This window comes from Aquila chrysaetos, chromosome 7 (assembly GCF_900496995.4).
Source record: "Aquila chrysaetos chrysaetos chromosome 7, bAquChr1.4, whole genome shotgun sequence".
NCBI lineage: Eukaryota > Metazoa > Chordata > Aves > Accipitriformes > Accipitridae > Aquila > Aquila chrysaetos.
The window spans coordinates 35,748,722-35,890,878 of NC_044010.1; the positions used below are offsets into that span (position 1 = coordinate 35,748,722).

Here is a 142,157-nt window from a genome sequence, read left to right on the forward strand (position 1 = left end):
GCCAACACCACGCGTCCGGCTGCGGGGACAGCCGCCTGCGAGCCCTGGGCGAGGGTGGGCGACCTCCCCGGGGGGGTCGGGAGCAACCTGATGCCCCTCGGGCACACGCCGGGAACGGCAGCATCCGAGCACCTCCCTTGCCACCGCCGAGGAGTGCCCGAGGCCCCAGTGTCACCCCTGCCAGGAGCCACCAGCCTGGCCCTAAAGCCAAGGGTCGGAGGCAGCGTGCCCTGCTGAGGTGGCTGGTGCGGGAGGACTTCATGGAAGGAAGAGCATTACTGGCTTACCACTTTCTAAAATAAGGTTGCTTTCTGCTCGTTGTGTTCAGTTCCCTTAACAACTCATATAAAAAAAGAGCAAGAACGGGGCTTTCATTTGTTCACTCACCCAAAGTGGATACAGGCGTATTTTCTAGATGCCCAGAGAACAAAGAAACAAGACCTGGTCCTCGACTAGGTCAACATCTACATTCCTCTCTGCTGGAGGATTTCTCACGTATCTCCTTAAGGCTGGTTAATTCCTGGCATGGTGCTGCAGGACTGCACAGATGTCCCTCCAGTTACGAATCACTCTAAAATCTCTGCGTCGCTGTGCCCAGGGTCTGGATTCATATTTAAATTAAGATATGTCTAAAACCACTGTGGTTCTGAAGGTTAATTGCCTGAAGTGTAGGAACCCCAATACCGCCTATGCGAGACGGCAGATGACCTGTAATGGTACCACAGGATGGGAAGAATCTGACCTTCGTGTACCTTCCGGAGGCCTTGAGACGACACCGGCGAGCTGCTCCCCTGCTGACGGTCTCAGCAGTCGCATCCCATGAACACGCAGGCTGGGTGGGCAGTGTGGGCAGAAAGAGGCACGGGGCCAGCGGACAGTCTGACTACAGCCAAGGGTGGCTGAGAGGAGTAATGCCCAGTGCAAACATGTCCCCACACTGCCTCCGGTGCAGTTTTAAGTCACCTCACATCACAAAGTGAAGATACATCCTCTCTTAATTACCACAACTCTTACTTATGTCCCAATACTCCTCCTAAGCCCTGCCTGAAGCTTCAGCTATCGTCTGATCAGCCATCAAATACATCTGACCTATTGTAGGTGTCCTGCAACGGCCCCGTTACTCTCTTCTAAATAGAGAAGCTTGAGACAGCACAAGACTGGACAAAGGATAAATGGAAATATCCACTGGAGCTGGGAGGCAAGCCAAGAGACCCAGCACGCTAACACACAGTTCTGCAGCCGCTGCCATTTACTGAAAATATATAACAAAGAGCATAGGCTAATGTTTATGGAGTACTTTGCAGGTAGGAGATTGCAATTATTAGGTTATCAGACTGCACTGACAACTTCAAAAGGAAGAAAATCAGGACGCTCATTAAGTAGACTGAGGGAAAATAAGATGAACTCAGCAGGGCAGAGAGAGTTATATGTGAACTTGCCCCATTCAAAACAAAATGCCATTTTATTGCTTTATTTTAAAGAAATGGTATTGCTGTCACTGAGCAAGGCAAATGCAACATCAGTTTAACAGAATCACAGAGTGACCCAGGCTGGAAGGGACCTCGGGGGGTCCCCAGTCCAGCCTCCTGCTCCAAGCTGGGTCGGCACTAAGTTCAGACCACGTTGCTCAGGGCTTTGTTCTCCTGGGTCTTGAAAACCTCCAAGGATGGAGACTGTACAAGCTCTCCAGGCAACCCGCTCCACCGCCCAACTGACCTTGTAGCATAAAGCCAGAACCTCCCCGTTTTTCAGATTTATTCAGATCTTGCCGAAAGCACAGACACTCCCCGGAGCAGAGTCAACCTTTGAACAGGCTGAGAAGCAGAGGCTACCTGATTCCTCCTCTTTTCAAGCCTCTCCACGACAACAAAGTTATCTGGTTAGTAGGCATGGCTCCCATGCAGTCTGCCATTAGAAAAGCAGCACGTTCAGTAAGAGATAAGCCATACTTACCACCTTCGGTGTATCGGCTGAGTGCCTTTGCTGCACTCCAGCGCTGAGCTTATATGTGCCCGGTGGCAGGGGACACCAATGAGTGGCGGTAAGCGCTCTGCGGAGGGACGCTGATTGGGTCCTGCCCCACACCTAATTATGCCCAGCACCTGATTGCTCTCTGAGTGTAAATGATTGGGATATAAAAAAGAGATAAGCAATTCATTGTTCGTTTTAATTCATACTTATCTTCAGAAGTGCTCTCAGCCCACCCCCCAGCAATTTTGTGCTGGTTTTAGAATTTTGTTTCTGATCTGATTTCATGTCTTGTACTTAAACTGCTGCTTAAACCCGGCTCGTCTGTGTCAGCATGTGCCTTGCTGGATCAGGCATAAGCAATGACAGAAATGACATATTACATTAGGTGCTGTCTGATATGAATTCTCTGTGTCCACTGGGAACCTAGGGTTAGTCTCTGCACCACCTCCAGCCCTAAACCTCTTTCTTTCTCATGCTGGCTCCCGCTCCTCATGCAACTGCTTTACTATTAAATCAGCTGAAAGCAGCAAACACCTTCTGCTCCACGGTGACTCCCAAACGCTGGCTGGGCAGTTAGGAAATTATCTGGGTGCAGATTTACTGGAAGGAGGAAAGCCCACAGAAATTTCAGTCCCTCCTTTCCCTGCTCCTTCCCACAGCCGGGGCAGCGCATGGAGCCATCAGGCCCAGACTGGGGCCATGCTCCCCCAAAACAGAGTCGCGAAGGAGACTTCACTGCTCTTGAGATGATCTGGCGAGAATAAGGCTTATTGGAATGGTTATTTGGGAATTAAACCTTTCAAAGATGTGACTGCTGTAGGTATTAGCACAGGAATGACATTACCTTTGGTCTTTTTGCAATAAATGAACTCTCTGGAAAACATTGCCAGAGGTAATCCATCGTAGAAAAATCTTGTGGGCTATCTGATGTGACGCAGAGCATGCAGGTCTCTCATAAAGAGGCTGCAAATAACCCTAAACCCAGCAAGAATTGTGTTTTCTGGGCATTGCAGTTACAGAATAACCCAGCCACCCCTTCCTGGCTACCTCCCGAAGCAATGACTGCTTGAAGTGAAGCCACAGTAAAAAATAAGATTCTTCCCTTCAGTGACGAAACTGCAAGAAATGGAGACCTTTTCAGCCTAAAACGAAACAGAGATATGGATGGGCATTTGGAGAGAAAGAAGACAATTTTGAAATAAAATACTTGGTTTAACAAATTTTTTTTTTTTAATGAAACATTTTCTTGAAACGATCTAAATGACAAATTTGGGGACTTTGAAAACATTTCCCCATGCCCTTTTTTTGGGCAAGGTAAAAGCTGTTAGCTAAATTTGATCAAAATGCTCAAGTAATTCGCCCACCACCACCATCCCCAGAACTGCTACGCGGTCTGACTCTGGCATCATCAGCCGTACGGGCGCGCACGCAGCCGGTTTTGCCCCCGGCAGGTGAGGACGGCAAGCGTTTTGACATGGGTTTTCCTGCTTTGCCTGTGCCTGGGTGAAGGGCAGAGGAGGAGGTGGTCCGCGGAGGGCTGGCTGGGGTCTGCAGCGGCACCCTCGTCGTGCTTCCACTCCACACAGACACACCAGGCACTTCACAGCCTGTGCACCTAATAAAATCGTGGCCCTTGGATACCTAATCTTACCTTGCCGTTCTGCGGTGCTTGTGCTTAAGCGTTACCAAGTCGAAAAAACACACGAGAGGACATCGCGCAGCTGTTTATTCCACAGCAGGCGCGCACCACCCTGTCCTTTATCTGAGCGGTTACCTTGCAGCTTTTACCTCGCAGGATCCCGCTGACTACACGGCAGCGTCCTCAGGCTGGGAAGCAACAACCGGAGAGAACTGGCCAGCCGGCCATAAAAAGAGAGGGAGGCGCGGGGAGTGATGGAGGCGGCTGAGAGCACCGGGACAGCTCCTGGCTCTCACGCAAAGATGTAATGGGAAAGGGCCTCTGCTTTTAAAGCGTCATCAGAAAGACTCTTTGCAGAGGTAATTTCATAGCACTCATCTCGGCGGGGTCAGAAGGGGTGCAGCACTCGAGCTTTACTTCTGGGCGCTTGGAAGGAGAGATCTTTCGTGACCACAGATCCACTCCCCACCCCCTGTGATTTTTTCTCCTAGAGGAGACAGTGCGGTTTTAAAATGTTCCTGATTCTGCTATACCAAGTGGGAAGAAATCCACATTTTTTTCCCCCTCCCATATAATTTAATAATCAAAATGGCTTCATCAAAGCAGTTGAAGCTCCATGGTAGGGCTTGATAGGGTATCAGGAGAAGAAGGGTTAGCAATGTTCCGGGAAGGCCCAGAAGATAATTCAGGGCAGAACAGGCTTTCCTTGGCTCTTGTCTTATCTTTGGCCGTCAGAGAAAGCCATTTTGCTCTGAGGACATGGGGTCAAAAGCACTACTGGTCAAGCTGAATGGGACTGTGAGTTGGAATATCAATTATAATACCCGCTATCTGAATTACATGGGTAAACTGGGAAAAAAGGAGGATGTGACTTGCTGTTAAATATATTTTTCACCTGTTCAGCACACTTGATGTAAAAGCCTTATTTTAGTGTAAAACTATTCCAGCTGAAACGTGACATGTGCCATCTGTCCAAAATATGGATTTTATTAAGCCCTCCTCCCCATGATTTAAGTCTTACCAAAAACAGATTAAAAATTTAATTGCCTGTGACTAGACCCCACTGACACTGCTGAGCAGCGCCGTGTTTTTTGACTAGCCTCCCTCACCTCGGCAGGGATAAGGGATGAGTATGACAGAGCGAGGTACTCGGTGTAGGGTGCACTAGCCCAAGCTTGTCACAGTCCAAGGCAGAAATGGGTTAGAAAAGTTACATTTTTGTTAGCTGCGTTGAAGAAGCCATTCCCACCCACCTGTTTCAGGAGAGGTCAGCATGTTTGTACAACCCACAGATGTTTTCAATGCATCTGATGTGCCTCCTTTGATGGTGCATCTACTGCTGGTCGGCTGTAGGGAGAGCTATGCTCCAGAGACAGGCGGGGGAAGAGCAGACCTGCTAGTTTTTCTTAGCAGGACGCTGGAAGGAACCCAAGGCATGAGCAGCTCCAAACACGCTGCATTTCCCACCCTTCGCAGGCCAGACCCGCTGTGCTTGTCCCGTGGGGCTGATCAGCACATTCCCGTATCCCGATGGGTCCAAAAGGCAGCAGTCTCACTGTGAATCAGCACATTGCCTTCACTTGTTTCCCCACGGACGCAAACTGTTACATACCACGCTACGCGGGGAATATAGGGGCGGTTGGTGCATGCAGGCCACTTGCTCTGTTTGTTTGGGCATACAAATCCAGCTGGTTACCACTAGAAGGGCCAGCGACTTTCCAAAGCCTGAGAGTTGGCAGGTGGGAAAGAAGGTGTATTTGTTTGAAGAAGCTATGGCATATTTTTAGCTACCAAAAGAGTAGTGCAACCTGCAGTGTAAACAGCACTTAGCTTTTCCCCTAAATAGGGGTAAGCTTTTTCTTAAGACTAAGGCAGGGGTGCACAGGGGGTGGCAGATGAATCGGCTGTTCTTACTGCCACACCACAGGTCAGGTCCTGCAGGCTCTCCCCTTGCTCAGCGTCCTCCAGCCGCCAGGTGACTCTTGGCGTTCGGCACCGAACAAAGCAGTGGTTGGACATAGCCACGACACGTGGCTCTCCTCCATCGTTCCTCCCGACCTCGGGGAAGGCACGGGGATCGTCCTGCTTTGCAGGAGCCACCGTTTGATGCAGCAGGGGTACCCAGCTGAGCAACCCTTGCCTGCAGTCCTCCCTCCCATCCCCCTTCCAGCCATCCCTATCATACATTGCCCTCTCCATTACGGACGCCTAGAAAAACAAACCAGAAAACCGATTGCACTTACGAGGTAACGTGGCGGTGGGGGAAACCTGCATTTCAGCTGGATATGGTCTGCAACGCAGTTCGCTGTGCAGAGCTAGGGCAGCTTTGAGGACAAGCCGGGGCCCCGGCAGGGGAGATGGCAGCGCGGGTGGCTGGGTGCAAGGCTGGGCACGGGCATGGAGGGCTGCAGCACAGCTTAGGCAGGGACTGAGGGAGAGGCCCCGGGCTTTGTGGGACCCACAGGCACACAGAGCATCCCCGCTGTACGCATTTAACCCCGCAGCAAGCGGGACCAGCACCCTGGTGCAAGCCGGGCTCCTTGTGCCCTGCCAGGGGCTGAGCCTCCGCACGCCTGCGCGCAGCCACTTCCCTCTCCACAGCTCCGCTTCCCATAAGCCCGTATAGGTGAAGAACGCCTTCAGGAATATTTCATGAGCAAAGCTCAAACACGTCTGCCTTTACGGTGGCAAAAGGTAGTGGCACTTCCATCAGCAACACGAGTGTGGATTGGTGGTGCTTTTTTTTTCCCAAAGGGAATTTATTGCTTTTGTACGGTAGTTTTCTGGACTGAAGTCCTCCGTTTATCTCCAGAGCCAGTACAGCAGATTGTACTCAGCAATTTTCCCTGCATCGGCGACCTGTAAGGAGGGGCACCTCCGCACCTGGGGCCAGCTCAGTCCTAGCAGTGCCATGAGGCAGTGCCTCACCAGTCAGGAAAGGTCTTGCCTCCTGCAAAAATGGGGTGCATGCAGTTCCCTGCGCACAACACTCCAACCTGGGGGCTGCTGCCAACAGGACGCCCTTGGGGCATGCCAAGGAGCCCTGGATGTTTCTCTCAATGGCTCCACTGGCTAAAACTGCCCCCGATCTACCTTGCTAGGGTGTTATTTAACTGGTTCAGCTCCCTGTTTGTGACCAGTGGCAGGAGCAGCAGCACAGAGCAGGGGCTGTGGCTGGGGTAGGCATGCCTTTAGCCTGCTGGCAGGTGGAACTTGATCCCGTCTGCTGCCTGCTGCTCTGTTAGCCTTTGGCCTTTCTGCTGAAATACTCTTTTCCTTGCATGGGTGAGCCTGGGAGCGACGTCAGCCTTCTGCTTGTCAGACTGCAAGATCAGGATGCTTTTTGCCTCCGACTGCCAAATGGTAAAGGTAAGGCAGGGATCTGCAATTGCTGCCGGCAACGACAGCATTTCAACTGATCACATGAAAAGGATGTGTAAGGTAAAGAAAGTTTAGTGTATCATTTGTCTGTTGGGTGAGTCACCCCATGCTGCTGGAGAGCATGCTGGATCAGGAGTGAGAAGATAACGCTGAGGACAGAGCACTTTGTGTGAGGAGGTAGATGAACCGTGCCCCTAAAAGAAAACCCGGCATGCAGGCGAGTGAGTCAGCAAGTTCATGCTGCACGTCCGCAGGACTGGCCCCGGCACCCGAGGCAGGCAGAGGACCCCCCCCGCGCTTCTCCACCCACCGGCCTTCCCCCGTGTCTCTGCGAGATGGAACAACGTCCCAGTGAGACTGGCTGACAGGGTCTCAAGCTATTTGGATGGGGTTGAGCAAGGACAGACCATGTAAGGAAATGGGGACCAAAAACCCAAGGGATGAGGGGTTTACTCACTTGCCTAGCAGATATAAACCACCTTCACCCTGGTTTAACTCGCACAATCGACCAAGATGCTGAGTGGCAGCACAAATAAATAGCTCTGAACTAACACAGCCAGTCCCTTTGGTTTCTCCCAGCTGCTCCTTAGCCACAGAACACCACCCACGCGCTTCACTTGAATTCACGCACTTTTTAACATTACAGCTTCACCATAATTCCCAAAAGACATTGCCTTCCACAGACACAAAGGCTGGCCCATACCCCTTGCATTTATTCAGAAATATCTATCCAATTGACCACACAGGCACCTGTTGCTCTAGGAACTTCACCAGTGGCATCGGAGCCCTAGCTCTACATCTTTCCTTTCCTACCCTACACCAGGATTGTAGTAAAGCCAGCCGTGAGAAGCAGACCATGGGCTGGCTCACCGACAGTCCTGCCACATCAGCAGCTCTCTGGAGACAGAAGAAAAGAACTGCAGAGCATTGCAGTCCACACACTGAAAGCAAGAGGTCCTCTGCAGCCGATAGAAATTTCTTACAGTCTACCGTCCAATACGCTTTCAACATGAACTGCCATTAAAAAAACCCAGAGTCATTCTGCAATCAAACAGCTTTTATTGAACTCTTTATATTGTACATTTGTGAACATTTGTGCAATAAATACAGCGCACAGTATTGATTTTTCTGGGCTCCTTAAAGCATAAGAAGTCCTTCCTTTGTGATGGTAGCATGTTGACGCTATGCAGTAAGAAAGGCTGTTGGATGACAGTGGCAATGGTAGGCAACTCCTGACAGTGAGCATGTTGTGTGAAATTCATAACGGCAAGCAGACGTTTTCAAAAACCATTTAGCGACGAGCTTGGTGGGCAAATGAGACTGGCCTGGCTGCTTAGAGGAACCTCAGTTAGACAAACTTCTGGAGTCAGCCACAGCTTGTGGAAGAAGCGGGAAGTAATATTGGATACAATGACTTCAAAATGATCCTTAAGTCATTGCCTAGTAACTGCTTGCAAAATATTATACAGATTTTACTGGATAATTGTCTTCAGGTTAGAAAATGGAAGTATTTTTGCTGAGCTAACATTAGACCAAAAGGACTGATATTCTTTTACAGTGACAAACAAATACAGCATAAATTGTCAATACAAATATCCATGTGCAAAATAGTCTTCAGGTTGAGTCAGCAATTGCATAATCAGCACAGGTAAACAGAAGATGCAGGCACCCACTTCAGAAAAAAATACAGTTCTGTTCAAGCTCTGGACTTGAACTTCAGGTTAAAGACCAAACAAACAAACTGCAATATCTTTCTTGGTCCTCATAGTATTTGAAACAGATGAGTAAAGCATTAATCCAGCCTTACCACTACTAACCAGGACCAGGCTAGTAACAACATTCTCACACATACAAAAAAGCATCACGCTCATAAGCTTTTGCCTTAGAGAAACTTCAACTTTGCAGGACTCTCTGTCCCCTTCTCTTTGCTGCCTTCATCACTACTATAGGGAAGAGCTCTGGAAAGTTTTGCAGTCATTCAGCAACTCCATTTATTTCCCCAATTCCTCTGGTCAAACAGGGTTGCCGCTGTGAATAAGAGTGGCTGGTGGCCACTGTTTCCTCCTTGTGCCAGTGTAGAAGAGGAGACAGCTCCTCCTCTTACCAAACCACATAGGCAGAGCGGCACAGGTGGATGTCTTGGATACTTTGGCTTACTTGGATTGCTTCAGACTCTAACCACTCCTTTCTTAGTCAGCAATACCACCTGATTTGATGATGCTACAGATTAATTTATCAACGGTAAACTAAAAAAGCAAATTAAAATCTTTACACTTTTCTCTGTGTCACAAGTGAAGCTACCCATTAATCTGCTGCTGCCCCAACTCTAACTTCTCTCCTGTACTGCTGTTCTGAAAGCAACTTTGGGAATGTCCTTCTACCCTCCTATTTTTTGCTGAATTCAGTTAGGTTGGGACATGGAACATTTACAGGCACAAAAATAAAACGAAAAAAACCCCAAACACTTAAGCAACCTCCCCCCCCCCCCCGACACCAAAGGTCAGATGGAAAATGGGAAAAATCAGATAAAAGCAAGTGAAGTAAATTTTCAAGGGCAACAGTAATGCCAAAATTTAGCGGCAGTGGCAGCTACGATTGCAACAAATCCTTCAGTTAGTAGCATCTAGTGAAGTACACAGGTTCTTTTAACAGCATGGGAATCAATGGTTACAGTGAAAATACAAATAATCAAAGAAATAAGTCCCTCAGTCTTCCCTGTAAATTAAGAATAGATCTGAAAATATATCTGACAACAGTATTTGAAATAATTGAGAAAGGAGTTTAGAAGCTTGGCTGAAATACTAATGTCTCAAGGGATACAACTGACCATTCACAGACTGTCTCTACACTGAGAAACATAAAGGATGTTAAAAGTGCTAAGATCAAAGACCGTGCCCTTAACTGTGCTAAGTTATTTATGAGTCCTTGGGAAGTAGCTAAAAAAATAGTTTGAAAGATGAGTTATTAGGCTCTGCCAAGCTGCAACAGAGGTAAGACAGAGCTGTTCAGCCTAGAAAAGCTAATCCAGATTTGAAAACAATGTCTTTAATGCACAGGTACAAACATCTGATACTCACACTAGTTCAGCTTTCCACTAGTCAGAGCACCCAAGCTGGGGTTTTTATTATTACAACAAAGTACTTAACATTCGCAAATTTAAGGTGAGAGAGAAGCAGTCAGAAAACAAACCAGGCTGTCACACTGCTGGCAGGCAGACACTATCACTGGTGTCACTTCTTTGGCTTTGAGCTCTTGCCTCCCTTCTCAGGCCAGCATCACCCAAGGCACAACTGCAAGGGCTCTGCTTAATGTTCTTTGCTCAGCACTGACATGGGACAGGGCGGCTTCCACCACCTCTCTCCTCTGGGCACACCCTTGCAAAATGTACAGCAAATTCCACTGCCATAGGGAGGCCAGCAAGGTAGAAAGAAATCTATATACAGGAGGTAGTAACTGTGATTTTTAAATAACCTCTTTGTTTTCTCTTAGCTGACTCACAACTTATTTCAGCTTTTTTTTTTTTTTTTGTAAAGAAAAAACAAACCCCAAAACTTTGCTATCCTACCAGCAATAACCCCAGCCTAAATAGTATTCTTCTACTTCAGTGGAAAGAGACACAAACTAAGACAACTGCCACTCTTGCTGATCAAAAACTTTATTCTTGGCAAAAGACCAGTCAGAAGAGGATTAGAGCAGTCTTTATGAAGAAGAAAACCAGCTACTTTTCTCCTGTAACCACAGTGTGATTTCACTTATCATTACCACTAATAGCAGTCAGTAGCCTGAGCACAGCAGCGTACAGACAGGACTGCGAGTGCCAAACTGTGCCATGGCTACGCAAGTCAAACATTACTCAAGAAGCCAGAGTTACAGAAGTGGTGAAAAGTTGTAGCTGCACAGACCTACTGCACGTTACTCTTGTGTACTCTTGACATTACCAGTCCACACCATGTTTGCCAGTTACTTCCAAGTTTGGCTACAGTGAATTCAATTAGTAGTAGGGTTTCTGTCCTGGAATAAGGTGCTACACAGTGTAGGAGCACTTGAGCAGGACTTGAAAGAGTTTACAGCTCTTGACAGATTACCTTTGGCTCTTCTAAAACAGGCATAAGAAGAAGCACTTTAAGATAAATAAGAGGGTGGGGAGGTAAGGGGAAGGTACTAGATGAAACTGTGATTTTCAAAAACCTTCAGGCAAGAAGCTTGATCTTGCCTTTTAATCTTTTCACTTGTGCTTACTTAACAGGGTAAAATTGGAAAAAAAGAAAGGTCTGCCTTCGCAGTGAAAGCCAGTGCACCGTGTAGAACAAAGTCACTCGTTCACGTTTGTCACTTCACTGTCAGGCTTCCACTCAAGTCAGCTTTTCCTCAGAGCAGCTAGTTGAAACAAGCCTCAACTCCAGCTCTCAGGATTTCCTCTTGCTTTATACTGATGTCACCAAAGGGAAATCCCCCTTTCTTCTCCCCATGCCCCAGTCCCATTTTTGTCTCACACAGGTATTACCTAACCTAACACCCCTGCACAAAAAAAAAAAATTCCAAAACTTTCCAGAGCTCTCTTGGGCCTCTGCTTACGTAACTCTTTATTTCAACACATTCTATGAATCCGAAACTATGTTTTGGAAAGCCAGACTTTAGACATAACAAGTAAGGAACATACCAGTTAATTTAGGCAATATTTTTACATATATATAGGTAAAAAAATAAATTGTCTTGATAAGAAATATTGTGTAACCTGATTAATAAACAAGTCCCCAGAAGCTGTGCAATACAGCAAAATGCACTGGTTGTATAGCTGACACCAGGATAGCTAACTGCTTATTTTCAGAATTTAAAAAAAACCAACACCCTAAGGACAGACCATTCTACCTAAGAAATAAACCTGATTCTTTGTTGGAGACTGCAAAATGTTGTTGAAGAGGTTCCACATTGCTACTTGACTTTAGCTGGACTTCCTTTCCCGTTCTCGCACAGTCACAAAGTTAAGCAGGTCAATGGCTGTAACGATGCCAAACACCATTTGCCGCTTACTGGAGGAACCATCAGTGTGATCTGCACAGAAACAGAGAAGGGATTATGGCTTTAGGAGGTACAAAAACACATCATCCCACTTGGTTTTAATGGCACTGTTTGTAAAGGCAGGTGCCAAGCCAACCCAGCTCCACGTGTCATGGCGCATTGGTGGAGCTGGTTATCACTGATGACCCTTGTACATTGAGGGGGAACCCAAATGGCATCTTGACCAACAGTCGCACAGGAAATGGCAAGGATTTTCATTTCAAAATGGCTCCTCAACAACAGGGATATAGAAACTGAAACATTATGGAATGAAGGATAAGGGTCCATCAGATTTACTTTTCTTGACGTGAAAATTCAAATCAAATCCTCTTGCTACAAAGCATATTTTCCCCATACATTAGTTTCGGTGACTCTACTTGAAACAGCTGCAAACTGATATTATCCTGTTTCAACCGGGGGCCACTAGAGAAGGACATGTGACACTACCATCTTCCTACACCACTGTTAAATACAGAATTAGTGTAAAAATCACAATACAACATTTCCCCATTTATACCCCAAAAACTTATTAACCATCTAATCATTGCTGAATTGGGAGCACAGGTTCAAGGGATTTTTCACTGTGAGCATAAGCCTTTGACCTGAGAACCAAGTGGCCAAGTGACCTCTGGCCCTTTATCCATGGTCTAAGTTCCCTGTTCCTAAAGTCTGGCTGTACTAAGATGTTTAGCCTACTTATATACTCAGTTTGTTCAGCCAGCTGGATTGTCCTGGACTTTTCATTTACTCAATCTTTGTTCCACTGCAGGCTTCAGTGAGATTCCAGGTTTATAAATAGTCAGCACAGAGTCAAAAGCACATCCTTATGGAGGTTATCAGGGAACAAGCCCAAATTTGATTACTGTTTTTCATTTACAGTTATAATTCAGCTAGCTGTCAGATAAATTTATCTAGTGAGTCTTATTTCTGTTTTTAGTCTAGTTTCTCAGTGTTTTGTAATTTTGCAAGTTGCCTGCTGTAAGGAAGATAAAACAGGAAAAAATAATTATTCACATGTAACAGTGACATACCCTAGCTTTGAAGATTTATTTAGTCATTTCCAGTTCGTAAAGAAGGCAGTGTAAAGAGTTTTGAGAAGAATGAAGAAAAGTAGAGTTTGGCAGAAAAATATCAAGTAAAGGGGAGTAAGTTAGTTTAAAAAAATTAAACAGGAAAAAAATATTAAGCTGTCTTGAGATGGTGATCTCAGTGCTGACATCTAGATCTTACTAAACTTTATTTAGCTGTAATAAAGGTTTTGCTTTAGAAAGGCAAAAAATTGAAGTGTAGTTAACCTGGGACACTCACTGTGATGGAACTACTGGAAGTTGCATGACACGAGTAGGAAGAAACAAAGATCAGTTGTACTGCAGAAGCTTATTCATTGGCTTAATGCTACTAACAAAGCCACTGTACAGTGAAGTAGACTCAGGCATTCAGTTCTGAGCAGTAACCTGCTCCAAAAGCAGGTACATTACAGTATGTGAAGTTATTAATGGATTTAACATTTACTCCTCGAGTATTAAAGTGCTAGTGTCTTATGAAGTGTTAGTAGCACATAGTTACATATGCAGGAAGAGGATTTGGGTTCTTCAAAGCTTCCTTACACACTCACACTCGTACTTGTTTGTTGTTACCACTCAAAGATTACCTCTTGCAAAGTGCAGTACATCATACTCACATTGAATTTGTTCATGAACCACTAGAGCAAAGTGATCTATTTCCAGAATATGAGAGAGTTTCCCCAAGTTGTCTTTCAGGTTAATCTGAGGAGAGAGTTACAAAACTTAAATAAAATGGTCCTTTACATGTTTAGTGGTCAATAATCCCCATACACTTCGTGCAGCATTAAAAATAATACATCAGCATTTATACACTGCTCCCATCTGAAGTATTGTAAAACACTAACAAATCAAAGCCAACTTAGAAGATCAGTTTTCTTTGTTTCTGATTTCCAAGAAAACAGAACAAGAAAATGAAGCACTACATGAAGGTATTCATTCTGATTCTGTAAACATAATTAATATACTGAACATACTGAATATCTGAAAAATGTTAATAATGGAAGAAGGTCAATTGTTCTGTGTATTTAACAAAAGAAGTTACCATAAAAATCATTATACTTGGTGATTTTACTCTAGCAAGACTGGGAAAAAGTGAATGAATCAGGCCGCAAATCATTGTGGAAGTGAATACTATCTGCAAAGGCAGCAGGGGAAGAGAAAAGCCCAAACAAAAACAAAACCAAGGGTGAAGACTGATCAGCTAACACTATATTCAGGTGCACATCAAGGAACTGAGAATTAAGAATTCGTTTTTAGTGAAGTTCAACGTTGCTAAGACTAGACAAGGAAGGACCCCGTTTTGACTCTGCAGAAAGAATATACAGATCGTTCTGAAACACTTAACTAATCACCTGCTGGAACCATTTGAAAGAATGCGTAAAACTGTTCTTCCTACGTGCTTTAACATATATTAAGCAGCAGCAATAGGTCTATTACCCAAGTGACTCTCCCCAGGTAACAGCAGCACCCACCATTTGACACTTTCTTTAAAGGGGATCAAAGGAATTTACAGCAAAGAAAAGTCTTGTACTGCAGATTGAAAAAGCCTTTATCCTGCAGTGAGCTCAGCTTGTGGCTGAGGAATAAATGCCACAGCATGAACAGTTTTGCTGCACTGGAACATAGAGCTCTGGTCTCCATACTGTGAGTTAGAAGAGATCAAAAGGATTCCCAGCAGCCTGTGTTTAAGGGACCAGCAGGCTATAGTGCATACTGAAGCATCAATCCTTAAGCTTGTGGGCCAGGCAAAGGGTGGGGGGAAATCTGGACTTACTGCCACATCGACGCAACTACAGTCACCACCACTGACAAGCCGTTTTGTGCAAATGTACGTGGAAAACCTAACTTTTGAATCTAAGTTCAAAGCTCACCAAAGGGGTAGAGCCCCTTGCCATCTGATTGTGTATAATCAATAGACCTGTTTTCAGGGACTGGGTAGGCTAAAGATAACCAGGACAAGCAGCCCATGGGCAGCACTGAGACAACTGTGAAGACATAAACATGTTTTGAAATGCTTAATGGAAATTTAACAGAACTCCCACAGAGTTTTCACCTGTCTCACTACTGCTTATTCAAGCTCCCTAAAAATTTTGCCCACGAGTTTTCCCACATTTAGGCATTTTTTTTTTAAACCTACTAAGTCTTTAAGACAATTAGCCTATGCACATACTACTACACTGCACATGACTGGGACTGCTTGTTTGGCTCTAAGGGCAAGTGACATGGCACTACTCGTGGCCTTACAACTAAATTCTCTCCTTCCCCAGGAGTAGGCTCTGGTCCTCCAGGGATGCTGGGGACACCAGGCCTTGCGTTGTTTAGCAGAGGGCTGAATGGTTTAGGACACTAACCAAAATCACACCAGGGAACAGGCTAACAATTAAACACTAGATATAGTAAAAAGAAAGCCTCAGAGACCATGGCCCAGCCCTGTTTTCTGGTAAAGGCAGACAAGAAGTCTGCTAAGGCTATGTCTGCACCACACCTAACACATGTTAGTAGTTGATGCAAAGATCCTTTGAGGAAGAGGAGGTGAAGAGACCCCAAACCACTGGAACCAACATCTGACTCCACAAGAATGGCCCTCCTCCTCACTAACACACAGCACTTGTTTAGATTGGCAAATTATCCTGTGACTAGAGTTTCAAAGCCCTAGAGCGTTATCCTACTGGAGACTTTAAAAAAAAGCTATAACCATTACTCTTCCATTCTAAGAGATCGCCACAAAATAATTGTGGTGATCAAAGAAAGCTTCCTGTGTTGCCAAAAGATAGCTTTGCCTTAGTAGTCACAGGCTAAGCCGACCTCTTATTGATGCATGCTGTGGTACACATCCTAACTGTAGGATATTCTAAGTCATTTCAGTGACACAGATGATCCGTTTTCCCAATTTCACCAGTAAACAAGCTAAGTAAGCTTGACTGAAGTGGTAAGAAAAAGCAAAATCCACAATACTTCTGAGGTTATGTGCATTTAACCATGTTTCTCCATTAAATCATCAATCCAAATGGAAAAGAACCAATGAATGATGCTTTTAGTTAGCATGTTAGCAATACCACCACTTGTGTCACTCCTCTTTCATCCTCCACCAAGAAAAAAATTCAGAACTAAAGAGAAAAGAAACGGTTAACCTGTTCTTTACTGAAGAAGCATGAGAAACTCCAAGCTGCCCATGGAAAAAAGCCACAACCTCAGAAGCGCAGAGAATTGGCTACTACAGCTAACACCAGTGTAGCTACAGAAATGATTGCACACCACCAGCCCCAGAAACTCTTAAGGCGTCCAAGTGAGGGAGAACATGAACTAAGCAGTTTTGTTACGCACCACATTTCCACCTGATGCTTGGTTATCTGTCTGGGAAGGAAAAAATACATTTACATTTATCCATAAAGAACTAGCATCCTTTCTCAACCTCAGAGACTTGGTAGGTTGTAGACTGAACTGAAGCATTACATATACTTCTGGCATACAGCACATCATCTACTGTGAGACTGTGTTGAAACTAAAAGCCTGGTGAAAACTAAGTCAAGTATTCCATGTTAAAAACAAAATCCTCTTTCTGCAAAAGAAGCAAACCAGCAACAACAATACTTATATATTTTAGAAGAGCACCCACACAGCTGTGAAGTTGTGGTATCTTGGCGTGCTACATTGGACGGACAGGTGAAACTGGCTAACATAAAAATTCACATGTCTTGACAACACCAGCTTTCAGCAGCCATCCCCCTGTTTCAGCAAGGCATCTAATACAAAAGGCAAACAGTTGCTTGTTTTTAGCTGATACAAAAATTATTTAGAAGAGCTGTTTCAACATCTTCCTGTCTCTTCCCCCGGATAGTTACATTGCGCAGATTTGTGCCGGAGTTTTTGGGAAAGGAGGAAAGGACAAGCATGCTAGAAGAAAGCCTGTTAAAGTAATCAAACAGTGCAATATAGAGCCACAACACAAACCTGGGAGCTACTGAGTGACCTAGGACAGAGTTCAGACTATGTCTGTGCTCAGTAACAGCTGCTCTGTATGGTCCCAGGTAAATCTTACCCAATTGGATGCCACTGTAGTGTTAGGACACCTATAGTAGTACTTTAAACCAGAGAACTAGGAGTTTAGAATATACCTGCTTACCTGTTTAAATTGCTTGTAGATTACTTTGCTGACTTCATCAGAAGGCTGAACTTTTCCAGCAAGTAGTGAAGAAAGCATGTTACCCAGGGTAACCATGCCCAAAATCACCCTGCGGAAGGACAAAGAGAAGATAGGGCTAAACAACAACACAAAAGCCTTAGGTGTTCCTGTAGGTAAAAGCATCCACTCTCAGCCAGCCTGGAGAAGTCATTTCAACTGCTTCATGGTATAAAGCAACATTATTAATGGTATACTTGGATTCTGTGTCTCTGCAAGAGACAGAATCCAGTTCTCAGAAGTTCTCACACAAAAGTCAACAGGTGCTGTGGGTGCCTGGCCCTTCTGAGCATCAGGCTCTTTGTATCTCTAATTCTTGGAGCTGGAGAGCTTGTAATCTGAGAGAGCTTTTGAAAAGCACAACTTGTTTTACACCCTCGTCTGTCCTTTTGAAAGTTGTAACAGGGCCAGAGACATGCTTGCCTCAATTTTACTCACTCCCCTTCTCCCTGCAAGGATGTTGCAAGGACCCGCAACAATTAATCCCTTGAGTTAGCACCGTAACTGGAGAGTAACTGAGTAACTCTTCATTATTCAGCCTGTCCTACAGCAGACCTACAGTGTAATAAGGCATACCAGCTTGCTGGGGACACCCTGGGGAAGGGTCACTACAGCATTGCACTATAATGCAGTGTTCTGAAGAAAGTGGGTGAAAGCTGTGGTGAAGATGGTTAGATTTGGGGCTGTTTGTTTTGAATATGTATTTTTGCTTTGTTAAGTTAAACAGCTATTATAAAAACCAGTGAAATTATCCTGCAGAGACACACTGAGTAAGTATACCATAATAATCATTAGACACTTATTATGTGAAGGGCAGTACAGTCCTGGCATGACAACATATTAAGTCTAGCATTTCTGAACTGTGTTACTACAGCTGAAGGAAGATGAGTGAAAGGGTATTATACTTCTAGTAAGCATTTAAAAGACATCCCCTGGGAGCTGGTGACGGAAGCAATACATATGGATGAATAGTGATATATGTGGACATACCCAGATTCATCAACAACTGGTACCTGGTCGAATCCCTTCTCCCGGAGAATTTCAACAGTCTTTGCACAGGTAACAGTTGGAAGCACAGTCAGGGGAGCAGAGAGGCTTAGTTCCTGAACACTGATGTTCCACCACCTGGGGATGAAATAAAAACCAAAACCCGTGCAAGCCTTATGGAGAGAACAGAACCAGTTGTTCATGTACAGTGGCCTTCAACACTACAGGAATGACAAAAGGCTGCAAGGAAGAGTTAGGATTCAGCCAGAGTCAGTAAAGCTTGAAGGCTTTCAAGTTTTCTCCCCAATATCAGAAAGTCACAGAGGCATGAGAAAGCCTTGAGACCAAAACTCCTTTCCTCATTTCATCTACTTTCTAGGATTACAGATAGTGGAGAGTACTAATCTCCCTAGTTTCATTATTTGTATCTTACACAGAAAATGTTGTGCTCCTACCCAGGGAGCTAGCCATATTTACAGTCATTATAGGTAGCAATTTAGGGAGGATCCCCCTCCACCTACGTAGACTTGCAGTGCTTTGCACTCAAGAACTCTGATCTCGGAAAGGTTCTCTATATACTACTTTTTCATTTCAGGTATAACTCTTTTCATAAAAAAAAAATAAAAAAATCATTAAGTACCAAGTTTTCTTCTGCTGCCATGCAACTTAAAGGAGGAAATCAAGTAATTTAAGCAGATTTGATTAATAGCTGCAATTATACACCAACACAATAGCATGAAAGATTAGCTAAATCAAAGGAAGTAGTGTAAATTGAAATGAACTTTAAATCAGCAACTGCCATAAAGTCAATTGAATAGACTCATGAAAATCCAAATGGATCTGACATACTTACCAAGGTTTTTTAACAAGGTCGTCATCTTTCATGAACCCTTTCTGAATCATCCATTTGTCACTCAAGAACTTGGACCTGGAAAGCATCAGGAAGTGAAAACCTCATTAGCAGGCTGAACATCTGACAGCAAACCTAATAGCACACAGAGGCAACTGTTTACAGCTCACTACCACTAACAACTAAAGCGTAATTGAAAATATACTGCCATTTCCCATCCTGCCATTACCAGCCAGGAATACTGAGAAGAAATATCCTAGGAAGAAAAAGGAATCCCATAGGAAACGAAGTTGCAGCTACAGTCTCTTGCAATACCACAGAGACAGAGCCTGGAATGGAGAACTGCCAGCCTGTACTCAGGCAAGGTCTGTTTGCAGTCTCTAGTTGTCTAGTATTGCTTTGGATGCAACAGAAGTCAGGAAACGCGGCTGAAAACATCATGTTCTGGGATATGCTTCAATGAAGCAGGTGAGAAACTTCCCAGCACAGCTGAAAGTCCTCACACTTCCACCTGTAAACTCACCCCAACACTGGCTGCTGCTACAGTAGTGCTGTGTTCTGCTGTGGACACAGGCAGAGAGAGCAGACAGCCTTACAGGGACCCTTCCAGGAATGGGGTACCACCAATGGTCCCCAATAAATAAAACAGCAAAAGCAAGTCTTTTCCTGTGAAAGATACTAACCAGTGATGGTTATATACTGAAGTCAGACACAAGGAGGAGCTCAGCTTTCAGAGGCTTCTTTCTACTCCATGTCAGATCCTTTCTAGATACCTCAGAAGCTGTGCCCCAAACACATTCCTTGCTTGGGTAACTGGGTGCTCTAAGAAATATGTATTCAACTCGCCACTGCTGTAAGGAGGTCAGAGGGACTGCCTCACCCTTTTCCCAGAGAGAAAACAAGCAGGTTCTTACATGTAGTTCCTGATAGAGTCAGGGAGGATAACAACACAGCGCTGACCTTCCTTCAGCTCTTTGGCTGCCTTCACAGCTACAGACATGGCACTGCCTGAGCTGCCACCTGCCAAAATGCAGATCAGAGGCAAAACTGTCAAACCGTAAGTGAAATGAGAAACAATGAAAGAGAGAAGGAGAGGCAGTAGAGGAGCCCAGAATGAGCAGGACAGCTTCTGAAGTGGAAGGAGGTCTCCCTGACCTGCACAAGGCTTCAGCCTCCCACATACTATTCAGAGAAACCCAAAGGATTCGCATCCACTCTTACCACACAGCAGTCCTTCCTCTCGAATCAGCATGCGTGCTAAAGCAAACGACTCCTCATCATTGCTCTTGTACCACTGGTCCACTGTCTGGGGAGGGGCAGGAAGACAGAAACAAGGGTCTATTTAAGTGAGGAGGGCTAGGGGAGCTACACAACTTGTGTGAACTTAAGCCATGCTCTCCGAGGTAACAGCTGCCCTACTGAGCCATGTGCCTGGGTTTCCATCCTCCAAATGCCAAGTGGGGTTTTTTTGCCAAGGTAAGATGATCACATTAGCACAACAGGCTCCTTATTGAAACCTCACTGTAAGAACAGGCTGTTGTGAGACAGCCACAGAGAGCACCAGTTTCCTCCCCTCTTGGAGCACCTCCCAGGGACACAGGCTCTACTCAGGACATAGTCATACCACTTTTGGCTGGGGGGTTGGTGCTTTGTTGTTTTTTTTTTTTTTTCCAATTGGTTAGTTGTTGGGTTTTGTTGGGGGGGTTTTTTGGTGGTTTTCTTTTTAAAAAAAAAAAAAAAAAAAAAAAGTACTATATTCTAGGAAAATGTTATCTGTTCACAGCATTTTGACCTGGTGTGGTGAAACAAATGTGGCCAGTGCAGAAGCCTTCCAAGGACTGCTTTTGCTGATGGAAAGAACAGGAACAGTTCCGTCTGGTAGCCTTCCCCTTTCAGCTTAAAGGAATACTTCCCCACGTTTTTCCTCCATCTTTCACCTCACTTCTACATCCCAACAGAGGGCAAATGGCAGTAAACCAAGAAGCATGACTTACAGATCTATCCAACACCGTGGGGACAAAATCATATCCGATTCCTTCCACTTCATACATTGTCTTGTCAGTCTCATTCAGTTCTTCTGGTGTAGCAAGGATGGAGCCTTCAGGATCAACACCTATAATCTGGAGAAGCAGTTTCCACTTTGGCTACCACGACACACTACTTTTGAGAACACGGTTATTTACTCATGAGCGCTGGCCTCATTACAGCTGTTGGTGTCACACTGGCTGCACACACAGGCAAGCTAACAGCAACCTAGTTTCCTATTCATTTCTTCCTGGCAACACTCACCTCCCCTGTGAGGAAAAAGCTTTGCTGCTTCTGGCCCTTTGGCAACCCATCCTGTCTCCTCAGGCTGTGAACACTAAGAGAGGGGCACCACTTGTTCTACATGGGTTTTGCTTGGTTTCCTTGAGACAAGATTGTCCTCATTCACATGTCAGACATTGTTACAGCCAATACATTTTTTTGCCAACTGTAAACAGGTAAGTTTTATTTTGTTTACCACTCCCTGCCTACATAGGAAAATATTCACGATTGAAACACAATACCAGCTTCTGTGAGGAAATCTAACACAGCACACAGGTAGACACACAGGTTGGTGTGTGCAGAGAAAATTTAACTTGGTAAAACCTCAGCAGCTCGAGAGAAGCTAGTGAAGGCACAGCCAGAGAGGAAACAGAAGACTGCAGTACACACCAGAGAAGGAAGTTTCTCAGACACCCCATGAAGGGATCCGAGGGCCAGTTTTCATCTGCTGAGCCAAACGTGAACTCTGGTCACCAGTGAGACCAGCGCATGATGATTTCAGTCTGAAAACCTTTCTTTGCTGCTTGGAACTGCCTTCTAACTGAGAACACTCAAGAGCTTCCTATAGAGACCCAGGGCAGGCTTTCAAGGAATGGGATGTGCCAAGTGGAGCAGTTTGAGGTTCACCCTGCTAGAGAGAAATGCTTTAGGCTTGCCACTTACTTTGCAACCTGGACACTTCTCCTTTAGCTTTCTGGAGATGCCAGTGATAGTACCTCCTGTGCCAGCTGCAGCCACCAGCATGTCTATTTTTCCTGTTTAAAGACGAGGGACAGAAGGCAGTTGTGAAATCTCCCCCAGAATGATGGATTAAAAACCCACTTAAACCTAAGTATGGACTTTCTTTAACAAAAATGGGAAAGATAAGGATCTTTGCTTCCCAAGAGCTGTGTTGAGACCACCTTGCTCAACCCCCATTTACTTCAACAATGGCTTTGAAATGTCCATCCAGTGGCCTGGCAAGACACCAATTTGTTGTACTGCGGACAGAGCTTGAGGTGGCCCATACAGCTGACACCTGTAGTTTTCTTGTTACTGTATTTGCTGATGTAGATAATTCATTCTTTAACTTAGAATGAGCAGCCCATTGTATTACTTAATTTACTGAATGAGTGCCAAGAGCATGGGATAGGTACCCACTGAGAGAACTGTTAACACAACTACGCTCTCATTTTCATGTGAAAAATACTATTTTGGTCATGAGCACTCAGAGTGAGTGCAGGTATGACAGTTCATTCTTTTGCCACCTCCTACAGTTTCCATGGTGAATCCACATGATAGCTTTGTTAATAAAAAATACACACACACCAGTTCACACACAAAAACAAATGCTTACCAGTCAAAAGAATAACATCCTGCCAAGCAGGGATATAAGCTCAGTAATAACCGAACAGTGACTGGCCTATGTGGAAAAGTAAATACAAACAAGAAGCCTAAAGCTAGAACTCATCTAGACTCAGTTTGTGGGATGGCAGTTTGTTAAAGTATACTCATTTTAACTGAGACTTAAAGAAAGATTGCCACAGAAAGACAAGCCAAATCCTCTGAACAGCTAGAGTTACTTTGGGGGTGGGGGGGACAAAGAGGAGAACCCTTCACATGGTCCTCACCTTAATGAGAAGGAATTTAATAACCAATTTTCTTATTAGAGGGTCCCATCAGAAACTGTACTGTTTTATAAGGCAGGTCAATAGCCTCCTATAAGACTTCCCTCTACCACCTATGGCAAATGCCTACACAGTAAGCTGCAGCATCACATTGAATGCCTCCAATAGCTCTCAAACCAATTCCTCTGCTGGGTGAGTTAGCCCAGCTAAAGCTCTCTGCTGCCACAGCTCAATCACTTGTGGTACTCCAACCTGGCTGCCTAGAGCTAAGATGAAAGCAACCCCTGCAGAGTAAAAAGGTCTTACTGGCAACAACTGCAACACAGAGCCGTCTGTACTCCTGAGAACTCCTAAGTGAAGAAGCTTCCAGTGTAATGGAGTATTTGGTCTGAGAATGTAAAAATACTTAAGTGCCAGGTCCTGCACTTGGGTCATAACAACCCCATGCAACACTACAGGCTTGGGGAAGTGGCTAGAAAGCTGCATGGCAGAAAAGGACCTGGGGATGTTGGTCAACAGCTGACTGAATATGAGCCGGCAGTGTGCCCAGGTGGCCAAGAAGGCCAACAGCATCCTGGCCTGTATCAGAAATAGCATGGCCAGCAGGAGCAGGGAAGTGATTGTTCCCCTGTACTCGGCACTGGTGATGCCGCACCTCGAAGACTGTGTTCAGTTTGGGGCCCCTCACTACAAGACAGACACTGAGGTGCTGGAGCACGTCCAAAGAAGAGCAATGAAGCCAGTGAAGGATCTAGAGAACAAGTCGTATGAGGAATGGCTGAGGAAACTGATGTTGTTCAGTCTGGAGAAAAGGAGGCTCAGGGCAGACCTTACTAGTCTCTACAACTACCTGAAAGAAGGTTGTAGCAAGGTGTCAGTCTCTTCTCCCACGTAACAAGTGATAGGACAAGAGGAAATGGCCTCAAGTTGCGCCAGGGGAGGTTTAGACTGGATATTAGGGAAATACTTCTTCACTGAAAGGGTTATCAAGTATTGGAACAGGCTGCCCAGGGAAGTGGTTAAGTCACCATCCCTGGAGGTATTTAAAAGACATGTAGACATGGCACTTAGGTACATGGTTTAGTGATGGACTTGGCAGTGTTAGGTTTGCGGTTGGACTTGATCTTAAAGGTCATTTCCAACCTAAACAATTCTGTGATTCTATGATTCTGCATTTGTGATCAGAGAAAGCGATGCTGTTCTTTCACGCCACTCTAGCTATGGGGTTTTTTTTGTTGTTGGTTTGTTGTTTTTTTTTTAAAGATAACATAAGCATCACTGCTTTCTCCACCTGGTCACAAGCAGAGGAATCTAAAAACCAAAGCACCCTTCTTCAATGGGGGGAAAAAAAAATTCATTACTATGACTACTGAAATAAAATAATTCTCTAGTGACACACAGCCTACGTATGGGATTTGCTGTATCAAAATCCATGCATTTCTCAACCACCTCAGGTCCCATTCTCCAAGTACCTAACAATAAGAGAATACTAGGGACTCGCTGAGGAGGGGGATAGTAGTAGAGCAAACATACCTTCACACTGCTGCAGGATCTCTTCAGCTGTGGTGTCATAGTGCGTCAGGGGGTTGCTGGCATTACGGTACTATATTGAAAGATAGAAAAGCCATTAAGTAGACAAGAAAGACAACAAAATTCACATTGTGAGGCATTTCAAGAACACGACAAACATTATCCAAGCCCCACAACAGCTACATATACTCTTTCCAGGCTGTTTCCTTGATAGCTGGACCTAGGCAGAATGTCCAAGGAGAAGTACAACCTTCCTAAGTGACCTAATTTCAGAGGAGCTCTAAGGTGCCAGCACCCTCCAATGCCAAGACCTGTCCTGTCTGTGGGGTAGTTTCTTTTAAGAACATGACCCTTGTACCTATTCTTCCATGCAGGACTGCCAATTCAGTGGAAAGCCGCCCATGTGTTGCAGTCTCTGCAAACATAGGCTCGTTGCTGCCCTCTAGTGACTATAAAAGCTTGCTACCCTACGGCACGGTGATGGCTCAACTACAGCTCCAGACCTGGGACATCTTTTCCTCCAGAGACACACCAAGGCTGTTGAACAGTCAACCAAGGACACTAAGGAACAAGGCTGTAATACCTCCTCCCACGCTACGCCTGCACCTCTGACACTTTGGCTCTTACCTGGTCTAGTATATGTGCATTGGGGATTTCATTTTTCAGTCTCCATGCTACTCCCACGTGAGATTCAGGAGAATCAAATCTGGCAGTAGTCGGGGTCCTCACAATCTCAGCACCCAGAGCTCTCAGGACATCCACCTATAGCAAATAAATATGGTCACAAAACCCAAAACTGCTCTCCCAGCACAGAGACTTCATTGAGATGCAACAGCCTGGTCTGCAACAGCCTCCTTAGCAGTTCTACACCCCAGCCTCACAGCATCACTGAGCCATGGGTCCAGATCTTTAATGTAATTTGGTCTCAACTAAGCTTTACTTGGGAGCTGGATGTCAAATTCCTGTTTCTATTCTAGGCCTTCAGGCCTGTAGGGACTATTACTACATACTGAGAAGCCTCATTCAGGCAAAACGCCATCTCCTTTTATACCAGTCACATACACCCTGCACTCCAACTGTGCTATAGCCCAGTATTTTATGTTTAAGTGCAAATTATGTTTATTTACCTCCTGCTTTGGACACAGGCAGCAAAGGAGATCTTCCAAGGCCCTATGCACCACTCAACTGCTATGAGGGCAAGAAAGTTTACGACATTGAGCTACGGCAAGGCCTGTCTTCAGAGGGGAGGCCTTTGGTGCTGCATGGAGCATGGCAATGGCCATGTGGTACCTCTCCCTCCAGAGCAGGTAAGAGCAAGCAACGGGTATATGCCTTCAGGTGACATTGTTCTCATTTGCACCACTGCCTTTCAGCTGGAACACTGGAAGTGTTTGAATTGAGGTAAGTGGTTTTGCTGACAGCTATTTGCTGCCTCAGCTGTGAGACACAGGGGATCTCTTCTCTTCTTCTGGCTGCAGGTGCAGCAACCACCCCAGTGGAGCACACGACAGGGCTTGCTCTAGAGCTGGATGTTTTGTGCTTTCCACAGTGAAGGTAAGGGGATGTTACCCAGGTGGCTTTTCCTTCCCCTTTGTTGCTGTGGTGACACAACTCAGATGCTTGCCAGTACCCACCAGTGTAACCTGAGGAGCTCAGCAGGCTCCCTCATGGCCTTGCTCAGCCCAGTGCAGAACAGAAGAATATTCAAAGCTTCAGCACTGCCTTACTTTGTCCTCTGTCCTCCTTTGCTCAGCGAGCAACAGCTAACCCAGGGGCAGGTAGTTACTTCAACGGGCTAGGTAAATCTCGAGTTCCCTTGACACTTGTATTTAAAACAGTTACGACAGTTTTCCAAGTGACAGTGCTGTGGGGGACAGGTCTTAGGCACATTTCTGTCCATGGCTAGCCAGCCTGGCTTTCTCTTGGCACTGGCAAAAGGCCCTCAGCAGAGTTCGGCCAAGCCAGTGACTTGGAGGCCACAAGCCTACACCTTTGTTGCTAAAGCCACAGCACTCATCTACACCAGGAACTCTGCAAGTGCAAACGTGCTTATTTTTTTAATTCTTGAAAATAAAAGCAGATCAGACCTTCTCCATACTCATTTTCTCTGGCATCACAATGATACAGCGGTAACCCTTCACTGCTGCAGCCAAGGCCAGCCCAATTCCTGGAAGCAAGCAAAGACACGTAGGGCATACAGTGAGGAGCAGCAAATAACAAAACCCACAATGCTAGCTTTGGCATGCCCTGGCTTTAATCAGATTTTCACCAGAGGCTTAAGTACAGTGTCTCTAGAGGGGTGGCAAAGGGAATGTTTCTGACTACTGGGGAGAACTGGATTTACAGCTGCTGCTAGTTCTTTGAGGATCACAGCCAATAGAAAATTTAGCCAAGGGTGGGAAAGCTTGACATGTTCATGTGGTAAAGCTAGCAGTTTGCACGTCACCTTCCTCCTGTCTCACTCACTTCATTTTTACAGAATTAATTTGGGAAAGGAATGAGCTTTAAGCTAAAGACAACTAGAGCAATCATTTTGATACTGTCAGAAGAGTATTAGAGCCTCTGTTGACTCAATTCTGCACTAAATCCCTAGTTTGCAATGTGCCAAAACTAAGTCCTTTCTAAAAAGACATGATTTAGATGCTGTATGTGATCGAGGTTCTAATGCACTATTGTCAACTTGCTACCACAGTGAAGTACCTTGACTGTTAAGAGACAGACACCTCATTTCTACTTTAAAAATCTGCACCTCCAGCCTGATTTCTGCCTTCCAGCTTGTCATTGTCTGCCTACCTGAAGAGCTAAGCTCAGAAGTGCCTTCCCCATAGCAGAGAAGCTTACACCTGTTATCAGACCACCTCTCTGCTGCATAAGCTAAACAGATAAAGCTAGTTCCTATGTGTCTGAGGTCAGGCTGCATGGCACCTCCCCTGCTCTTTTGGGTACCAGGCACAATACCAACACATGCATATGACAATGTCTCACAGGCAGTTTACGCTACACAAAGACTTGCTTGTTAAAAGCTGGATCTGTTTCTACATGGTGCTGGATTGTGTAGGGGTAAAAAACAAAAAAACAAACTTTAACTATTCCCGTAAGAGAAGCATAACTCACAATTCAAGTAGTGTTTAAATATTGGGGGGGGAACACAACATGACACAATGACTTTTCCCAGTATATTATAGATAAATACAGATTAAGAAAAAAAAAAAAAAAAAGAGAGATGGCAAAAGCCTCACTAAGGCCAAAGACGGAAGAGAAGCCATCCAGCATCCTCCCTTATGATAGTCTGTGATGAAGAAAGCATTTAGAGACCTGAACTCTAACACTTTGTACTTTCTGCTACCACTCACCTGGAAATCCAGCAAACATCGAAACAGGACTTTGGCTGAGGGAGAAGTGGGATGCAGAGAGGACAAAAATATAACACATTAGCTCTCAGATTCAAGATACTCAGGAGCTCTGAGCAGCAGCCTAGAGCAAAAGCCAATTCTCTCAGGTTACTGTCTGCCCTGGTCTTCAATTTTAAATGAAAAAAGAGCTTTCTGAACTAATTGTCCTGTGCCTCCTTCAGTTCTGCCTCCTTTCTATCTTTTGAATTCTGTGGCAAGGAGAACCATTTATCAGGTACTGACCCAGAAAGCAGGATGTCATACTATGACCTCAGATACTGGAGGAATGCAACATATGGATATTTTCCACTTCTTGCCATTGTTCAGGCAAGAGGTATAGACACAGTCACAAGGGTTTCAATTGCACTGCTCCCCCCATGGAGCACCTGCTGAACAAATGGCAACAGATATGACTTCCCAGTTTTCTGCTGAAGTCAGGGGAACTGGTCACAGATCAGCTCATCACCCCAGTCCCTCCATTAACAAAGGCTGGACTGGATCAAAAGAACAACAGAAGGATCTGCCTGGCCTGTGTCTATTAGAAGGCAACAGTGGACGGATGCCCAGGGAAGAGTTTAAGAACAGGACAGGACACGTCTCCAGAACACATCAGGCAAGGAAGTAGCTTGCAGCTCAGCTCAGGAACCTCCTCAGAGGAGGCAGCGTATTTTATATTTAACTAGCTCAAGGGGGAACATTCCAGGTACGTTTACTCCCCACCAGTAGAGCAGCTTAACAGAAGTACAACAGCTGTGATGCAGGAGCCCAGAGTTACCTCCAGTTTGCTCAGATCATCAGATGCTCTGCCCTGGCCCCTGACTAGCAGGCCTGTTCCTTCCTCCAGCCCTCCAAGACACTGACCCAAGTGGAATCTGTTAAAATCTGCGAGGGCTGTGTTAGCAAATAGTGCTGTAGGGATGCAGCTTATCTCCCATCTCAGCTGCACCGCGTGGGAAAGGCTGTTTCTCAAACCAGGCCCATCTCACCTGACAGAGCATAGGGAATGAGGACCATGGGACTTCCCAAACAGAACGGGAAGATCCAGGTTCACACCAGTCTTTGGGTGCTTGATTTCCAATAAGTTCAGTCAGACTTTAATTCCTGAATAGGATCTAAAGACCTGACCTAACACTTCTTTTCTTTTAAAGCAAAGGCCCCTGCAAATTTAGCAGACCTCCTTCCCAGCTGTTCTGGTCAGCAAAGGACACTGCAGAATTGTTCCCTGTGTGAGATGGAAGAGGCACTGCTCCCTACACCATGCAGGCAGCAAGAGATCCCCTTTCTTCCTTGCACAGGTAGCTTCCATGCTCCAATCTCAAGTCTGCCTCTCCAGGAAAACCACCACAACATTTTCCCCCACACTTTGCTAGGGTCTTCTCCATCCCCTACCTGTGTTTCCAGAGGTTGGCTCTATGATTGTGTCCCCAGGCTTCAGGATCCCAGCCTTCTCAGCATCCTCTACCATCCTTAGGCTGATGCGGTCCTTCACACTGCCCCCAGCATTGAAGAACTCACATTTTGCCACTGGAAACAAAGAAACCAAGCAGAGTTCTTAAACAGCAGTCATTTGCTGAACAGGCTGCTCGTCCCTAACATGTCTGCAAAAGCAACTCTGTTAACATGTCTGCCCAATTCACCTCCCTACTTTACAACACCAGAGACGGGGATTCAGTTCACAGCATCTCCACTGTTATGGGTCACAACAACACAGCAAGTTTGGTACTTGATGCTGGCCACAGAAGCCAGAACTCTTGTCAGTCTCCTCAAAGTATGACCCCTCCTTTCATCCTTCCTCTTTATTACAGCCCAGTCATTAGTATAAAAAGCCCCAGGGCTCTTCCAGCACAATAGCACAGGGGAAGAGAACTCTACCAACATGCCTTGCCTTTTTCCTGCTACATTCTCCAGCCAGTTTCTGATCAAACTGGAAGTTTCTCCCCTCATTCAGCCTACACTTTCACGACTCTGATCAGAGCCTCCAGATATCTCTACTATGGTTGGGTTTAAAAAAAAACAACAACTGAACAAAAAAAAAAAAACTTTCATTGACAGTTTGATCCCTTTCCTCTTTTTCAGTGAACTTCAGTGGTAACTGCAGATCTGCATTTTACACACACTGATGAATACGAGAAGCAGTCAAAGACTTCATACAACTTTTTTAAAATTAAAAAAAAACATTTTCTATGAAAAAAGTTTCACTTTTTCTACAAAAATGGAAAAGCTGCAGGAAATGTCCTCATGAAGTACAAACTGAAAGATGTTTTAGATGACCAAATCCTAAAAACCTGAAAATCTGCCAAAGAAAAAGAGGAATTTTTCTCACCATTTTCTGCAGGGTACCTGCACTCCTCCTATGCCCAGGTTACATGACACTACTAACCAGGACTACCCAAGTTTCTGAAACAGTGTTTCTTATTTTGATTTTCTGCCTGCAGCAGTACTCACAGAGTTCACACTTGAGCCCATACTGCTTCCCAATCTTGTTGATTCGCACCATGGGTGTATTGCCAACTTTATTCAGGATGCTTGGCATGATTTTCAGAGGCTCTGGCCTGGTACACATACAAAAAAAGTCAGTGTATTCACAGAAGGGGCCACAGGCAGGTCACACAAAAGCAACACAGCATTTCTGAAGCTTTTTATTTCAAGCAGCTTTCTCCCTCCCCTTTATCAAGCTAGTCATTTTAGATATTTTGGTTTAAAAGAATGTCCATTGGATACAAATTCACAAAATATCAAGTCCTTGATCCAAAACAAGGATTAATCAGACATCAAGCCAAATCCTGAGGCAAGAATGAAGTGCTCTGCACTTCCTCCTGGCACAAAGTAGCTTAGCAGTGCTCAGAGTCAGCTACTTTAAAAGCAAAAGGCATTAACAGTGCAATCTTCCATCTAATCTTCCAGAGAACTGCTTGCCAGGTTATTTAAAATAAGTTAGTTCCAGTCCACGTAGTTTCATGTCTTTGGTGCAAGGTCCCTTATATGCTTAATCTGGGTTCTTAGCTTTGCTTATATGTGGAAATTAAGAAGCACCAGCATATCTACATGCTAAACAGCATCAATTTAAATCAGTCATCTTTTGTTAAATCCACATGGCTCTGAGGAGACCTGGATTAGTGCTGTACTGAAAATCAGCAAATAAAAGCAATACTTACAGAGTGGTATGACGATGGGGGGAGGCAGAGAGGGGTTTCCCAAGCTTCCATGTGCATTTACTAGGTGTATCAGGGCGAATCCACTCCCTTTCCTTCTCATTAGCCTTGCAGTTCTCATTGTCCATCCCACCAGGGAGAAAATACTTGCCAGGTGTATGAGGGCATGAGTTCGTATCTGGCTTCTCCTGGGAAGGAAGTGTAGGCATTTCACCCTTGGGGGAGGGGAAGGGAAAAAAAAGGGAAAAAAAAAAAAAAAAAAAGAGGGGAAAAAAGAGGTAAAAAAAACCCCAAACAAACAAGTGAGAGTGATTTGTATGCCCTCTGTAACAAGGTCGAGTAACTGTCTCAAAAGATGCCCTAAGTCCTGCACCATGGGGAAACCACCCATTCACATCATTGCCCCTCTACAATAGCTAAAAATTATGTTACTAACAAGGAGTCCTTATTCCTGTCTGTCCCTTCACCAACATATCTATTTCAAGTCTAGTGCTTCAGCATGCAGTTTTTCAGAGGGAAGCCTGAACAGAAACTACCCTGGTGGCACTTTTCAAGAAAGCATTATTGACTATAAGCCAAAAGGGGCAGTGGCAACAAGTAGCTTTTAACAACCAAGAACAGGTTCTGCCACTGACTACAAGAGATCCTGTCACTATACCCAAGACCCAGGTATTAGGTGAGAGAACACAGCATGTCTCAGATAAATCCCATCCTCAAGTGTCCCACTCTTGTTTTTCCCTTCTATGAAAAAGGTCACAACAAATGGGTATTTTAATGGTCAGTTGATGTTTCCATAGTACCGTGAAGATGGGAAAGTCTTTCAGCATAATTTTGATCTGCTAAATCCTTATCACTAAAACAAGAACCTTGCACTGCAACACTGAGTGCAAAAGCTCAATACAGTGCCCTACATGAAGACAACTTAAAACACACTGAAGCATGTGCTTACTGTAACTAGCCTCCGTAAATATCAAGAAAACAGGACTTAATCTCATGGGAGACACCCCTCCCACACCAAAAAACATCTCTCTAAAATAAAACCTCCCCATTCCAAGCAGAGAGAAACAGAGTAAGACTACTTGGTGACTAATTAGAAAATGATGCCGAAAGACTCTGCATTGCTACTTGTGGTCATGAAGGAAAACTCTTCCAGAAAGGCCACTGGTTTCAATAGCACCTACTTCCACAGCATTCCAACAAAAAACCTAGAAAGCCGCCTGAAAACAAACAGATAGGGCTTTCCCAAATTGTGGTGACAGAAAGACAGGCAAACAGTATTCCCCAAAGACCAATAAGTACCTTAGGCACAGAAACAGGCCTTTCCAATATCAACTTCTCCATGTTCTTTGGTGAAAGTGACAGCACAGTAGACTGGACTTTCTTCAGGAGACTGAGTACTGGAGGTCACAAGACTGGAACCCTCTTCAAAGCTGCAGATCATGCAAGTTAGAAAAAAACCAAAACCAACCTATCAGCAAACAGTCTCTCATAGGGCAAGACAGACATCCCACTTTCACAGGGAAAAAAAGAAGCTGCAAAACAAAGCGAAGATGACTCATATAAACAGTATTAAAACAAAAAAAACCCACCATGCAGCAGAGGTACTGTGCAAGACCAACGGAGGGTCTCCTGACCCTGTTCTTCCCGCATAACCTAATCTTCCCTCTGCCCTGCCCTCCACAGCTCAGATCCAGTAAAGTAAGCAGAAAACATCTCTATTGGACTGTCTGCAATTTCATTAGCCTGAAAACCACACAAAGTAATAGAAAATACTCCAGTTCACAGGATATATACTTCTAGAGACACCAAGGGTGAAAGGGCTTCATGGTGCCATCACCAAAAGACCCTGTACACAACTTAAGAAAAAGGCTTTATACAAGAACACTTAGAGGCCTCTCTACCCTTGAGGAGACCAAAATCTCACAAGTTTCTACCCAAACTGAATTAGTGTTGCATGCACAACTATAGTGATGCTGGATATAACACACACAGCAAACACTTCAACCACAAGGAAGCAAGGAAGCTTTCTAGCAGGCTTTTTGTTTCAGAAATCAGTAAATATAAAATGGAAGCAGTAAGTTAATTTCTCCTACTCCAGCCAGTTGTTCACAGACCCTGTCTGCTTCCTCTCCATTGAAGACAAAAATCTGGCTGAAGTCTTGGAAAGTGTGTGGGGCTTTTTCCCAATATCTGTTTTTCCTGTCACCATTCTGCAGCAAGATTCAGCTCATTCCATTACCAAATTGTACTAGGCCTGGAAAGGGTCCCTGGCCTCATCCTCCTTCTTCTGAGAAATGCACACAAAACAGATACAGCTTATATCAGCCAGAGTTGATGGTCTGGTGACACACTGGAAAAAGATTGGACTCACAGGACCAGTGAACTTTAGCATTTGATCCTGCAAGTTAACACGCACCACTAACCACTACTGCCTTATGCACACCAATTTCTTTCTTGCACGCTGATTTGAAGAAAATGCCTAAGGCATTTAAACTGCTCTCCTTTAGGAAAAAAAGCCTCTGAAAGTGCCAACTTTCCAGACTAAGGTTTGAAATAATTCCCCTTCTGGATATCAAGATTTCCATGCCACCAAAATGATATAATTCTACTTTATTTAGGTTAATACATGCCCAAGAGCCAAGATGGACTACATCCTGTCCTAGACCACTGACTGACAGACACCAATCCCAGAAAGCTAACATCCCATAAATATACATATCTAACACCAACCAGTCTTTGTTACCAGAAATTAGCTTACTTCCAGTTCCAGAGGGAAACCCAGCCTTCATTTCTATTTCTAGAAGGTGCCTGGTTCACAGTTCAGAATGTCAGTGCTTTTTTCAGTAAAGAAAAAATACTGGAGAAGTTTCAAGGCTTCCAACGAGACACATCCACATGCTCCTTCAGACAGCTGGCATGCAATACTGGACATAGACACCAACTGCCTCTGCTCACAGGTAAGAGTGACAATATCTACAAAGTTCATCTAAAAAGGGTACCTTGCTGCCAAAGAATCAAACCATTTCAACGTGCAGGAAGAAAGCAGCAAGGGGTTATAGACAAGGAACAGCAGATTTTGTTCATCTTCTAGGTTCTCATAAAATAGGAGTACAAAACCTTTAAAAACTTTAAATCACCAATCCTCAGTGTCCCTCAAGAGGGTCCAAAAATTGAGGAGAAGGGGAGAAAAATTTGTTGCAGTAAAAGTTTCAGAGGTTTCAAAAAGTACTTGTTCTTTGTATTGATGGCAGGAAAGAAATGAACATGGGTCTCTTCAAAAGCTGCCTTTTGGAGGACTCCCTCCAAACTGGCCAAGACAATACCATCTTATTTCCTCTATTGCAAGGCAAAAAAAATCCACAATCCACTAACAGCAACACCCATCATCTCTTGAACTAGAAACAGCAGAAACAGAGGAAAAGCTATACTTATTGCCTTCAACTATGCTGTGAGATTTCCTCATGTGTTTAGAATGGCAATACTCTGATGTTTGATCAAAGCTTCAATAATGGGACTAAAACTCTGAACAAAAACAAGGAGAGAGAGAAAAAGCTAACCACAAGCATTGCCAACAAAAATCCTGTCCCCGCATACTAACCTTAAGCAACATCATTCATTGGAAGGAACACAAGCTCCTGTTCAATAAATCCCTTCAAATCATGTTATTAGGCATTATTTTAAATAACCCCACACCCACGCAGCCTAAAGTAAATAGGTATGCATATATAAATTTATAGAGTCAGATTCTAATCATGCCAGTAGAGAATCAGTCCCAGCTATGGTCAACCTAATATCTTAGGGTTGTGAAGGACAATTCCTAGGACAGACTTGGTTGTTCTCCAAGGGGAATTCTTACTACAGCACTCAATGGAGACATATACGCACCTGCAATGGCTACAGTTATACCTAAGAAACAGGTCAAGAGCCCAAGAGTGACTTGTCATGTTCAGAACCAACAGGAAGACCTCAGATCTTCGAGGCCCTTCAGTGCTACTGATGAGCTTCCTGACACACCATCCAGAACACCCAACTGGTGCTTACAGCCCTACATGATGCAACTTCAGCAAAATAGGGGGCAGAGATGGTCAGCCTAGGATATCCAAATTCCCCTCACGATCCTGCCTACAGGCCCGAATCAGGCCATAGGACGCTGGTGCATCTTTCTACTGGAGAGATCTTTAGGGAACAAAGAAAAGGGGGTGAGCAGAAATCACCAAAACAGAGCATGACAACAGCTTTTTCTCTAGCCTGACCCTCTTAAGTCTTTCTTCTGGGAATGCAGACTGGGGAGACAGGACAGGAGAATGGCAACTCTGCTTCTCTAACTGCAATTGAACATTGCTCAGAAGAGTCTGAGGGAGATAAGCTGCAGGAAGAGTTGCCCATCTTCATGAAAGAAATTCTGTCAGCCTGAACTTAAGCTTGCTGTAAAAGGGAACAGTCCCATAACTAGCTGGAGGTGTGGGCAGAGTCTAACTAGAAAAGCCTGACTAACTTCTGCCATTATATCTGCAGAGCAGGCGAAAGAAAAGTCAGAAAGACAATTTACAAAGTCACTTAAAACTAAGTCACAAAGGGGATTGGGACATAGACAGAGATATGAGATCCAGAAAGCCTCATGGGCAAGGCTCACAACTCTTGATCTATCTCCACAGGGAATCCAAGACCTAAACTATTTCTCAACTCCTACAGAACAGGATTGAAGGCCAGTAAGTGAAATTAATCCCCGAACAGCCCGAGCTGAACTCCCTCTATAGATATGTTAGGAGCTACAGTTTCTAGGGCTGTTTACAGTATATGATGTCAGCACTAATGTAGATATTTAAAGAGTATCATGTATGCAAGAACCTAATTAACTTGAGTCTTGTCTGAAGCAGAAACGAAGCTGTCTAAAAGGCAGGTGTAAGAGGTAGATCAGAGAGAGATGCCCCAAGGGCTGACTACTCAGCAAGAGATGAGATACAGGATTCCATTATGCTGCGGCCTGAGAATGGGAAACTTAGACATTAAGCAAAGTACTTACTTTGACATTAAGTACTTTACCCTGTGAACAAGTAAACCACTACAAACCAGTTGTTCTACTCACTCTGAGTATCACAGGGTCTTAGAGAGCCTTTAGATCTTTACAGGTTACCATATGTAGCAATACCCATCCAGCCTTTGGAAGCTGTTTGGAAACACGACAGCTATAAGTGATTCAGGAGGCAGTCAGCCATTTGGGGTTTTTTGTGTGTGTGTGTGTGTGTGTGTCCCCTTGCTACTTTCTCAGTAGCAGGCAGCCATCACTCCTGTGTCAGGAAACGTCAAGTGACCTAAGTAACTGGGGTATGAATTAACAACACTGTGGCTCTAGGAAGACATCCTTCAAGAATCGAAAGTCTTATTTCATTTTCTTCTATAGAGCAGATGAGCATATGCGTGTCCTTTCAATGATCACTCTTTCTTTCAAGGCCAGACTAGCATATTCATAACCTTCCTGATAGAACATGGGTAGTTCTTTAAAGCCCCCGCCTCTGTAACACTGCAAAGATTTTAAAACTTCAACAGCAAAGCAACTTCCACTGCTATGGCAATTGTTACGCTAGAGATCAGCCAGTGAAAACATGAAAGTGTTCAGTCTGCCTTCCCACCACAGAAGGGAAGCTCTGCATGCAGCCTTAATGCAGGTGTCTTCTGACATCTCCATTTCCTGAGTTCACTCCAACCCTGTCCGGACTCATCTGACAAATATTCTGACTGATGTCTTCAAGAAGCACAACAGCATTACAGAAAAGACTGGAGAATGCTTTATCTACATTTTTACCTGCTGGAGTCAGAAGCTTTCATTATTTCTTTCCCCGCTTCTAGTTCTCTCTCCTTAGTCAGTGCACAAAGACAGAACAACACTACAGCCTGTAGTGCTCTCGATCTGCCAAGCTCACCACGTACAGGGAGAGAAGCATTACAGGTAGGGTAACAGAGACTCAGAGATTAGGCAAGTTGCCCAGCATGACAAAAAGAGGGAGTTGGAGCTCTGCTCTCAATTTCTGACCAGGTCTATAAAACAGGTAGAAGCACAGCTCCCCTTCCCCAGCATTATGGTGCCCCCCGCAAGACATCACATCTTTTGTTAGCCCAGGGACCTCTGATAAAGGCTGGCAGAGAACCCCTGGTCACCACTGCCTGGGCGAGAAGCCAGCTTTTTGGCTGATGCATGTTTTGTGGGAAAGACCAGCTGCCACCCACTCTGGCTACATCTGTAGAGCTTTTGGCGGGCATCCACAGTACAACCATGAGCACGGTACACCCTGCTGTCTGCCTAGTTCCCATGGATCCCAACGTACAGACAGCAGGCACCTGCCAATAGCCAGAGGCCAGTCGTCCTGGCAGCCTGCTATGCTGCCAGCACCTGATTAGTGACATACCTGAGCCAGCATGCACACTCCAGGACTTGGACCCCTCATGACCCTGGCTACCAACCACCATTTTTAGAAGTACTGCTCTGGCTTCAGGGAAGCAGGCTGGTTAACCCACACACAGAGTGTCATGATAGGATACTAAAGAGCCACCAACTAATATCAAAAGGGATGGCCTGCCCAAACGGCCAAAGTACTGGACCTAACCTAGCACCTAAACCGTGCTTTATTGGTACTGATCTCACTACAGCCATTCTCCTGCCGAGAAATACCACGTTCTGAGCAGGTCCCAGCTTCCCAGGAAACACTTTTTCTCTCTGATGTAAAATCCCCATATTTCACCTATCTCCGTACTCTGAGTTTTCCCTCCTTCCTGTAGCACAAGTTTTGCAGAACGTGGAGCTCTCATGCCTCAAATCAGCAAACAGACTCATTGAAAGGGTAAACAGTTTGAGCAAATTTGCTGGAACGGGGCCCAGCACTCCAAAACCTCCATAGTCAAAGGCTTCAGCATTAGAGAGATACACAGAAGAATAGATAATCAAACAGGAACAGAAGAATCAGTTGTCTTTCAGGTCATGGCTGGTTCAATAATATGCCAGCAGCATTAATAACGCTGCTCTCTCAAGTTTCAGTCAAGTTCAGACCCTTCCCAATAGGGGAAGGGCAACGTATGAAATAAAATATAAGAAAAGAAGCTTCCTGGTCCACTGCATTAGCCAGACTTGCCAAAAAACACTGCCAAGAGACCCTCACGGCACCCATGAGAACAACGGATGACAGGCCAAGAACGGCTGAAGAGCCGGTGCCAAACCCAGAGAGAAAAAAACAAAAGGCACAAAGTCATCTTGCGAGCCTGTATAAGCAGCAGAACGCCAATCTTTCCTCTCCCTGCTCGGAGGGGGCACTCGGCAGGCTCCCTCCGGCCTGCCCGCAGCATCCCCCGCAGCCGGGACCCTCCCGGGGCCTGCGCTCCCGTCCTCCCCGCGGGCACGCCAGCGCCACGGCTGGCTCCAGGGGCTCCACTTGCCCAGAACAGCTCCGAAGCTGCCCGTTCCTATCCCCTCCCTTAATTACAAAAAGAAAACAAAAGCCCAACCGTGCAGCACAACCACGTTCACCCACCAGCCCGCAGAACCTCTTCCGTTCGTCTCCCCCTCCCGAGGCGGCGGCGGCGAGGAGGGCACTCCCGAAGCAGCACCCCCCGCCCCCGCCACAGTGACCGTTTAACGGCCGCCCCCGCTGAGGCGAAGCGCGGCGCAGCCCACCCCACGCGGCCCGGGGTGGGTGGCGGGAATGAAAGGGCACGGCCACCCCCGGCTCTCCTCCCCCGCCCCACGCCCGCGGATGATGCAACGGGCGGCGAGGGGGATGCAGCCGCCCCCCCCCTGCTCCACACGCACGGCACCCCGCTATACGGCCGTCACCTCACCCAGGCGAGCCGGGCGCTCCCCGGGACGCTGCTGCCGCCCGCCCTGCACCGGCGAGGGCGAGGAGGAGGAGGAGAGGGAGGAGGAAGGGGAGGGAGCGACGCAGCGGCGCCCGGCCGGGGCGCGGGGGTTAAGAAGAGCCCGCGAGCCCCGGGGGCCCCGCCCCGCCTCGCGCCGGCCCCGCCCCCAGCCCGCCTCCGAGGGGCGGGAGCGGGAGCGCGCGCGGCCATTGGGCTCCACGGGGGCGTTGGCGTGGCAGAGAGAGCCAATGGGGAGGCGGCGCGCGGCCCACGGGGCAGTGCCGCCTGCAGCCGTGTGGCGGGCGGGGCGGGGGGTGCCCGGCGCTGCCCGGCCGGGGCCGTGAGGGGAAAGCGGGGGCAAAAGGCCCGCGTTCCTCCAAACGGCCTTCGCGGAGCCCGGGGCGAGGTCTGTGCCGGCGCCGGGGGCGCGGGACGGGCGGGGGCGTGCCCAGGCCCCGGCCTTCGAAGGCGACATTTCATCGTGCGCCTGCGGGCGCGGGCCGTAGGGAGGAAGCAGGCACATGGGCTGCTCGTAACTCCCGAGGGAGGGCTGCGGGTGTTACTGGTCACCGCTCTGATCTGGGGGGAAAAAAAAAAATAATAATAATACCCACCGCATCAGAGGGGGCTGCTGTGAGGGGAGTTTCACGGTTGGGCCCGCAGCCAGACGCTCCCCCTGGCACCTGAACCCCCCGGGAAGGCCTCAGGCTTGCGCTGCGTCAGGGCACCCGCCGGCACGGCGGCCTCATCTCGGGTCACCCGGATCACCGACGGGGAGAGAGAGGGCCCAGGCGTGTCTCGGTCTCCTGTCAAAGCCTGGAAATATCCAGCCCGGGGCAGGGAAGAGCGGGTGAATTCCCCAGGTGGGAGCTACAGGCTGGAGATGGTGCCACAGAAAGTAAGTGCAAGTGCCTCGCTGAAAAGAACCCACACTGGTCATTTCACTAGCGGTAGTTGTGCCACAAATCAGGAAATGGGTTTATCCCAAAAGGTGCCAAGCCCTACACATGACTCTGGAAAACACCTCAACACTTTCTCTGTTTTAAGCTCCCGTGCTGCCTACAGTTCGGCACTCGTCTGCTGGTGCACTTGCTGGCACAGGGGCAGGCTGCGCGCTGCTTGTGAAGAAGGAGCAGCCATCTCGAGCCTCGTGGAGGGCTGTGTCCTAGCCGAATTGGCTTCATATCCACGAGTCCTTATGGCACCAACGCAACGGATAGTTATTATGCTCTGATGTAATTACTACACTTCTGATGGTGTCTGAGAATGTGGTGATGAGGTATTTGCCTGGGAAATTGTTTGGTGTCACAACGGCTGCATCCACACTGTTGTGAAAAGTTAAAAAATGAAACCAAAATCCTTGCATGAAAGCATGAGATACCGAAAAGTCTTACCAGAGTGAAACGTCTCGAGAACGTAGCTTGTTGCTCTACAAAGTCCAAGCAGCAATTTCTTCTGTATCTATAAAAAATACCAGTAAAGAGAAAAGCAATTCAAGGTAGCTTTCTTTTAGAACATGATTTACCCTGAAGTGTTCCATGTGTTTTAGGTAATGGAGTGGAGACAACTGTATGTCTCCATCTGTACATATAGATACTATGTAGTATAGCTATTTGGACAGTATTGCATGCTGTATAAAAATATAAAGGAACAGGATGTTTTAAGTGGTAAAAATGACAGAATTTACAACTGGATGTGACTGGTCTGAAGCTGAATGACCAGTCTTAGGGTTACAAAGTGGAGAGTCTCTCTGGTAAGAAAACGGACCATGACTAGAATGTGGGGTGAAATTTAGGAAAAAACACAGGAAAACCACTGAGCAGTTAAAAACAAATCAAGAGAAGAGCCAGGTGTTTTATATTGGCCTTAAATAAACAGCAACACTGAGGCAGCTGTTAAATTACATAGGCTAAAAATCCACACAAATTAGAGAGAAAAATCCATGTTGATGACAAATTACATTGCTTTTTCCCTGCCCCTTTCTGGATCAAAGTAGATGTAAACCTACTTTCAATTCCACGTTGTTATTCTCATTTTCCTGAAGAAAGATTTACTAGAAAATACTGCTGCTAAACAGGACAATTATTTACTTTAAATCGCAGTCTGCCCAGCTAATTATGTCTGAAATACACATGTAAAGTGAGGTTTGCAGAAGTAACCATTAGCCCCATTGGAAAAAACATCAATTGGAAAAGCATGTGGAATCAGATTCTAGCTTGCATCTGATGCAGCTAAATTACAGAATGGCACAAGAGGAAGGCAGAGTGTGAAAACAGTGATGTTAAGAACGTCTGGCCCTTGAAATGGGTATTAGAAAACCCATGAGACACCAGGGCACACATAAGGCCCAGTTGCAAAGCACAGGGAAGCAAAAATACGTTAATATTTGGAACAGAACGGGTGCAAGTATTTGAAGACTGCAGTCATACCCACAGAGGGTAGCCAAGGAGAGAGAACCATACCTTTTAATGCCTTTCAGGAGGGACTGAGGGAAGAGGCACTGAGTCAGCTGTTCTGTCTGAAAAAGTGTCAGCCTCACAGCAACCACTGCAACTTCAGGCAGATGGATGTCGAGATACGAAATCGGCAGCACAGATGGATTTGCCAGATCCTGTAAAATGTAAAACAGATACCTCAGAGGAGACTTGTAAGACCAAGTGACAGCGCTAGGCGTGTTGGAAACTATCCGAACATAACGTGTGAGGCTAATGAGAGGGATTTGTAATTGCACCACAGCTCTGCACTCAAAACTCAATCTCCTTCACCATGGCAGCAGCCAGCTGAAGGTAAACTGACAACACTTACAAGAAAATGGGAGTTTTGACTTAAAAAAACCCTGACTTAAAAGGTATCCACAGCAACACCGACCCACAATGTGCCATTGGCATTAGCGGCATTAAAATCAGTCATGGTGCCTGGGAACAAATACACAAAACTCTTCTCCACCCCACTGCCTGCTAATTAGACCCATTATGGCTGAGCCCAATCAGGGGGACACTTACTCCAACCCAGCCTTGTAAATAACTCCCACAAATCAGCAGGTCACTACCAATTTCATAAGTGGGAGCCACTTAAGCCATTTCCTGAGATCTGGCAACACTTAGGATTATTTTTCTCCCAAGAAACAAAAGGAGTTGTGATGAGGGTTGGTATATAATCAAAATTATGATTTGATCAGCATAGTGGCAATGTGACACTGACTGGAATATTAGCGTAGAAATAAACAGCTTGTTTAGGAACGGCAAGCAGAGAATGTCGTTTCTTGTATCCGTGATGAGTAGACATGCTGAAGACTGAAAGGTCAAGGAGAGAGATCCCTTGGACAAATGCAATCAGTGATCAAAGGAAGGGTGGGAAAAAGGTACATGCTGTTGTGGTAGGATCACTGAAGGAGGAACATCAGGTGGAGGTGGCTTTTTGTGAGCGATTAAAGAAGTCACCCAAAGAACCAACGGTGCTTTGGTGGTACCCAGTGCCCTTTTGGGAAGGCAGAGCACAAGGCTACCGCACAAGCTCATGGAAATGTTTCTATACAAAGAGAGAAAAAAGCAGCCCAAGAAAAGCCACTCCATATCTAACTGCATGGGAGAGGCCGTGAACAGTTCGGAGGACAGAATCATAGTTCAAGATGATCTTTGACAAACTGGAGAAATGAGATGAGAAAGTACAATAGGAAGTTGGCCGATAAGGACAAATGCAAAATTTTAGAGCCAGGCAGGAGCAATCAACTGCTCGAGTAGCCACTATCTGGGACAGCAATTGTGTAGAGTGGAAAGTAGGACTATAGTGCCATGCAAACTCAATGTGAGTCAACAAGGCCCCGCTGTTGTGAAAAAAGCAAACATCATACAGGGTTATGCAAACAGGAATATAGTCTGCAGGACACATGGCACTCTCAGCACTGGTGTGCTTTGTTGAGGTACCATGTCCCATCCGGACTGCTGCATTTCAAAAAAGATCCAGCCCATGTGGGACATGGCCTGAGGAGCCCAACAAGGTGTAGAGAGGAACATGGCCCAGGAGTAAAGACTGAAATAAATAGAGTTCAGAGAAGATAAAACTGAAAAAAGAGAACTGCCTTCATTTAGCTAAAGGGCAACGAGGAAGGGGATAAACCATTTTTCATGTTCCTTCAGAGTAGGAGGAGGTAGAAAAGGTCCAAGTTATAGCAATGAGGTTTTAGGTTGAACATCCAAACCACAGCATTGCTCAGGCTGGAAGAGACCTCAGAACATCTGCAGTCCAGCCTCCCACTCAAAGCAGGGTCTATCTAGAGATCAACCCCGGTTGCACAAGCCTTGTCCAGTCAGGTCTTGAAGGCCCCCAGGACAGAGACTGCACAGCCAGTCCAGTGCCTAACTATCCTTGTAGGGAAAATGTTTTCCCTACACCCAGCTGGAACCTCCCCTCTTTCAGTTTATGACTTCAGTAAAGATCCTGACTTTTCCTCTTGCTGAGCTCCCTGTAGGCACAGGGAGGTTGCTGTTAGGTTGCCCCACAGCCATCCCTCCCCCAGGCTAAGCAAGCCCTGCTCGCCTGGCCTGTCTTCAGAGGGCCGCCACTCCAGCCCCTGCCTGTCTTGGAAGCCCTCTCCCTCACCCCTAACTCACATCGACTTACTGATGTCTTTTCCATAGTGGGGACCCAAAACGATAAGACAGTATTGGATGTGGTCTAATGGGTACCAAGTAGAGGGGGATAATCACTTCCCTCAGTCTGTTGGCTGTCCCTGTTCATCCCACCAAGGATGCAGTTGGTCTGCTGCTGCCAGGACACGCTGCAGCCTCACGTCCAGCTTGCTGCCCACTGTGACCCCCAGGGCCTTACCTGCAGAGCTGCTCCCCTGCCAAGCAGTCCCCAGCCTGTGCCCTGCCGGGGGCTGGTCCACCCAAGGGGTAGGACTTTGTCTATGTCCTTGCTGAATTCCATCCCATCCAGGTCCTTGTGGATGACTGCCTTGCCCTCGCGTGTGTCAGCTGCACCACCCGTTTGGTGTCATCCACAAACCAGACGAGGATGCACTCACTTTCTCCTCTAAGTCACTGATAAAAACAGTAAAACAGGACAGATACAGCACAGACCCATACGGTACTCATAACTGGTCTCCAGGGAGGGTATGAACCATTTATCGCTGCCCTCTAAGCCCAATGACTCAGCCAGTTTTTCTCTCGTCTGGCAAGCCACCTATGCAGACTGTAATAACCCAGCTTGGGTACCAGGGTGGAGTGGGAGACTGTCAGAAACCTTGCTCAAATTATGTACTAGTACTACAAAGAGGACATAACCTGCTGCTCTCTATTCACCTACAGATCTATTCCCTTTGCTGAAGATGGTCTTTCTGTAAAGTGTTACAACTGCCACCACGTGTGTTTGAGAATCACAGAGTTGTCCAAAGGACCAAAGGCTTGCCTCCTTGAAGGCTGAGCAAGAGGGCAATTAAATGTCTCTTTGTTGTGGTTAACACAGTCACATGAAAGGGTCAGAAATCATGAGTCAAACCCCTCCAGAATGAAAAGACTGGCCCAGACATTAATGAGACTATTACTTGGTCAGGTTTTGGCCTGTCTTTGGCTCTGGAATTTCCCTTGCCCATCCCCAGTCCAGCAACACAACAATTAATGTTGCATGCAATCCCAAAGTCAGTAAGGCTGTCTGCTCACTTTCCACTTGTGCTTTGTCCAGAAATCAGTTCTTTATGTCCTGCCTTAGAGTCCCTTTATCAAGTCTCTTTCTCCTGCAGCTTGAGGACTCTTTTCTCCACCAGCACAAGAGGAAGCAGAGAGGAAGCATCCTCCGTGTTCACTGGAGAGGAAGGAAGAGGAAATGATAGAAGATGCAGGACTGTTTTGACCCATGAAGCTCGCTCTCATCTTTCCCTTAGACGCGTGCAGCATTAGCTCTCAAGGGAAACAGGGGTGGGTAGAAAAGGGAGGAGCAGTCGCTCCCCCTGGCTCTTCCCACAGCTCTCAGGCCCGGGAGGCAGGCCGGTGCTCAGGCTGCAGTGGGAGCTGCTCCCTCCCTTCCTCCGCCTGGCCGGAATCCCAGACAGCTCCAGGAAGAAAGTGAGAATGATCTGAAACACATCCAATATTCAGCTGCATAGGTAGCAACACTCAAAATCAAGCCAGGTGCTGGCAAAAGCACAGCAGGCCTAAGCCTGGTAGACTACAGGCTTTTCTGTGAAAAACAAAGAGGCAGGGAGATGGGCTTGATTGCTGTCTGCTGCCTTTCTCCCCACTTTGTCCTGTGGCTCATGGAAACTAGAGCACAAACTATTTTTTTTTTCCTCCAGACCTAACTAAACATGCAGTTTTGGAAATTAAGAGCTGGAAGTGGCCTCCAGCGCATGATTTCACAGCACTCAGGAAAACAGCGCTCTGCATACCTTTGACAAAAACGCATGGGCTTGTCCCAAAGGTGTACCTGAATCATACTAATTTTCTCTTCCTAGTGGGAACAGCTTGCAGAGCTCTGACTATTTTTAAGGTACTTGGATCAAAGGGGCAACCATACTCATACAAGCTGCTACACAGCTCCAGCTCACCAGAGCTGCTGTCCCCAGCCTCACTCGCATCCCACGGTTTCATCAGAATTTAGCACCTTTCTGCTTTGCTGATGTACGAATGCATGTAACTTGCCTTTGGTCCAGTCAAAACAATCTAGTTAGAAAGCAAACACCAAAACTGAAATTATGAAAAAGTACTGAACTCAGCAATTATCGGAGCACTACTAAGAAGTAGGTATTTGCGTCTCGACAGTTAGAGGTGAGATAAGCACACCCTCCCACCCCTCTCTTGCAGATGCTGAAATGAAGCCACTGGCTACCAGAGCTAGTCTGTTGGCAGCAGATCTGGTTTGTTAGTTTCTGTCATTCAACCCGATTCCACAAATCCAATTTACAGTTGAAACTTTAGATGAATTGAATTAACACCTTATTTGGCAATAACCTCCAGCAGGAAAACAGGAACCTTCTGAAGTGGTTCTGCTGCTCCTTCCCCTAGTGGAAGTACTACGGGACTACAATATAGGATAGCAGTGTGCTTTCACTAGCGGTTCTTCTTGCTGAAGGTTACAATTTCATAAGAAATGAAACATGACATGCATTAACACGGGATTAGATGTTTATGACCGATGAGCACATTGCTGACAAGGAAGGATTGTCCACGTAGTTCAGGGACATGCTCCATTTTCCATACATGTGGATTTAACAAAATGAATACTGCAAAAAGAAAAATAATTTGGGGACATCAGCTAATCAGATTCATTCAGAAATACTTGTGCATAGTTTTAGAATGCATCATGTATCAATTCAACATGAAGATATTTTAATTTATTCTATAGACATTTGGCTGTAATTTTGATTTGAAAAAAATTGAAATTCAGGCACTCCAAAGTAAAATTGTGCTCTACAGTAATACAGCTCAGCTTCAACCTTGCAATAAATGGCAAATACAGCTACAAATATTCTCTTCCATGACAGCCTTACCAGTTAGGCATTACTTCCTTACCAGCTGAAGTGAGTGCACACCAACTCGATTCCATTTTTTAGCTCTGACTTTTCCTGAACAGGACTGGTTTTTGGGGCAGTCATCAGTGCAGCAGCATCAGCAGTTACAAGCGTCTGGAGAACAGAGTGATTAACATCCCCCCCCTGGCCCCCAACTGCTATGAAAGCACTTTCATTTCTAATGTATTAAAGACAGTAGATGCAGTTTAAGGTGCTGATGTTCAACAGTGGCAATAGACAGTCATTAACACCCAAAGTTCTGCAGCTTGAGCAATTAACACTAGGAAGAATAATCTTTAAAAGGCCATAACCCCTTTCAATTACTCATTTCTTCAATTAAACATGCTCCTTCTGTCAAAACTGAGCCTTCTTGCTCTCTACAGACCACCACAACAGAAACTTGTAGGATCTCTCAACCAGAACCCTTACAAATTTAAAAAAACCCACCAAACAAAACCCCAACTCCTAACCCCCAGTTGCACGCTTTTGATACTTCAACTTTATCAACTAAATATGGACAGGTTGGGGGGTCTTTTTGCTTTGGGGTTTTTTTTTGGTTTGTTTTTTTTTTTTTTTTTTAAAGACACACTCCACCAGCTCTAAAAAACAGAAGGCAAAGAATCACTCAAAAAACAGCTCAAGACAAGAGCTAAGAATTTGAAACATGTACTCTATGTCCTCATTAGTCATTTAAGGAGCAGCATCCCATCTAAAAGAAAGGGATAATTTTTGTCAGATTCTTATAAAAAAAGGCTTTATTTTGAACAAGTTTTCTCCATTTGGTTTTACAGTCTCAACATACATCATATTCATGGACAAGCAGCATTTTCACAGAATAAGAGCCAAATACAAATAAGAGGAAGCCACTTGGGATTAACAGTTTCAACCTAATTGACTCAGACTTCAGAAAATACTGTATGCTGTCACTTATTTGAGGTAAAGGAATTCCATAAATTAAGATCCACTGTTTAACAGGAGAGTCAACAATGAAGTATTTGTGAGAAGTAGGTACCTTTGGGAAGGAGGGAAAAAAAAAATTTACTCTAAGACATTGTGAGCAACAATCGAAGGGGGAGGTAGGATTTCCACTTGGTTTGTATTGGTAAACCAATAGTTTGGACTACCATGTAGAAGTGTTCAGCCAAATTTGTGCAGTTTAAATTTCAAGTTTGATGAATTTTACTGGTGAACCTAACTGAAGATATGTCATGAGCTTAGTTTATATGTTGAATGCTGTCACTAGGTAATCATTACACGATCAGGTAATGATCAATGCACAAGTTTTTCCTTCGAGTATCCAGTAAAATCCACTGCTTTTAGTGCCCATTATGACATATTCCAGTTACATGGTTAATTTTTGGGTAGCTGTGCAATCAGACCATAAAATGATGCATTCGGTGGAATTCAAGAGTGCTTTCTTCAGAAAAACTGTACTGGGGAGAGAGGGAGAAATCACCTTCTGCTATCTGTTCACACAAAAATATACCTGCAGTTTAAGAGGGTTTAGATAAAACAGATGAAAGTTGTTACAGGGACACATTTACACTAGTTTAAAACTAACTTGTTTATAGAGCAAATCTGCTTGTGTCATTAATCTGCGTAAAAATGATCTTAAGCCTTTTTAAATAGTATCCACATTATACTAGTCACTGTTTTTAAAAAAACAGAAATACTATCCTCACCTTCTTGAGCATGAGATTTAAATTAGCTCACTAATAATCCTAAATCTCACTAAAGAGGAAATGGAACTGGATTAATATCCTGTGAACTGCAAGAACTAAATTATCATAGTTAAATTCCTAATGCCTAGCAGAAATACCACAGGTTTCAGTTTAGCCATTTATTGCCAGGCACTGCTCGATTTCTTCCAGTGAAAAGAAAGCATAATTTAATTTATGTACTTGCAACAAAACACAAGCAGTCAAGCCATCTTCACATAGAGTGATACATTTCTTTACAAAGGTTACTGGCAAAATAAGTTCCAAAATCTGGTTGGCCAAACCATCCAATGTGAACAAAATAAATTCAAACTGAATTGGTGCAAGAATTTAGTTGTAAGAGGCAAAGCAGATTCATTTAGAAAAGCTCATTTTTCAATATTATGTTTGCCAACTCCAAGTTCCAGTGAGCAAAATGGCTTTATACTTATTTTGGAGACAGAGAGAAGCTGGTTTGTTAATCTGGCTATGTAATGCTTCCATATCCTTTCTATTTATTTCCTTTTTTTTTTTGTTAATAATAATCCAGGAGCAGATTTCTCATTTAGCAAGTTATCTGATTCACGACTAAAAAAGCACTAGTAAATTCTCTCCCCCATTGGAAAGCTATATTGTATTATGTAGCTTCATGTACATAAAGTTGTGTCTTGCAGAAATATGACCACTGACCAAAATTTCTTACTACATTACACTTTGAATAAAAGCAGACATGAATGAAGTTAAACTGCAAGTCAGCCATTGTACAAATTGTCTCTGAAGATGTTCCAGCAATATTTCAATTAGAGCTTTAACTCCTTATGAGATACACAAGCTGTGATATATAGCTAGTGTGTAATTCAGTTAAAACTCAGACAGAAGAAAGATGTCGTTTGTGAAGAAACTGCCATCTATACATCAGCCTTTATCGCCCTTCAGACTATCAGAAAGCAAGTAAAGGTGGAAAAAAAATATTTTCCCACTAGCATCCAATTAGTTTCCTATGCCTTGAATGCTAACAAAATGCTTTTCATTAAATGACAGCTAGGAGAACATAGAGTGAAAAAAAAAAAATAATCAGTCTGTTAAGAAATTTGGTCCTTGTATTTAGGACCTTGCATTTCCTTCAATAGATCTTATGTATCATGTTGCATGGAGCATGAGTTTTTTTAAAAACCTCACCTGCCTATTATGAATCACTGCAATAAAAATACTAGGGTTTTTTTTTTTTTTTCCACACTGCACTAGGCAACTTTCTTTCCAGCCAAAGACAAGGAATTTAGTCAGGAATCATAAAAAAAAAATTGAACTATGAACTCTGGCACATCCAGGAGTAGCAGCTCAACTACTCCAGAGTGCTTAGAAAATAGGCTCTAGATTTTACACCAAGAAATTGGATTTATTGTAAATGCCACAGTCACATTGAAAGACAGAGCACAGACTTCTGGTAACAAACAAACATACATTTTTGTAACTAAGCGTTTCTACTTGGTAAATAAATGCGTTTCGCACAGCCTTCCTTTTAAATGTGCCTAAACTAACCTAAATAAGCAGACAGCATAGCAGAAAAGGGAAACTTATGTAACTGTTTCTTAAGCAGTATATTATTTTTACTATGTATATAATATTTTATATTATATACACACACATTTTCATCAACAGTTCAAATTATACCCAAATAAAAAAAACAAAAACAAAAACAAAACTGGCGCTTCTCCAATACATTTACCACCTTTCCCTCAGGCATAGTTAATCCAGGTATTTGTCAAGATAGAGGAATGACAGTTAAAAAGACTCCCCCCACAAGAAACAAGTTACACAAAGAATACTGTATCACTACAAATTTTTTATTCAGAAGCCCATCTTTAAAAAAAATCTCATTATGAACTTGTTTGGTCAAACTACAACACTTTCTAGCAGACATACAGTAAAAATGGCATGGCTCAGAATCGACCAGATCTTTCACGATCTCTTGACCGCCTCCTATCACGTTCACGTCCTCCTCCTCCACCACCACCACCTCCACGACCACGATCTCTGGATCTAGACCGACGTTCACGGGACCTCGACCTGGATCTATGCCTTCAAAGAAAGTTTGAACATTTTATTGTTTCATCACATTTGGCAATTTACTTGCAGTACCACACAGTGGAACACTTAAGGATATAAGTAATGAGGGAGAAGAAAGATGATGTGGCATTAGAAAGACTGGTAAATTGGCACTCAGGCTGTAAAACCACATATTTACAAACTGAACAAACTTAATACTGAGGAGTCAACACGTACTGTTGAAAGACTCCACTGTTCACTGCCAGTCATCCATTACAATGGATGTGCAAAACTTAAGGGAAGGCATGTAGAGAAACCAAATGCACTGTTACACAGCTGCTAATTAAAGCAGCAAGAGAAGGGGACACCTGCTTTTGCAGTTATGAATAGCTCTTAACAACACACACCAAAAGCCTACAGCTGTGTGTAAGTCCACTCCTATTAAATCAATGGCATTAACTAGCAGTTACAACTCAGTGCCTTTTTTTTTTTTTTTTTTTTTTGGTGGTTTGTTTGTTTGTTTTCCTTCTCCCCCCAACCCCCACCAGAAGCCACCAGCATTTGCAAATAATCTTCCCTACCTCTGAGGTCAATGACTTAAATTCAGGAAGAAAGCTAAAACCACCCAGAATGTATTGCTAACACAGCTACTACGGATTTATAGCTTACATGGCACTTGTCAAGGAAAAGAGTGGTTTGAATGTTTTTAACATTTTAGAAAAGTCAATTTTATAAAACAGGTAAACAGTACAGTTTTAAATAGGTGTAGAAATTACAGAACTAAAAAGCTCTGGGAAACGAATGCTTACAAGTCTTAAGTTTGCAGAATATTGTTCCACAGTGAGATGTTTCGGGGTGCAAGTATGTGGTGACAAATTTTATCATAGAATCATACAATGGTTTGGGTCAGAAGGGACCTTAAAGATCATCTAGTTCCAACCCCCCTGCCATGGGCAGGGACACCTTCCACTAGACCAGGTTGCTCAAAGCCCCATCCAACCTGGCCTTGAACACTTCCAGGGATGGGGCATCCACAACTTCTCTGGGCATTTTACTATGACAGACACACAGACATAACTCTTGCATGCCACCGAGCTGTCCAGAATTACTAAATTAACCTGTTATTCAAAAGTTCTGGTTTACCCTCCTTTACTCAAAAAAACCTTATATATTTCATTCTGTGTAGAACTACTTTCAGGTCAGTCTAGTTTATACGATCTACCTGTGAAACCCCACTGACACAAGAACCAATTTTTTTATATCAAACCTTACTGCTAACCTGTGACAGCTTCAGGTGCACAAAGAATTTAAATAGTGCCAATAAAGACAAAACTGGATGGAGGATTCAGCTATTTTGTTTTACCACAGACTGAAATTGGGCTATGGGTAAAACAATCATATTCCAAAGCCAAACACACAAGTCTGATCTTTCTTGCAATAAAAGGTGATACCTTTTAATTAGCCTTACTACGTCTGAGAGATCCAGAGTCATAAAAATGACCAAAAGGCTAATACAAGAGCATACATCGTCTTTTTCATAAATCATTCAAACATCTTAAAAGCTTACATTTCAGTTTAAATTAGTTTTAATTGGGATATTTTAGGAAAGTATTTAGGCACAAATACACGTGCCTAAGCAACACAATCTACATTTTCCAAAGTTAAATTCATCCTCACAAATTCTAAGACACTGCCAATTAGAGACATTTATAGAAAAAACATGTTCATAATCCCAGGCTCCTTCTGTGATTGAAGGAAACCTACAAAATTGTGCTCTAGATAAAAAGAAACTCAATAAAGTTATATGCCTATCCTAAACAGCAAGGTCCTAAAAGCAAGCAGATTGAATCCAGCTCAAAGTGAACCATCCACAAGACAGGTATCATAGTAACAGCAGTGGTATAAGCCTTTCTACAAGGTACCTTAATAAGTAAGTAATTTAATATAAATAAATAATAAAATTTATTTATCACAATCTTTTTTTGCCATTAAGCAATATTACTATTCCTTTGGCTTACTAAGAATTCCTATCAAGAAGGGTCACACTGTGAGGCTAGTGTTAACAAAAAGTGAGCTCAATACAGTGACTGCCTGTTACTAACACTAAGGAATGAATACAGGCTAGAAAAGTTAGCTGTTAAATAAGGTTGAGTCCTGAATATAATCTATAGATATGCTTGATTGTGCATAATGCTGAAAGTGGCCAATCTGATCCTGCCAAAATGCCCATTAGCCAAGTAGCCTGCTTCTAACAGAGGTCATGAGCAAATACATTTAGAAGAGAATAAAATAGAGAAAAGGCATAAAGCAATACTTCTCCCAAATAATGTCTGCCTGTAAGCTCGCAGTTTGGAGATTTGAACCACAGGTAGGTCCTATATACTTAGTAACTCAGTCAATATTCTTCTTGAAGCCTGCCTTCTCTCAAAGCCACATCAACCTTCAGCACCCACAGCACTGCAGAGCAAGCACCATAACTTTTTTTTTTTCCTAAACAAAAACCTATTCCTTTGTTGTAACTGGCCACTTGCCAGCTTTACATGATGCCCTTTCATTGGCATGTGTCAGAACTGCATTAGAAAAAACAAAGAGAGGACTTAAGTTTAAAGATTTGCCTTCAGAATTTTCAGCAACTGATCCTTAATTTACCTGTTTTAATCGTGTTTAAAAGCAAACTTACTTTTTACGACGACGCCCATACAACTCACGTCTTAACTCTCGAGAAATGGGCTTCAAATGCATAAAGTTGCAGAAACCTCCTCGCGTACACTCTCTGAAACAGAATTCAAGAGAGACAGTTAAAATTCCCAGCTCTACACTGTATCTGTTTGCCCTAAGCCCTAGGGGACCTCTAGCCATCTAAAAGTTAATCACATCTAGCATTAAAACCCATTAATTGCAAGCATCATTTACTGACACTGACTCCCTAGATCAAAATCCTAAAAAGATGGCAAAAGCCAAGAGGTTCAGTGCAGGTCCTCCATCTTAACATCTGAAGTGGTTTTCTTCCTAAACATAAAAGCCACAGCCAAAGCAATCACCATGTCAGTGCAACGATTTCAAAGATACTGTCATTGGCAAAGAGGGAGTCACTTTTTACCCCATTTCATATTGACGGCAACAGGCCTCTCTGAAGTCAGTCACAGGTGAAAGCTCAGCATGAATGGGCTGTCCATTAAACCAGCGATTGTTCAGGTCAATCACAGCCTTTTCCGCATCTTCTTCACGGCGAAACTAAAAGCAAAATTAACATTTTCTCACATTACAGAGAAGCAACAGAAGTAGATCAAAGATTCCTATCAAATCAGTTATGCAACATCTGAGGCTTAGGACTAGTAATCAAACTAGAAGCTACTTCAGAGTTCTTGGGATAGTCCATCAAATCAAGGGTAAAGATGCTAGCTTTTCATTAATCAGGTCTCAGAGCTAATCAAAACATTGACATTTTCTCTTAATTATGTTCTATTTGGTCTTTCAAGTTTTGTGGCTTGTATTAAAAGATATGACATTTAAGAGAAATCTGCATAAGAACTGAAGCTCTCATTCATTTAGATTAGAATTTACAAAAATCTGATCCTGTTTTATGATGAATGTAAAACTTAAAAATTTGCAGGTGTTTTACTGTGAAAAGGAATTTCAAATTTAAAACCAACTTATTTCTGATTATGACCTACACAGCTGAGAATTTTAGGTATGAAAATACTTTGCAGTTAAGGGAATGTACAGTAAAAATATTCAAAGACTCTCACACCTCTCCAACACTGTGCAGACACAATACAATTTCTGCAGGTGACAACTTTGTACTCATTATTCAAAAGATACCAATGACTTTTAAGAGCTAAACTTAAGTGCTCCAGTTTGCACCTTAAACCACCCAGCTACTGCCAAATTAACTTGTTTACAAGATGTTTTCTTTAACTGGGAAGTTAGAAAATAAATGCACCTGTTGAAAATAAACACACCTGTTGCGAATTAACCTTTGCTCATAATGAAGTGCTTAAAAGGCAGTGATGGGAAGACAGACCCCAAATTAATCCTGGCAAACTAAACAATCCAGCAGTGGTGACTGTTTATAACAATGTAAAAAAAAAAAAAAAAAAAAAAAGAGTGTTAATCTTTATGAAAATGACACAGATTTTGACTATCAAGAAAGCTTCTCATCATCTCTTTAAAATTTCTTTCAGATCCCATTCACATTTTCACTCTTTCTACTTTATACTGTGAAGTTGGAGAGCAGTTTATATCCTGAAGAGCTACTCTCGCAAAATCTACAAGCATACAGTAGCTTTTAAAATTGTAAGTCAATACCACCCCTACTGATTATATAAACATGTCTCTCTTTATCCTACCTTTACGTATACATTTCCAACTAGATGATCTCCAAGGTTATCACAAACATTCATCTCCTCAACTTCACCATATTTTTCTTCCATTTCTGTGAAGACCTCCTAAGCACAAAGCAACCAATTAAAAGTTTGCAGCACATTAGTTGTAAGTAAAGAAGTATTGCATTTAGCTGTTAGTAAGCACAAAAGAAGGCCTTTCTTAAAAAAAAGCAAAACAAAACCCCCTTTTTTTACATTTCTGATTTTAAAATTTGTACTTGCTTGGCCTGTACTGTGTCCATCTGTAAGTACAGCACTAACAAGATACAATAAAAAGCTATGGAAAACATTATGCATACAGTTTTTACAGAATACATAAGATGCACTGAAAACACTACATATAAGCCTTGATGCTATAGTTTTATTTAATTTGCTTCTATACAAATAATTAAGTATATTTTAAATTTACAGGAAAGGAGGGGATTATGGAACCAAAATGCTACATTGCTTAAGTTGCTGATTTTTAAACAAAGCCTATTATAAACAGTAAAGTTAAAGCCAAACTAAACAAAGGTTATACCAGGAAATATTTAGCATTGGAAGTTTTAAGTTTTATACAAACGCCTGAGGAAACAAGCGCTTTTCTCTGAATCCATCTAATTGTGCTGTACACCGAATCCATCTAACTTATTTGTGTTGACAAATCCACGAACATTTTAATGCATTTTTACATCTTTTACGTACCTCAAAGAATTCATCATAATGTTCCTGCATCTCAACATCGCTCACAGCACCTGTAAAAATCAAGAGTCATATCGATTAGAGCCTACAAATAAGGAAGAAGAGATTTTGATCATACTACAAAACAATCTAGAGAGGCCGCCTGGAGCATAAAAGACACCATATAGCATGGAGCTAACTAATAGGAATATTAAAAATAATTATGTGTGAAGAGCTTTGAGTCCCCAAAGTATATGTCAAAACATTACATTGACATGATCAAATCAAAACAAGTTTTAATCAGAGCCAAACTTGTATGCCACAAATTTAAAGAAAGGGGAAAGGAATTACTTTGAAATATCACTTAAATTAAATGTACAGTCCCACCCTCTATCTATCAACATTTTTACCTAAACAGAAGGCAAGTGCTTTGTTACATTTGCATATTTTAAAGCATTATTACAATTTAGTGTTCCTCTTCCTAAAGGCAGAATTTCATTTTAACATGTCCACCTCTCCAGCATATACACTAGAATTTGAGAGTTCACAATGTAACATAGCCCAGAATTTTTTTTAAATCTGCTCAAAATAGTTATTGAAATGACACACTTTTCTCAGCGCCCTCAAAGAAGGGTACCATAGTGCTTTGCAGTAGAGAGCAATTTTCTAGTTTAATTTTGAATATCACTTAATTTTTCTGTAGTCCTGCAGAACACCTTTTAGTGCAAGACAAGCCAGCCATATATTCAGGTTAGATTATTTTCATGCTCCAAGCTGGACTTTACAAATGAGCGCTGCTTGCCTGCTGCTATAAAAAACAATGTAAGTTTGGCTGATTTTTCAAAGCATTAAGAATATAAAAATGAATTTCATTTATTTCTTCCAGTCTACAGCATTTTAAACTACATGAAGCTGTATACATTAAAGCCTAATGTATTAGCTCTTCAGCAGTTACGTGGTTTATTAAGATCAAGCGGAGCAGTTTTAAAATGAACCCTGCATTTTATGCTAGAAAAATATTCTAGCCTTTAAATTACAAACACTACTGTTCTAGTTCACAGAACGTGAAAGACAAGAAACCGAGCCAACAAAGCTGAGTTTATTCACTTCTAGCTGCTATGAAAAAAAACAAAAAGATGCTTTGGGCTCAGTTGTATTTGGCTAATATTACCATTTGGACAAACTTTACATTTTTCTTCAAAGGCTCTAATATTAACCAGCCACACTCTCTGGAACTGTAATTACTTTTCTTCCACCCAGCTCACCTCCTGAAGAAGGCTAAGGGGCATTTGTTATGTAGTTTAGGCTAACAATGTTTCTGCATTTGAAACGTTTGCTTTTAAGAACTTTCTTCTTCCCCACAGTTATATAGCAGATTAAGGAATATCAAACATTAAACCGGTATTTCTAGACAGTTTAATACTTAACTATATTCCCAAGGTTCTGCCAACACCACTGATAACAGCTTACTAATACCTAAGGATATATTTTTTTAAAGATGTCAGGGGCTCTGTGAGCCATACTGGGAATAACTACTTTTTACCAGATGGACAAGTGCTAAAAACTTATAAGGAGATTCCATTGTCAAATTAGGAGATCATAAGCAACAGTTAGTTAATGACTACTTGAATGTCCTTCTAAAGTGGGAAGCATACATATGCACAGGCTTTACAAACATTCATATTCCAGGGCTACCGGTATCTGAACCTTGAGAAGCCCAATTACTAATTAAAATACTCAGGAAAACTATTGCTGTTCAAAACTAAGGTTAATCCTCTACGACGGCAATAGAAAGGAAGACAGTTAAGCAACAACAACAAAAGCATTAAATAGCTACCCAAGTTATCCATTTAAAATACATGCAGTACTTAAGTAGGGACAAATATTGAAAAAACCAGGGAGCCAGGAGTTTCAGCAAACCTACTGGTAACAGAGCTCCAGCTCTACCACAGAAGGTACAGTTAGGCTCTGTTAAATAGCTACCCGCTTGTCAAGACAAACTAGAGTTGGATACCAACATTTAGAACGCTAGAGAATCTGTTCAAGACTCTTTCTTGCAGCTGTACAATCTAAACAGCTCTACAGACCAAACTGCTGTAACTCTGTGCAAATTAGTTACCAGCGCATTGAGAATTTAGGGACAGAGTGGAAATACCCAACTGTACATTTTTTGGTTTACTGAAACAGCATTAACTACTAAGCATCTGCAACAAGAAAGCCTACAAACCAATAGAACTGTTTAAGCATCTAGACAGACTTACATAGCTCATTACATATCTAGCTCGATTGTGTGACAAAAAACTCAAATTACTTAATTGGGCCATTATTACTTTTAGAAGCAGAAGAGACAGCGTTGACTTTTAAGTTAGTGGCTGATTTTACAAAGTATGTCTAATCAAATGCTGGTAACTAATCTGAACTAGTCTATAATCCAACAGTCAAAAAAAGGAATAGCCAAACAAAGCTTTATTACCACACAGTCAATATTCACTTCAACAAGAAATATTAGTTAGAAAGTAACACCAATCCTTTTTGGTCCTAAAACTTTTTTTTTCTCTTTTAAAAATCTTATTCTAATATTGATAATTCAATCACAATGATATATCAATAATCGCCGATCAACAATCCTGGTCATTTAACTTCTGCCAGTCTCACAGTAGGTGTGTTTTCTTATGCCCATTCCTACCTCATGAGGAGTCATTAAATTTGTTCATGACCATACCCAAATGCCTTCCCCTCCTCAAAAGTACTTTTAAAGATATATTTTCCTAGGTAAATATGCAACTTGGTTTTGGAATTTGAATTTTCAAAGCATGGAAAGAATTTTAAGCATGCACCTATCCAAAAAGGACAGCTGCCAGCAGGGAAGTGTTTGTCAGTCAAAGTGTTTTCTTCCAAAGTAGGCTCTAAATGGAAGCTGCATTAACCTAGGATAAATTTCTGCATGCAGTCTGAAAAGTTTCAAATTCAAGTTCTCCTAACATCTACAGAGCAGGACGCTTGTTCTGGATGAAGTCAACGTGTCATTGTCCTGCTCTTTTAAACAGTGGAACCTAATGGATAGCACAAAACATACAGAAAAGCATTCCTAGGATGCAGGCAACTGGCAGGGAGAAAGGCAGAGGGAAGCAAGCAGTGCAACCAAGACTGCTTTACAGGGGAAGTACAATTTCAACCCTTTTTGATTTAATAGATGGTATTCAGATTCCCCTCACAGTTTTGGGAGCAGGGAGGAAGGTGAGTGGGACAAAAAAGTTGGGGGATTTTTTGGGGTGGTTTTTTTTTTTTTTTGTGTGCATGTGTGTTTGTTTTGGACACATTTAATGAAACGTGGTCAGTTTGATCTGTTAAACTAAAATGGTAGACCAGCTTAAGTCGACACTGAGCTCTGACAATCAAGCCCAGGGAACCAGTGAAGGAACTTGTATGAACTTACAGCGCAAACCGTCAGCAGACTGGGAAGAGTTTTGAGGGTTACGGTAAATGTTCAAGAGGGCAATGGTCTGAAATACAAAACGCAACAACTTTATATTATGGAAAATAATTTTAACAAGAAACCGGTTTCCTTTAGGGTCGCTTTAGCCGAGTCTGTGCTGAAAGAGAGGTGGTTATTCTCTCCCAAAAAGGAGAACTTTCACTTAGCTGGTGACCTTTCTGAATCAACCTAACACTGTAAGTAATAGAGATCTCATGATACTCCATTATTGTATTTTTTTTTATTTTATTCACCAATATTACTATAGAGGGGTTTTGCAGGATATCAGGCAGATATGTAATAGATGGCATCCAAACAGTATTCAAATTACAACCATAATAATTCGTCTGAATTTGGTTTTACTGAATGGTTTCTGAGTAGCAAAATCCCAGGAAAGGAAGTAATACAATAATTACAGCATAACATGAAATCTCCATTTTCCTAAAAAAGTTAAGATGAAAGAAAACCCACAGTTTTGGGAAACTTACCGTACATCATATATACACCTATTTTTTTTTTTGTTAAATCAAGAATTTGAGAAATGTCTGCAGTTTAACCCTTTAAAAAATGCAGTTACTAAGCAATCAAGTTTCACTTTGCAGTGCAAAAGAGAATCTGCATCAAGTCCAATTTACGCAGTCAATCCTGCATTCTGAATTGCAGACATTTGACAAGTTCTTGATCTATGCGCAAGAAGAGTTCCGTCACTTGTCCTGTTTGCAACAGCTTTATGTCAGCAGCTCAGAAGCCAACATTATTTTCTCATAATTAGGAGTGGGCTCTTTAACACCATTCTTTAAAAAAATTTCTCCAACTGTGGGACTTACAGTGTGAGCCGTCAGCCGTCTGTGCACTGTTTTGGGGGTTACGATAGATGTTTTGAATCAAGATGGTCTGCGGGGAAAAAAAATAAAAAGGGGAATTCTACTGGCTGCTGTGCATATAATAGACAATTGCAAAGAGACAACTTGTTTGCAAACAGCTAAAAGTAATATTTTATTCTTAAGGCTTCCTTTTGTATTTGCAGAATATCTTCCAAAATTGCATCCAGACCATCATATTATGAAAACAGTTTTAATTAACCACCAAGAAAGAGCTGCATTTGTCTCAACAGCTATCCTCAAAGTGGGAGTTGTGAGGCACAATAACCTAAAAAGTCAAACTACATGATATGGAGATGCCTAACTTTCAAGACCAGATTCATTATTGTAAGTCTAGGGGAAAAAAAAAAAAAAAAAAGTGTTATGTGCACAGCTTGTAATACATAATGCCACAGAGTCTAAAAAGTTACACCAGACAGTAAGGTTTTTAGGCAAGAGCTATGTCTCATTTTGTGCATCAGGAATTTCTTGGTGGAATTTCTGTTTAAATAATATAATAGCATCATAGGTTCACATGTTTCCGATCCTTCAAACAAGGACAATATCCTTTTAGCCCTTCTGCTTTTTACTTGAAGAATTAGCCCAGGCAGACTTGAAACCTTACATTTGTACCGTTCTTCTTAAAATCAAGTTGTCTGAAAAAACAAACCATGTTTAAGTTAGTAAACTAATATTACAAAAAAATTCCAAACGTCCATATCACTGTAAGCAGCTCAAAAATTGAAATTTGATTACTTAAAATACAAGCTCAATGTTAGTTAGTATGAATTGCAATCCCCAAATAATTTTAGCTTACACATTATTATTAGTCACAGTAAGAAATCAGAGCTTAAAGAAGTCACAGGACCAACAATGTCATACCTACATAAGCTGCCCACTTAACATGTAAAAAAATCTGTAACATCACATTTAAAATCACACACTTGTTTTACAATGGGTATGATCATACCAACCAAAGCTTTGTGCTTCCATGGCCCAGGTTTAAAATAACTATGTTTTAGCCTACAATTGGAGAGAGCCAGAAACATGCTTATAGTTACAGTGTTTCTGCTGATTGGTGGTAATTTGATCACCCCAGATTGCACGACCTTTCGTAACACAGCTCTTCTATAAAGTAGCTGCACCAGCAATAGCAACACAAGATAAAAATACTGTGCCGGTAACTTCCTATTAGTAAGGTATCTGTTCTTCTATTTTCTATCACAGCTGATTATCAATCTGCATACAAATAAAGATTTCTGTTGTGAACCCTACATGTCTGCCAGGTATGTTAGAGATGTTACAGTACAGCACATCTGCCAGGTATGATGCTGTAGCAGTCCCAGACATCACTGGATGAATCTGACATGCCCTGCTGACCCACTTCAGCTGGCCTTGCTAGCCACAGTTTCTAAAGGCTGCACTGACAGAGGAAATCTTTGTTGCACACACAAAAAAAAATTGTAAAAAAAAGACGTAGTTTGGGTTGGTTTTTTTGTTTGTTTGTTTTTTTTTTTTTAAATTGAAGACAACTATTGTATAAGTTGTCTAATTTAGAAATTTTTCCAGTAGCCAATGACCTGAATTCAGGTCTCTAAATAACCAATAACATTTTAGCATGCTCTCCATGTAGGTCAGCAACACGCTGTAGTTTTGAAAATGGACACTATTCTTTTTGAGATACAATACTTACATTAAAAATTATTACATTCCCAGAAGTGGAAGACTGTTTTTGTAGATGAAGTACCAGCAATGGTCCCTATCGATCAGTAGCTTAGACAGTCTGCCCTAGAATTCCCCCTGCCCACTCACGCACTTCGCAAAGTTTAACTTCATGAGCACCATCGCTCTGAACTCCAGTCACGTAGCTAGCACTTGCCTCCCTAATTCTCCCCAAACCAACAACAGCCCACCATTCTCATCAATTCTGCTCCGTGTCAGCTAAAATGAACTTGCAGAGGACTCCACTGCTATGTAAACTTTAACTTTGTAGGTAAAACTGCTGATAATGCAACAACTTTCGTAGGCACTACTTATCACAGACAATATTCTCAAAGAAATCTATGTACCTGTATACCTTGACAATCAGCAGTGATAGAAAGAGGCAAAGCATACGGTTCTCCAGGAACATAATTTCTGAAAACTACAGAGCTCATAATAATAAAAACCCTATCACCACTGCACCTTTTTTTTTTTTCTTTCTTTCTTCCTTTTCTGGCAGACATGCAGTCACATATCATGTCTCTAACAATAGTCACATAGCCAAAGATTAAATAATCTGTCAAGTCAACTGACATGTACACCCTCAGCAACCAGGCAAGTTGTTTTCAAGAAACAATTCTTTCACATTCAAAGGAAGTATGCGAGTTACTCTTGAAACTTAAGAGCCTGGGTCAGAGAGCGAATGTAATGACAGACGAGTCGCTTTTATTTATTAATTAGTCGTCTTCTATTATATGCATAAAAGACTTAAGTTCACACCTTTGAGACAGGTGGAACATTGTTTGTGATTAAAAAGATCTGGGATGGTTTAAGTGCCTAAACACCACTGAGAAGGCACACTCACCTGAAAGTTAGCACTGGTTGGTCTCTACTACAGGCAAGCTTACAACAGCATCGCTTCCTGCAGCCATTAAGGGTGACAGGAGATAATTAGAAATGCTGGGAGAAGTAAATGGAATATCCCCCAAAAACCAAAAACCCGTATAAACTGGGGCCAAAAGTGAACTAGTTAATCTGGAGCTCAGTAATTATTCACTTGTATCTGAGAATCTACATTTTAAAGAAGCAAGAATATACTTCCACAAGAAAGAAAACAAAAGGAAAACAAACCTGGCTAAATGTTGGTTTGTTGTGCAACCGAGAACATCTGTCTCCATGACGACAAGCTCCAATTTTGAAATAAAATGAACAGTTGACTCTGCAAATAAAAAAACCAAAGTAGTTACATATTGGAATAGAAAACACTAATATGCAATTCCAATAAAACATATGCCCTAAATGCCTTTATCTTGATGCGGAGAAGTAACATAGAAAAAACAATAAATCAAAACAGCATAGGAAAGTATTACAGCAAACCTGTTTATATTCATTCCTCTTTACCCCTACTTCACAGCAAGTCATCTAATCGATTTCACCCACTACTCAAACCCAAAGCGCATTCGTGACACCACCGCGGACAGAAGCGATCACTACTGTTTTACCCTTCTGGTTTTCCATTCTTGCCTTTCTATCAGTTTCACTGGGTGATGGGATGGGAAATAATGTGAAAAACAGTCTGAAAAGTTACACTATGAGCTATATGGTTGTGTCTTAGTTCATGCAACCCTCTAGTCTAGGCAATATACCTGCTTTAAAGCTGATACAGTTGCACCTACCTAATGTTTTATAAACCACCTGTTTAAAGTTATACTCTAAGGGTAACTCAGACTGCTGCCAACACAATATTTGAAATAATTCAGGTAAGAGAAAAACCATGTTACAGAGAGACTACACATAAGCAAAATAAATTCTTTTATTTAAGCCATTTCCATGAATGTAGTTAATAATTTTAAAAGGAAGCATTTAATATTTTTTTTAAACCACAAGCTTTTCTTGAATTAGCTATCATCTCAGGACACCTTCAAAACTATGCTGATTTAGGAATGCCAGTAAAACTCTCACATATTATTGTAATTCACACGGAATGATGAAAGAAAACCGTAAGGAGATTAGTTACCTTGACTGGGAAAACTGAATGCAAAATTCTGAAGGGCAAGAACACTATTATGGGCTATACATGGGTAAGTGAAACATAAGAATTCTCCTGGAAGAAAGATTATTATTCCCATGCTCATAGTTAACACCAATTCTTTCCACAATCCTGTGTAACCAACATCAACTCACGGAGGGGAGAAATATTAAAGTACTAAAGCATATCTGATCTCTAGCAAAACATTCTACTGTAAAACTGTAACATGCTTACTCTTCATTATGTTTTTGAGAATACATACTTAGCATTACAATATACTTACTGTCTTTTCTGAACTCTATCCTGAAACAAAGAAAAAATAATCTAACTATAAAAGTTCCAATAGTGCCTCCACCTTCAACACTTTCTGGAGAGTTCTGCTTGCTTTTTGAATAGAAAATAAAACCAGTACAGGAGTTTCATGCCTGCCGTGTGGGCATATACTAATACTGTTAAACGGTAATGCATTGTATCAGAGAGTAGTTCTTAATATATCTACGGTAGCAGAGCTCAAGAGAAGCTGCCGATATCGCTTTTCTGACAGACGAGCGAATTGGAACCGGCATGTAGCACTACAAAGTAGAAGGAAAACAGAAGCCTCACGGCCAGGGGCTGACAAGAGTAATTTAGTCCAGTAGCACATCGATGCCCCCTTGCATTTTTACGAGTGGAAAAACACGTTGGTTTGGTCAGGCCGACGGTGACCAAATTTTCGTTAGGAGGGTTTTCTAAGTATGCTTCCAACAACCAGAGAAACTAGAGGCGTTCCCGACGCGTGGAAGGCTGCAGGCAGAAGCCTGAGGATCAGGATGCAGCAGTCGGGGAAATCCTCCGCACCCTGGGGAGGGGGGAGAAATAACCAGTCGCTGTCCTTGCAGCAGAGCGGAAGCTCTCGGGCTGCTGCGAGGCGCAGAGGCACGAACAAAAGGGGAAGAAGAGGCCCTTTCTGGCAGGAGGCGGTGGCGGCGGGAAGCTCGGCACCCAGCGGCCCCGACCGCTCCCGCCCGCCGCCAGAAAAGCGCAGCCGCCGCGGGAGGAGGGGGAAGGGGAGGGCGGGGAGGACGGGGAGGTCGGGGTGGGGGGGGGGGGACGGGCAACGCGCCACGAGGCGCGGGCACACCCGCATGGCGGCCGGGGGAGGAGGACGGGGGGGGGGGGGGGGGAGGGAGGTCCCCGAGGAGAACAGACCCAGCCCGGCCCGGGAGGGGAGAGGGAAGCGCATGGGCGGGGCCGGCGGCGCGGGCACGCGCAGGCCCCACGCGGCGAGAGAGAAGGGCGGGCGGGCGCGCGCGCGCCCCCCCTCCTCCCTCCCTCCCTCCCCGTCCCTGGCGGCGCGCGCACGCGCGCTCCAGCGGAGGGGGAGGGGAGGAGGGGCGGCCGCCGCCGCGGGCCTTGCGGGGGGGGAGGGGCGGGAGGGGGGGGGGGGGGGGAGCGCGCCCGCCTCGCTTCCTCTTCCCTCGGCGGCCGCGCGCCGCCACGTTCCAGCGCGCGGGGGTGGCGGGGGAGGGGGGGGGGGGGGAGGGGAGGAACTCCCCGACGCGCGCCCCGGTCCCGCGGGTGCCGCAGGCCCCTGAGGCGGGAGGGGAAGAAACGGGCCGGGTCCCCCCGCGGGGGGGGGGGGGGGGGGAGGGGGGCTGACCGCCACGGTCGGAACAGGCCGCCCAGGCGGGCGCTGCGCCTCCCCGCGCCCCGCGGAACCCGCCGCCAGCCTCCGGCCTCCCTCGAGGCCCCCCCCTCCCAGCCCCCCGGGGGCGCCGAAGCGGCGGGAGCGACGCGGGAAGCGGGGATGGGCCACTCACTTGTCCTTCTCTGTTCCGAAGATGGAGGCCAGATACTCCGCCATCTCCCACCGCCCGCCCGCCCGCCGGACAGCCCGGCGCCGATCGCGCACGTCACAGCCGCCGCGCCGGAAACACTTCTACCGAGCGAGGCGGGGGGGGGGGCGGGGCGGTGGAGCACGGCTCTTCGCGCATGCGCGCGGGGCCGCCAGCGCCTCACTGGGGAGCGGGGTGGGCCTCTTCTCCTCTTCCCCTCCCCCGCCGGCGGGGCGCGTGGGTCCCGCTCGCGTTGCGCGCTGCCGCTGCGGCGCATGCGCAGGGGCTGCGGCGGGGTCGCCGCGCTGGGAGCGGAGCGGGGGCGGCGGGAGCGGCGGGAGCTCCCCGGGCCGGTGTCCGGCTGCCGCCGGGCCTAGAGCCCTGCCTTCGCTAGAGCAGAGGGAAAAGCGGTGCTGTTCGCCGCGGGAGTCCGGGAGAGGCGCGCCGGCTGCCCTCCAGGGACCGAGCGGCCTGTGGCGGAACGGAGAGTGCCCTGCGGGAACTGGAGGCCTCTCGTGCCCGCGGAGACTGGCACGGATCTCGTCGGGAGCGTTGCGTCCGTCGGAACGCTCGTTTTGCTCTCCCGGTGGTCCAGCCGGGGGAATTGCTGAAGTGTGCTGGGCCCCTGTGTCCAGATGTGTGCCCAAATTTCCTAGTTAGGCCCTCCTCCTGTTCTGCAGTGTGCTGTGGCCATCAGGGTGTTGTACCCGGTCTGAATGTTGCCAGAGTAAGCTCAGAGCAGAAGACAGCTTTGCCTGTGGTTCAGAGAAATTGAGAGGCCTCTGATGGATACTGAAGCAGATGGCTAAAGGGTGTGACAGCTCAGAAGATGGCAGTCTGAAAAAAAATGACTGAAGGCAGTCGTGGAAGAAGGGCTTGCTGGGGCACGGCATTAAGAGACATTTATATGATTGTAGAGAAGATACGGATCCTGCTTAGGAGCTAAAGGATCTTCCTGCAATTAGTCATCAGTACAAAGGACACTGAGAAATCCAAATTAGACCTTTGTTATCGTGACTTTGAGTGCTGGAATAAAGTAATTGCTCAAGGGCAGGAAGGTACAGGTTCTGAAGGAGTTTAAATAAAAGTTGGATAAGCTGTAAAGAAAACATGCATCTTAATTAAAAGCAGAGTGGCAGGTAGGACCAAATTCTGGTCATTTTGGGAAGCTTCATTGTGGGCCAAAACCTGCAAATTTGAACCAGCGAATTGAAATTGAAAGTGGAATACTAATGCATACGGAAGATGCTGATACTATACAGCCTGATGAGCATTTTCAACAAAAGTGGTGTTCCAGTCTGAAAATCATGGCAGGAAAGCAAACTTACTCATTTTCTTGATGCAGAAAACAAGACTGAGCACTCAGTGTATTACAAGTAAAATTCATCTCTTAGACATTTTGGAATTCCCTGAAACACTTAAAAATACGCTTTATTTCATATAGAGTTCACAGCCCCAGTTGTAGTCCATAGGACTATTTGCAAGCACAAGTGCTTGCTGTGTTGTGCCATAACACAATATAATTGAAACTTAACAGCAAGTCCAATTCTGAGGAAGTAAGCTAAATGTTTATTTTTCTGTCTGACTCCAACAAAAGATTTTTAAAATGCCTCTGCTTTAAAAATGGAACGGCAATTTTAGTAACGTTTCGCTACTTCAACAATAGTTACACCCAATGAAGGGAGTCTAGTTGCTTTCTGTGACACCCTCTGGAATTCCTCCATTGGTTTGAGCTGATTCAAAGATGCTGTGACCCGTCACAGGACAAGGACAGTCCTCGTGGCACTGCTGTATGTCCTGCCATGTTCTTCCTGTACATACTCTTTTGGGATGTAAAGTTCACTTGCTTTCCACTGCTCCTTACTGAGATGACAAAAGCTTTTTGCTAGAACTTCTGCCACGTGCAGACAAACCCCTTCGCTCCTTCCTCCTGCACTCCCCGGCTTCCCTTCAAATTCACAGTTGTGATCCAGGTGTTAGAAGCAGAAATTCCTGGCAAAGTCAGAAGATCTTGTTGCCAGAGAACAGGTACTGCCGCTTAGCTTTGCCTTGCAGTGTATGTGCCCAATAAGGTTAGTGCGTTAGAGGATGCACTTTCTTTGCCTCAGTTGCTCACTGTTGGTCTGCCTCCCACGTAGGCTTACAACTGCAGTTTAAACTCACTAAACCAGCAGAAGCCAAACCTGCAAATAAAAGAGTGATTTCCTGCTCATGTAGTGAGCTGAACTGGCTCACTGAGCGGTTCAATGAGTGCCAGAGCTAGCGCGAGGGAAGATCAGGACTGAAGGAGTGGGACAGCCCCTTTCAGTAGCAGCGTGCTGCTAGATCAGCTCAGTCACCTGGTGCGAACCTGCTGTGAGTCTTGACCTAGCCCAAGCCGTCAAGGGAACTACAACTGCAGTGGCCTGCAATGAGCTCTGACAAAGTAGAAGTTCCTGGTGATTTTCATTCATAACTGAAAGCAGCCTGTAATGTGTGTTCACGGAGTATATACTTTACATAATAAGCAGAACAAACTTGCACTGGTTTTTGCTGTAATGTTTTTGTTAAAGCCTTCAGCTAAAACATGTTGAAATATGTTTTTCCTGAGGAATTAAAATCTGTTTTCACTACTTGAAATGCACTGGGTTCTCGCTCCTTATCTTGTAAAGACCCCATTCACTTTAGATTTCCCTTTGCTCTAGCTTGTGTGGTGTACTGCTGAGAGCAAGAAACATTTTCCAAAGCGTGTCTTTAACTTAGACACTCTGTAAGTCAGTTGTTGTGCTGAAGTCTGCTGACCCTGGGATCCATGTTTCACAGACACGTAACTTGACCTGAAGATGCTATTAGAAAACAAATCAAAATAGCTGCTCCCGTGTTGGAAATACACCTTTGTCCCTGAAAAGCAGAAATCTTACGATGCCTCCAGCGAAAGAAGGTGCCTAAAATAACTCATTGGGAGTACAAGCTGAAAGAGAAAATTGCACAGAGTTCTGCTTTGTGGCTTGTGGAATTGGTACGGTGCTGGTAATGGTTGGCTGGGTAGAGAGTGCTTGACTAATGTTTTCTCAGTTTTGTGAGACAGTAGTCCGAGGACCAGGACTACACCTTACAGGTCATAGAACTACTGAAAAATAAACCCACTCATATTTTGCGCTTCATTTTCTCAGCAGTTCTCTGTACCAGGGGTGCCCCTTACACTGGGGGCAGCGGAGTCCATCCCCACCAGAACTTTATAACCCTCTGCCTCTTTCGGCGTCCCCTTTTCCTCCTGTGCTCAGCCTGGCCGTGCGCATGCCGACAAGAAGACCGTCACCATGACACACCAGCGCAGGAGGGTGCTGTGCCTGCACGGTACCCGTGGTGTATCAGGGGGAGGGATCTTTGTGCTTTCCACAGTAATAGCAGCCAGTCTTTTCACATATTTCTTCCTTCTATAGGTATCTAAGAATGAGTCAAGAAATGAAACAAAACGCCTTTTTGTGTGCGAGTTCATGAGATGTCAATGAGATTGTAATTGATCCAATGTCAAAGAGGTGTTAGCAGTCTTGCGACTGATCATCTGAGAAGTGGGATATCTTCCCCTTGTGTCAGTGTAGCCGAACCATTGTTGGAAGAAAGAGATGCTGCAGTGCATCTGCCTAACAGAAGGGCAGCGGTGTGGACAGAGCCAACGAACGCTGGAGGCAGCATCGCATGGACGTGTCACAGCGAGGATAAAAGGTTCCTTCTCAGCTTCCTTCAGTGACTTCACCTTGCATACAGGGCCAAGTTTAGAAGAAAGAAGGGAACCTGGGACAGAAACTAAGGAGTGTAAGAAGAGAGGGAGAGGGAAGAAGACCCTTTGAAGTTAATGTTGACAGCACAGCTAGAAAGGTGGGAGGGAAGACAGGAACCAGCAAAGTAAAAGAGACATGAAGGAAAGGGAAGGGTGTCCAGAGAAAAGCAGGAATCAAAGGCAGAATTCCATGTCACTACTCATTATTGCATATTTTATTTTTCCCAAATCTAAATGAGGACATTTGCAGGACTCAGGAGAGAGAAACACAGCTTGGATATGTTCCCAGGCTTTACACATACTCTCCACTGCTACAGGGTTGTTCAGGTTAGTGACTTACTGCAGGTTACTCCCTCACCCCAACTTGCTTAAATCTATTGGGTTAAATGCTGCCACAAACTTTCCTCTGTTCTGGTCTTCCTTCTCAAGCCCAGTGTCATTGCTGGATACCAACTAACACATGGTGAGGAGAAAATGGTGCCACCCAGATTTGGTTTGGAGATAAAGAGGTGAGAGAAAAAATAAGGTGGTAGGGAAGCAACCAGTTTTAAGAGAGGCAGAACAACGAGGAAAGGGGAAGAAAAAATGCTTGTGAAACAAAAGACAGCAATGCTTGGATATAGAAAAAAGAGATTAAAACAAACACAAACACATCCTGGGGGTCAATATGTAAAGTACTTAATGCATTCACTGGAAAATAGCACTTTCTTGTTGCCGGTGCTCAGAATCCAGTGTTAATTAAAGAAGTACCTGGAGTTCCAGGCCAGTGCACAGGACTTGGTTTCTCAGGTTAAAAGGATTTTGCTAACAGTGCGTGCATAGGGATAATTAGTAATCCACAGCCAGCAAACCCTTTGAACAATTTTACCAGCTCTCTGCTTGACACCTCTTGGAACAAGGCACAACCATGAGGAAAGAGAACCAATTTAAGATGTAACATCAAAAAATTAATCAGAGAAGGCAACTCGTGCACATTAGAACAGAGCTGTAGCTAGTAATCTCATCTAATCTACTTCTATGCCTATACTTCGCAAATCACCATGGTTATATAAGCAGATCTTATCAAAGATCCTTAATTATAGCAACCCCAGTAAATGCTACACAGCACAGCAAAGGGTGAGGTCTTCATAGCTATATTCTCCATAAGAGCCTGAGGGAGGAGTATGTCTGGTGCAAACTGGCTGTGTCTTTGTTTCATCTGTCGGGGCGACATACATGGGCATGAAGGACCGTACCACTGAGCGCATGGGGATGGACCCTCTCTGAGTCTTCCAGGTCACTCACAGTAGAGCGCTGATCACCATCAGTGGTGCAAGGGCACTGCTTTGATGCTGTGGGTGAATGTAAATTTAACTAGTCAGGTATGAAGGGCAGTCAGTGGGGTAGGATGAACGGCAAGGAAGAGGAGAGGAAATGCTGAGTCAAAGAACAATATTAGAGAAGCAATGGCGCAGAGACTGCAGAGCACAGTTGAGAGATTTGAGTGTCTTATGGAAACTTTTCCTTGGAGAGTTTTTGAGGTCCAACCCATGATTAGGAGCACTGCTGATTTGTTAACTATTGCTATTAGAGAGTGCCTTACAATTGAAAAACAGGAAAATTAATAAAGCTGCAGGACTTTTAAGTTCAACATGTTATTTGATGTTATGTTTAGCACTTTGGTCCAGCAAGCTGCTGTGCAATGGGGGGTCAAGACCCTCATTATGCTGGGTCCTTTATATAAAAGGCCCTCTCTTCCTGCCCAGAGGAGCTTACAAGCTAGACAGAAATGCCATCCTCCTCCCTTTACAGAGGAGGCATACAAATCAGGTGATTTTCCCAAAAGCAAGATGGACAGATGTTCGGAGTCAGGATAAGAATTTAGGAACAGCCTTGACGGTTCAGACAGAGGGTTCACCTAGCCAAGGCTCACAAGGAGGGAGGTCTTACATCCAGCCCCTCCACCTCCAAATGGTGCTGTGAAGGCACATCTCCACACTCATGCTGCACTTGCTCCATCTCCTCGCTCACACACAAAGCGGCAGGACCTTTTAGCTGGCAGTGAGGGTGAAGCACCCCGCCAAGGGGCGCAGACCTGGATCCACGGGTGGGGGGACAGAAGGGGGAACATTATGCACACAGTGGTGAGCACTGATGTGTTTGTGGCCTCCCCTCATTCATGCCAAGAGGGAGACCTCAGCGCACAAGTACATTCAGTGCCTGAGGCTGTAGCCTTGCTCCTGGCTCCTCCAGAACCACTTTTTGAGGCTCGATTTTTGGCACCCCATCGTTTACACTCACCTTATCCGGGTGCAGATCACCTGGTTTTTCTCTGTTTTCTTTCTCCGTAGCCCTTTAGCCCCCCTTGCTAGGCAGGGATTCAAGTTTTCTTCAGGACGTGTGCTAGCATGATCCTGAAGAGAAGTCAGTAGAGACAGTAGCAATACAAACCTGGCAGGACTGTTCTAAGACCAGGAAGGTGGCTTTTCCAAAGTGAGCCTCATCCCTTGCCCTCTGGCTGTGCTGACCCCTGTGCTTTTCCCAAATGTGGGCAGCTCAGCAGCATCACTGTGCTGTGGCCATGGGGGGATGGCATCCCTGTTGTTCCCCAGAAAAAGGAGGAAAACCTTTTTTTCATCTGCTCTCAGTGCCTGCCTGTGTGAGTGTAATCCTGGCTCTCCTGTCTCAGACCTCCTTTCCCAGCCTTGTGAAGTGCTGCCCCAGGGCTGTACCTGATCCACCTCTCCCCTGTCACATGTCCCAAGGGCCAAAAGGATTGACTTGAAAGTAATCAATGTCCATCTGACAAGCAAATCCAGCTGCTCCTTTGAGGGAAATTCCTCACTGTGCTGTCCTGGGCAGTTTGGATGGAGCATTTTGTGGCGAGAAGCTGATCTCTTTGGACCCTTCTGTGTACTCTTGGGAAACTTCTCCATGTATTTCTTGCTTGCTGCCCCCAGGTAGGACTGAGAGGAGAGCAAGACAGTGAAAGCAGAGTTTGGCAGAAACCTTGGCAAATTAGAGGGAGCCCCGCCAGTCACACTGCTGTCTTCTGTGGTGGGGAGCCCATCAGAACAGTTGTCTGATCTGGCCTTGGCCAGAGCACTGGGGGCCCTACGAGCTGCCTGACTGTTGGAAGCGGCCCCCCAAGGTGAGGCCCTGGCTGTGCAGCAGGAGCTTGCCGATAAGGCTATGGGGACTGATTCATACATGTTCAGAGACTTTTTCCAGCTCAGTGCGGGTGACTGCGCATGGAGGTGCCAGCAGCAGCAGTGAAACGTCTGCAGGTGCTCCTGCCAGCAGCTGTTGCAGCGTGGTGATGGAGCACAGGCTGGTGCAGGCTTTTCCATGGCTGCATGGTTATCAGGACGGATGGGTCAGTCTGCATTGGAAATGCTGAGAATCCCCTCCCTGTCTGGAGGAGGACACGCTGCCTTCTGGCAGGAGGCAGCACATTGCTAGTGGGTGTGTGTGCCTGGTGAAAGAAAAGGCATATCCTTGAGAGAGAGGAAGAGCAGGCTATGCATACATGAGCTGCCCTGTCTCCCCAGGTACACTCCCAGCCTCCAACTTTTTTGAGTTCAGTGGACCTCCTGAGCCTTTAGTAGTTCATCAGTTTGGTACCCCTTATTATATCTCTCCTCCAAGGACTTGTCTAGTGCCCCTTCAGCCCACGCAAGTCCTTTGCATACGCTGTCCTCCAGAAAGCAGCTTGCAGATCTGCTATCCCCATTGCATCATTTTGTTTGTTTTCAGCCTGGCTCCAGCTGGCTTCATTTGGTTATGGTTTCCCGATACAGCAGGAGCTTAGCTAACATTAGCTCAGCCACGGTGTAAGGGGCAAGTTTCCCTCCACCCCTCCCAGTGCTTATTTTGTTCCATCTCTCATACTTGCCTGACTGCATGGTAAGCGGAGTGAACTTGCTCAAATGGCTAGGTTAATAAGCTGAATCATTTTATCTTGCAATCAGAATTTACAGGGGGAAGTGAGGCTGCACTGCACAGATGGGAGCACAAGGCGGGAGGAGGGAGGGAAAGCAGGAAGGATAGGGTAGAAGGAGCAAGACAAAGTGTAAGGCTTCTCCCTTTCTGTTGCAGCAAAGTTGTTCAGCTCAAGCCCATCATGGGGCTGTACCCTCACAGTGGAGCTTTTTTATCAGCAAACATTAGACCTAAAAATAGCAGGTATTTCTGCCAGTGGACTAGAGCAGGAATATCAGAGCAAGCTGTTGGGGGGGGGGGGGGGGGGGCTCCTGCACATTCCCTTTACTGTCTGCAGTTGAACTCTGCTCACAGCTCCACATTCACGAAAAAGGAGTGTGTTGGATTTATCCTGAAATATGTTTTAAAACAGAAGATGTTTTGTTTAGGAAAAGAGCCCAGTCATAACAGCCTGCAGAAAGGCAAAGCACAATACACCTACAGCAAGCTTCTTGCTGCTTCCCTGTGTCAGACAAACCTCCCACCAAATCCGGCGGGAGTTCTCCTGGGCCAGATGTGGGTAAGAAGCTCAGGTGAACAGGCTGTTCCCATTACCCTGCAGCACATGTACTCAATGGGTGCTCTAGAGCTTTTCCGCATCACTGTGCCCTGTGCTTTAATAAAGAAGCAGACTGACGTGCAGTGATGGACACCTCCTGACAGCAGACGTGCTGTTCTCGGTCTGCTTTCCATGACCTCCCCACGAAATAATCCCCTGACTTCGAAGGGCCTGGGGTTGACCCGGTGAAAGCCACTGCCCTAAATGATGGATGATGCAGAAGCTCCCGTGAGCCTTCATTTGCTTTGCTGGGGCTCCCTCCGGTGGCCTTCAGCTAGAAGGGCTCACCCAAGGCGATGCTGCAAATCCCTGGCAGGAATTGAGCTGGACGTAATCCAGGGCAGCGTTGCCTACGATGACCCTGCTGACGGCGTGCGGCGCTCGGGGCGGGCGTCGAGGGGCCGGCAGAGCCCGTTGCACGGCCCCGCGCAGGGTGGTGCGTGTCCCCTGTGCTCCAGAAGCAGGACAGTCACTTCAACTCGGTGGTGGGCCCAGGCTCCCCCCCTGCGAGCCCCAGCAGCCCGGCCAGGAGCCCTGGGCTGCCCCGGTGTTCGTACATTAAGCGTGCAATTCGCTCCTTTGGAGTCTGCCTCTCCCTCTTCCGCAGCGTGGCCTCTCCCCGCTGCACTGCGGGTGCTGCTGCCCCGTCCTCCCCTGGGACCCCCTCTGAGCGGCAGGGAGCCCCCGGGAATGCACAGCGGCACACGGGGGAGCTTACAATCCTGGCTCTCTGCTGGCGTGTGAAACAAGGCGCCGAGGGTTGTGCTGCCTGCATTCGCCTGGGTACATAGATGCTGTGTGATGCCGGGGGAGCCTGATGTATCATTTGGGAGATGTGGAGATCTTGGGGTGACAGAAGATGCCCGTGAGGGGACTCAAATGTGGGATCTGCTTTGGGGGAGGGAGGGAAAGGGAAAGGCTGACTGACCCTATACCAGCATGGGAGCACTGAGGAAAGTGTTACCAGACCAGCTCGAGTTGTGAGGTGACATCTCTGGGGAAACTCCTGGTGCAGAGAGAGGAGCAGGACGGTTGCAGGGAGGCCCTGAGAGGGAATGGGTATGTGACACTTCAGGAGCTCATGGCAGGGAAACAGGAGCCCCTTGCCTTGTGTGGTCCGCCTGGCCAAAAGAGGCTGTGGTGTGTGAACTCTACTTTCCCAGCTCCCTGCAGAGTCCTGCGGCAGCAGGCAGCCCTTCCAGAGCCCAGTGGGCTGCAATGGAGCCTGCTTGCAGCCCCTCTCGCTTTCCCAGGGGGCAAGGGAGGCTGCGGTTTTGCCACGGGGTTTTGCTCAGCTCCCAGGGGTTCGCTCTGCCCTACACAGCTGCACTGTCCGGGTAGTCACACTGTGGTGTGCTCATCCTGCCACCACACAAATCGTTCCCCAACATGAGCAAGAGGCGGGGACCAGTCCTGTTCAGGCTGTGCAATGTGAATGTGCAGGTACATAACATGGACGGCAGACAAGCCTGCATGCGGGGCTGTGCTTGTGGCCTTTGTCAGAGAGACTTAGTTACCATAGGTAAAGAGGCAGAGGAGGAGATACACCCTGCAAAAGCAATTTGCAGTGGAAACCTGCCAGAAGGCAGGTTCAGAGGGGCAGCGTGAGATGAAGCCCAAGCCCAAGCTATCATTACTCCACTGCCACCATTGCCCTATAGAGGCCAGGTAAGCTGCCACAGGTCTGATGACCCATGCTGAAATTGGGTTCTGCCCTCTGCATCACATAAGTGCCTTGGAAAATTTTACCCAAAGCCAAGCTGCTTATTTTCAAAGCAAGAAGCTCTAATCCTGTGAAAATATTATTTTCCAATTATGACTTGCAGAATGGCTGATGCAGATCTAATCGATCTGTTTAGTCAGTCCTGTGAAAGCACAAGCATTAAAGCTGCTGGCTTTGACGCAGCTGAAGAGCTGTGTTGCCTCGTGTGAATTCTTCTCACTGTTGTTTTAGCCCTTAATTTCAGGGCAGTAACTGCAACAACAGACTTCTCTGCTACCACCTGACTAAGGAACTGATGAGGCTTAGGAAAAAAAAGGTCAGTATTGTTAATGCTAAGCTATATGCTCTTAAAGCATTTCCCTGGAGCTTAGCAAGAAATGTTCACAACATCCAGCAGGACTGTTTTTTTCAGAGAAAGGGCCAAGATCGATAGTATTTACAGTGCTAGTTTTAGCACTGAAAAGTAGCTGTACCTGAAATAAACCTAGCTCAGTAAGTAACACTAGGGGTGTAAATCTGCAGGAAACCTACACAGCACTGGATAGCTGTTGAAATGTCTTTTGGGTGTAGCACAACCAGGGTCCTGGAAAGGACCTACCTGCCTCGTCTAGATTAGCAAAAGGCAAGGGGAGTTTCCCAGGAATCCAGTTTTAGAGTTAGTTTTCAGAGCTGAGCAATACTGAATGCTGGAGTAATACTGAATGCTGGAGTAATACCAGACAACTATTTTCCCACAAGATGAAAATCTATTTAAAACAACCACAGCAAGAGCATTAGTTTCTGCTAACTTTGTTGGTATGAGGTAGTGAGAGAGCTGGAAGGCGACAGTGTCATGGAGAGGGAACCTGAGCTCTGCTAGGACAGGGCAGCTGAAGCCACAGCATAGCTCAGTAGCTCCGCAACTGGCATGAGGCTACTCAGGCATTTAGCTGATCCTAAATTAAAGATGATCCCCTGCCCCTTCACTGATGCTGCTGAAAGGTTTTTTTCCCATTGCATGTCCTGTCACCTGGAACAGCTTTTCTGTAGCCCCTGGCACTCATTAGGCTCAGATGCACGCTGCTGATTTCGGTTCTCTAGCCCATATTGCCTCTTGTTTTATTGAACAGCTAAAAGCCTCCCTGTGGAGCCGGCTGAGGAGCCTGGGCAGCTGCCAGCAGTGGGCTGGCAGCTGCAAAGGGACCTGGGGGTCCCTCGCCTCAGCTGCCCACGCCTCGCTCCCCCCCAGCTCCCAGTCTGCAGACACCCTCCAGCCTGATCTCAGAGAGACGGCAAAGATGGGCCAGGAGCACACTGCAGCGGCCAGGAGACTTTATAGCCGTGGTGTTGCAGTGTCAATGAGCTGACCTCACAGGTCCCAATGATTTCCCAGGTCTCATCTACCGCAAAAAAAGCCTGAATTGTATTTCTTTACTCTCCTTAACAGAACAAGAGTTAAAATTACTGCTTATACTTGAAGATGCATCTAGATTGGAGGAAGCCCGCTGCAAGGGGCTCCCAGGCTCCACCTGACTCCTTGGCTCTGCCTGGGACCCCTCGGTGGGCCTGACACACCTCTAGGGAAGAGGTTCTTATCCAGAGGTGGGAAGTGGCTGGCTGTAACCCAACCTGACATGAGATACTTGAAATTATTTGAAAATGGCTGAGTTTGCCCAAGCAGTGCATGCACTTGCTACAGGTTTTGAAAGAACAGTGTGAAAAAAGTTCTTTTGAAGCAAGTGGCATTTGTGGTGTGTAATCGGGGTGTTCATCACGTTGAAGTGGATGTTGAGGGAGGCATCTCCACGAGATGAAGAGGGATGGCTGGTCTACCTTTGTAACAGTCATTAAAATGGACCACTTCCATCTTTGCAATGGCTGAATGTCAGCAGATACCCATCCAAGCCCGTTTCTGTGCGCTTTTCCATGCATGCTCTCTCTGCCCTTTGTCTCTCTCAACAAATCGGCAGCTACAATGAGCACCCTAAGGCAAGATACATGGCACTTTAATCAGTATGCCAATGTCTACAAAAGAGCCTGCTTGTTTTTTGCCCCATATAGAACTGCTTTCCTAAGCAGTTGTCTTTACTGGAATGTCATGGGAATTTTGCTGTAGTGTGTTTCTAGACCAGAAATGGTTTTAAAGTCACAGCTGCAAAAAATGTCCTGTTAGCAGTGCTTGGTTATTGAGCAGGTATATTGATGCAGGCTCATTAACAGCTGCTGTTGACTTAAACATTCTACTAAATAGCTGGATTAGCAAGGTCAAATCTTACAGCTGTCATTCGTCACTCTGTTGTGGTAGATACTGTGTGTCTGGTCCTGAGCACTCCTACAGTCCAGCTAAAGGTTGGGGAAGAAAAAGAAATAGCTGCTCAGTTCATCTTTCCTGGTGATTCCCCATCCTCAGTCTATCGCTAACTGTGACCAGTTGAGCACAGAATGCCATCTCCAGCACGTATCACTGGGTGGGGGCGGAGCAGGCTTGCAAATATGGCTCTCTGATTAGGGGGATGATGGTGTGCCAGTCCCTCTTCCAGCACCGAGTCCCCGGGGCATTGCGCTAAAGCGCACTCCTTGCCTGCAGACAGTAGAAGTCCATGCAGCAGCAAAGAGCTGATGGTCCCCTCCCGTCTCTGCCCCTTTCATGCAAAGACATGGTGCTGCGTGGGGGGTGTGTGCTGCTTCTGGGCTGGTGGAGGACTTGGTGCAAAGGTCGGGAGATGCCACATGCGAGAGAACAGGAGCCTGCCTGGCCATGGATGCAGCAGCCATGCTTAGAGAGCCGAGGAGGGCTCAAGCTACACATTTCAGCTCTGGATTTTGTCCAATGCCTTTAGACTGAGGGTCACATAAAACTGGCTTTGCTCTGGAGTCAAGCTTCCCTTTGCAGTTGGAAGGGTTTAGCTTTGGCTCTTTGGGCCATGGAAACGCACTCAGCTTGAGAAGTAAGCATGCAGGGGCAAGTCAAACCCAGCGCTTACCTCCAAAGACTACTGTTGTCTGGAAGATAGTGAGCTAAAGAGGTGTGAAACTAGGCAGCAGCACCTGTGAAACCTCAGCACTTTCCTTTGCCCCTTCTTTTTTTGGCTGATAACACTGCTTCCCTCCTCTTGCCTATCTATGCCAGGTATTAGAAGAATATGGCACATTGCCTGGGGGCTGCTTGGGAAAATCTAGCTGTCTGTGGCCCAGAATGAGCTGGAAGATGAACACTTTGAAAATCAGATCCTGGTTTAAGGGTGAAAATGAAAGCTAAGCTCATTTGAAAATGAGTATTTATGTCAGTCCCTTATGTAGAGAATAATGTTGATAGAGCAAGCTGGTGGGATGGATGAGATTCCTGACTAAGTCAGGTCATCTTGTAGGCAGTTTGGGTGTTGGTGCTTTTAAGAGGTTCAAAAAAGTCTTTTACATGTGACTGGGAACAGTAACAAAGACCCTGCTCAACCCCTTCCAGAGCTGCATAAATTTTCAGACCCTAGAGCATGTTTTGCCCAAGTGTTTTGTAAAGGAAAAGTCAACTCTGCAGTGTGGCAACCTATGGGAATAGATGCTAAATGGATGTAGAGCATATTGTGATCTCAACCAAAGACTGCACATTGCTTCTGATATGCTGTGAACACGCTTGAATAATTGCCTGCGCTACAGTTTATGGATATAAAAAGCACTTGCCAACTGTGGTAAACCATGGAGCGGCCATGTCAAAACCCTTGCAATAACATTCACTGAAGAAGGGCAGTTTTTTTCAGGGCAACGTCTCTTCTGCTTTGTATGAAGACATTTATTACATGGCGTTACAAGGGCTGCAGTTTTACTTACATGGCCTGAAATTCTCAGGCTCTAGGAATCCCAAAGGGAGGGGAGCAGTTTTCAGGAAGGCAGTCCTCATTTTCTCAAAGATATATGCCAATCTTTTTTCATGCTTTTATTGATTACAGCAGGTATTCCATTTGCTGATTGTTTACTTCTTTAACCAAGCTGGATCCTTGCAGGTCGAGATAACCCAGCCCCCTGGATCAGGGCAGGGGATTGAAATGAAGGGGCACAGCCACAGCAGTGCACAGTGGCTGAAGGAGTGGCCCATTCACAGTTGCAGCTTCTTGAAATTCTTGTCTTCAGAAAAAAAGAAAATCCCAAATTCCAGAAGAAGGTAGTGCAAGAGAGGAGGAACAGATTACGCAGGGACTGGCGTGATGGCTGGTGTTAGCAGTGTGGGCTGGAAGAGCAGGGGGAAGGGTGCTGTGTGCTGAAGGCTGAGTTGTGAGGCTCTTGGGAATACTTTTCCCCTCAGGAAACATCCCTTTGCCCTCTGTGGATGCTTTCTTTACACCCCTCCTAGGGGGAGCACAGTGGGCAATAAGCAGGTCCAGTACTATAGCCAATGTGGTCGTGCCTAGTTCCCTTTTTTCCCTTTCCAGGGTAATTAGTACCAATGTCTGAATGTCTCCTTGGAGGTAAGACCTTCCCGGCTGGGAAGTACTGCCCATCCTAGAGAGGAGCAGAGCTGATGGAGACCCCAGGACCACATTTTGTTACCACAGGGAAGATTTAGTGGCTGCCCTCTTTCTCTTAACCCACTTCCCCTCAGGTCATCCCTGCAGCGGGAGCCAGCTTCTAACATAGGCTGGGACACTGAAAGAGGATGGCCACAACAGGGCCATAAAAGCAGTCAAATCTTCATGCCCTTCAGAGGATGATGGCCTGCTTTTTGCAGGGGTGTTGTGAAGAGCAAGCAGCTCTTTGGAAGTAACAACTTTTTTAGGTACCCTGGAACAGGACTGTAAAGCAACACAGGCCCAGAGGAAGACTGAACAGCATTGACAGAAGGTTTTAATCACTGAGCAGCACAGAAATACACAGAGGTATCCCGGTGAATAAAGCTGGGGAGTCAGAGGGGAGAGCTGGACAAGATTTCGGAGTAAGAAAGGAAGGTTGGATGCACTCAGTGGCAAAACAGTGCATAGTACTAAAAGAGAGTCACTTCTCAGGTAGCTCAGTGAGGCTGTAGAGCATTCCTCTTGTCATGCAGTAGGTGGAGAAAGAACACCAAGTGTTGGGCAACATTACTTAGTACAAATTTTTATTTGCTCATCTGCCCAAATGCTATCAGAAGCCTCCAGAACTGCTCTCCTACATCCACAGCTGCTCATAAAGTGCATTACTTAAACCTTTATAACTGAGAAAGCATCCTCACTGGGTCACTGAAAAGCTCCTCTGTGATCTACAGGTCATTGTGTCACCCTTGTAAGTGAGAAATGTTATGCAAGTACTTTTGTGTTTGCGTGCTGTGAGTTTAGATTTGGGGGCCTGCATTCAAAAATGATTGCTCTAAATTTCCCTCCTATTATTGCACCCACAGCTGCAACTCCCCTCCTCTGCACCGCTCTTCCCAGCTGTAACATACAAAATTCCTTTATTTCTTTTACTCAACAGCTGCAGTGGGGATTTTCTGTTTGCTTGTTTTCCCTCACTGTGTTTGGTCCCCTGGCTATGACCTTTTGACAAAACGCGTAAAGCAACTGGGGAGAAAAAAAAAGAAAGGGAAAAGAGGGGTTGTTTTAGCCTGGAGATGCTGTGATTATCTTTATCATTTAACCTTAATTATGCACAGAAGAGCCACGGTCGTTGGTGTTGCATCAACTCTCTGAAGTCTTATCCCATCTGCAGTGCCTGAGCGTAACACTTTCCTGTGCGTTAAAGTCTGGGAAATGTGATGCTCTTCAGCTTGATTATCCCTTAGTTTGCGGTCTTCTCCCCAGGAGCGTGCTTCAGTCCCCGGCCTGTGTGCTCTATTTACCTTGCAAGATCATAAGAGACATCCAGGGGATCGCTGGCTCATACTGACTCCTTCCCCTCCTCCTGTGATGCAAAGCAGCCGTAAACCTGCAGCGCGTAACAGCTGAGAAGAACTGCTGAGAGCAGGCCTTGGCGTTGTTAGTGCACGCACACAGTGACGCACGCAGAGCCGGTCTCAGCATTTTGTTCACCAGCCGATCGCGCTAATCTTTTTGCCGCTAACCTCCACCACCCTCATACTAATGCTCATCCTCACATGAGTGCACATAAACCCAGCAAGAGGATTTGGGAGCAGCTTAGACAAGCGGTTCATTAGGGTCTTTCTCTGCCACGTGATGTTTTTTTCTAAGGTTCCCATCACCAAGCTACTGTAAAAATAAATTCTCCAAGTCACCAGACAGCTGCCACCGTAACAGACTCGTCTGGCATCCGGGCATAAGGAATGGGGATCGTTATCCCATCAAGAGCTAGCTTTTTTGCTCTCGCTTAGGCTGCTGGATGAACAGAGTGAATCCCTTTGAGCCAGATGAAAGCTGTGATTATTTTGTGTTTCTCCTCAGCACAGGGAGATTTGCAGATCCTACGGCACTGCACACATACTTCTGAACCCGGTGGAGGTTCAGAGAGGTTCAGCCCCGTGGTTGCTTTTTAAAGGACGTGCTCCCTGCAGTAGTGTCTGGATGCTGTTTGTATTATGCAACCGTGGTAAGTTATCTAGGTTAACTTTAAATAACCTAATTATACAGGCAGCCTGTGAACACACAGTACCTGATGGAGAATCGTGTTGGTTTCAGCCTCTGTAGTACCAACAGGTCTCTCAATGCCTCTCACTCTCTAACCTGAATCAATAATATGACTTGCATGCCCAAACCCCCTTTCATCAGTGTCCCTTTTAGATCTGATACTGCCTTCTTGCCCTGTCGACCTCCTGTCTTCTCTGTAAGCCAATCTCCACAGTCCCTTTAGCACCGACAAACAGCTCAATTCCCACCCAGTTCCAGGTTACACCTGAGTACTAAACAACTACTGCAGCATCACCTGTGATTAGGCAATTTTTGGAGCCTTCCTGGGTGGTTTAACAATTCATGCAATGACATCTACCTTCGGTGTCTAGTGTTTTCCCTCCAAGCCCTGCTCAGACACTGAGAGGCAGACTTAAACCAGGACTGTGTGGCTCACTGCAGGATTACCAAGTGTCTGCAGGGTTCACAGAATGCCCTTTACAGAGCTGCTTGTCCTGGACAGACCACCCTCCTTCGATGATATCATCTCTTCTCTTCCAGTTTTCTTCCAGTGCTCCTACAGACCTCCTCCTCCTGCCTCTCCTTCCCCACTACATCAGCACCACTTGTTCAATTTCCCTCTCTCTCTGCAGATAAAGCCACTTTTCTTTCTGGCTAACCCCTCGTGCAATCTCTTTTCTCCCTCTCCAGACACCGCCCATAGTCTCGTCTGCTTCCCAAATTTTCCACATTGCCTATTTGCTGAGTGAATATCTGTGGTAGAACATTCCCTGTGATACCCCTGCTCCTCCCTGTATGCCCCGTCTTCCCAGTGCAGAGGCTGGGTATCGATCCTTTGGAGAAAAAAAATCTATAGGATCACTCTGCTACAGGCTCTGTAGGATGATCTGCTCAATGCAAGAATGCTCATGTTGACCATGCAGAAATAACTCACATCTAAGCTGTCAAGAGCACTGGAAGAAAAAAAAAATATAAAATCAAAGAACCATATAGCAAATTTTGATTTTTCTTTTTTTTTTTTTCCTTAGAAGAGGTTTCAATCTGAAGATATATATTTTTAATGTATTTAGTTATTTAATTATTTGGTAGAGGTTCATACCAAAAAAACAATGGACATAATTTCTCCTTTCCTCTGAAAAATAGTCAAGTTTTTAATTCCTAAAACTGTTATATGACTTAGCATAATTATTTGCTTTCAATGAGTAAACAACATGTCACAAAACAACCCTACACTCTCAAATTCTCTGGTCTGAAAAAAAGTGGGTGTAATTTCTAGAGCAAAGGGAATATTTTATACTGCAGGAAAAGGGGCCATGGAAGGCTCGTGGAGATGAGATCTGGCTGCAAGGCAGAGGAACTCTCAGCAGCAAGCTCTGTGGAGTTGCAAGAGAGGTGGTTTTATTAACAGAAAAGACTAGGCGAGTGAAAAGGGCTCAAATTGTACCTCTGCCTTTCTGGGTCAGAAGTTATTTTACTTGTTGTTCCCAGTCACCATGATGATACTTACCTCCTCTGGAAAGTGCTCTGAGATCTACAGATGGGGAGAAGCATCATTGCTTAGCAGCTGTAAATTTCCAAACCTGCTCCTGTTGCAGTTCTCCTGCTCTCTGGGCGTGCTAGATGCTCTCTTCGCATCTCCCACTCTCTGGGCGCGCTGCTGCAGGCTGGGAAGAAAAGAGCATCTCTCATTCCCTATGCAAATCCATTGATGAAAACATAAAATGCATTGTGCTGCTAAAACTTGCTGAGCTTGTTTGAATAAATGCCAAGGATTAACAGCACGTAAATTCACCATTGATTTGACAACAATGATGTTATGTGCCCTAAACACTGATGGGATTTGTTCAGTATTTAGGATGTGAGCTCTGAGGTGGAAAAAAGGGATTGCTAGTAATTTTTTAAGCCTCTTTGGCTGCGCCAAGGCAGACTGTTGGTATTATATAAATTCTTTAGATAAAATAAATATCAGTCTTTGTATGAGGAGAGTGGATATTTAACTTTTCCAGTATACAGCTGAATAGTAGATCTGGCTGTGGATCGCTATGAGCCAGGAAATAAAAATCGCCACATCCCTCTAAAATAGGGAGGAAGCAGATGTTGGAGTGGAAAAAGAATCCTGAAGGCCAGCAATAAAACAGAGGATTGTGCCTTAAAAACAGTGAGACAAAGATTTCTTTTTAGGTAGAAAACTAGAAATGTCACTTCCACAACTTGTTAGTTGTGGAACTGAGCTGTCCCTCAGTTATCGCGCTCTCCCTGGCTCCGGTGTTCAGCAACCTTGCAACCATGGTCCCTGTGGGACAAAAACTATTGTGCTTAGGAGTGGAGACCACCTGGGACAAAACTTGTGGTACAGGGCTTGACCATTCATCAAGCAAGAGTTGCAGAGTCAAGGGAAGGAAGAAGTATGATGATTTGTACCAGGACAGGCTTAGCCCCTCACTCTTTAAGCCAAGCTGCTGGAGTGCAGGGCATTGCTCACCTGCTCCCAGTTGGGCAGCTGATGGCTGTTTGGGAAGCATGGGAATTTGCGGAGTTCTCTAGGGACACACTGATGTCTCTTTAAAAGAAAAGCAAGCCAAGTTTGGGGGGGTTGTATTTATTTATTTATTTATTTAAATACACTTGCAGAAAGTTAGGCTCCTAGATCTATATTTAAACTTCTTAATAAGTGGCCTGATTTTCAAAGGTGCTCAGCATGTCGCAACCCTCCTACTAACTGGCTTCTTTCTTGCTATGAACTATCCTCAAAGAGGGGTTTTCAAGTGTTCTCTTTGCTTTTAACAAGAAACACGTATTCATCTAATAAAAAAGAATATAACACCTGCCTTCTCCCATGTCAGCTCTCCCATGGCGTTAGCCCTGCAGCCCCAACCACAGTTAAGCAGGGTGTGCAAATTGCACTGATAACATGGCCTCACCTCCTCCCATCCATTTTAAACTTTAGCGAGATATCAACAGCATTCAAAATTCAACAGAAATTGCTACTTTAGTGCTTTCCATGGTACTTGGTGGGGGTTGAGTGCAGAGGAAAAGGAGCCTAGCTGCAGTTATAATCAGTTGCTCCTTCCTCCATCAGCATCCCAGGTCAGACATGGTACAAAGGTTTGGAGCTCCTGACCATGGCACTGCCCTGGGTAGCATGCATATGTTTGAGGAACAGGAAATAAGTCTTCTAAAGAAAGGACTCTTCCCTTAGAAAGAAATAAATGCTGTGTGTTCATTTCCAGGGAGAGCTTTTAGTAAGCGCTTAGCAGCTCACGAACCAAAACTGATGATGCTGGCTCCTTAGTGAGCCTGCCCTTTTAGCTTGACTGCTTGCATACTGACTTCTGCTGACTTCTTGCACCCTTTCCAAAGCTAGGTCTATGAAAGATTAAGAAAAGCATGGTTGTTTTTTCCCACTCACCAGCTCCTTCACACACATTATGTAGTATTTTCCACCACAGCGAGACTGGTAGGAAGAAAACTTGCAATCAAGTTGCAAGCTGCCCTAGCTCTGTGTGGCTGTCATGAACTCCTTTTTGTACCTCATAGAAATATTCCTCCAAAGGGAAAACTTAGTTTGATTAGCATGCTGCAACAATTTTATCATTAAATATTGGCAGAGATTATTCACTCCCTTATGTTGTCACTAAACAGCTTACGTCTAAATGCAGAGGACCATCTAAATGAGTATAGTCATACCTTTTTTGGGTTGACAGGTCTATTCAAAAGAAAAAGCACTGGAACGCATGCCTGTTTTCTGTAAGAACTATCTGCAGAGTTGCACCCTCTGCAGGTTAACAGAGACCACTTGGCAGAGGACATGCAGATCAGAGCAGAGGGGTTGCCTTTCTTGGCTCTCCTGAGGCTGCAACACACCGGTTGGAAACAGTAATCCCTGTTATATTAGCACTTCAGAACCACATACAAACCCTCCACAGTTACACCTGACCAGTCACTGCTCCACATAAATACTTGCTTTTCTCTTCACATTGGGCTTGTACAGAGCTTGGCTTGGGGGTTGGAAACAGTGCCCGACTCACCTAGAAATTGGCAGGTGAGAGTCAGTCATGCGGACAAACTAAGAGCAGCTAAAAACAAGCAAGGGCTGTGCTTGATCACTGATGCCTGCTTTACTCAGAAACATGATCTAGCATTTCTGCAGTTTGTCCTGGGCAACATCTTTTACTAAATGTCTCGTGTGCTGGCAATTATGTGTGATAGTTTAGGAAGGGATTCTTTCAAAGGTAAGCTAGACATTTTGAGTTGGACTCACATTCTAAATTTGCAGCGAGGCTTTGGGAAAATCTGCCTTTGATGCATTGCTTTTGGGTGCGCTCATGAGCCCATGCACTAGTTTTTCTTCTTTTTATAGGAACAAATGTTGTGCATCCTGTGAGAAGTCTGGTCCCCTGAACTGGTGCAAAATGATTGCTTTCTCCTCTCATACCAAATTCCCACTGGATGGGATTCATCTCACCAGCTCTGCTTGTCCAGAAGGAAGTTAAAATTAGAAGTGCCTCCCCTGAGGCAGCTGTCCAGGCTCCCTCCTTATCAGTCGAGATGGAGGCACTGCTGAAAGGTGTCTCATTTCACCTTTCCTTCCCACCTACATTATAATGTGAGCCTTCTGGAAGCATCTGTTTCTCTGCACTGACTGGACAGGGAGCCTGGACAACTCATTTGGGCTGGACACCTAAGTTTTAGACCGTTGGAAGTTAGATGTGATGAGCCTCAGGAGATTGCTTGCTGCCCAGATACATGCAGGTAGTATGAAGTCTATATCAGGAAAAACTTCTGTAAATTAAATTTACATTTCAGTGAAATATTTTGCCCATAAAAGACAAAAATCCTTGTCAAAGACAAAATGGATATGATTAATTCTAGGGAGAGCCATGTAAATGTGGGTCCAGAAGAAACTAATGACATGAAACCATAAAGTTGGCTGCCACTTTTCAAGTATTTGAATGTGTGGTAAAATACATAATTTTAGATGAAATTTAGGTGAAGACATATTTGTCATTTTTCTCTCAACAGCCTATTCCCATCATCCCGCTGAACATATGGGGTGCTCCGATCACATGTTGAACACACACATGCTCCAATCCTGGAGCAAGCTTCAAGCTGTGGGTAGATGATAGATTTTGTTGGGCTTCCCTGTGAGATAAGTGGTGGTGTGTAGGCAAGCAGCTGCTTTCCTGGTGCTTAACTAAGAGCACCGATGTGCTGCTGGTCGGTGTTGCTGGGAGAAGTACAGCCCATCTGAGCTCCCTTCTTCCTCCCTGCCCCAATAATCCGCCCCCATTCCTGCATGGGGAACATGCTGGAGGTCAGAGCTCAAGGGTTTGGCAGTTTCTTAAGGACTGAAAGATGCCCAGAGAGGAGCCTGCCATTGTGTGCGTTGCTCCCTGTGCTCCTGATATAATCCCTGGTTTGGGAAACACAAAGGGGATGTTCCCAACACACTGCAGGGATTGCATCCACCCCTCATGCATGGCTGGGACCCAAACGGTATGTCAGACTCGAAAATCTGTCTCACTTTCTGTGTCAGGGCACAGTTCCCACCTGCTCCTCTACCAGCCAAATAAATCATTTGCTTTGTGCGCTCCAGTGAGTGGCTTGGGGTTTGAACCTGTTCCTGTATCTCTCCTTTCATTCTGCATATGTCAGGTCACTGCTGCCATTTGGTTAAATACAGGTTAGCAGCTCCCTGGTACTGAGTGGCTGAGGAGAGATTTTCTTTTCTCCTGGGACAAAGACCTAAATCTCACAGAGCTCTTGAAGAAAAATCTTGGTAGCGCTTTGTGACTCGTTTGCTTTCCCTTCATTTTCTCAAGCAAGATGACAGATTTGGGACAATGGAACTGAATGGGGGATTAGGTCTGTGTATTGCAGTTTTTTTCCTCCATGTCTTGAGGAGGGATTGAGCTCATTTTGGCACCTGATTTAAGAAAAGCCTTCATACCCAAGAGCCATGGCCAGACCACAGGGCCTTTTCTTGCTGGAACTAGGTGAGGTTGAACTTAAACTCTTGTCTGTCTTCTTAGCAGTCTCTACTGCCTTTTAGGGTGTTTTTCTGCTCCACTTTTTGCTTTCCATGAAGGAAAGCCTCTGTAATGGGATATTCTGGTTCCCACTTTTCCTCAACCTGCCTCCATGCACTGTGTGGGGAGGGGTCACGTGTGGGACTCAAGGCCAAGGACTTTCCAAGGCCACGTGGCACCTAGATTGCAGGCGATGCACAGCTGAATGTCACTTTGCCTCCGTGCTTTTCTGAATTTAACTCCTCTGGCCTGGAATGATCCCATTTCTCCCAAAGCACTGATGCCAGGATCTCAGCCACCCTCAGTTTCTTTAGTCCCTGGCACCATGAGAGAGGATGATTCAACCCCTCAGCTCTGAAGCACCCTCTCCTCTCTCTCCCTCGCTCTCCGCTGACTGCAAAACGTGCTGAGATGCACAAGACTCCTGACGTAGGTGCTTCTGCTGTCCAGAAGGCCTCTAGGATGCAACCACTACACCACCGGCTCTCCAGTGGAAATGGGGTTTCGGCTGTCGCCGCAGCCTCGTGCCGAGCCTTGCTGTGGAGCTGGGCAGGCTGGCCACCATTTCGCCGGCCAGCCACCTCAGCTGTCTGGCAGAGCTTGCTGCTCCCGCAGCGGGCTGTCCATGTGCCCCTTCCCCGATCTGTCCAGGAGGGTGGACGACCCCTTAAAGGTGGCTTTAAGTGAAACAGAAATGCAAAACAGCCGTAACCAGACACGCATGTTAAGCAAGATCTGTGTAGTGACACCAGGAGATGAATCTCCCACAACACTCCTAAATCAAAACAAGGACACTCTCAAGAGCAGCTTTGGGACTGCTGTTATGGTTGGTGACCAAATGTATTTTTCCTTCTTTCTTTTGGCAAAGTATTTGTTTGTTAAAAGTTTCTGTTATGTCAAACCCGTGTTCATGCTCTGCATCATGCATTAGTCCTGCTTCCCTGCCAGCCCCGCCAGGATCCCCATGCCAGGGGTGTCAGGCCCCTCTCAAGTGGTGGAGACACTTTATAGCATGTCACAAAAAAAGTTTACTTTTCTTCAACCCGAATCAAACCCTTTTTCCTCGCTTGGAAGAAAGTTGTCTCATTTATTTGGAAGAGACTTTGTGTCTCTGTTTCAAGGAGGGGCAAACACAGAAGCAAATTAACGAAAAGCCAAGGGCGGGTTACAAAGACCTACAGAAACAGACCTCCTTCACAAGCGTCCTTGAGACACCCACCAGGGTGTCCTGTTTAGCCTGCTTGATCCCGTAGAAGACCTGCCAGTACCCTTGGGCACCCCGTGTCTCACAGCCTGCTGCCTGGCATCATCCCTCCGGGAGATCTGGCACCGATTCCAACCAGACTGTCATTTCCAGGTCAGTCTCCACATTTCTGCTGACCATGTTGACTCCATCATGAGATCATGTCTTTCCAGAGAAATCCCGCTAATGCCTTCATTCTGCGAGACCGGTATATATAGGGGGAGCTTCCCTGGGGCTGCACTGCGCAGTCCAGCCAAGGCATCGCTGTCTTCCCAGCAGCTGCACTGCCCCCACCGCTCTCCCCTTGCAGCCACAGGTCGCAGCAGCAGCAAGCATGGACATTACCATCCAGCACCCCTGGTTCAAGCGTGCTCTGGGACCCCTCATTCCAAGCCGTTTGTTCGACCAGTTTTTCGGAGAGGGTCTCCTCGAGTATGACCTCCTGCCTTTGTTCTCTTCCACTATCAGCCCCTACTACAGGCAGTCCCTCTTCCGCAGCGTGCTGGAGTCGGGCATTTCAGAGGTAAGGGCCCTTCGGCTTCCTCTCCTTTTCCTTCCTCTCCCTCCTTACGCCTCTGCCTGCTCCATCCCACCCGCGGCTCAGCGGCGGGGGCCGGTGGCTGTAGCCCCATGCTGGGGTGCGAGGGGGCGAGGAGGACCTCCAGCCCACCGCCAAGCACAGCCCGCTCGCCCCTTCTTGGGCACGGAGGGAAACCCTCGCTGGGGAGAAGGCTTCCCTTTGAGAAACGGAAACTATTCTGGCTCCTGACGGTTGTTTCCAACACGTAAAAGGCTGCCTTTGCTGCCCTCGCGCCCGCCAGCCATATGGTGAGGGAAGAGCTAGGCTGCTCCCGGAGTAAGCGCCCATGAGGGCAGCTCGGCATGGGAGAGGACGCCGGCGAGTGGGAGCTTCCTCTGGCCCCCTCCTCCACTTCAGGAGCTCAGTGGTTTTTGCAAGCCCACGCTGGAAGACCCAGGAGCAATTCCGTGTAGGAGGAGTGCGTAGCCATGGGGGCTGTGCTCCGAAGCTCAGGGACTGGTGCTTTCTCTAGCCCTCTCATCCTGGTTTCCTCCCAGAGCTAAGACCACAAAGAAACCATAAATCACTGAAAGGACGAAACGCGTGCTATCAGAGAATATTACACTGGTTTCCGTCCTCTCTCGCTGCTGAGTACAAATGCCTGGTGCATCTGGCAGATCGCTGAGTGCAAAGGGGTCCCCAGCAGAAGAATAGCGGTGAGAAGTGTCGCCTCTCCCCAGAGCAGTAGCAATGGCGCAGATGCCTACCGTGGCGTCCCAGTGTCACTGGGTCCCCGTGATGGGAAGGAGACCCCCACTGAGGCCCATAGTCACAGAAAGAGAAACCGTGCCGCCGCCAGACCACCCCTTCTCTGCCTTTTAATCTGCCACGATGCTGGTGCTACCTCCGTGCTTAGAGCTAGGGTCTTACTGTCTAACAATGTTCGTTTCAGGTGAGGTCTGACCGGGACAAGTTTACAATCATGCTGGATGTAAAACACTTCTCTCCTGAAGACCTGAGTGTGAAGATTATCGATGACTTTGTGGAAATCCATGGCAAGCACAGTGAAAGACAGGTAAGTGGAAGTGATGGTGATGGTGGAGAAACTGGGGAGTAAAGGTCCGTTTTCTTTCTTTCCAATGGTCCTCAGCTGAAGGAGAAAAAGAAGAATATATCAGAAGAAGGAGTTATTTATTGATTGTCATTATTGGCATGGCCTGTTCCCATAGAGCCCCAACCAGATATCTGACAATAATGAGCTGATCCACTCCTCTTTTGTTTATTTTCAATCATCACCTTCCATAACCGTCAGATGATGATGTCCATTGTTCACTAATAACATTGGACCAGACAAAGAACATCATCTGGCGCTGCCAAAGCATGGCTGAGTTTTCATAAGCCAGAATCGTTAGTGAAAACAGAGTTTTCATATGCTGATCTAGGAGAGGAAAGCAAGAGCAAACAAAACAAAAGAAAAACAACCAAATGCCTGAGGCTTGGAAACTTTTCACACGTATGTCATGGAAATATCCGTGGGGGTCTAAAAGTGAGTTATACCAGCAGGGGTTTAATTCTTCTCATACATTTTTTTGGCCAGACAAAGCTCTAGCCTGGAAACAGTATGTATTTTTTAATATAGTTATTTTTTCTAGAGGAAGAGAGCAGCCATTTTCACGGCTGACTTAAAAAAAAAATTTGCATTTCTCATTCTTTTGGCCAAAAAAAAGGGGGCCAGGGTTGTGTACTTTGGCTGACACAGCGTTGCTGCCTAGTAAGGAAATACATGGCAGCACACGCACGCATTGTTTTTACCTTCGCAGAACCCCAGACTTTCTCTCCAAGCATCCTTTGAAATCGGAGACTATGGCGGGGCCCCTGTCCAGCTCAGATCCCAACCTATAATATGGCCAAAATCACACCCTGCTGCTCTGCTCAGCTCTTGCAGCCTCAGGGACATCGTGGGGGGACACCTGCCCCTACAAACCCGTAAAATAGAGTAAAAAGCAGAGATCGCCCGGCGATACCAGCAGTACAGTGTCACGATAAGCCAGGCCAAACGTGGACCCCCCTCCTATGGAGCCACGGGGTCGGGCGGAGGGAGGCACGGCGTGGTGCTGGGGGGTTTCTGACCGGCCTTCCCCCCTTTCCCCACTGCCTCTCAGGACGACCACGGCTATATCTCCCGCGAATTTCACCGCCGGTACCGCCTGCCCGCCAACGTGGACCAGGCTGCCATCACCTGCTCCCTGTCCAACGACGGCATGCTGACCTTCTCGGGCCCCAAGGTCCCCTCCAACATGGACGCCAGCCACAGCGAGAGGCCCATCCCCGTGTCCCGGGAGGAGAAGCCCACCTCCGCGCCTTCCTCCTAAACCCGCCTGCCGCTGCGGTATGCAGGCTGCCACCGTCTGCAGGTCTCGCTCCCAGAGCCATTGCAGAGATATCAGTGAATATCTAGAGGGGTTTATTTCGTTGGTTCCCCCCCCCCTCCCCCGTGTTTCTTTCCCCCCCCCTTTCTCTTGGATGGGACGAGGGGCTGGGTGAGCGGCTGGTGGACTTTGAAGCTTAAACCTGCGAGCTGTGCTGTGGGGATGGCATGGATGGCGTGTGCTGCCACGCCGTTGTACTTGCTGAAAGGGTCTTCGTCCAGTGCTGTAGTCCATAACCACCATCAGGTAGGAGGGAGTGCAGAAGTAACACTGGCTCCTGGCGCACCAAGTCTTGAGGCGAGGCTTGGAGCAGGTGAAAAGCCCTGCAGACTTGCTCTACCCCACGCAGAGTTAAACCGGTTACTCTTAAAAAAAGCAACAGAGCCAAGCCCCACACCTGAGATCCTGCGTACATGTGATGAATGTGCCAGGAGTTCCTTGCAACCACAGGAGAAATAATAACATCCTGCCTTCGGGGGTTGCAACGTGTATTTTTTTTCAGCAAAGTGTTTAAGTGTATCTGTTCATACCACTACCCTGTCGTTTCCCTTAGGGACAACTGACACGAGGACAAGCACGTCTTTCCACTGTCTTAGTAGGCCCTCGGGGGAGAGAGGGGGGCTCACCGCTGTGCAGAGGCTTCACATCCCCAGCCAGCTCTCCCCAGCCTGTGCGTAACACACCGTCTCCCTTGCTCTCGCTGTAATTCTAGGGTAGCTCCACCTCTTCCACTGGTATCTGGCACTCAACCTGAGAACGCGGTCAGTGGCGGTCAATAAAGAGATATAGGAAACACGCAATTGGCTTTGGGGTTTCGTTTGTTCCTTTCTAAGGCTTTTGAAATTGAAAGGTTAGCGCGGTGCCTAACACTGCTTTGAGGACGCGCTTTCCACCGCTGGAAGTACGTTTTGTGATGATGACTTGCCCTTTCTTTCGTGCTCCTGTTATCCTTCATGCAAGCAAAACAAAAGGATCAAGAGAAGAACAAAATTCAACAGCCCAACAGCCATGCCATTTCTTAAGTTCATTGCGTCAGTAAAGACGGCAATGCAGACCTCATTTCCATGATACGATGTGAAGGATTTCGTCTGAAATGAATGATTAAAGCTGTTTGATGGCAGGGTGGGTAGGGCATAGGTGCTGTCTCTCCCTGCAATTGCCACGCATGAAATCCATAGCTCCCAAGCCTGCGTAGATGAGAGCACTCAAGCCTGAAGGTTTCAGCACTCATGCTTGACTCAAATAGCTTTCCAAGCAGACAGAGATCTGGGGTGTTTAGCAAAAGCATAGCATCACTGATAACCCCGCATCCCCCACAATTAACCCCTCAGGTAAGATCAGCTTGGACAGCGAGTGCTTTTTGTCTTAGCAGAGGTCTTCACATCCAAGACCTCCAATGTGAGGTGGAGTTTCTGAGGTCCACCTTGGCTCCTAAGTAGAGAAGGTCACTGCTTCCCCGGGAGCAGACACAAGTTTGTCTCAATCAACATGTCTCTGGGTGCTCCCGGATCACACCTACAAAACAAGGCAGGGTGACAGCATCCTTCCCAGCAAAGAGCACAGGTCCATACCCTCACTGGGAGGTGAGGACAGCTGGAGAAAGTGTTGCTCTGCCAAAAAGACGAGCCCGCCAACCTCCTCCCCTTTGCTGCTGATTAACTGTGAAAAAGAGAGAAAATATAAGCTGGGTTTTTTTCTCATGACATGGGTTTAAATATTAATATGAGCCATAAATACAGAAGCTCTGGGCCTATTTAAAATTAAAAAGCACGTTCTTCTGCCACATCTAGGCCAAAACCCAGGGAGGGCTGGGAGTCAGGAGCAAGGACATTGCCCCTTATCCGGAGAAAGTGAGTGTGCCCTGCATGGGGTGGCAGGGGGAGAGCCAGGGAGAGGGGCAAGGCTGCAGGAGGAGGGAAGTGCCACAGAAGCAGGGGCAAGAGAAAGGAGGGAGATTACCGTCTGGTAATTAGAAAGCAAGGAATCCCCTCAGCGTCTGACACTATTTTAAACCTATGTTTTACTGAGATTACTTATTGGGCAATCCCAAAGCTTTCTACCAAAAAATGTGCAGCCAGTTGCATTTTCATCTCCAGGGGAAAGGCGTGAATGGACGCATTTGGGGAAAGGGCAATTTCATACCAGGAGGGAGCTGTTACTACCGGCAGAGAAAGGGCATTTTGGCAGAAACTGCCTCTCACTGCTTTGCCTGGCGCTAACAGGGCCCTGGCCTCTGCTCCTTTCCCCTCGGAGGCATCTCCCCGCCAGAGCTTCCGCACCTCCCCGCTGCGTGCTGACATCTCTCTCCTTCCTGACACAAACTCAGCAAAGCCAGGAGGAAAAAAAACCCCCAAACCCAGCCCCAAACATTTAGCCCCCATTCAAAACTCTCAGAGATGTAAAAATAGGGAAATATATTTTGAGCGTGATCTGTGTGCAGACGTTACCTGCAGCTGTTTGAGCAGCATGTGTGTCTGCCTGTCCCATGAAATGACATTTGAACCATTTTGGGGCCCCTTTTTCTGTCTGGATGGCAGAAAGTGAAAGTTTTGATGACAGGAAATCAGGGCAGGTTTGGGGCTCTTGCAGCTGCTCCGGTGCTGCAATGCAGCGGGTGCCGAGGGACCCGTGCAGCCCCTCGCTTTTGCGGCAAATCCTGGGGACACCAGACCGCGACTGTCTCACTGCTCTGAGAAGGGCTGGTTTTAAAGCCCTTTGCAATCCATCAGCTAATTAAAAACACGAGCGGCTGCTAAAAGCCTCTGTGCGAGGACACGCCGCGCGGCTGGTGGTGTTTTGTGTAGTAGGGGGGGACGTGTCGCCGAGGGCTGCCCTGCCTGTCCCCAGGCCCAGAGCCCCCCCGGCCCCGAGGGGTTCGTCCGCCCACAGAAGAGCTTGAGAATGAGCAATAATTCCTCCCTGCTTACTAGTGCCTATGTGTCACTCAAAATATTTCACATTTTTCACCCCAAAGTCTTCCTAGTCACATCGCTCCGGGATACTCCGCCTCCTCCTCTTCTGTGCACTTGGGTCTGTAAAAATTATTGTTTTCCCTTTGCTGAAATTAATTTTCATTTAAAGAAAGTCTTGTCATTCATAGCCTATGATCATGGTTTCAAGAAGGAGCTCGTCACCACAGCTTTTTACACAAATTTACCTGTTAATAAGGTGTTGCTAACTCTCTTCCAGGATTAACAAAATTTCTTGGAAGTTTTTTGGTTAGAAACTCAGTTGATGATTTTATCACAGAGAGAAAGGCAGTGGAGGTCCCTGCCCACGGGGCACTGACGGCACCTTCCAGCGTCCCGGCAGTTTGGTGTAGGGTGGCCTGTAACCAGGGGTTTCTGCTCAGGGTGATTATTCATCCTTATTGCACTGTGCTTTTATTACCTGCTGCCTCGTTTCCGCTCAGAGTGCTAACCTTGCTTGCCTACAGCAAAGCAGAAATGACTTTAGCTTCCCCTCCAGAGAAATCATTAAAGCGTTAGCCCGAGGGTGCTGAGGGGGATGCATCAGAGGGTGGTCCAGGGGCATGCGTCCTCCTCCGGGTGACTCTCCCTGCTCCCACAGGCCCCAACGACCCGGTGGTGGTGGCAGTGACATGGGGGATGGCAGCAGCTCCTGCCGCTGTACCTGCTCCCTCAGGGTATGTCACCTCTGCCAGCATCCCGTTTCCTCTAAGAAAAAGCTGGGAGCAAGGGCTGGCAGGATCCCACCTGGAGGCCACCCGCCGGGAAGCTGTCCCTGAGCATCCTGGGCCGGGGCTCTCCCCTTATCGCCTCTCTTGGCAGGGGGATAAGGAGAAAACCTCCTCATCCTTTTCAGGAGAAGGCGCACAGAGTTCACACTGCCCTCTCTGCACGGGCTTGGGCAATCAGCAGATGCCGCATTCCCCCCATCTCGCCCCCGGTTTATCCGGTAGTTTTGGACTTTTGTCTCCTGGCTTCTGGCAGAAGGACAGCTGGGGAGAGAGAGGCATTTCCCAGCAAAGCCGTGTCCCCACAGGGCGTCAACCTTTCCTGCTCTCTGGCACACCAAAGGGCTCCCTTTGGCCCCCCCCCCCCCCCGCCCCGGGTTTCAGCATCTCCCCAGGGAGACAGAAATCCAGGGCACAAGGCTAGCAGGCACACGGACCCAACGAGGGTTGCACAACTCTGGCGTTTCTTGGTTTCTGATTGATTTGCAAGTTAGCCAGTGTTACATAAAGATCTGGAATAGTCTGAAAGTTTTCCAGCATTTCCCCTTTTTTTTTTCTTTAAAGCAAATTCTGTTGCATGCAACCACTATAACCCCTCATCTCCTTGGCACTGTCATCAAGATTTGGGCTCTGCCACACAGGTCTCTACAATCTGAGGTTAAAAAAGCAGTAACTGCCTCTGTTGGCAATAAAAAGGGCTCCAAACTCATCCAAAAAATCCCAGTATTCTCTCAAAAGCACTTAACACGGACATACTGGGCACACCTCTGCAGTTTATCGCTGCTGTGTCAGGCACGTAGATTTGGGAGACACAGCCAGACGTGCGATGACGTGGGCTCTGCCCCCGCAACCCAGACTTTGTCCCTCCGGTGTGACCTCTTGTCAGGACTGGCATGTGACTGGAAAAACACCAGCTCACATGAGAAGTGCAGGTAAGTGCCGAGTCCCTCATTTCCCAGCTCCTGATCCAGCCGCGGGGCTTTCCCAGGGGAAGTGCAGTTGGGTCCATACACTGCCCACGCAGCAGAGCTGGAGCTGGGTTACGTGGCTGGAGCTCAGCTTGCAATTAACTGGCACTTTTAGGAAAAATGTGAGGTTAGAACGTGGCGCAGATGTTTGTGGCATATCTTAGAGTGTAGCACAAGCAGAGTAAAAATGAAATCTTGGTCAGAGAGGCTGAGGCAAGATGGAGTGATGTAAGTCGACCAAAGCTCAGGAGACGTTTCCATGCCTCAAAGACCATCCTCCAGCTGTCTTGCAAAGACCTACCACACCCCATGAGGGCCCTGAACTCTTCAGAAAATCATCCTTCTGCTCAGGAAGGGTGGGCTCAGCCCGGCCTGGAGAAGCTGCCCTGCCTCAGCAGAGGTGCTGGCAGCTGGGCAGGGGCTCAGCAAAACCCGGCGCTGCCGGGGAAAATCCGTGCCAGCCACCGCACATCACCCCGTGGCTCTGCCTGACGTCCTGCCCAGCTTGCCCTTTCACAGCCCACGTTCGCCCAGACTGCTGTGGGGCCAGGGCACCGGTGGGTGCTGCCACCACCGCTGTGCTGGGGAGCTGTAAATCAGGGGGGTGCCACCGCGGGAGGGGGCAGGGTGGGGGACACAGCCCACCAGCTCAGGGCTGCTGGGAGAGCCATCGGCCACCACCTGCAGATGTCTGGCACGCCTGGCAGGGTGGCTGCCACCTTCAGCCTGCTGTGGAGCATACAGCTATGGGAGATATGTCTCCTTGGCTGGGCAGGCACAGAAGATGACAGGGGTTTAGCACAGGAGCTCTTTGAGATCCTGACACAAAGGAGCAATGCTTCCTGCTGTGCCCATTCCCCGCTCTCAAACCACAGCGTGCAAAGAGGTGATCTGCCTAAACTGCAGTGACAGTAACGGCCACGGGCCCATCCATGTCAATCGGCTGCTTTGGGGTCATGGGAGAGACACAGCTACCCCGGGGTATAGGCAGAGGCTGATCTGCAAGTCCCTGGAGACCAGCGCAGGGACTCTCCTCCTTAAAGCACTCATTGCTTCCAGAGTGTGCTGCCACATCTTGCTGGAGCTATTTGGGGATGGTTACTCGGTCTGTGTAAGGGTCCAGAGGTAGGGAGGCCCTGCGTGGAGTAGGTTCAGCACACGACCTCTCGAGGGGCTCATGGACAGCGTGCGGTGGACTGGTATGTCCCAGGGGAACCAACAACCCAGCTGGCAGTCGGGTCCCTGTTGGGAAAAAGGGAATTTCCATGCTTTGCTTGCAGTGCTTTCTCTGTCAAGATTTCATAGCTGGCTGATCATTTCATTAGCCTCTAATCAGGGAAAAAGGCACACAGCTTAATTCAGTGTCTCTGCTCTGCCTTTAAGGACATCAGAGTAGTAAAGATCTGAACGCTTATGTATATCAGCGTACACAAAACGTTGCGTATCTAACACAGTGTTTGCAAACATGCAGTTCTATTTCCTTGGTGCCTTAAACGCTGTGCTCAGACGTGCCGTACCAAAGGATTTTTCCATACTCATCCAACCATTCCTGCCTTCTTTCCAAAAAACCGGCCCCTCGGCCCTTCCTCGGCGGGCTGATGCTTCCCTTCCCTGCCCTCCGGGCACCCCCGGGGCCGCTCCCGGCACGTCCCGGCGGGGCGGCCGGTGCCCGGCTCCGCTCCGCTCCGCACCGCTCCGCACCGCTCCGCACCGCTCCGCACCGCTCCGCTCCCCGGCGGCTGCGGGATCCCCCGCGGCCGGGAGGGCCGAGAGGTGGCAGCAGCCCCTCGTCTTTGGGACTGAGTGGCCTCCCCTGCGTTGAAGGAAACACCCGACTGAAAGATCACGCTCGGTATTTTGCTGAGCATCTCCTCTGTGCTCCTCCGAAGACTGGTTTTTTTTTTTTCTTTTTTCTTCCCCCCTCCTCCCCCCCCCCCGGCAGTAATTATTTCAGTTTTCTTTTTCCTTTTTCTCTTTGACAATGTGCTCAAAAGGAAGCAGAGCAGCACCATTGTCCACGCTGTCTCAGTTTTCCACCCACTCAGGCTGATGTCAGCCCCTCGCCGCAGGACTTAATGCACTGCTGTCTCCCCTCCAAATTACTAATTGCAAAGCCTTTTTTTTTTCCCCCCCCCGCTGGACAAGTTGCTTAGAGCCAAAGCCTCGCTCCCACCTTTGACAGCCCTTTTCCTCCCCGTTGAGCCCTCCCGGTGCTGAGCCACACTGAGCTGTGCCAGTACCCGGAGGATGGGGCGCACAGGGTCACCCTGCCACCCACCTGCCGGGGTGGAAACAAGGGCAAGCTGAGGGGGGAAATGCCCCCCAAACTGTTTTGCTCTGCCCACATGCAGGCCATTGCCATGCAGGAGGCTCTGGTCAAAGGGGTCCCTTCTCATCCTCCCTTGTCCCCTGCATGAGCCTGGGATGCCTGGCTGAGGTCTCACACCGGAGCGGCATTTGGCTCTGATGGTGTTTATATTGAGATAACTCACCAGGCGTCTGTCGCCAGAGCTCAGAGGTGAGCTATAAAGACCTTCAAAAGAAGCCTGCTTAATAGTTTTTGGTGCTGACCAAGGAAGGTCTGGGGTTTAATTTCCTGCTTTTTTGTTGTTTGTTTTTACTTAAGGAGAAATATTTGGGATGTCTAGCCTTGTCTCCACTGGTTTTGCTGGAAGGCTCCTTGGGCGTTTCAGAGGATTTGTGTGCTGAACTCTCTCGCACTGTAAACAAAGCGTGTCAAATCCTTCCCAAAGATGCTGATTTTCCAAAGCATTCATTAAGAGCCTGACCTTTCTTCTCCAATAATTTATGAACTACTTCCAAACAGACCACAAAACAGTAATGCAAAATGCCTGACTTATTTATGTGCTTCAGCGGGCCATAGGGGTACGAAAAGCTATACATAGCTTTGTTTCAATCTCTGGATATGTCATTATTTCCCTTGTGAGGTTCACGGCTCCAGAATATATGACCCTGTCCATGGGACTGAAACCAGGAAGCCCAACAGGCTCATTCAGCCTCTGTAGCATTTTGGCTTCCCCTGATGATTTCTGCTTCTCATTGATTTTCAACATGTCAGCTCAAAGTCTCACCTGAATTTAATGCAAAACAAATACCCTGTCACATCAACACAGAGAAAATGGAGTACAATAACTTAATTAGCAATGGCAGGGTGATTCAGCCGAGTCTGGGAAAGGATTTTGTAAATAAAAGCGATCATTCACAATTTTTTGCTAGGCAGTAGTTTCTCTAGCAGTACACACCAGAGGTAACTTGTAAGCCTGCCAGGCTGGCTTTTCTCTTCCAGGCACTACTAATGCCCTATCATTTTAACTTACTAAGAAAGGGAGCACGGAGTAAGAGACGTATAGACTGGGATGCATGGAAGACCCAAACAAGAAATGCCACCGATGGGTGAACTGGTGATGTTGGCTGTAATGAAGATTTCCATCTTCCTCAGAAAAAGCCACCCAGCCACACTCCACCTTTCTCCCCTGGGGAGCAGACAGATAACTCAGAGTCAAAGTCTCTGGCTAAAGTAGTAACTATAGATCAACTCGTTTATGGTTCAGTAACACAAACTTAAAAAAAAAACCACAACAGAGGCTATATGCATTTTTCATCTGGTTCTTCCTTTGATAAGGTAAAATGCAGGAGCCATCCTAGCATCTGAAATACTTGTAAATTCTCTCCAGCAGAGCATAGCAGAAAACAGTGTGTGATCGTTGTGCAGCTGGACTGTACTGCTCTCCCTCCCTGAAGCTGATGCTTGGAGTCTGCCGCTGAGGGGGGCTTAACCGTCGATTAAGCTTCTCATTCGAATTTGTACCTTGCAAATTGCAGAAGGTAACCTCACCATGTGACTTGCATATTCAGGTTGTTAACCAAGCAGCTGAAAATTCATTCATTTAACCAAGAGATTAAAAAAAACAAAAAACCAAACCCAAACCAAAAAACCAAGACAGCAGAGCCTGACAGCATTTTACCTGTAAATTTTGGAGTAAGACAGCATGAATGGAAGGAAAAACGCATATCCACAGCATTTGTGGTTTCATTTGCACGGGCCTTTCATCGCCAACCATTGCAGGAGGGGTTTGTACGCAGGGATGCTTTGGCGAGAGAAGTCAGTCCGAGGTGAGCGGTTACTGTGGCGAAAAGCCCTCTCCCTGGGACTCCCACAGCGCTTGGGGCACAGAGGAGTTACTCACTGCGTGTTTGCACCACAGAATAAAGTCCCCCAATAAATCAGATGTGAACTCACGTTTCTCAAGCATCTGAGGTGAAATGCTCTCTTTATCTTGGAAGAGAACCAGACACTGAGGTCTCCAGCATATTTTGCTGTAGCTGCAATGTCTCAGGACACAGCCAGGTCAAAGGGTTGTAGACAGAGGGAATATTTTTCGTTACATCCACTAGCAGAACTGGAAAAATTCGAGGAGGTTTTGGGCACCACAGCCAATCTACAGGTCAGTGAGGGCTTTGAGAGATGAGCCTTGACCATGGTTGTTACGGTGGGTTAGGCATGACCCCTTTCTGCTGCTGTACCCTCCGGTCTGCAGCGCTCACCTCTGCAGAGGGCAGGGTGGCACACGGGGGGCCAGGGGTGGCAGTGAGATTTGCCAGACTATCTGCCGAAATTTTCCCATGCAATGCCTATGCTGCAGCTCTTCCATGGTTTCACAGGCGCTGTCAGCACTCAGGTAACACCAGGTGTCTGCCAGTAAATGGGAGCAGAATTAGGACACTGTGCAACAGCAGCAAAAATTTGGTTTAATCTCTTCCCTGATAAGCTCACTTCTCTGATACATCTTAAGGAAAGAGAAGATGAAAGTCTGGAGAATACAGAGGGGAAAAAAGACTGGTATGATACAGTTAAACTGCACTACTTATAATAAGATAAGCATGAAAATTAGGCATAATTTTTATATTAAAAAGTGCTCTGTAGATGTACAGTATACAGGTGCTGGAGAGAAAACTCTTCTTGTACAAGGGGTCGCTTTAAGCCTGGATGTTCTGGGCACAGAAACTGCATGAAGCGCTTCTGCTTGGGTGGCTCTTGCAGAGAGATTACAGGAGCTCAGGTGGCTGCACGAGCCCTGCGCGGGCAGGGTCGAGCCAGGGAGAGGGAATTATTGAGCCCCCTGACAGCAGGGACCAAAGCGTAAGCATGACAAGATTTAAGAAGCCAGTGGAAGGGCAGAAGAGGAGTTGTATGAACAAGTGCATGGGCAGGAAGGGGGCTCCTGACAGCTGTGTTTTCTTTTACAGGGGCCAGTCTGCAAGTTAGCTCTTGCCAAGGGCACCCAGTGCCCAGGAAGGTACCAGAGATGGAGAACAGCTATTTGGTTACCAGCACCCAGGAGGATATTAAGGAAAAAGACCAACAGAGCTGAAGTTTCTCCGTTAGCTTCATTAGTGCCCAACGGGGCACCGGCACCCATGCCAGCTGCAGTGCTCACGGGGGTTTGCTGTGCCCCTGTGAGCCAGGCACATCTGTGCCTGGAGGATGGCTTTCGTGGTACTTTGGACCTGGTGGGTGTGTGGGTGCCCCTGGAAAAAGTGTGGGTGTTGTCACTCTTGATATAGTCAGCTTTTTGGCAGCACCTGCTCACACAGGGTGGACAAAGCTTCAGACGTGTCCAGGTGGGGAGAAAAAGCTCCCAAGGAAAGTCCCTATAGCTAGTAATTCAGAGAGTCCCTGGGAAAGCCCCAAACTGTACCCAGCATGAGGCAGTGGAGAAGAAGCCTCAGGGAAGAAGACAAAGTTGTGCATAGGTGGAAACCCCCTACCCACCCCAAGGGAAGGGCCCAGGGCCTGACTTTGGGCTGGGTTTGTAGGTTAGGGTACAGTGATGCTACCTGGGGCACCTCCGGGGCATTAGCTGAGCTCCTGCAGAGAGAGCACGAAGACAGGGAACAACAGCCACTCTTTTTTCATCATTACGTGCTATGTGCTCCACAGCAAAGCACCAACTTTCCCTGCTCCAGAGAAGCTCAGGGTTTTTTTCACTAGGTACCCTTTGAACCTTCCTTCTGGCCACCATCTTCCCGCTAAAGGCCACTGCCTTTTGATCCACCCACCAGTCCCTGGTACTGCCCCACATCCAAACTGGTGCAGCCTTTCTGACGCCAGCTCTCACTCTGCCTCTGCACCACCTCCCTTCTGCAGCCAGCTCCCAGCTGCCCTCCAGCTGCTCCCTCTTGCCCACCTGGTGGTATTAATTCCTGATGTCGCACCCCTGGGGCAGCTGCTCCGCAGGTTGAATTTGGCAGCAGTGCTTTCCAAAGACTAGAGCCTTTCCTTCTGAGCTGGGAAGCAAGGATGGCAAGCAATGAAGGGACACATCTGGTGTGCATAATGGAAGGCACTCGTCTGTATGTTGTACACATGCAGTGGGAATGCCGAAGAAGTAATAGAGATAGCATGAATGTAGCTACATGTATATGCAATGCATTTCCACTCTGCGTTGGTGGCAACCAGGACTGCGTCTCCAGGAGAAACCCACAGTCTTGCCGCCCTCTTGCCCTCAGAGGACTCATATTCTCCCCAACCATGACCGCTTTGTGCCTATGCAGCAGATCACTCATAAAACCCTGCCAGGTGCAGGGGGCAAGGCTAGATTTAGCCACGTATCTGCCCTTGTGCAGAGCCCTGCCCAGCCCCAGTTTTTCGGGGCATTCCTTGCAATGTCTCTGCAGGTCCCCAGAGCACCTCTGTCAGACCAAAGCTCGCACAAAAAAGCCTGCCTGCAAGTGCAGCCAGGGCTCCAGCTGTCTGCGCGTGGGGTTAACGCTGTGCCCATGGTGGAACCATACCTGCCAGGACAGAGGCACGGCAATGCAGACCAGACTGCAGGACACCATCTGGAAAGCAGAAAGCCTTCCTTCCAGAAACATATGGGCTGGAGGTGTATGGGAGCCATGGAAAATAGGAGGATGGTGAATAGCAACTGGCCTCGTGTTAATCCCAACCGAATCAAGGCAAGAAAATAGCCCTGCAGAGAGTGTGGTTTATTAAAGCCTCTAATATAGAAGAAATATGTTCAGGTTGCAACTGGAAACCAAGAAACAAGTCCCCTCTAGGAAGAAGACACTGACCCGGTGATCTTTTAGAGGGCCATTTTGATAGGCCTGTGAGATTGAAATCATATTTGCAGTTGACCATTAACCATACAAGGCATCTGGCTCTTCCTTTTGCTTGCATCTTAGAGACAGCATCTCTCTGTCAAAACAATAAGCAGTTCCCCCCCCCACTTCTTTCCCCTCACCAAGCCGCTGGGCTCAGCTGGTTCTCAGAATGCGTCCCTGCCGACTGCTGAAGACCGACAAAGCCGTATTGTTTTTCAGCTGAGGAAAGAACAAAGACTGCACCTTCACCAAGTGCCGCACTGCTGACATTAATCAAACTATCACTTTACCCTCGTTTGTGTGGACACAGTGACACCACCACGCCGGGAGGACTGTGGGAACCAGCAGGCATGAACAATTCAGCTAAGCCTTGCAAAATGCCAGAGTCTCTATTCAGAGCTTCCCCTTTTCAGCTAAAATCCGCTGCTGAAAATAACCCTCCCTTCCAAAGGATGGCCCTGTTTGAGTACTTGGTGTGCCCATGGTGCATGGCAAGGGGGTTATTTATTGCCAGCATGCCGAGAATAGGATTTTATGGGGAGAGGGAGGGTGGCAAAGCCTATTCCTGGGCAAGCTGGGACTTTTTAACACCTGTTACTGAGGTAACCATTGCGCACACATGCACCAGAGTTGTCTGGAGTCATCAAGGTCTTCTGTAACACTTCCAAGCAATGTCCTTCCCAAGCCCGCAAACTTACTGGCTGCCACCGACACGCTGGCTGGTGTTCAGTGCTCCCCTTGGACCCTGGCTGTACATTTACTCTGCTTGCAGTCGCTTCTTGCTTGGCAACAAAACTCCCCGTGCTTAGAGAAGGCCAGCAGTAATGTGAGATTTCCCTCGCTTGTCCTTTAAGAATCAAAGCCACAGGCAAAAATCAGAAGGTAGTTGCACGTCAATAGGGTAAGTAAACTGGAGGCTGCCAAGCTGCTGACCTGTCCTACTGGAGCACTTAGGAACATCGGTGGGGAAGTGACCGCCTGGGTCATCCCATCCAGTGCCCTGCTGTTATGAGCAACCACATAAAAGCCTGTCCTGCCCAGCACAATTGGCAGAACATTTTCTTCCTACGCCTCAATGCACCCTAGACCACAAAGAACTTCCTGACCATCCTTGAGCCAACTTAGATCGATAGGGCAAAAGATCAAAAGCCACAAACTCTGCTGCATTAGAGGGGGACGGCAGGTGAGCTCAAGGGCCTTGCCAGCATCCCAGCAGCTTGGTAGGAGAAGGGTGCTTGGGAGGGGAAAATGCAGGGAGAAGTCTGCAGAGGAAGAATCCTGGGAAACCTGCCCCCAGGCTGCTCGTGCTTTCAGGAAGTTTGTAGGAAGTGTGGGGAAGCTCAAACTGCGTGTGCAATGCACAGCTGAGAAAGGGCTTGGGATTAGGTTGTGAACGGCAAGCCCCACCACCCATGCATTTTCCACCCCCATTGCCTGCTGTTCTCTGGGCTGCAGGGATAGGGTTCAGCTCACCTAACCTCAGAAGGCTACAGAGTAGACATCTCAGTCTGAGCTCACTGTCCTTTTCTCCCTGGGTGGACAATGGAAAGAAGTAGCCATGCCATGGGCACACTCCATCTAACTCATCTTAGCCATCTCCATCAGAAAGAGAGGCATTGCTCCCAGAATGGGCTATGTCCATTGGCTAGGGAGCAAGCGCAGAGGATGATATTTAATTGTAAGTGTCTACATCTGAGCAGATGAATCTTACCCAAAGCACCCACCTTGTGCTCAGGAAGAACTGAGTTCAGAAGACCTGCTGGAGGACTGGGCTGGAGCATACTTTGCTTCTGAGCCTCTTGAACCCCTCCTGTGGATTGACTGAGAGCTGGGCTCTCCCTCTTCGTAGCATCCTGGAGCTCAGCTGAAAGATGTGCCCAAGCACAGTCTCATGTGGAGCCCGTGTGGTGGTAGAGAAAGTTGTGACAGAAATGTGAAGATTGGTATGAAAGGAGGATGAATGGGAATATTGGTATGCAAAACTCCGAAAGGAGTAACTGGCAGGAGGGGGACAGGAGGGACGGCAGTTGTTGGTGGCACCTGGGCTAGCAGGTCTTCGAGAAGTACATCTCAGGGCAGCTTTTCAGAGCAACCAGATCAGGAGACAAAGGACTCAAGAGGCAAAATCTTGATGACTCACGGAGAGGTGTGGCGGGATGGAGACACTCAACATTGTCAGCTCCCCATGAGTAAAAAATAGCATATCTGAACCTGGACAGTGTCACTCAGGAGACTTGGTGAGGACTGGGTAGCCAGTGTTCCTGGTCCTCTGTGCCAGCATGAGGAATCCTGGCCAGGTCAGGAGGATACACACTTCTCGGTGCTTAGGGTTATGGGAGTATGACAGTATGAGGGAGTGACATTCATTTTGTTCTAAAATAAATCACTCTTCCCCTCTTATCAGGTCTGGCATTGAACTTTGTTGCGTTTTTATTCATATTGCAACATTATTTCCTACAGCAGAGAAACAAGTCTGGACTTGGAAATGGGCTTGGACACATTCTTCTGGTCCTGAAAGGGTCTCAAAGCAAGCTGTGCTGTTAGCTCTGTCAGAGTCTAAGGTTACCCTGCACTTTCCAAGTGAAAGGCATTGTTTCAAGTTTGCTTGAGACTTGGCCTTGGCTTGACTGAAAGACCTGTGGACCTCCACAAACCTTCAGTTTTGTTTCACTCGTTTTATAGGCTTATGATGAAGTACAAGAAATTCACTGCTGCGTCAATGTGCAGTCATGCATGCCAGCGCAACCTTTGCAAGCGTGGATCTCGAATGCTTGGGCCGCTGTGGAAGTATTGTGCAGCCCCTTTGTCTGTGATTCCCATCCCTATGGAGAGTCTGGCTCTGGGTTTCCAGTTTTAACTTGAATCTCTTTTTCCTTCAAAATTTAAAGCACAGATTTCCATAGGAAAGGCGCCTTCCTTCTTTGGTCTGAGGCTGGCTCAACATTGTCTGAGTGATGACCTGGACACAAACCAACAGTTTCCCAAGGTAGAGGAGAGGGGGGAACTGTGGGAAACTGGATTAGACCGACCACAGTCCTCTTCAAGGAAGAAAACAGCAGATTGGAAACTGAGGGCGATGCAGCTGAACACACGACTGGGACCCCATGTCCATGGAGAGTTTTGTACGGGGGAGGATGGGAAACATTTGTGCTCTTGAAGGGAGCTCTGGATCCTGCCACCACAGGACAACTGAAAGTATCTCCTGGGTTTGCGGTCAATGCCAGGGCACAGGAATTAATTGCTCCCTGGGAGTATACTTAATCAGCATGTCCTTGACCAGGAGTGCTTGTTTTCAAAGTCCTGCTGAAGGGCATGCTGTAAAGGTTTCAGATGCTCTTGGCTTCTCGATAGATTGCTGGGGTCTTTGCACACTGGGATAAACAAGCCAGTGTAATGTATGCTCAGTATGCACTCCATGGCTGAAGTTTCTGTTTCAGTGGCCTGTTAAAATCCTGTCCTTCTCAGCTGCACACCTTTACCATTAACATTATTGTTGTGTTTTAAACAGCATTCTCCATACGGGGTTATATAGGACCTCCAAGTTTCTGAGTATCCCCCAAGCATTTCTTAATTTTTTAACACACATACACTTTAGAAATGGAGAAAAGTGGCCCAGAGTGAGTAGACCAGCTGAACCAATTAGGCATTCAGTTCAACACAACCTTTTTGTGCAAAGGTCAGGCACAGACATGGTTTTGCAAAAAATCTTACCAAACACAAACTCAAAGCAGTGGGATTAGTTTGCAGACTTTGTTCTGGCTTGTTCACTTCACCTGCCACATGGTGCAAGGATCAAAGATTTTTGACACATCTCAGTCACACCTGGAAAGAGGCTTAAAAGGAGATGAAGCTTGGTTCTGTAAAGCCTGAAAACCAGAGGGCTGTTTGATAAGGGCTTTATTCACCCGACTGCTGCCAAGATCCAGAAGGAGGCAGGTGGACTCTTTGGCCCACTTGTAGATGTGGTGAGGAACATTGTGGCTTCGTGCCTCCCACAAAGGCCAGAGGGACCTCTTGGGACGTTGCCTTAATTCCCTTGAATGGCTCTGGCAGACATGGGTCAAATGACTTAAAATAAGGCACCTCCAAAGAAATGAGGCAGGATGCCATCCCTACGGGGCTGCATTTTAAATGGTGGGCAGCCCGAATGTGGCAAAGAATCAACAGATAAGTGGGGAAGAGAGATGTGGGTTACATTGTTCAGTTTAGAGGAGACCAGAGGCACAATCTGGGCTTAGATGTGTTTGTACACACACGGGATGAAACTATTTCGCTGTTAAAATAGGAATTGCAGCTCTGACAAGATATTATCACGTTGGCTCTGGAGAAGTGAGGCTGCATACTGTAATAGGCTGGGGGGTTTATTCCATGGCTTGCAGATGAGGGACTATTGACACAAACCTAGAATTGGTACCTCTTTTAGAAAATTGCCATTGTGAGAAGACTCATTAGAGATAATATTCTCATTTCCTTTCTGGCAGCAAGTCTGGCAACTAAAATAAACAGTAGGATGCTTTTCACTGATAGGAAAAGATATATTCCTGTGTTGTAATCTAAAGGGATAAAATATATTCATTTTTCAAAGCAGCACAGGTCATTTATCTGCACTGTGGCTTTAGCATAGGCAAGATTTTATTTAGTGTGTTTCCACAGCACAGCCTTAGGTCTTGATGGGAGTCTTCCAGTGGACAGGCTGAAGCTTTCATTTTGGTTTTGAGCCATGCTCTGCAAGAGTCCCCAAGTTTCAGGTCTAGTTACTAACCCTGGAGTCCCTTAGCCTTACCAAAGGGCTGGCACATAAAGGTTAAGTAAGCTTTAGGTGAGAATCACATGAGCCTGGGCCAAGTTTAAGAAAACTGTCTGGTTCTCAGGAAAGCAATATTACCTTGGGTCAGGCCAGGCAAAAGGTCCATAACTGTTTCTGACCGAGACAAAGTGAAATGTGAGGGACGCGTGCCAAGTCACAATGCCCATTGCCTGTGTTTTGTACAGCTTTGGTCGCTGCAGTTCATCTTAAAATGAAGATGTTTACTTCTCAATGGTGTAACTCAGCTTTGCCAATAGGATTTTGGAGAGACTTTAGAGGACTAAAGCTTCTCCCTTGGCCAGCAATCCCTTCTGCCCTGGCTTTGGCCCAGGACAAGTCTTTTCTTGTCCCAGTTAGAAAATCGCCTTGCCCTACGGGAAGAGATGTTTTCATTGCTTTCCTCATGCTGTGGTGCCCTGAGAGCACACGTAATGAGATAACATTGTGTTCACATTAAAAAAATGCCCCTAATTCCTGGTACTGCAAATCTGTGACAACTCACCAGCGAGCGTGTGCTCTTTGGAGAAGAAAAACAGTGCTGACCCTGGCTCGGGAGCACGAGCCCAGCTCCTGTCACCAGCCATGGAAAGCTGGGAACAGCTAGAGCTTCTTGAGTCGCCCATGCAGGGAGGACCCGGGTCCCCGGGGATCCCTCGCCAGCTGTTTCTGTCCCTGGTCATCCGGGCACGGCACTGCTGAGGTCTGCCAGTGCAGCCACGGGTGGTTGCCCTTTGAATGTCACCTTCTTCTTGCTTGGGAAGGGCTGTAGCACATGGCCACGGGTGAGTGCTGAGCAAACCATGTTGCCGTCATTTCGTGTTTGACACGGGTCGCTTAATCCAGGTGTTTATGGGCACAAATATCACGTGGGAGAGCTAGGAGATTCCTCTGGCTCAAGGTCACGGGCAAGGTCAGCTCAGCTAAGGTCAGTGAGTTTAAGCGCACTAAAAGCAGGGCTTGTCTTTTCTCTGAAGAAGGGCAGATGTTACAGCGAGACAATTTTTGGAGAAGCGAGGCAGCCCCTGCTCACCATGCTCTCTTGCTCCCATTGAGCTAGGTGACAGGACGGTCTGGCTGAAGCAATCAGGAAAAAGGATTTCTAGTTTAAAAACACCTTTGCTCAGAAATATTCAGGCTTCTTATTCCCCACTGAAATCAAAGCAGGCAAAATATATGCATTTGGGGCTCCCCAAGCGAAATGTTGGGAATCTCACCCCACCCTAAGCACGTGTACGATTGCAAGTGGAGGCCGGTAGCTCCCAGTCAAAACCCAGCTCCCAGTATAAAGCCAAGGATGGGCCACCCTCTGCTGCAGGCATCTGCCACGTGGCTCTGGAGCAGGGCCAGAGCCCCAAGCCCCAGGACTCTGCCATGGCATCTGCCTACCCTTTGCTAAGGCAAACCTTTCAAGGTAACATGGGGAAGAAGTTTTGCCCGGCTAGAGGTAAAAGTCCTCAGGATTTGGCTTTCTTGAGAGAGAGAGAGAGATTCCTTTTAATTGTGTTACTACCCAGGATCCTCTTACTTGTTTAAAGAAGGTATTTGAAACAAATAAGGGTTCCTGCTTTGCTTCAACTAGCTGACACATCTCATCCTCCCCAGGGAACCGTGCTGGCCCTCCTGCAGTGAGCTGGGCTGTGGCCTCCTTCCCAGTCGTGCTTTTAACTGGGGCCACAACTCGCTGGAAGCCTTTATAAGGATCCCCATGAAGAATAAAACAAAACAACAGAATTGGACTGAAAATTAATTGCTTTTCCATCTGTTGAAAGTTAAAAAAAACCCAGCACCCCCTTTCATTAATCGGTCTGTTTTCTATCTGCTTTTGACCCTCACCTGGTTTATTTAAAAGTAAAATACAGGCAAGTATTTTGATTGTCCATTGTTGAGAAACTATTAATTCAAGGAAATGTTTGCAGTGGAAGGAAATTTAAGTCAAGTAGGATTTAATCTTGGAATAGTGCTGGGAGCAGTGGGAGAGTCTGCAGGGCTGGTGGTGTGGGATGCGATGGCCGTGTCACTCTCCCCTGCCTCTGGGGTGAGCTTCACCCTGGTCCAGCATGCCCGGGGAGGTGGCAGGAGGGGAAGGAGCTGTCCGTGAAATATCCAGTTATCCTTGCTTGCTATCGAGCCGGATATCCCGTGGAAAAAGGTCCCTTTCTAGCTGACGTGGGGTCATTGCTGTGGTCCAAAACAGAACAGGGAGACAAGAGTGAGAGTGACCCCCTGCTCCACACCTTTATACAGGGTGGGAGCATTTTCTGATTTGCAAAAGGGTTTTGACATGAGTTGTGTTTCCCCAGTGGGTGTCTGGAAGCAACTGATTCCTCAGATTTTCTCTGCTAATGTCTGATATATGGTGCTAGTAGATCCAGACAGCAAACGCTGCAGTGCAAGGTGGGATCGGAGTTCGGGATTTTGAGCTACCTCATCAGTATTCTAATGACAGAGGTCAGTGGTTAGGGATATTCAGATCCACACAACAGGACCACCCTCAAAACTCATTTCCCTGTCTTGAGACAGTCCCCTCCCTCCCAAACCCAGAGTCCTAGCTCTGTAGTGCCTGGGGTGACAAAAAGCAGACAGGAGTTATCCTCAAATGCTTTCTCAACTCGTAGCCTGCCATAGATGGAATAAAATAATAGTAATAGTAATAGTAAACAGTATAAATAATGGTATAAACAACAACAATGATAATAGAGATAAGGGGGAAACTCAATCTCTAACCTGAGAAATGCAATTTCTGCCTAGAGCAACCTGAAGTCTTGCTTATGGAAAACTTCTGCAATGTATCTGTTAGTTTAAGTGCTCCAATGCCAACAGGAACTGAGTGAGAAAAGCAAGCAGGCGAGCAAGGCAGAGCAGGAGCTGATGTGATAGGAAAGATTGAACTGATTTTAATTTACCTAGACAGCCCTGCCATCCCTGCCCGCCCTAAAGATGCTGTTACTAATGGGTTGGGTGGCGTGCTGCGGCAGGTCCTGAACCTGGGCTCTCAGCCTGGGGAAGCAGCATGCGTCCTTCCCCTGGGAGAAACCCCACGGTCACCCCAGATCGTGGGTCACGCGTCTGCGGGGCTGAACAGCTCAGCGGGATGAACAGGAGGGGAGTAATGAGTGGGGGGGACAAGGAGGGACTGGGTGCTCCCAGGCTGGAGGAGGCTGAGGAACAGCGCTGTGCCGAGGTGACCCATGAGGGCTGAGCCTGGTTCAACCTCATCACACCGACTGCCGGAGCAGAGCAGGACCGGCTGCTGACCTCCCCGCTTTCATGTGCTAGAAGCTCCTGCAAGACCTATGTGGTGCAAGTTAGGGTTTTAAGGAAGTAAATAGCAATGTCTGTGGAGCCCAGGAGAAACATGGGTCTGCAGGACTGCAGATGGCAAAACTCCCAGTTCAAAGGCTCTCAGAAAAAGCAAATGCCACACCCTTCCTACTAGCCCATTTTACTTGCTCAGTTTCCCTCCTTCCCCCCCTCTCCCAGCTATAATTAGTGCTGAGCACAGACATGGAAAGACACACCAAACAAATTCTTGTGCAATCCACAAATCTCTACCTGGGCTGATTGCTCAAGTTGCCTTATGAGCATCACACCTGCTTTAAGCGCCAACGCTGCCAAATTACATGGAAAAACGTGCAAATGCTGTGTAGCTTTCTGGCAAATTAGCATACTTCCTGCACAAAGGGGAAGATTACTTGGAGGGGAAGAAGTACTAACATTGTTTGGCTAATTATCGAAGCAAACAAATTAAGAGAAAGGATGACTAAAAAAAAATGCATAAGTATCAATCCAATTGTATAGACTAACTGCCGTAAGGATGGCACAAAGAGCAGCTCTTCTGTATGGCCATCGGTGTCAGTGAGGAGGCTGCTTACGTCCCAGCTGGCTAATGAGATCATTTTAGTTTTCTGCTTTATTAAACAAAAGGGAAACTTTGGCTGTTCTTGGTGGAAAGGGAGGTGTGAGACTCCAGTGATATGCACAAAAATGATGTTAAGAGAAAGATGGCAGCATGAGGAATGCTAATAGTGGGACACACCACATCTACATTTGCAGGAGTGACCACAAACTTTAACCCTTTGAGTGCGTATCCTAAATATTTAAAGATGGGAAAAAATTGTAGGTACTCATAGAAGTAAGTCTGTTTCATAAAATGTACATAGGAGGAGGCTGTGCAGGCAGCCTTCACCCTGCCTACCTTCAGAGTGTTTGGCTTTGCAATCTAAACAATATTTTTTTCATTGTTATTTGATTAAAAATTCCCAAGGTTTCTGTTGCTCTTTTTTTCCTTAAGGTGAAGTTACAGTTTGTTAGAAGGAGCATGAGGGGGAGAAAAGAAACAGAAACTTTTGAGCAGTTGCTGTCTCAGCAAAACCCAGTGACACCACAGCCGCTTGCTGCAGCACCTGGGATCTCCCGTCTTTCTTTCCCAAATGAATGGCACACCTGGCCCTGTTGGCTTTCTGGGTGCTCCATCCCTCTGGAACCAGCAGCCTACAGATCTCCTGTCTCCTGGGGCATCTCTGCTTTCCCCAGTGGCATCATGTGCCCCCTAAATGCATGGGGCCATCTTCTCCCCACATGCCGCATCTTCAGAGGAGGCTCTCATCCGAAGGCTTTGATACCCTTCTTCTCGGAAAGCCTCCAGCTGGTTACCTTCAAACCATCTGATTTCTTTCCATAAATAAATGCAGACATTCAGTTCTGCTAGCAACTGAGCTTTGGAGGGTCCTAGCGGTTTTCTCCGTGAGTTTTTGGGGGTGTCCCAGGTGGGTGCTGCCTGGGGAGCGGCTACGCTGCCTTCCCCTGTGCCCTCCCCGTGGCTCCTGCTGCATGCCTGCCGCCGACACCACCAGCAACGGGAGAGCGGGCGTGCAAGAGGCAACCAGAGTCATTCCTCGAGGAAGTGCTCCCTGAGATTACATGGGCCATGAGAAATACATATGCCTAATGCCTGGGGCCTAACATATGGACCTCCTTCTTGTTTCAAGCGGAATTTTGTCCTATCTGGAAGTGGAGAGCGTGGGCCAGAAGAGCTGCCCGATGTACTTATTTAGAAATGACTACCCCTCTGCTCCCTTTGTTCGGGATGAAACGGTCTGACTTTTATCACTGAGTAATATTGCAGTCAGCTGTCTGAAAAGGCTCCCTTTTCTTTGGGATGGCCTCAATTTTCATGCGTGCTTGCTGGAGGCTTAAAAGCTTGGTTTCAGTTGTTTTTGCTGGCAAAGTGCAATTAGCACTTTGTGCACATTTGATCAGGTGCTAATTTAACTCAGGGGACAATTTACCTTCCTAAATATGTGCTAATAGTTCTCTTGGGGGAAAAAAAGAAGAAAAGTGGGGGTGGGGAGACACACACAGGGTAGAGAGAAAGTACCAGACAGAGTATCTTTACTGGATCAAAATGATAGCATTCATTTTCCTACTCATCCCTGGCTGAGTCATTCAAATCGTCCGGAATGGGAAGATGTGCAGCAAGGACAGCAACAAGCAGCTGGGAGGCAGGGCTGGAGGAGCACCCAGGGACCTGCACCGTCCTTCGGTGGCTGCCCTCCCTGCGCAGAGCCCTGAGCCTCCCAAATCCTTCCCGGCCCGCCGCTGAGCACCCCACGGCTTGGCCATGGCAGGGACTTGTGGGGCAGGTGTCACACTGCATCACCTAAAGCCAAAATACTAAATTCTCCAAGAGACATTTATATGTTTTCCTGAGGGCATTCAATGGATGTGCAAACTATTGCGCAGGGGCAGCCGAGAGGTTGATAATATGCCCTTGCTCTGGACAAGTGGGGCATAACATGTATCCCTTACACCAGCCTTGCGAGGGAGGTGTTGTAACTAGTACTGCAGCCTCATCCTTTTCTCAAAGGGCTTTTTTTTAAAAAAAAAACAACTGTGGGGTTTTTTTTGTTTTGTTTTTTTTAATTACAAAAGCTCTGCTCAAGGCTTGGCAATTAGTTGTTGAGCCTTTGGTTCAACCAACACAGTGCAAGGAGAGGGTTGTTCCTCACAGGTACTGCTCAGTGTTGTTTGGGAAAATAAAATCAGGTTTCAAAAAAAAAAGGGCTCTTGGAAGGAAGCTCCCCAAAATCAGAGGAGTGTGAACGTCACTGGTCACTTTTGAAAGCTTTTGCCACTATTTTAACTTACATTGCCTTGTACAGTGGAGTCCCTGGTGAGCTCTGGATTTGTAGAAACTATAAAAATAGAGTCAAGGTCTTTTTCTGCACCCTCATTTTGTGTGACTTAGGCTGTAGCAGTTCCATCACTGCCTCAGACGGTTATTCAACAACTGATAAATTTCCCTGCCAGAGATATTTCCCAGCCCAATAACATATTTCACATCACCTTTTTCTTTATGCAGGATTTATAAAAAAAAAGCTTTATGAGTGTGGAGACTGAGCCTAGTAGATTCCCTGCCATTTTTCTCTCTGTGATGCCACCCTTCAGAAACTCTCCTTTACCCTGAGAGTAATTAACCAAATTACTCAGGGGCGGTGGTGTAATAAAAACTGCTAGATTATCCCTGTAACACAGGGCAAAAGGGTAACAGGATCTCCGTAACTCTTCTCAGAACAGCAAAAATGCTTTCATTCCTGCAGTCCAGGGACCATGTGGGATGCCAGCACTTGCATGCTCCTACACTTAATGTTAGTGAACCAAAGAGAGAGCATCACAGCACCGTCCCAGTGCCATGACACTCTCTCTTCGGTTCACTAACATTAAAGTTTCTTTAGCCAACGTTGCCAGCAAGCCCGAATTTCCACTGGGCTGTGGGCTGGGAAGACAGGGTCAAGACTAGTAGTTTTCATGGGTTTTTCCTACCTCTAACTTTAATTTGGTATAACTCAAGCACCGGTGGCTTCATAATTTCCTTGAAAACATGGAGTCTCCTGGCCAAGGCAGGGTTATCTGGGGGGTACGTGACAGGGGCCATATCCAACACTACGGAGATCCAAAGTGCAGAGAGATGCCTGCAGGCGTGAGCTCCCAGGACACCACAGGCAGGGAGATGCCGTGGCGGTGCCAGGAGCACCCCGGGATCCGTGGGGAGCAATGAGTCCCTCCAGAGAGCGGGCGATGTGGCAGGGCCGTGTCACCTCTCCGTGGATGGTGGCATCCTCCTGAGGCTGTGGGATTCTGCTCAGGATGGAGTACCTCTGCAATTGCCATTTCAGTGATGGAAAAGTGAGTGTATTTTCCTTTTGCAGAACTTCTACCCATCCCACAAATGTATTCATTTACATACTTTATCTAGCTTTCCTGCCCAAAACTATTTCCACATATTTTCTTTACTCTGCTTAAATTGCTTTTACACCGTGTCTAATACCCCTCAGGTCCCTTCAATTCACAACTGCTGTTATTTAGTGAAATGTTTTCCCTAGGTCAACAGACTTTCATTTCAGGGTAGATAATCCTCGGTATATCCCCTGCGGGAGGTAGGGCTCTGCTCTGCAACTGAGAGACTCTTTGTCAGGGTAATAAACTGAAAGCAGGATTTAGAAGAAATTACCTAGAAATGGAGTCCTTCGCTATAGTTTTTTATTCCTCCTTCAAGTCATGTTTTCCTAAGGGCTATTCAAAAATAAGGATCAAGAATATGTATTATCTTTGCAGAACGAAACAAAGGCAGCAGACGGATTAGTCTGGCGGGTGTGAAGGAGGGATTGGTAGAGAAGACCATACACGCAAGGGCCACTATAAAGACAAAAAAGGCTCTACCTTTAAGTAAAGGTGAAAGAGCTATGTTTGGAGTTTGTTGTCTTTCACATCAAAATGTGCACTTGAAAGCATTGTTTGTCTGTTTTTTAATTCCTACATGGCTTTCCTAGAAAAATAAAGTTCTCTAATATACAGTCTCCTCAGCAAAATATGATTCATTACCTTGCTTAGCTTATGACAGCAATGGATTTGAGTTAAGAGTGTCTTTCCTGAGAGGCCATTCGTAGCTTAGTAGTACTGACCTCTAGGTTTCTTGTTGCTCTCTTCGTTCAAAGGCAGGCATTTTAAACAATGACAAGGTGTCTGATTTCCATCTTACCCATTTACATGCTCTTTTTAAAAAGTAATGTCGTTTTCCTGGTCTTTATTTCCCCTCTACACCTTTATGGCACTTGCTAGTGTCTGGTTATCTCTTACAAAAAGAGCAAACATAGTTCTTAGACAAAATATGACCACTGAGCAGGGTCATTTCTGTTCATAAAGTATCTATGAATCAAGGAAGCTCTTCCCTGACAGTCAATCCAGAAATGCTGAGGTCCTGCAAAAATGAATGACCTTTGACTCTTACAGGTTTTGCTGCCTTCTGTTGACTGAGCCCAGAACACAATATCCTTCTGAAAACCTCAGCAGTGCAGAGCTGTTAAGAACCCACATTGTGGGCACTAAGCAGAATTTATTAATGGATTAACAGAAGTATTTTTACAAGCTCTGAGGCCATCACAATTTTGCGTGTCAGAGGCACATACAAAGCACAGAGGTGAAAGGAATTCCTGGGTCGCTGAATTCGGGTCCCTGCTGTGGCAGAGAGCCAAGCCGCATAAGCCTATACATAAATTTACCAAATTGCAGCCTACGGATGCTGGGGTGTGGGGCAGGTCTTGCTGCCTCTCTTGCACTTTGGAAAATGTTCTAGGACCTCCCCAGTTTTCAAAACTAACTTCTAGCCTACATGTTTTTCTGATTATCTTAACTCATTCACTTTAGAAAATAAGGCTGACACAGGGAGAAGATCCCTTCTTCCCTTGTATTCAGTGTGAAGATGTAGAAAAAGGCATGAGCTCAGGTCTTTCAGTCTCCTCCTGTAAGGAGTTCGCTGTAAGTCTGTTGTGTGCCAGTGCCAGAGTCAAGTCACTTCACTGGAAGACCGGCAGCCTGCCCTGTATGTTCCTGTTGAACTCTCAGAAGTGACTGGTACAACAACATTGACTGTTTCACCTTCCTGTAATGGAAATGTCATTTTAGGATAGGCCTAAAAAACATTTTAAGATCAGTTAATTCTGTGAAAGATAGAGGTTAGCTTGATCCTGTGGATGACTTTCAGCTGACCCACGTATCTTCCTCCTTTACTACCACACTTGTAATTATTTTTTCCTGAAACTATTACTCGGAGCCCATGTGTGACCGAGATCAGTTTAATGCACCTGTAATTTCCCTGCTCTTGTCCCTGTCTTTACTATACAAGCTATTCTCCAACTATATGATGCTGGTCTTTGATGGAGAGCACCCCTTGACTGGTGGGTTTCAGTTTTTCTCTGCCGGGGTGCCTATGTGTTACTTCAATATAGAGAGCAAACACGACACTGTGCTCTTGACATGCCATCGTTAATACACATACTCACCAGCAGCTGTGGGTTTTTAATGCTATATATAATTTCCCAGAAGTCAGGCAACACAAGCTGAAATAAGTGTTTAACAATATTTATGGTTCATGCCCACCGTCTGATTTGTCTTCCTGTCAGCCTTGCCTCTGCCAACATCGTCCGAAGATCATTTTCCATTTCGGTGAGAAGCTAATCTGTGAAAAGGGAGGGAGGAGGAGACCAGGAGAACGGGGGTCTATTGACAGAAGAGCTGTCTCAGTGAAAATGCAGGCAGTGATTTCTTACCCGTTATCATAACAAGAAAACGAAAGTCAATACAAAGCAGGGGAAAGTCAAATGTTGTGAGATTGCCTGTGTGTTTCTCAGTCAATAGCCAAACCTTTCATCTTTGATATTTCACCCGAGGCAGTAGCCGTTTGGATGCTGCCTGCCTGCCTGCACCAAGCCCGGGCATGGGTCAGAACTGATGGGTGCCATGACTTGGGTTTGGCAAGGGGACAGGAGGGTGGCAAGGAGGCAGGGGAGGGGGCCACCTCGCACTGTACTGAGTCCACCGCTGCCATAAATTACTATATAAAAGGAACATTGTCATCTACAAAACAAGGAGATTATGCGAGAAGGAGACTGCTACTGAAGTAAGATGAATCAAACCCCCAAGAAAATTCATGGCATGGTCAAGAAAATTGTGGCTAACTAGCCTGAGCACAGACACCTTGCTGCCTGCCCTTGGCTGGTTAAAGTGCGAAGGAGAGCAGCATAGGGGCTAGAGATCCCCTAAACTTTGTGGTACGTGGCGCAGCCCTCTCCACCTTTGTGCCAGCGGTGCTGTGAGCCCCAAAAGCAGTACCTGGAGCTCCATTCAATTTTCATGGGGGTGCTTAGGTGATCATCTCTCTTCTTGCAAAGACTTTGCCAAGGACCACCCCATGGCCTCCTTCCCAGCTCCCAAAGAGTTTCCATGATGAAAGAGCCACTTGTGAAAGCCCAGAAGGACCTTGACCTCATCTGGATCAACCCTTCAGGAGTTTCTCTGCTCTATTTGGGAAGCCGGACCGGCAGTAAGGGTAGAAGCAGCTTTCACCACCAGGCCTGGGGTACATTTAGGTGCTGGTTGTTCCCACTGATCACCCTCTTCTGCATGGTTCCCATGTTCCACTGGCCAAGTTTGTCTATCAAAACATGGGTGTTTCCATCCACTTTTTTGCACAAACAAGTCTCAGACAGGAGACCCATTCCTTACTTCACACACTCAGTGATCTTCCCACCTGGCAAGGGAAAAAGGGAAAGAACAAGACTGTGGTAGTGTCACTGGCAAGTGGGAACAGCCCGTGCGGGATGTCATGCCGGAGGTGTGTAAGGAACAGGTATAAACCCTGAGAGGCCTTAACTGCACCTGATCCATTAAACTTCTTAATCTGGTGGTGCTGACGTCCATTTGTTCTCTGGGAACTGCCTTAGCTCTTGAGCTGTCTTGCTTCAGGTTGCTGTCAAAATACTGACTTTTAGAGGAAATTTTCTGTGATCAAGACCTCCACTGGTTGGAAGTATCTACAAATAAAATAGAAAGAAACAGTATGTAGGGGAGCAGGGGGAGAAGTGCTTTAGTCCCTGCTTTCCCCAGGGCCTGGTGCTTGTCCTGCTGGGGTCCCCGACAGCAGCCGTCCAGGGGCAGGACACCGCTCTGGAGAGAAAGGCTAGAGCCGGTCGAGTGGGGAGATGTCATGCGCGGATTGGATTTCCTCGGCGTGGCATTTTGTCCTTCCTGCCATGCTGCCACCAAGGCCCTAAACATTGGGTTATGGGGTCCATCTCTGCCAGGCTACTGCAAAACTGTATGTCGGGGCACCGTGAGGCTGCAGGTGCCCCCCACCCTGCTCGCCCAGCTCACCCAGCTCTCATGCGGCATTGCGCGGCTCCTCTCTGCCCTGCTCGTAGGGAGCGTGAGAGCTCCTTGCTCCTGCTTGTGAGAGAGCAGCTCCCCGTGCTTCTCTGGAGGCCACCTGCAGTGCAGTGAAAACTATCTGCAGGAAAGTTTTACTGTTTTAATTTTTTTTAACGGAACGATTTTTCTGATCCCACCTCCTGCAAAGCCAGCTGACTTAGTCATCCTGGGCTCCAAACGTGCAGGGCTCACTGGGAGATGGCAGCCGTCGTACAAGTGCTATAGAATGAATTATACTCTACAGCAGCCTCTGACATCTTTGGTCCTCCCGAGGCCAAAAGTGAGTGCCAGGTCCTTATGCTTTTTCCCTTTCTAGCAGTACAAAGTTCTCAGGTCGCAACTGATGCTACAACACGGGGTAAAGCCAGCTGAAGTTAGTGATAAAATTCCCACAGATTGTGGTGCAGACCTAGATTATACCCAGGAGTTTCATTTATCCCTGCTGTTTATCTTATGGTTCTTGTCTTTTTGCATATGCATATGCACACATCCAGATATGGATGCACACAGCATAAAATAGTTATTTTAATGCCTGTTTGTTTTATAACAAAAGAGGCTGACTCCAGATCAAGAATACTTTATTTTCAAGTTCTCAGCTAGTTTTGCTAGGGTGTGGCATTCCTTACCTTTCACCAGAAGTGCTGACTCAGGAGTTATCACTAATATTTCTGATAAAAGATTACAGGCGGAAACGTTTCCTTTACTCTCAGTCTGATAAATAAGGAGGGAGAAACTGTGTGCCTGTGACCAGAAAATGAACAGCTGGGTATTTTTGCTTCACTGAGGCACCCAGAAAGCTCATGTCTTCACTTTGTTCACCTTGGATGTGGCTCTCAAAAAAACAGAGGTGTGCACGTGTTGAGCAGGCTGCCAGTGGCCACAGCTTGCCCGCATTTCTAGGCTGCTGCCCCTGAGACCCCAGCACTGCAGATGGGCACGAGGCACCCAGTCCCTTGCCTGAATACTCACAAATATGGAAAGCTTAGCCATAAAACTCTTCCCGACCCTCAACCACACTGTGCACAGAGCATACCGAGAGCACGCAAACAGCTCGCAAACAGCTGCTTGCAGCCAGCGGTAATGATCCACCGATTCCAACGGCCAAGCATCAATCATGTGTGGCTGTCCTTGTGGTGACACAGGACCGGGGGTATTAACGCTGCAGCCAAGGCATTTCAACAGATAGTTTTATATAGGCTTCATACCTCCCCTTTGGCTTATCATCAAACCAGCAGCGCTTGTTTTGTGCCTGACTCCTGCAAGTCCCCAGAGGATAATGCTGTCCCAGCCAGGGAAAAGCCTTGCCACGTGCCCAGCCCTTGGAGGAAAGTCTGGGTAGGCAGCAAGTGAGTGGAGGTCAAGTGAGACCTCCACTAAAACCTTTTTCTTGAAGCCCAGATGGTGGACTAGCGTCTCTGACTCCTCCAGCTGGCTGTCTGAGGAGCCAGCAAGGAGAGAGTGCTGGCTCAATGGAAGAGGTGGGATGCGAGGCTTAGAGATACTTCTTTTAAATGAGTTTTCTTCTGGGTAATGATATCATGAAATAAATCAGGATGGAGCATCTCATCCTGAAATCACTGTGGAGCCCACCTGTGACATGACTCATGGCCTTGACGACTTATTTAGGATGACTGAACCTCATGAGGGCCCTGTGATTAAGCAGCCACCAGCGCTCGTGAAGTGCCCTGGCTTGTCAGGGCCCCAAATATAGAAGGTTTTGGTCAGACCGGGGGGAAAGTTTTGATGAGTAAAGATTTCCATGGGAGCCCACATTCTCCAACAGCAGGAAGAACAGTGATTTTTTTGAAGTGATGCTCCCAGCCCAAATTGGGCCCTAATTTAGCCAAGAAGGAAGATAATCTAAGCGCTTCCAGCACAAGTGCTAATGTAAACACCCTCACCATCTGTTTTATTTGCACACACACACACTCAGTTTATAAAATGCCAGTTCTCCCCTGTTGCTTTTGCAAGCCACACATCCCACTGCAATGGGAGAAGCGGAGCGACCGGAGCCGGGGCTGTCCCAAGCACGGGTCCTGGCCCAGATCCGACCGCAGGTGTGCTATGCCCGTGCTTTGGCGGGTGCCGGCGTGCCACCAGCTCTCTGCTCTTGCTGGGGAAACCACGATTTCATGAGTTGGGGTGCTAGGCGGTGCCGGCCGCGCACCCCCCATCCCTGCCCCAAGCTCCGAGGGGGTTCGCAGCCCTGCTCTCCGCCCCAGCTATCAGGGTTGACCCAGCGCAGGCTGGCAATGCTCCTGGGCGACTCTAGCCGTTCCTGCAGTGCCGGATCCCAGCACGGCCGGGAGTCATACTGGGATGCCCCAGCCCCAAGCCCTGCTCCAGCGGAGGGAAGGGCTGAGGCTGCCTCCGCCAGCCCACATGCTAGAGGGATTAAGATGCGCTTCCCACAAATTTCAGCGTGACTGCAGAAAGTGGTGTCCTTTAGCAAATGGTAAATAATTGACACTTTACTCTGCTGGCAGCCGGCACCCCCACCGGCAGCTGAGTTTGTCATTTTGCATCCCCTCGGTGGCTCTAATTTCAAATTTACAGTAACATATGCCCAGAGAGCTGCCGGCCTTCTCCCAGCATCACGAATGCTTACTCCCTGCTGCCCTGCACTGTGGCGGGTGAGGAGTGAGTGACATCTCTGCTTCTGCCACAGGTGTTCTCTTGACCTCCTGCGGTGGGAGAACAGAACCTTTTTGTTCCTTCCCCTCTGGTTTGGGTTTTTTTTAATTATTATTATTTAGACTGGGCAGCTGGGGACCAAGGTATTTCCAGTACGCTTATTTAGCTGCGTGACTCCCATTAATGTAAATGACAGTTGCACAGCTAAAACTGTGCAGATCCTGTTGAAGATGTACCCCTGGGGTTATCATTTTACAGAGATCTCCCCCCCCCCCTTGCAGAGCCTTTGCCACAATCATTGCGTGGAGAGAAAACTGGAAGTCTCTGCACAAGAGGAACCAGCAGCTCACTTACTTAGGAAACGGAAATTTGCATCAGGCGAGTGTTACGGAGGGACAGGCGGCATGGGGAGGGAAGAGCCTGATGTTTCCCCTCGAGTCTCACTGTGCCATCCCAAGGCATACAACGTTTCCTGAGGTGCAACAGATCCTTGTGCTGCAAAAGTATTAAAACAGGATTGGCAGAAGACTTTTTTTTTTTTTTAAACCTCATTTGCAAAACAAAATCTGCCTAAAAGATAAGCAGAACATTTATCATCCCTTTCCTTCTGACAGCTCACGTTCCCGGTTTCAGCGAGAGCTCTGGGTCATGTAGGACTCTCCCCCTCCGTGGTAAGCCTGGGGGAGGATGGGGGCCGTGTCCCCACGCTGCCACCCAGCGTGGCATCGGCAGCCGCCGTGCCTCTGCCACGCAGCAGCGCAGGACAGACGGGGCCACCTGGGCAGCGTTTCTGCCACGCTCTCCTTGAAGATGGCCATGCCCCGGGAGCTCTCTCTCCTCCAGCAGGCACTGCTGGAGGAGTTATTTGTCCCTCTGACACCAGCCATAAATTTCAAGGCCAGAAGGAGCCATTACGGTCGGCTAGCATGACCCCTGATATAACACAGAGCATGATTTGTGCGTCAAGCCCAGGACTTTCTTTGGAGATCTAATAAATCTTTGGGAAAGGCAGTCAGTCCCGGTTTAAAGGCTGCAAGCCATTGCGCCATCTCCCTGGGTAAGCTGTTGAAGTGGTTAATTATCCTTGCAGCGTGAATGCATACCTTCATTCCTCATCCCAGCTGGCCTGCCTGGGAGCTGGGGCACACACGTGGCCGTGGCATCATGTCGTGCCTCTTCTCTCCGGAGCGGCAGATCCACCGGGCACACGGCTCTTCCCGGGGGGGGTGTCAGCCATGGTCAAGTCACCTCCCGACTTTCCCTCTGACAAGCCAAACAAATTGCATTTCTTTAGACTGATTGATCAGCTCACTTCTGAGAGGCGTAACGCAGCTACATGGATTTTCTTCCACGCAGCGTGTCTCTTGCATCAGGACATCGCGGGTCCGAGTCAAATGTAAAGCTGCAGAGGGATCAGGAGCTTTGCCAGTCACCCCACACCACCGCCCGTGCCCTCAGGTGGGTGCCCAAACCCACCTGCAATTACCTGCGGCTTGAAGGCACTCCCCACGGACAGAAGAGAAACATCTCCTCTGGTTAACTTTCTGGCCCAAGCAGGACGAGCAGAGAGACGGCACGCTCCCTTGTCCCTGGCAAGTCTGGATGGACTCGGGCACATCATCTTGTCGTCTTGGGGAACTGTTTCATGTGCTGACGCCTGATGGCTTTGCAAGAGCACCTGTGTAACCTGTGTTTTGGCTGGCGGGGGGCTGGATCTCCCACACATCTTGCCTCCCGCCTGCCCCCCCGCAGCTTCCAAGGGGGAAAATTCACTGCCTGAGGTTTTGGTCCACCCTGTAACTGCCACCCAGCTCCTCCCCACCTTGCTGGCCAGAGCTCGGGATGAACAAAACGGGGTGTGCTGGGCTGGGAAGAGGCAGACCCCGGGTCAGCCTCTGCCCTTTGGGAACTTTCCCTTGCTCAGGACGTCGGGGAACAAAGTTTGTGTCCCTGCTCAGACGCGGGCCCAGGTCTCGGTGTCCCACACATCAGGCAGAGCAGAGGCTCTTAGCAAGGGGCCTTCAGCCTTTCTGAGAGATGGCCAAAGGCTATCTAGACTAAAAAATCCAGTATAGTCAAAATCAGTAAATACCTTTCACCATAAAGCTGCAGATCTGGCTAGCTGGCATTTGCTGCATGCCATCTTATAATTTCCAGCTTCCTCTGGTGTAAGCAAGAGGCCGGTTCCGAGATCTGCAACCTGGCTGCCTCTGGGAAAGCAAAGTACATTGTTTTATTGCTTTACTCCTCTCCAGACTAGCCAGGGGTGACCCTGACCCATTCCCCAAGCCAGCCCACCCCATCCTGTGCAAGTCCTTCTGCCATGGGAAGAGACGAGCAGGCTACCAAGGAAGTTATTGCTTCCTCTAGCCAGGTTTAGTGGGGCCAGAGCCTGTTAACATGTAGTTTGTTCAGAACCGCTCTCATTTCCTGAGCGAGGATCAAGGGGTTTGATTTTCTTTTGTTTGGCAGAAGATAAACCGCTGAAGGGAGTGTTACTTTGGGCTGCCAGGTTGATCTGCAAGGAGCCGGAGTCTGCCTTGCACTAGGGAGGGCAGGAGATGAACTTAAGTGGGGGATTCTCACTGGTGCTTTAAAAGCAGTCTAGAGGCCAGAGTGAATTGGCCACTAGATTTTATATCGATCCTTCCACCCTTGAGGGAAGAAAACAAATTCCTCTAAAAGGGTCAAAGATAGTGGAATTAGTCTGCATCTTTTCACTGGAGGTCATTGCATCTCCCCAGCTGTGGCAGGATGGAGTGCTGTGGGTACTTCCATGTTCAGCAGCTGATTCTTCATCACCCGCACTTCAGGTTTAATTCTAGATGGAGGGTCTAAGAAGTTCTCCTGCTTCTTTTTCCTGTACTCCAGTCTGCCCTGCCCCCTGACGTGAGTCAAGGAAGCAAAATGGTTTCCAGGGTGGGTACATCTTACAGTGGTGGGCTGTCAGGTCAGCAAGCACCCCTCAAGGCATGAGACACGGTAGGAAAGGGAAAGGATCAGTGAGGAATTTAACCAGATGCCTGGTCCCACTCCCCTGGAGAAGACAGGCTTGGGAGAGCTGGAGGTCTGCTCAGACAAGTCCCCCAGTGCCACTTGGTCCCTGAAAAGAGCGGCTGGTGGCTTTGTCAGCCTGCACAATGAGGATGTGCCTGGGGCTGGCAGGTCGCTGCAGGGGAGGTCTCAGTGCAGCCTGGGTCTCCTGTGCAGGGGTGGTAGAGACCTGCTGTCAGGTCATCATCAGACAGGGCACAGAGAACAACTGCAGCAGAGCTGGGTGATCTGGGATGTGACGGCACGGACGATGGGAATCAAGTGGGGGGATTATTTGGCATTACTTTTGGTCTTGTGCCAAACTCAGTACTCTGCAGCTGAAGCACTCAGAGGAAAGCTGGTGCGTGCATACAGGGGGCTTGGAGGGGCACCACAACGCTCTTTATACCAACACCAGATTTCCACACCTCTGCTGACAAAAAGAAGTGGAGCCCTTGGTGTGGCTGGAAAGTCATTCTCTGTAGGGGCCTTAGTGTCCTAGAGCATTGAGACCCAAGGCACCCATGAACCCATGATGTGTTCTCATGCCACTAGCTCTATCTGCTATTAACTCCAGGGAGAACCTAAGAGATGGGAGAAAAATACAGTCCCCAGGCAAAAGGTGATCATCTCTTGCATGTTATTTCCTGCAATTACTCTCCATTTATTCTTCCTTCTGATGGCCCTGTTGTCACTGTCAGAATAAAAAACAAAATCACATAATTGCAAAAGGACAGATAAAGCTTTCTGAAAGCCAATCTGAAGCACAGGAGAAGTCAACTGCTATTTTCAGTGCAATCACAAGTCCCAGAATTTCTCCTCTGCAGGACCCCAACATCCCCTCATGTTTGTCCTCCTGGTCAAACACCAGGATGTACAGGTCATCTTGACCATCAGGACACCCTTGCAGTAGGTGAGGTGCAGGAGGGAACTGAGGGAAGAAAGTACACTCTCAAACTACACTTTGACAACATATATGTTAATGAAAACGTCTCACGAGAGACAATAGTGCCACAGATGAAGTAGACAACAGGGGCAGGAGGAGCCTTTTTAAATTAAACAAAATGAACAGAAGAGATAGCATGTCCCAGCCCTAACAGTGTAGTGAAGGTGAAGTGCAGTGTCCTTCTTGGCCTAAGCCACCCTTTAAACATACTGTCACACAGGAGCCTGAAGGATGCTGTGTCCCCTCTTGGTGAAGACAGCCGCTCCATAACTAGAGGTATCAGAGCATGTCAGTCCCTATACTGTGGGCTGGAGACCCTCTACCTTTACACAAACCTTCTTCTGATACTCTTGGTATACCAACCCTTTTTTCAAGTGGCCATTTCCCTTTTCTGTACACATGCTGGTTAAACGGGTCTGTCATGCTAGAGATGCTGATGGCATCCCACACAGCCTCAGAAATGGCCCTTGTTGCTCTCTGGCTTATCTCAAGCCCAGCAAGCCCCAAACCCCCAACCCTGGGGACAGCAGAGAGGCACCATAGCCCTTGAGATGCTCCCCTTGCTATGGACCTGTTTGGACCCTCCAGTCGCAGCTGATCCTGAGAGGTGACCACCCTGCTTGCCTTGACACACATTGGCCCTCCCAACCCATTCACAAGGCATGCAGTGATGGGTAAAGTTGGTGAGTGGACTTTTGATTAAAAAGGATGTGATAGGAACATTAATGGTTTTCAGTTGGCTCCAGGTGAGCACCATAAAAATTCTCTTTGTGTTGAGGCCAGACCGTAGAAGGAGGTAGCATTTAGGTAGATTCTTGTTATGGCTTTATTTGTTGCCCACTTGTATAACTAATGAATTAGATTAAGAGTACAGGCTGGTTTGGGGCTTTCTAGTCTGGGCAGGCCTGGCAGGAATAGAGGTCCCTTCAAGGCTGTGGGACATCTGGTACAGGTAAGAGCTGTGTCTGCCCTGATAGTGGTTTTTTTAGGAGCACAGCAGAGATCTGCACTGCCCTTCAAAGGAGGCATTCTGATGCAGTGGCTTTGTCTATTTTGGCTTCCTTTTCTTGCCTGGTCCTGGAGACTCTAAATTCTCAGGTCATAAGTGGGGCTTTCTGAAGACAAGTCTGAAATAAACCATACCTTGTTTATTTGCCCCAAAGTACTGGCCATAATTCATCTGCAGATTTAATACCAGTGCCTAGCTGGATGCCCCTGTTCTATCGATTTCTATAGCTCTGCTTACAGATAACAAGTTTAAAAATCATGGGACCAGACAGGATCTCCCGAGTCGTTGTGTTGCATCTTCTTCTGTCACACAGAGTCATGTTATGCAATCCCCTTCATAGGCTTGCAAAGCTCCAGCTTAAAACTAGGCAGCCCTTTGCTCCTAGGATTCCTGCAGGAAAGCCTTTGCAGAATTTCATTCCTCCAGCAGCCATTAATTCTGTCATTTCTTGTCTAAACATAGTCAGGAATAGTTTAGAGGCATTTGCTCAATGGCCAGCATTATCCTCAAGCTTAAATAACTCATATCCCTTCTTAGGGGACACGATGGAAAAAGTAGTTACGGAGAGCGGCCACGTCCCCATGCAGCCCCCCAAGCTGCAGGGAGCTGCTGGGGTCCATCAGGGCACGGGGCCGAGGGCTGAGCTGACACAAGGAGATGTCCCTAGCAGCTTGGGCACAGTCCTGAGCACAGCCGAGGTCTCAGCGGGTCCTCGTCCCCTGGCACCGCTCTCTCCAGGCCCTCTGGAAATATTCTAGCCGATGCCGCCTCTGTTTGCGCTTGCCTTTTCTTAGCCATGAGATGCTTGTGGCTCAGAGCCATCTCATGCCTGAGTGATCTATCTCTGCTGTTCTGTGGATAAGCTGCCAGCATATAGCAGAAATTCTTGTTTCTAGTGTCCAAGTACATGGTGGTGCATTTTTTACTGCTAAATTACATCCCATTTGTCTCAGTCTCATCCTTAAGGGCACCCACCTCCTCCTACATAATATTCCAACCCTTATCAGTACTAGCAGTGACTCCCAACTTCACGTCATGCCTGCTCTCTCTGCTAGGGTCATTTAAAGAAAATACGGATTAAGCTAGCGTCCAAGACAGCTCCTCGATGAACTCCACCAGGAACTCCTGACAAATTTTAATTCCCCTTTCAGCACAGCCTGTTTTCTACCCATTGGCTGGTTCTTGATCCACACTAAATCTCTTTCAGGACATCTCATTTTGATGAACACATTCCTGCTTGGCAACAAGGAGTCGGGCAGACCTGGTCTCCCCCATCTCCTGACTCAAGCAAGTCAGGCACAGACAACAGCTGGGAAACCTATCCCCTCCTTTGTTTGATTTATCATGTGCTGTCTGGTATTTCTCCATCCTTCCTGCAGAGTTTGTCCCAACACCTTTCTCCTGCGGAGGCCAGATGAACTGGTGCATGTCTACCCTCACCACGTTCCCCAGTCCCTTCTCCTTCCCTGTTCCCAGCTATGATGTTGGCTCTTCTCCCGTCCCCTTCCACAGTCCCTGGCTTGGTGACTTCATGAAAAGCCATAGCTATCAGCTTCACATTTGCAAATGGTGGTCCTTTCTACAGACCGTGTTGGAGATATCTTTGTCCCCTTGACCTGATGTGCTCTTTCTTTGCTTCTCTGTCAGCTCATAATCCCAGACATTTGCACCCTTTTCCCTTTGCCCCATCCTGTCCCCAATAGCTGCTGCTGACAAAAAGTTCATGTTGGGGCAACAAAGTATTTAGTTCGTGTTCGGCCGATGCCTAGAGTACCTGAGCTAAGCCACAAATTTTTGTGTATTTCCTCTTGCCAGGTTCTTCTTTTCTTTACTGCTCTCCCTTTTGCTCTCTGTCGGTCCCCTCTGCATTTTTAATACTACTGCTGTTAAAGTTTTATAAGCTCGAGCTGGCATTTTTATGGGTGTAATATTCTTACAGTTCAGAATGTTTTTGCAACATTACCTTTATTTTTTCCCACACTCAAAATTCCTTCAGATGGCACAGTGGAGGTGGCTTTAAAACTTCAAGCAAGGGAAAAAAATCTGCATTCCTTCCCCTCCCTGTTTAGGAGCTCTGAAACTTTTTTATGAGAGAGTATGCTTGTGTATCTGAGTGCAAAGAAAGTAGGGGAACAGAGGAGAAGCAATAAATGACTAATATTGCTGGGAAATGAACTCTGTGCCATCCATTTTGTCTGTATTGGCCCTTCTGAACTTGTTTGGGAGTTACTTAGAGCCAGTTGCTCTCCCCTGTTACGCTGTGGGAAGCTGAGAGACACCAGCTTTTTCAAGCTCCAAGCTGGATACAACCCACAGTCACTAAGGTGACTGCCACTTGCAGCCTGGGAAAAAGGAACCATGCCAAGTATGGTGCACAAACTCTGCAGCAAGAAAGGTGGGTGCTGGCAGGGGTGGGTGGATGGGGGTCCTAAAGATTGTGCTTCAAGCTCCATCTGCCCCCATAAAACATCCCCCAGAGATGCAGCTGGGTGGAGAAACATCTGCTGTGGTGGGACAGGCACCCAGGCCACTTGCTTGAGAGAAGGATGGAGTGTGATGTCTTTAAAAACCCCATCTTTTTGGGTCTCATCACATTGCCCCAGATGAGTCTGATTTAAAAAAAAAAGAAACACAGTGGCCAAATTTTTTGTTGTTATGGATTATATCTCCTAATATCTATTCCCTTTTCAGAGTAGATCATACATCAGTCATCTGGATACACTAGGCCCCGAGAATAGATGAGAATTTGTGGGTTGCATGGGAACACCACTGAGGTGCACAAGGAGTGGCTTTAGATACAGTAAATATATGGCATTCTCTTTCTACCTTTTTTGTAGGAAACAATCGCAGAGCTTTTTCAGTGGAGAGGGAAGTACACTCACCAAACAAATCCTTTCTTCACTGTTCAGCCAGCTCAAATCCTGTGCCCTAAAGGGCCCCCACATCATGAAAGTCCATTTTTCTTGTCCTGAACCATTTCCAGCCAGCCTGAGGTGCTCAGCTTTGAAATCATTTAAATAGTGGTTTCTTTCTAGAATGCTACCACAGCTTCTTAAACCACCTTACTAGTAATTACCAAGTTAGCTTGCAGCAGATCTGGGTGATGGGTGGTGCTACTCCAGAAGATGAGACACAGTGAGTTACACGACAAACACAAGGTCATGCAGAAGGACTGTAGCAGAGCAGCACTTTCCCACGCTCTAATTCTGAGCCTTCGTCTAGTCAATATAACAAAACGCAATCAGCCACTGCCTAAACATTTACCTCTGGGCAGATTTTGGTACCCTTAGGATTGGCTGACACGCCTGCGAAGCACCAGTTCTTCACCTCTTTGCGGTTCTGTACACTCCTGCCAGAAGGTGGGTTAAAACTAAGTAGAAAAGATCATTCAGTTATAAAGAGAGGAAAGACAGTTTCTTTGACTTCCAGTTTTCAGTCGTGTCTGCTTCAGTTTCACTTGAGGGAACTTCTCAGCAATTAAACCTTAACTCAGCCACAGCATGGCACCACGACACATACTTCCCACGCTGCCTTCACATGAATACACCTGAAAAGAGCCTCTTACAAAACACAGCACAAGCTGGTGTTGTTTGCTACTATGAAATGCCAGCGAAGCTACTTTTTAATCACCATTTTTCTGTGATGTGATATGATATGCATCTGGCTCGAGAGATGTTTGCTGCATGTATATTAACATACGGGCAGACAGCGAAAGGCCTTGTGTTGGCCTTAAACGGGATGCCAACCAGCCTGGTGGTTTGGCACATGTCTGTGTGCTCTCTGAATAGGCAAAACACCTCTCTGGACTGGCACAGATGTGGTGGGATCGAGGGCAGGGCCCATGACCACATGTCTCCCCGCAGCCTTACCTGCTTGTGGTTGAGGGACAGTGATGCATTCAGGGGATGTTCCCAGTTCCCCTGCAGAGATCAGATTTACGTGAATGCAAGGCAGAGATGCATAGAGGGAGTCTTTGTTTCTCTACGGTCACAAACCTGGTGGGGACAACCTGCTTTTGATCTGGTTCACCTGGAGAGCTCCATGTCTCTCTTCTTGGTGCTTTGACAGCCAGTACCGCTCAGGACATGGAGGGGCCAGGGCTTCCCGGGGGCTGTGCAGCCCTCGGGCTTGTGACAGGCACCTCTGGGCTCCCCAGGGCTCCCCGCAGACTCATGGCTGTGGCTTGAGCTATCCTCGCTTCCCAGGGCTTTTCTTTCCCTCCCAGGGCACCTCTTGATCTGCTTAAGGGAAAAAAGCACATTTCATTGGGAGAAACATTTGATGAGTAGCTTCATTCATTTTCAGCCAATTAGCACTGGTTAAACCAATCGTCAGAAAACCAGACATGGATTTAACCTACATGGATACATTTACAACAGCCAATGCTCTATAAATACCGCTACAGCTTCCGTACACATGGTGGTACTAATGTAGTTTGTGCACAGGATTTGGTAGAAAGTGGTTGTTCGTTACACTAGCCCATGCTGCAGATAACGTTTGTGCAAAAGCTTTGTGCCTCCTAAGTAGCTGGGGGAAGATCATGAAGCCTTGGAAATGTTTCCAGGCTCCCCTGGGCTGGCTGTCTAGCCTCAGATCCCATTCCATCCACCTTGCCAGAGGTACCCAGCGACTGAATCCCACTTGCTTGTGCAATTCACACCTGGCAGAGGTGATGCTCCAGCTGTGCCAGTGGGGTGTCTTTTAGCACAAGTGTGTTCCACCTCAGGTGTCTCTGTGCCCCTCAGTTGTGGCATCCAATCTTCAGGTGGACCAGGGCAGCCGTTCTGTCCTCACTATCAACAGCAAGAGTGGTCAGTGCTACCTCTTGCAGCCAGGAGAAGCCAGCATCCTTCTCCTGATGGTGACCAGCTCCAGCAGCACAGATTTGCTGCTTTCCTTATGTCCAGCCCCTTGTGCCTTTCCAGAGGAAACCGGGGCAAGAGAGTTCTGCTCTGTATCTGTAACTGGCTTCCACCTTGGCAGAGGATGAGATATGGTCTGCTTTCCTATTTATCTGAGCCCAGATGGGTTTTCTCAGTTGCACAGCGTTGGACAGGAAAGCGTTGTGGCACATCTATAGCCCAGAAGTCACCCAGTGAAAGGGTCAGGCGTGGGGCTGGGAGTCACGGCGTGGATGTGGACCTTGCTGGCACGGCCCCCTGCGAGGGCCATGGGATGAGGTGTGCCTTACCTCTGGCTGTGGGGTTGGCGCAGAGTGGGGACACCCCTGCTTTGGAGCTTGGCACTGGAGGAACCCGCGGCCAAGGACCCCCATCTCCTCGGCTCCTCCCGCCTGCCCCGTGGGAAGCATTGGAGGGCCCTCCTGGCCCACCACCAAGCACGAAGGCCATGGGACAAGGCTGGAAAACTAACTTTTCCTTCCTCCAGCCCTGAGCAGGTGCAGCCCACCCCATGTAACGTGAGTGGCATTGTTCCTGGATTAGACCAAGAGTCAAACCCTGAACCCCTGGCCCCGGGTGGGCCCCTGGGGCTTTCACTGGGGCTTTGCTGCGGCTCCCCTCACCCTCGAGATCTCGGCCAGGTACTGCTGCACAGCCTCAGGTAGCAGTCAGCATCCCCCGCAGCACACAGCCGGCTGGAGGCGAGCGACCTGAGGCTGATGGCTCCGGCTCCTTACGCAAGCTCTCGGCCGCAATACTTCGCTCCTTTTAAGAGTGGGGTGATGCTCTGGAGGACAGGTCTGCTTATCTAAGGCACAACGGGAGCAGGACAGCCTGCGGTCTGGCCAGGTCTCGGCTGCCCTTGGGGACCTCGTGGGGATCCTGCCAGGGGCTGATAAATGCCAACAAAAGGATGTCAAGCACAAGCAGTTGCTTCCAGGTTTGTTTGTTCCTCTGATTTCTACAGAGGCACACAAAGAGTCCACACGCAATCTGCACAGAGTGCTCTTTATAAAAATAAATAAAAAGGCCCTTGCTGTTCAAAATCAGCTTCCCTCCGGGTCTATTTTAGCCCGTCACCTCAGCAGCAGCTCCTTCATAAGCCGGCACTCTGCTGATGAGAGTTAGTCACTTCTGTCCCTCAGCAGGCGTCTCAGTAATTTTCCCCAGCCGGTTACGTCAGTGAAGCCCTGCACCAGCAGCGCTCCCTGATTATGCAAGCTATGTTCGCAGATATGCTCGGGGTTGGTCTTTTTAACCTTTATTCACCAGCTCATCACAGGGTGAGCTGCAATAAAAGCTTTGCTGATAAAGCCCAGTAATATATTGACAAAAGAAAAGCATGGCATTGGTAATAGATTACATTCGTGGGAAATTGAAAGAAGAAACAAAGAAGCCAATGGCAGCCTATATAGGCACAGCTGAATCTGTAGCAGTACCGTCTCTTGAAAAGAAAGACACACTTTTCTAGTTCATCCAGGCAAAAGCAGGGACAAAGATTTTATCTGGGGTTTCAGTTTATTAGCCAAATGCTTTGCAGTCATGGGTTTTGCAAGACTGAGCTACCTTTCTGCTCTCAGTGAGGCACCCTAGAGCTTGCTCACAGAGGGTGCAGGAACTTCTGAACTACAAGATAGGAGCCTTCAACTTTTTGTTTTTAATCCCCCCCCCCCCCCCCCTTTTTTTTTTGATGGCTATGTTAATTTTACCTTTGACAAAAGGGCACTGGAAGGGGGAAGATGTGAGCAATTTTCTTCACCAGGAGCTCCTGGAAATGTTTTTATTCACTCAGCTCCAAAATCTCCGCAGTAGTCCAAGCCTGTTCTTCAACCCACAGAACCACAGAATGGTTTGGGTTGGAAAGGACGTTCAAAGACCATTTAGTCCAACCTCCCTGCCATGGGCAGGGACATCTTTCACTAGATGATGGGGCATCCGCAGCTTTTCTGGGCAACATGCACCCAGGTGATAGAAAAACAGGGGACTGGGATACAGTTACTTGCCTGGGTCTCCAGTTGAAAAATTCCCCCTTTGACCTTCCTGCTTTGCTGGCTGCCAGGTCTTCCCTCCTGGTCCTTGGCAAGCACTGGGGAAAGGCTTGTGCCTGTCAGTCCCTCTGCAGGGATCCTCCTACAGACCCCTGCTTGTGGTGGGATCTGAATCCCTCCCTGTTCCAACGCTGATGTCTGAGATCTCTCCTATGTCTGCGGCACTGAAGTGCAGGAGACATCGTGATGCCCTCTCTTCTTTCCTCCTTGCCCCAACAAGCCAAAGGGTGGGCATGGAGCAGGGGACCAATACATTAAAAACTTGTGCAGTGGGAGGTGTTTTGCCATGTAGCCCCACGCCAAGTCCAGTTCAAAATGAATCAGCTCATACAGCGTGATTCTTCTGGCCATTCAGTTCCGGACCAGGCACCAAATCTGACTATAAAGAGAAATAATTAACTGACTGGTTGGGTTTTCTTAGGATGGTAAGTAACTATAGAAACTCCCTGCCTGTCAGACAAAGGTGTAGCAGAGCCATGTTTGGCTGATTGGAGCCAGATCACGTCAGTTGATACAACAAAGTTTGCAATAGGTGCTCAGTGTAAAATGCCATGTGCTAGTGTTTCCCTGTGGATAGCAGGATAGCTAAGGTAATGCTGGAAAAAGAAAAAAACCCACTTATCATCTCTAGCTGTGAGCGTCACAGCAGAGTGAATGTTAATATCCGTATAACTGAGCGCAAGGGGTTCCTGTTAGCCATGGTGTTCTCCTTGGAGTGACGGGGAGCCGAGCCTGACAGATAAAACTGGTCCACATTTTTCAAATCGTTTGTAGGTGCCGAAATCTTGCAGTCCTGGGCTGAAAGAAACTGGCAGTAGATTTGCGCTGCATTTGGCAAATATTTCAGCCCAAGGAAAAAACCAAGCACTTTCTTTTTGACATTTTAAAGAAAACTGCTTACTGTTGGGACATTTCAAAACTTTCCCCAATATCACTAAAAAGGATGAAGAAGAGAAAGCAAAAAACATAAGCAAAGCATTGCAAAGCATTTATTGTAGATTGAATTAAATACTTTAAATGACTCAAAGTCATCAGGGTTTCTCATCTGCCAAACAAGAAAGGCAGTCCTTTGCATCCATCCGCAATGACACTGTCTTTCCCTTCTTTGGCTTGGCCAGCAAAGTCCAGCAGCGACACAGCCTGGGACTATGTGCCCTGAGGGGAGAACTTGCAAATAGCAGCACCTCTGCCAGTATGTGGTGGGAAATCTCGAAACTGCAGGATTTAGAGTATGTTATCTGAACCAGTGCTCAGTGCATGGGAAAAAAAAAAAAAATCAATGCAGGGGAAGGGTAAGATGTGCTATAAAGTTTGAGAATTACATGTGCATGGTCAAACCGAGGTAAATGCCGGCTGCTGGTGAGAGGGCCAGAAGCTGCCTTGTGCCCCTGAGGAGCCCTGAGAAGCCATGTAGGTCACATCCCTCTTCTCCTCCTCCCCACGTGCGCCTGCCTGTGATTCCATCCCTGTCCCCCCACCAGCCTGCAGCCTCCCCCCTCAAACAGCAGGGCGGTAGATAAAGCTGGAAGCTTAAACTGTTCATGCCAAGCCAGTGATTAGCAAGTGGCTGATGTTTACAAGGGGGATGAGGACAGCTTACTCTGCAAGCCAACAAGAAGCCACGAAGCCTTGCAGGAGGGATCGGTCCAGGGCTAACGTGCCTCAGGCTCTGCAGCGTGCTTAGTCTTTGCTCCGGTGAGCTGGTCGACGTTGCACCAGCTCCATCAAATGTCAATCCACCCCGTATGGGTCTTGGTGGGAGAGGAGGCTCCAGGAGAGCTCGCTCCCACCTGAGATCCTGCCAGCACCACTGCAAGACCCAAACGCAGGAGTAATGTGAGACCAGGGGAGTGTGTTTGGGGCTCCAGCCTGCTTCTGAGATGCTCCCCTCGCATGCACAGCACCGGTCCTAGCGTCATGGTTTAACCCCAGCCAGCAACTAAGTACCATGCAGCCACTAGCTCACTTCCCCCCACCCACTGGGATGGGGGAGAGAATCGGGGGAAAAAAGAAAGTAAAACTCATGGGTTGAGATAAGAACAGTTTATTAGAACAGAAAGGAAGAAAATAATAATGCTAATAATAACAATAATAAAATGACAATAATAATAATAATAATAATAATAATAATAATAAATAAAAGAATTGGAATATACAAAACAAGTGATGCACAATACAATTGCTCACCACTCGCCAACCAATGCCCAGTTAGTTCCTGAGCAGCGAGCCCCCCAGGACAGCTCCCCCCAGTTTATATACTGGGCACGATGTTACATGGTATGGAATACCCCTTTGGCCAGTTTGGGTCAGCTGCCCTGGCTGTGTCCCCTCCCAACTTCTTGTGCCCCTCCAGCCTTCTTGCTGGCTGGGCATGAGAAGCTGAAAAATCCTTGACTTAGTCTAAACACTACTTAGCAACAACTAAAAACATCAGTGTGTTATCAACATTCTTCTCATACTAAATCCAAAACATAACACTATACCAGCTACTAGAAAGTTATCTCTATCCCAGCCAAAACCAGGACACCCAGGGAGCAGCACCCTCAGGAAGGCTGGCCTCAACCAGGTCCCACACTGGCCCCAAGCAGTTTTCCTCTTCTGCCACATGATCCCGTGTTTTGAGCCCTTTCAAACTATTCAGTGTCAAAAGCATCAAGCACTAAATTGCTTTTGAGGTAGCATGTTCCCATGTGGCACTGTGAAATATTTAATATTAAGATGCTGTATTTGGGACAGGCAGCAACTTTAACAAATGGGACATGGTGAAACAGCACTCTTTTGGCTCACCAAGCAAACTGCCTGCAAGGAGGATGGGCAGGTGCAAAGCAATGAGAGAGACCTTTGTGTCCTTTGAACAAAGAAACTCCTTGATTTAATAACTAGCACTTACATCTAGAAGCAGATCCAGTGTTATTAGGAGGATTAACAGTAGCTAGGCATCTTTCATTAAGTGTGGAGCTGCAAACAGCTCCTGTGGCTCGGGCCTCATTACAGAGAATGTGTCAATCCGTCTGAGGCTGAAGGCAACAGAAATAAAACCTGACGGTATAAGGTGAGCCCACCCAGTCCCTGCATGGGCCTTCCTTAGCTCTGGCACCTGATGCCCACGACACGGCAGCACGGCTTGCAGACAAAAATGGACTTTTGGGGACTTGCTACATTATGCTGGTGTCTCCCACGATGACTGCTTCGATCCGTGTAGAGATCAATCCTGCTCACCCCAGGGTCTGCAATGTGCCACAGCTGGAGCATTAAATATGAGCGTCAATGTAAATTTTCCCCAAATACAGGCTTGATACTAACTTGGTACTCCCATTTGGCCTCCTTTCTAATGAGGACTTTGCCCATGCTTAGTAATGCAATTAGCACACATGCTCGGCGGTTAATAAACCTGCTTACAGAGCCGGGGGGGGGGGATGCACGGCCACCACCTCCATGACGCCAAGGTCCCCTCTGCTCGGGATATTTCAGCTCGCTAATGCCATCGCCTCCCTCGCCTCTCCTACGCGGAGCATTGCCGATGCAGACGCCACCGCCTCGGCCCTGACGTGTGTCCTTCGCAGGGCAGCAGGAGGAGGAGGAGGGCTCTCACGCCATGGCTGTGTTCAGGCAGCCCGTGGGAGGTGTGGGGGCACTTTGCGGCCGTCCTACGTGTGCCGCAGCCGCTCGTGTGCGACACGCCGGACCCGGGTCTTCACACATGGCTGCCCAGCGGCATCGCCAGCCGGCCTTCTAATAAGCGCTAATTCAATTTTCGGCTTTGCTCCTTGATCCTTTCATGCCGCCTCCTGAGCCGCTTTGTGCCGACGTCTGCTGATGTCAGCGGCTGCGGGACGGGGAGGAGAGGGACTGGCCGCCCGGGGGGGACGGGGGTCACCTCCACCCCCAGGCGTGCAGGCTCCCCAGCAGCCTCCCGAATGACCAGAGGGGTGTTACGAGCGGGTACCGTGCAGCCGGATCTGGACGCGGGATTAAAATTTTGTGTCGGCGGTATGAGGAGTCGTCTGTCTTGCTCCGAGGGGAAGATTAGCGAGCTCAAACTCGGCATGAAATTCAGGAAGAAAATCTTATCACACGCCAAAAGATTTTTGCCACATGCTCTAATCCTCCTGGAGGGAGCTGAATAACAAACGGCACAGCCTGAAGGGGCCCTGCTCGGCTATCTCAGCCCAGGTCCTGGACAGCACACCTCTACGAACCCGGCTAATCGCCCCCTTCTCAGCCGTCACGGCTGAGCTGGCCCGAGGCCTGATCCAGCGCTTGCTGATGTCAGTGAAAACCTGATCCCAGCCATGTCCAGGCGGTGGGCACCCTTTCCCTCCCTCCCTGCCCTCCTCCTGCCTTCCCTGAGCTCCCACAGGGAGAAGCAGGCGGGGGGAAAGCTGGGCAGACGTAGAGGGGAACAACAAACCCTCGGCAGCCTGGGCTTGAGTGTACTTAAGAGCGAAGCGAGCACGGGGAAGCCCAAGGACGCGGCCCAGCGCTGCCAAACCTCGGCATTCGCCTTGCCCCCGCTCGCACCGCTGCCAGTCCTGGAGTAGGACAGGAGCGTTAGCCTAGCCGTAACTAATAAATTAGTTAATTAATTAATTCCTTCACTCAGACACAAAATACCAAAGGCACGCACCTGGAAACACGCAGCCTTTCTGCTCTTACGTGTGGCACAAGAATGCAGAGCCAATGTTGCACCCCTCCAGGCCCCAGAGGTCTGGGGTTCCGCGTGGCAGTAGGCGGAGGGGGTTTCAGTGACCACTGCAGTGCTCTTGGACTCGTGTTCCCAGCTTTGGTGGCAAAGCCCAAATGTAATGCCCCCTCATATTCATCTCCTCTTTCCTCTCTTAGGGTTCACATTACTTGCAGCTGAACCCAGCCATACCACCGGCTCGTCTCCGCGTGCAATGCCATCATCACCCCTGTCGAGACTTGTCTTCTACTAACTACTTTTTCTGTCACCAGTCAGAGGTGGCCAAGTGACAGGACAATGCAATACGACAGGAGCCAGGAGCCTTCCACTGCGTACCACCTGCATACACAAACGCAGGCTCTCAAGCGTCCCTTGCTGGTCTGCGCTTTAGGACAGCAGCAGGCTACCGGTCAGCCTGGAGAACAGATGAGTCATTACTTAATGCCACGGACAGGCTATGATCTTCGCAAAGCTTCATGGGCCTTGTGACAGACAGGGCAAAGGCAGCTGGCGTTACAAATGATTAAAATAAAATTAGAAAAATATAAGAAACCGGTTGGGCTGGAGCAATTCATAAAGCAAAGAGGTTGTGGGTAACCTCCTCAAATCTGGGAAAAGGGGAAACATATTGCCCTCACCCATGAGTTCACTCTTCACCCCTACCCCAGTGCTGCCACCAGAAACAGACATGATGAGCCCCTGCAGAAAGGCAACATGCTCCCAGACATAGCCCCGCTTTTTTGCGTGGATCCTGGGGTTTGTTGGAGGGCTAGAGGTGCCTTCCTCATCTCTAGTGCCTCCCCTGCATGAAGGAGAGGAGCAGACCACAGATTTGTACATCGTATTTAAGAAGCTGCTTTGCTTCTGTGTGCAATGAGGTGCTGTAAAAATATTTTCAATCAAGAGGGGAGAGGTAAAACAAAGAAATACCTCTGAAAGAATCATCACCGGCAAGACAGAAGGAGAGCTTACCAAAAAGCCACAAAGCTCTAGCAGGATCCTTCTGAGCTTGCCGTGCACCCAAAGGAGATACTTAGCATTACGTCAGCATTGCCCTAATTATGCAAATTGCTCATTGGTTTGTGCACCAGGACTCCGGCATTTTGTTTGCTTTGGTCCCAGCCGCCAGCCTGCGGGCCAGCGTTTCAGTCCTTTGCGCAGGGGACGGCAGGGACAGTCGCAGAGGTAGGGCTTGAATTTCAGAGCTCCCCCCTCACCACACGCACGCCTCCTTTAAAAGCAGGGCTTGTTTCTAAGGCAAACAGGATGGGGCATTTCAGGAAGGTGGTTATGGATAATAATGCCTGTTATAATCATTCCAGCTGTCTCCTGTGTGCTGGGTACCGATGTGAGTGTCCCCCAGTGCAGCCATCCTGGTCGGGCTGATGGGGCACGAGACATGGTCATCACCTAGCACTGTGTCTGTTCTCCTTCAGGCTGTGAGCAGTGGAAGATGGTACAGAGACACCGACTCCATCGCTTGTCCCGTGCCGCTGATAGCCTGGGGACTGCCCCACTGCTTGGTGAGAGCCATCTGTGCCACAGCTATGTGTTTTGGTAGATCTGTTGGGAAAGCAGTTTCAGTGGGCTGCTCAAGGAAACGAACTTCCCACATCCATGGACGATACAACACAGGGAAAAAATCCTCATTTCTTTTCAAGATTCATTTGGGATATTACGAAATTCTACTGAGAAATTTCAGAGCCAAGAGAAAAAAGTCCTAACAGCTTCCTTCCTGCAAGTATATCAAAGGCAGCAATAGCACTAGCCAAATGTTAGATATACGTGGCACCTTAACAGAAAAGACAAGACTGGCTTTTCTGTAACGTGCTTTCAGCTTTTTGCCCTGATCCTGCTCCTGGAGATATGCAGGGAAGCTTTTAAACCAGGAAGACCCTTGAAGTCTGTCAAAACTGCTTGTAAAACCAGTTTATGCTACAATTCAATGAGAAACTATGCCAGTTTCAACAATTTTTCACTGCAACCTAATCTCAGTAGTCTTCCTGGACTGCAACCTGCCTTCATAAATTTGACAGTAATGCTCCAGTTGAATCCAGGGCCCAAGGGCTAAGCCTCAGCAATTAATGCTCACTGCTTTATTCACATACATATTCACCACAAGGGTACAGAACCCTCCACAGACGCTACGCAAATAATGTATACTAATAAATGCAAATGCCCTACTTGAATTTACAACATCAATATTCATACTCTGAAAATTAAGAGTTATTAATGGCCAGTAAAAAAGGCTGCAGCTGTATACAAACAAACATTTCCCTTTGTAGGAAACCAGCAGCAACGATCCCACAAAAAGAGCTGTTTCCTGAAAGAAAACTGAGCTTTGAAAAACCTGCGGGGAGCATATTTTCTGTGCAAGTACAGAACTTCCGATCTTGAAATATGTAATTATCTGGGGAAACCACATTATTATTATTATTATTATTATTATTATTATTATTATTATTATTATTATTATGATGATGATGTTTTGCATGTCTAAACTTTTTATTTTTAGATGAACAATTTTTCATGGAAAATTTGGCCTGAAAGCCAATAGGGCTGTATCTCCTTTGAAATCCCAGCTCCCAGGCTTTCTAGAGTGTCTGAGCGCTGCGGTCTCATGTGTCCACAACCAGGTGAGCACTCGTCCCCAGCAAGGTGAGATGCTGCCCTAGATTTTCTGGCAGAATTTTTATTTCTCAATGACAAGCTCGCTGCCTGTTAAGCCTCCTGGCCAAATCAGACAGTGTCACTGCTCCCTAGGTGCTGTCAAACTCAAATCCCCTGGAAATGTACATTTATGGGACTGAGGTGTGGACAGTCCTCATAAAATGGCCCACTGACACCACACTGCCAGACCACCTCATCTGCCAACAGCACTGAGGGGAAAAGAAAGTTGAGCAACAGTAGTTGGAAAGCATCATTTCTCTAGGAGGGAAAAAATTTCCAAAGGGATGAGGTGCACCAATACCAGGATATGTGATCAGGCTGATTTCTGCCAAGTTTGCTTCCCTTCTCCTCTTTGACACCAAACAAGAAAGCCAAAGGATTTGCAATATTTATTTGTTTACTACCATAAAATGCAGAATACCAGAACGCGTCCTGGACCTGACACTATGGCAGTTCAGCACCCCCAGGAACATGTGGCCTGCGAGCAGG

The 142,157-nt window shown here is 46.8% G+C and overlaps 3 protein-coding genes and 1 non-coding gene across 18 annotated transcripts; 2 read left to right on the forward strand and 2 right to left on the reverse strand.

The window, feature by feature from the left end:
• Positions 1-8,033: 8,033 nt before the first annotated feature.
• Positions 8,034-41,551, reverse strand: LOC115344078 (cystathionine beta-synthase-like protein). 7 transcript variants are annotated; one of them, XM_041124697.1, is made up of 19 exons: positions 41,426-41,551; positions 40,358-40,424; positions 32,418-32,548; positions 31,122-31,333; positions 30,412-30,518; positions 29,356-29,490; positions 26,662-26,741; positions 25,202-25,336; positions 24,578-24,647; positions 22,101-22,192; positions 21,125-21,250; positions 20,352-20,436; positions 20,045-20,150; positions 19,134-19,208; positions 18,284-18,418; positions 17,237-17,345; positions 16,438-16,467; positions 13,731-13,815; positions 8,034-12,043 (listed from the first exon to the last, which is right to left on the reverse strand). In XM_041124697.1, the coding sequence occupies exons 3-19, from the start codon at positions 32,457-32,459 to the stop codon at positions 11,934-11,936; spliced, it is 1,734 nt and encodes a 577-aa protein (XP_040980631.1). In that variant the 5' UTR covers positions 32,460-32,548; positions 40,358-40,424; positions 41,426-41,551; the 3' UTR covers positions 8,034-11,933. The 7 variants fall into 7 exon arrangements, with proteins under 7 accessions (XP_040980631.1, XP_029876769.1, XP_029876765.1 ...); XM_030020909.2 differs by lacking the exons at positions 40,358-40,424; positions 41,426-41,551 and adding an exon at positions 38,946-39,079 and having other exon boundaries at positions 31,122-31,306; XM_030020905.2 differs by lacking the exons at positions 40,358-40,424; positions 41,426-41,551 and adding an exon at positions 38,946-39,079.
• A 5,656-nt stretch (positions 41,552-47,207) lies between these two features.
• U2AF1 (U2 small nuclear RNA auxiliary factor 1) lies at positions 47,208-65,256 on the reverse strand. 9 transcript variants are annotated; one of them, XM_041124700.1, is made up of 11 exons: positions 65,123-65,214; positions 63,607-64,161; positions 62,426-62,513; positions 62,160-62,216; positions 60,219-60,249; positions 59,561-59,627; positions 55,283-55,332; positions 54,563-54,661; positions 53,314-53,447; positions 52,894-52,986; positions 47,208-50,246 (listed from the first exon to the last, which is right to left on the reverse strand). In XM_041124700.1, exons 3-11 carry the CDS (start codon positions 62,470-62,472, stop codon positions 50,108-50,110), a joined length of 717 nt encoding a protein of 238 aa, XP_040980634.1. In that variant the 5' UTR covers positions 62,473-62,513; positions 63,607-64,161; positions 65,123-65,214; the 3' UTR covers positions 47,208-50,107. The 9 variants fall into 9 exon arrangements, with proteins under 9 accessions (XP_040980634.1, XP_040980632.1, XP_040980635.1 ...); XM_041124698.1 differs by lacking the exon at positions 63,607-64,161 and having other exon boundaries at positions 65,123-65,255; XM_041124701.1 differs by lacking the exons at positions 59,561-59,627; positions 60,219-60,249; positions 62,160-62,216 and adding an exon at positions 58,695-58,761.
• Positions 65,257-71,319: 6,063 nt separating this feature from the next.
• On the forward strand, positions 71,320-71,487 carry LOC115344184. Its single transcript, XR_003924473.1, has one exon. It is a non-coding gene; the product is annotated as a U1 spliceosomal RNA (small nuclear RNA).
• Positions 71,488-89,155: 17,668 nt separating this feature from the next.
• Positions 89,156-92,008, forward strand: CRYAA (crystallin alpha A). The gene is made up of 3 exons (XM_030021071.2): positions 89,156-89,455; positions 90,405-90,527; positions 91,615-92,008. The coding sequence occupies exons 1-3, from the start codon at positions 89,267-89,269 to the stop codon at positions 91,822-91,824; spliced, it is 522 nt and encodes a 173-aa protein (XP_029876931.1). The 5' UTR covers positions 89,156-89,266; the 3' UTR covers positions 91,825-92,008.
• Positions 92,009-142,157: the final 50,149 nt, after the last annotated feature.

What these genes read in the sequence shown, in the direction of transcription:
- CRYAA (XM_030021071.2), top strand. Translation starts at nt 89,267, where the DNA reads ATGGACATTACCATCCAGCACCCCTGGTTCAAGCGTGCTCTGGGACCC. An exon ending in TGGAGTCGGGCATTTCAGAG is followed by an intron (nt 89,456 to 90,404) that starts GTAAGGGCCCTT and finishes TGTTCGTTTCAG; the next exon opens with GTGAGGTCTGACCGGGACAA. An exon ending in GCAAGCACAGTGAAAGACAG is followed by an intron (nt 90,528 to 91,614) that starts GTAAGTGGAAGT and finishes ACTGCCTCTCAG; the next exon opens with GACGACCACGGCTATATCTC.
- U2AF1 (XM_041124698.1), bottom strand. Translation starts at nt 62,472, where the DNA reads ATGGAGACAGATGTTCTCGGTTGCACAACAAACCAACATTTAGCCAG. An exon ending in ACAAACCAACATTTAGCCAG is followed by an intron (nt 62,217 to 62,425) that starts GTTTGTTTTCCT and finishes TAATGGCTGCAG; the next exon opens with GAAGCGATGCTGTTGTAAGC. An exon ending in TATGGGCGTCGTCGTAAAAA is followed by an intron (nt 50,247 to 52,893) that starts GTAAGTTTGCTT and finishes CTTTCTTTGAAG; the next exon opens with GCATAGATCCAGGTCGAGGT.
- LOC115344078 (XM_041124697.1), bottom strand. Translation starts at nt 32,459, where the DNA reads ATGGAGAAGTTGATATTGGAAAGGCCTGTTTCTGTGCCTAAG. An exon ending in GACCTTGTTAAAAAACCTTG is followed by an intron (nt 18,419 to 19,133) that starts GTAAGTATGTCA and finishes TTTCATCCCCAG; the next exon opens with GTGGTGGAACATCAGTGTTC. An exon ending in GGTTCATGAACAAATTCAAT is followed by an intron (nt 12,044 to 13,730) that starts GTGAGTATGATG and finishes GTTTCTGTGCAG; the next exon opens with ATCACACTGATGGTTCCTCC.